The following is a 144,179-nucleotide window of genomic DNA, read 5'->3' on the forward strand; positions in this document are numbered from 1 at the left end:
TATGTAACTATGTAATTAAATACTGTTTAAATTTTATTTTGAGGTTAACAGAAGCAATAATCCTTGGCTTCTGCAGGTTAATAAGGCTTGTTCTGTGTACAAAGACCATCGCCTAGAGCAGGAACCACCAATGTTCTCCGTAAAGGACCGGTGTGGCCTCATACGTTGTGTTTCTGCTTAATTGCAACTAAGCAGGAACACAATTTCCATTTGTTTAGTTTAGTTGGTCAGGTTATGATTGGTTGGGATGAGTCTTTGTGGACAGGATTGGTAAGTATCAAACTATAGGTGAGTCAACTGCTACAGAAAGTGCTTGCCATTTTTTGGGGGTTAACTGCTTTTGGAATTATTTAGAAATAATTTATTATGTCCTAATATTTATAAAAAATTACTGCTAAACATTCAGTCAGTGTATGTTTTTTTTTATATTTAACATTATTTACATTATTTGCAGTATGAAGACATGCTAGGGAGAATAACATGTATGGAATGGACATACTGGACAATAAACATGGGAATTTAATAACTGTCAACAACATGGTGCTGAAAAAACAGCTATGAAAGTATAGTATACAGTAGTCATTTCTGAATAATAGATATTACAGTTTATGAACAGTGTTAATTACTATAATTTATTATAGTGCAGGGATAGGTTATCTAGCATGTTGATCAGGTGCCTCTTTGTCTCTATTCTGCAGAGAAAGGCAAAGATTGTGAGAAAGATGGAGATTACATAAACTGTAGGCTAATGTGCAGAGTCAGGGCTCTGAAGCAGAGCTGGCATCTGGCTGCTGTCCCTGTGGCTTTTGCCACCTACAGAGATAGCACTATGTGTGTCTTAGTGAACCAAACCAACAGTAGTCTTCTATGACTGCAGTGGAGTGCTTCCCAAGCCCTGAGTGGATTCAACAGCCATGCTTGTTCAAACTTCACTGATTCAGTGTGTCAGTCATCATCAAGCCTGAAATGTTTTTTAGGTGGGACTGAACAACTACATGAGCTGCCTCAGGGCTCCTGAGGGCTGCTCTGTTAGTGCTCAGGGAGAACTCCTGGGCTCTGGGAAATTGCTGATTGCATGATGGACAAGGACAGGAAACAGATGTGGTTGTGCTTTACTTATCAAAACTGTTATTTTTTTTGTATGGACAGGAACCGAAACCGAATCAGTGAATAAAAGTGGCTACATTCTACAGTACGATATACTGTATCTGCTTGATTTGGCTACTTTGTGTCTTATTAGTGTATACCTACAGACAATTTATTGTGTTAGATTGTAGCCCTTTGTTCATTTTTAACCACATGGCCAGTCTTGACCAGATGTTTTAGGGTAGTGCTCTACCTAGCAGAAAACGTCATCAACACACACCACCATGCCAGTACCATGTCAGTGTCACTTCTGTGTTCAGAATATTCCAGCAACCAAATGATATGCAGTCGTCAGCAGACCTGTGGTCAGAAAATGCATAACAGCACCGGTGAGTAGAAGTACAAGGTAGGGGGATTCTAATAAAGTGGCCAGTAAGTGAAAGCACAAATGTAGTGGTTTCTAATGAAGTGGCCGATAAGTAAAAGTACAAGGAAGGGGTTTCTAATAAAGTGGACAGTGAGTGGAAGCACAAGTGTAGGTGTTTCTAATAAAGTGGCCAGTGAGTGGAAGCACAACTGTAAGGTTTCTAATAAAGTGGCCAGTGAGTGGAAGCACAAGTGTAGGTGTTTCTAATAAAGTGGCCAGTGAGTGGAAGCACAATTGTAGGGTTTCTAATAAAGTAGCCAGTGAGTGGAAGCACAAGTGTAGGTGTTTCTAATAAAGTGGCCAGTGAGTGTAAGCACAATTGTAGGGTTTCTAATAAAGTGACCAATTAGTGGAAGCACAAGTATAAAGGTTTCTAAGAAAGTGGCCAGTGATTAGAATCACAAGTGTAGGTGTTTCTAATAAAGTGGCCAATGAGTACAAGTACAAGGTAGGGGGTTCTAATAAAGTGGCCAGAATGGAAGAACAATCATAGGGATTTCTAATAAAGTGGCCAGTGAGTGGAAGCACAATGTAGGTGTTTCTAATAAGGTGACCAGTGAGTGTAAGCACAAATGTAGGTGTTTCTAATAAAGTGTCCAGTGAGTGTAAACACAAGTGTAGGTGTTTCTAATAAAGTGTCCAGTGATTAGAAGTCAAACTCATTCTCACTCATTTCTTGAAAGGAAGGAGGCAATCTGAAAGTGACCTTTAAAATCTCTCCTCTAGCAGAAGTGAATATTGATGTGGAAGAAAGTGCTCTATCTGATCTGAGTGATGCCTTATGTGCAGGTTCAATCACTGCAAATTGAGTCAAACCTTCAACAAACATTTTGATGTGAGTCAGTTCTTGTGCTGAGTGTTGCACCTTTAAACGAAGGGGCACTGTGACCTTGCTGTGCTCTTACCCTATTGTAATTTAGCCTCATGCACCTGATAATTCTGCAGAGTCGAGCTACTCGTCTCTAGTACTGTCACCAGCATACTAAACAATAAGAGTCCAGTAGTAAAATGTGCTGAAATCCTCAAAGCCCACATACATACACAAGGCACGCAAAAGACTGTTCACTGGCTTTCTTTTATGTTTAAAGTTTTCTTCTCATGATGGATCAACAATAATTTTCCGGTTGCGTAACGGTGCACCTACCAATTCCATTTCAGCCGCATCTCTTCACTTACTTATGCATGCACACATTTGACATTTCAAATCAGGAAAAAAAACACCCTGTGTGCACAACATGGCCTCTGCAGCTCCTTGCCTTGGTTGATTAATTAGGTTGATTTATCCTTTGGATGTTATTTAGTCCAGACGCAGGAGCTCCTTTCTGGTGTCCGTCAGAGCTTATGACTTTGAGCTTCCCTCTGAGATCAGAGGGGTTGACTGTGATTGACACACATGAACATCATGCTTTATGCACACTGCAGCAGTGCACCATCACACCGCCACAAGTGAAGCGCAGCCAGTCGTGCAGCAAGAAACCTCAAGTGCACCCAAAGTTTGAAAGACGGCGGCCTGCAAGAGGATTAAACCCTGGATCAGAATCAGGCTGAATTGGTCCCTTTTGTGGGCATATCTGAGGAATTTGTGTTCAGCTCGCAACACATGGCAGTGGAAATGATGTAGACGTCAATTTCTGAATCCTTCCATACAGAAACGCATTCATAAATAATAAAGACTGCAAAAATAATATCTTGGCATGTGAAATGATTTTAAATGTGCTCAATGTATCGAATAATTCTGATTTTGATTTTGTTGTAAGAATATTGAATATTGAACCTATTTGTAATTATTGTGATCACTTTCACGTCATTTTCTTTACAGTGAAATTGTCTTATTCCATTGGCAGATCATTTATCTTATCTTTAAATTATTTTAACCACACACAAGAAATAGAAATAGCTTAAATATCAACAAACATTTATTCGACACAGTGGTGGCATCTGCCATCTTTTATGGAGTGGTCTGCTGGGGCAGTAGCATCTCGACGGCAGACAAGAAAAGACTGAATAGAGCTTATTCTATGTGCAATACCCCCCCATGTGCAATTAAGAGTCATTTGCAATAACCTGTAAATAATATTGTTATTGCTATTTAAATTCTTATTTATATTGTGTATATAGTGCAAATTATTTATCTACATTTTTGTAACTGAGTGTCTTGCTATCCCTTTCTGCTGTGACACAGAGAATTCCCCCACTGCAGGACTAATAAAGGATTATCTTATCTTATCTTATCTTATCTTATCTTAATAACAGCCCAAAATGTGTAGCATTAGATACATTTAACAGCTACATTTAATATGTTTTATTTAAATGTTTATATATATATATATATATATATATATATATATATATATCTGTTCTTTTCATACCATGTCCATGCATTTGCTATATAATTCGGTATCACTCAGTATTATATTAACTCATATTTATAACATATATTATAACTCATATTTACTGAGGTGCCAGTGTGTTATCTGTGTCTACACTCATGGGCAAAAATAACAAGCATATGCAGTAAGAGCACTGTCAGTAGCCCATCTGGTTGCTGTCCAAGTTTACCATCCCCCCCTCCTCCACATTAATCAGTGGAAAAAGATCACCACTGACCAAATACAATTTGGGTGATATAGAGCATTTAGTGGTGAAAGGGGCATGGTAGTGTGTGTTGTGCTATATCAGCACTGTGGTTCTGACTTTACTAGGATGTGCTTAAGAGAACTGATCTAGGAGCAGATATAAGGTATATCCGTACAATACAATAGTGAAGATCCTAGATCATCATCTTCCTGAACACTTCTTGGTAATTTCATTTATGGCAAATTAGTTGTTCCAATATAATTTTGAAAATGTTGTAAGAATATTGTTATATTTCCTGTATTTTATTATTTCTTCCAAAATGGTATTAAAAAAACTTCATCCTGCTTTTGTTGTTTCTACCGTCTAGGGAAGATTTAGAGCATTGCTTTGAGGATTTGATTGCATTCAGCATTTAGTAAGGTCAGGATGACCAGAATAATCACCACCCCACCTCATCCCTAACTCCCCAACTCCCCAACTCATCCCAAAAGTATAGGATGGAGCACCGCCATCATTCCAGAGAACACAGTTCCTCCACAGCTCAATGCTGAGGGGGCTTTATACCCCTCTAGCCCATGCCTGTCATTAGTCATGGTGCCAATAGGCTCATGTTTACCTGCTCCAGAGATTCCTATTCTCTACAATACTAACATAAAGTAGCTGAATGCATTCATTAGAAGGGGTGTCCACGAATGTTTGGGCATATAGTGTATTTAAGCCAGCTATAGGAGTTTAAAATACTGTTATCTACTGGAATGATCTTCTTTCATAGACAGAACATTTACTTTGTTAAAGAAAACAGTTTCTGCCACAAAAATCAGATCATTTCACTAGAAAACTTAATGACAAAGTGGCTACAGTAAAATCTATCTGTTCTCTTATTGGTATATTTTCCTGTTCATTCTCATGATAGGAACGTACATATACTGACTAGACTAAATGTGATGTCGCTTTTGCGATTGTATGCATACAGGCTCAAAACTCTGACCGACACAGAACACGCATTTGTCCTTAAATGACAGCACACAGAGGCTTGGAGCGAACCAGCAGAGTCACACACTCAGGAGGCCGGAGCTCACGCTGCAGGCCAAGCCGTCCTAAAACAGCTTTATAGTGTCATCCGGCGCAGGACTGAAAGGACGAAAGCCCTGCAGTGCTCCTGCTGCTTTTGGCCAGCACTTTTTATTTGTCCACTCAAGACTTTGCGCTAAACAAATGGTGATGAAACCCTCCCCTCTCTGACCACAGGCTGCTGTATAATGGATGTTCTTTGTCAGCCTCTGGAAAGCCATTTATCCACACGACTGCCTGAGCTAGACTGGATGAGAGACGAGGGAGAGAGAGAGAGAGAGGGAGAGAATAGATTGTTGTGGTTTGGCCCATCCCACAAATTATATTGACAGGGGATAGTTTCAGGCCTGTGATGCATTGTGAGGGAAAAGGAGATTTTTAGACAGTGACTGGAAACAAAGTGCAGTTCAAAGCCTTTACAAAACAGTCCTATGGGCTTGTCGCCCAATATTGTAATAAATGGCTTCGGTTACGGAGGAGAACTGTAGCCTCTTTAGTAAATTGCTTTGGTTTCTATTTCAGTGAAACCCTTTCTTATGCCTCAGACCATTCTGTTCCACAGTAAAAGCCATTTTTCTCACGTGTGGATCAGCACTGCCACATGGTGGCTGTTGACAGCATACTCATGTAATTAGAAATATGCAAGAAGTACATGAGTTAAATATTACTAAGGTCACTGGTAACATCTCTATCTGGATTTCCAGCTCAATATTTCTGATTCTCATGCAATATCAAGTATCCTAACAAGCTTTGGCATGACTTTAACAGGCAACTGGTATGTGCATCATAAAGGTGCCAAATAATGCATTTACTTTATCTCATGTTGTTCTGTGATGTATACAAACTATGCATGTGCTTTTGATTTAGACATTAAAATGACTTCCAAGAGCTTGCTGAGAATTTTGTAAAATGACCACCACTGTTTACTGAGTAGTTATTTTTAATGTATAAACCAGAATACTCAACCTTCTCAGCTCGTAGCAGTGTTTTAGAGTATCACAGGGAGCATCACAGAGACAGGCACACAAGTGACCCACACACTGATAAAATGTTTGATCAGCCAACTCTTAAGATAAGTAGTACAATAAATGGATGTGGCAGTCTAAGCACTGGAGATATTTTACAATTATGTTTTGTCATTATTATTATTTTTTTTTATTGCTTTCAAGATGAATTAATTTCTGCAGATATATACAAGCTCCTCTCTGCCCTCTGCTGGTACATCAGGGAGGCTTGATTCCAGCAGGTGGTGAACTTTATATATTTATAGCAATTCCCAAGGACTATATCCTTCTAAGCCTACATCCGGCAGTGCTACTGCAGCATTCAGCCGGGAGATTGTCTGACCTTCTGCAAGATCTGACTCGGGCCGAGCAGCAGCTGCTGGAGAACTTCAAAAGATCTGGAGATAGGAGGGCAGAGGGAGCGCTGTAGTAGTTCTACTAGGATTCTTTTTATTATTATTAAAAAACAAACAAACAAAAAACAAACAAAACACACAAACTAATTAAACAAAACAAATCTGCATAGCGACATATATAAACCAAAAACAATTCATATGTTTTTACGCATAAATATGTTTTTATGCATTTTATATTATATAACATTGCTGTCATAACAAACTCTCAATCATCTTTTGTTTTCCTTTTTTACACAATTTGAGAACCCGTTTTTTTTTTTTTGTTGCACTGATGTTTTATGATGGATGGACCAACAAAAATAATCCATGGTGTGTGTGCTTTAGGATGGTTCTAGGGGCCTGTGACAAGGGCCCTAAAAATGTATTATTTGTGTAGATTGAAATTATTTTGTTAGAATTGATAAAGGGCCCATTGTAATATCTTTTCAATGGGCCCCAAAAATCCCTGGCAGTGCCCCTGTGTCCAAAATGATTTGGAATAAAGCTTTACATAAACTTAATAAAATGAATGTTCTTCTGGAGATATGGCATTTGATTTGACTGCAGCATTGAGATTGCTATGGTTTTGCAGCACCATGTGCATCTGTAATTGTATGTATCCCTCTAGCATGTTAATATTTTGCTGTTATTTTACTATTTTACAACATGTCTTGGTTGTCACTCCTGGTGGTGTAGATACTCAAGTAGTCTTCCAGGGAGAGGGAGTTTGTTGATTCTGCCTTGTCTCTGTGGCCCAACATAATGGTGGATTTTCAGTCTGCAGAGCTGCTTTAGTGAGTGTGGAGCCCCTTCAATCATAAAACAAAGCATAAGAATTCAGTGAGGAAGGTTTTTCTTAAAGTTTGTAATGCTGTCCTTATTACTGCATATTAAACAAACATAAACTAGCATTTAGTGTGCTGGCTCACTTGTTCTCTCCTTGATGCAGAGCCATTCTTTATTGCTTTCCAGCTGTTCAGTGAGTCTGGAACAGAGTTTGACATGTCCCACATAATCCAGCAGCAGGTCTATGATGGGTCCTGCCCTGTGACACATTGTAGGATGGGAGATCATCTCGCAGAACTGTTAAAAATTATTATACTTATTAGAAAACATTTTATATAGCACTCTAGGGTCAGAGGTTCTCAGCCCCAGTCCTAAGGACTCTACACTATAACCCACACCTGAAATGACCTTATTAACCAGCTCTTCGTGTGCTGGATAGGATAAGCACGCACAATAATTTGCAGAATATGGGGTAGCTAGGACTGATTAGAAATCACTGATGTAGAAACATGAATCCTGAAGATGGATTAAAGGAGACACACAGCTTGTCTAGACCCTCTAGACATCTAGAACCTTCTCTGGACAGTAGAGCCACTTACTCCAACAAAAGCAGGATCAACTCTTTTAAAACATGATTTGTTTATATAAATAAATGATTATAAGAGATAAAATTAATGGGCAGGTGTACTTATATTTTTATCCATATAGTATTAGTTATTATTAACATTATTTATTATTTTTATAAAACTACAAAATTAACATTACAACCTTTCTATGTTTGTTGCTTTTAGAGGTGTTGAATGCTTCAAATATCTGGTTTTCATCACCTCAAATGTAGACAGTTCTAACGAATGGATAATTTCCCAACAAAGCATATTGAATGACGGCAGTGGCCAAAATGGATCTCAACTCCCTCGTTAGTTTTGTGCTATATAGGGAAGGATATAGACATAAGCGCTATAAACAAAAATGAATTTGGACACTTCCTCAATAGCAACATGCTTCAGCACTGGTCACATAAACAACACGTGAGTGGCTGAGTGTTTAAAGCTTCATACATACAAACTGATTTCTGAATGAAACTTTGTGCTATTCATGGAATATGAATATGGAACCCATGGAATTTATGATCTTTGACTGTTATGCTGCTTAGATAGGGCTGGTCCAAGCCTTTATGGGGCCCTAAGAAGATTTTCATTTGGTACCCTCCATACCACCACCTCAGCACCAGATGCTTCATCAATTCGCAGGCTACACTGTGTGTGTAACATAGCCACTCTCATTAGTGCTATCATTCTGGTTATTGTTTTTAACCTTACAGGGGTAGCAAACTCACAGGGGTAGCAAACGGTATATGTGTTCAGTAACATCAGCAGACAAGACAATGCATTTACAGTTAAGTTAACCAGTTTAATTTCTTTTGTTTTTGAATTTTGAGCAGATGTGCAAAAGAGTGAGAAAAAAGGAAACAAAAAAAGAAAGCGGAAGGCCTAAGGCGGGAGCTGACTTTTTTTTTTAATGTTCCTTTTTTTTGCGATTTGCCAAGAGAGAGATAATACGTTGCAGCTCCCGGGCCTTTATCGACCACCCAAGCAGCACATATCTGCATTTGCCCAACAGTGGCAGCAGCTAACAGCAGGATTTGATTAACTTAGTATCGGTGTGCCAACTATGAAAATAAATATATATTAAATAATCACTTTTACCTGTGTAATACCATTTAGTTTTATTATTCAATGTTATTTTTAAAAATATAAATATATTTTTTCAAGATATCTTGGTGCTCTTGAGGGCCCCCTGGTGGCGTTGGGGCCCTAAGCGGGCCCATAATTCGAGTATGCCTTGGGCCGGCTCTGTGCTTACTAATATAAACCTCCCACTACCAAACTACATGGGAAAATATCTGAAATTCACGCTGATCAGTGGCTTGTAGATATCACTTGCAGTTAGCATGTAGTGAGCTTTCAATGTTTATTATAATTGCGTGAGATGTAGTGCCCTCCAAATCAAAACTTTCAGATTTGAACACACCAAAAATGGCTGACATACTCATTAGTGCCCTAAAACATAGATAGGGAGCTACTTCGGTCACAGGCTTTTTTTTTATATATTGTAACTGTTTAACCTTTTCTCATTCAATAAACTAAAGCTTAAGACACCTGTACAAACCTGAAAGCATTGCTCCTCTTTGTTGACATCAAGACTGTCTTTGGTGGAGTTCTTCGTTGGTGGATGTGATTTGGTGCCATACTTGCACTGTAAACAGGACCAAGCATCGCAACCGTTGTCCATGAGGAGCTTCAGCAAGGGCAGGTAGTTCATGGAGAGTGCGACAGTGGCCGGGAAAAGGGTCTGCTTGTTCTGGAACTGGGCATTTACGTCAGCTCCATTCTCCAAGAGCAGCTGTACCATCTACATGGAACCCCGTCTCAAAGCCACCAGGATGGTTCTGAAATAGTCTAGGTTGGGGTTGGCCCCAGCTTTCAAGAGCATAGCAGCGGCTTCAGTGTTTCCGTTCATGACAGAGAAGTACAGAGCTGTGGTGCGCCGGTCCTGATACATACATGAACGTCCTGGAGCCATCAGAGCATTCACATCAAAGCCAGCCTGGATCAGGAGCTCCAAGACATCATCCTCATTGTACTCAGCAGCCAGATGGAGGGGGCTGATGCCACTGCAGTGAATTTGGGTCCTGCTAGTGACTGGAATCAGCATGGACACAATCCTGAGTCAGAGAGGGAAACAAAAAGATGCATATTCAGCTCCCATATCCATGGAAGGTTTCACAATTGTCCCCCGGTTTTATTTAGTGTTATGTACAGGGAAAAGCTAAGTCCAATTAATCAACTGCAGTATTTAGTTAAATGTCAGTTAAAGAAAATGTTAGCATCTACAAAATGTCTACAGTGGACCATTAAAAAAAGTGTTCCCATTAACTAAGATGGAAATTAGAGACCAGACAACTTCATTTGCATATCCATAGTGTTTATAAATTGATATAAAATAATAAAGGAGTGTGATATAACTCATGATGGCCATGCTGGGCAGCAGTGTGAAGTGGGAGGAATCCAGCTTGGGTCTGTTTGTTAGCGTCAGCATTCTCCAGCAGGAGCAGTCTTACAGCCCTCTCATGGCCATTCTTAGAGGCCTCAAACAGGGCAGTTGCACCATCACTCGCCTGGCTGTCGACATTTGCTCCTGCGGGTGTATAGCATCAGAAAAAAAACAACTGCTTAATCACTACGTTCATAGTTAACCTTACTTGATTAAAAACGAATGCGGCCTTCAAGTTCACATCTTAATGCGGTATATGCGGTATATATTAGGTGAACAATATTTTTTTCCAGTAAGAAATATCAGTGGCATTTATGTATTTTTCTTTTTGGTTTGGTAAGTTTGAACTCATCCAAGTATGTTTTAAGCTCAATAAATACACAGTTGTGGTGGCGTTCATGTGCACTCGTCTCATAAATACGATATTTCTGACATGAACGCAGCATAATGTCTCTAAAAAGAGTAAATAGTGAAGGCACATTTCTGTATATGGTTAAGTTAGCTCTAACACACAGTTCTCAACATCATACAGTAGCCACTGCTAACTTACCATATTGTATGAGAAGGCTTAATGCCTCTACATTTCCAGTTTGGGCTGCCACGAAGATAGGGGTAAGGCCGTATATGCTGGGTGTGCTGATTTTGGCTCCTGCTTTCAATAACATCTCACAGATCTCCACTTTATTCCTACACACAGCCTCATGGAGGGGAGTCCAGCCTTGGCTGCAGTTCTTATTCACATCAGCACCGGCATTCAGGAGGAGCGTCACCATCTCTGCATTTTCCACCTCACAGGCTTGACCATTGTAATGGACAACACATAAAAATTTCAGTAGTTGTCAATGTTCAACTTTCCCCAAAGGTAGAAGGGGGGAACAAAGTGATCTCTGTTTACTATGAATCCAAATCAGTCCCATGTAATAATAACTATGAACCTTCAAGGTGGACCTCCACTATATGGACAAAAGTATTAGGACACTATTACTAAGAAATGAAGGCTATTAAAAAGAGTGGATCCTGCTTTTGTTGGAGTAACTGTCTCCACTGACGGCTTTCTACTGGATTTCAAAGCATTGCTGTGAGGATGTGATTGCTTTCAGCATAAAGAGTGTTAGTGAGGTCAGGATGTTGGATGATCACCACACCTCCTCATCCCAAGAGTATTGGATGGAGCACCATTATTCCAGAGAGCACAGATCCACTGCCGCACAGTTCAATGCTTTCTACTCCTCTAGCCCACATCTGGCATTAGGCATGGTGCCAATAGGCATGGTGCCATGCTTAAGGCCTATTTGTTTGGCAATACTTCTCTAGACAGATACTAGACAAGCTGTATGTGTCCACGAACATTTGGTCATATAGTGTAGCAATGTCTAATAAAGTGACTGACCGAATGACACAACACTCGTTCTTTCAAAAATGACAAGGTTGGTAGAAATTAGCTGAAATAGTACCTTTATACAGGGGGGTCTCTCTGTCCTTATTGTATACGTTTAGATCAACACCCCAGTCAAGAAGACACTTCACACAGGCAACCTGATCACTTTGCACAGCCACAAAAAGAGGAGTACGCTGATTCACATCCTCCCTGTTAGTCAGCTCAGGGTACACTAGATGAAAGAAGATGGGAGATGATCTATCTCATTTTACCCATTTCTACAGTGTTAGAGCGGCAATGTAAAAAAACTGAACTGTAGTGACCTTGAAGTTGTCAATGGTTAGTGGGAAGAAAGGGCTTAAGTAACCTGAGAATTGTATTGGGGTTAAGATGCTTCCAGTCCATCTAGGTGATAATTACTGTGTATATGCAAGGAATGGGAAGGCTAAGGGCAAGTCTGCTTTAGTCCTCCTCACCTGTTAGCAGCAGTCGGAGGCATTCATCCTGGCCATGAGCTGCAGCCTCATGCAGGAAATTCCATCCCTGCTGGGATCTTTCTCTTAAACTTTTCCCAGCTGTGATCATCTCCAGCAAGTCATCCACGCTACCTCTTCGAATTGCTCCAACAACAGGGTCAATATGGCTTAAAAGAATACAGAATATCACAGTTTAATTAAAGCAATTGCACGCCGTTTCACCCATTACGCTTAACCTTCAACTCTAATGTAATCAGTCAAGGCATAACTGGTTTCTGATGTTTGCTTCTTCAGTTTTATGCTGGGACCACAGGGGTGATGTAGTGAAACATAGGGTTCATGTGGTCATGAAATAACTGAACTTTGGAAAGAAGAACATGCCTAAAGCGTTTCTTTCTTTCAATCTAACATCCTACTAATTACTGTGTTTCCGCACCTCACCACCACCCTCTCTCCTCCCCTTAATTCAGTCACTCTTGGTTCTAGCTCCACTTATCAGAGGTGGTCCAGCCTCATTTACAGTTGAGTTTCCATAATCCTACAGTCTCGTCTTACATCATTGTATCATGATGGCATGGTCCTCACAAAACTTCATTTAGACATAGTGACCAGCTTTGTTGGATTCTTAAGCATACGATTATTTGACCACACTTCAATTTCTTTCACCAAACATAGAGCAGTTTTCTTTAAAGGTAAAGGTGCAAGGTATTTGTGCCCTCCACATTTTACCCATTTGTGGTAGTGAACACACACACACACACACACACACACTAGTGAACTTGGGGCAGTGAGCACACACACATAGAGCGATGGGCAGCCAACTCCAGTGCCCGGGGAGCAGAGAGGGTGAAGGGCCTTGCTCGGCAACTTGCCGAGCCCGGGTATCGAACCCACAACCCTGTCATCAATAGCCCGGAACCACTGAGCCACCACTGCCCCGGAAAAATCTGACCAATCAGACAATTAGACAGTTTGTAACATCAGAGAATGGATCCACTCACTCTTCGAACCCTTTAGTAGTGTAAAATGTTCCATCATATCTCCTCCATGCCACACATCGAGTCCCGTCACTGCTGATGAAGGAGTAAGAACTCGTGGCTTCAGAGGTAGGGTTGTTTAGAAGGGATTCAGCTTTCATCCTCACCCTGTATGGTTTATTAAATAGACAGACAGTCAGGTTTTCCCTTCTTATAAAACTACATAATTGTGTATTTTTATGTACCCAAACTGATCCTAATTGGATTGATATTCACTATATGTCCAAATGTTTGTGGACACCCCTTCTAATGAATGTATTCAGTCCCCATAATGAAGTAATGCCAATAAAATAGACTCTTTGGAGCAGATAAACATAACCCAATTAGCTTGGGCTTGAGGGGTATAAATCCCCTCAGCAGTGAGCTGTGGAGCAGTGGAACTGTGATCATCCAACCTCCTGACTTCTTTAATGCTCTCTTTGCAGAATGGAGAGCAAAATTCTCACAGCAATGCTCCAAAATCTAGTGGAAAACCTTCCCTAGACAGTAGAGACAGCAGGAAGCTCTTTTTTAATACCCTTGAATTCAGAAGAGACTGTGAACAAGCAGGTGTCCCAATACTTTTGTCCATATCATGTATGTAGTATGGTAAGTGATATGAGAATGGAGAACTTGTTAAACAAAATGTAAGCAATGAATTTGGTGTAGCATGTAAGTTATCATTAGTATAAAATGTTAAGACAGAAATGAAAAGATTATCCATTCCTGAGTGCTTCTGCAAACCAGCGTTCTAGTCATTCTTATGATTTTGTATGTGTTTGTAGGATAGCACATAGAATCTACTGTAATTATAAATGACACTAATACTCTTTTTGGGCTAAAGGTTTGTTTTGGTCCCAAGCTCTTCATATATGCTCATCCCATGAATAATCCCTTTCAGCTGCTCGAAGAGATTTCAGATATGGATGACATGGACACGGTCTTATAGTCAGCTCTTGACCTCTGAGTAAAATTAGGCCGTAGCATCCTGGAGAGTGCAAGTACAACAACACAGGCAGCAACTGGGTGCTGGAACGGCACGTCCGTCTGGAGTCCTTATGTAGTTCTTATGTAATTAGCTTTGGGTTTCCTAAGGAGAGGTGGGTTAGCTAAGCCTTTTGCAGGCGTTAATCTCTAACTCTAATTATGTTTTAGATTGTGACATTTTTCTCCTTGTAGTTCCTCCAAGCCAGAGAGAGAATAAATGGCTTTTACAAGGCTGACACAAGCTGGGTGTTTACATGCAGTTTATTATATCATTTAATTAATGGATTCCATGAGATGTAACTTAGGAAACTGAGCTGTCTTGGGCAGTTTAAATTGATTAATATATATAAATATATATACACACACACAGATTTATGTGTCTTACCAAATCCATGAAAGTATTTGGGTATCATATTGTGCAATGGTAGTGGGCATCTCACCGAAAGTCAAAGTGTCATGCTGTCATGCTGTGACAGTGCTGTATACAAGCACACAAACTCATAAACTAATAAAAATGCTAATTTTGCAAAAAAAAAAAAAAAAAAAAAAAAGAAAAAACAGTGAGCAGTACAAAGAGATGGAAAGAGATGTAGGAATATATATTCCCCAGTGCTATGATACACTTACACAACGGAAAACCTCACAAACACAAGTGGTAAAAGGAATCTTAGAAAGGCAGAATACCTTTTGTCTTGCGCAGAGCAGTAGCAGCAGCAGCAGCAGCAGTAGCTGAGTGTTCTCTAGGAGGCAGTGTGCTAAACCCGCAACAGCAGCTCACATGGGCTCTAATGCAACAGGAAGCATCTCACATGCACTCCATACACAAGCACTATAGATGTGGACTTGAACTTGGCTCGCATAACCAAACACCACTTGAAGCTTAGGGACAGAGAAATCCTTGGAACACAGCTAAATGATTTGCTTCACATGCTGTATCTGCAGTGTGGTCGTGTAAATGTGTGCTGCATGTTTGTTTGGTCCTTTAAGAGCGCTTTGACATGGTAAGCACATGCATTTGGTCAGTAAGCATCACTGAGGACCCTGCAGTGTATGTGTGCTAACTTCAGTGAGTCAGATTAGTCTTCATTCTTGCCACCAGTACAGTATTAAACTTACAGGAAGGAGAAAAAACACTTTCTTAACTCAGGTTTTTGTTTCAAATCATTTTAGAGCATTTCTGTTGGTTAATTTATCATGCCATTCTGACAAGTAAAAAAACCCCAAACAACTGCCAGATAAGGAACGTTGATATAATTCACCAGTTGAAATTATTTTGCTTACAACATTTACACTGTGTGAATGTTCTTTGAACATAACAAGGTTCTTCACACTCACACATTATTAAAAATGGATGGTTAGTGAACATTTAACATTAAAAGCTTCTTTAGTAAACCAAAAGTGATTATTCTATGGCTTCATGCGGATAAACCTTTTTTTTTTGGCATTTTTAGGCCTGTATAGATTTAAAGCATGAGCTTAAAAATGAAATTTTAACACAAAAACGCCACAATTCATTAATTTTCTTTTTGGTTAGTTTCCGCTTGTGAATAGGTTGCAAACTCACAGAGCACTGCTATCAGTGGAAATATCACACAGTGAGATTTGCAGCATTTCAATAATCACAATACATATTTGATAAATAATAGGATAGACACTCTCCAAACGTAGTTAAAGCAAGCTTAATCAAATCAATTCAGTAAAATGGTATATTCACACTGGACAGATGTTACAGTGTAAATGCATTTGGTCAACCATGACTTGTTTCATTGGTATACAAACAGGATGAAGTGTGGACATGAAGAATTTATGACTTTTACACAGCAGAAGTCTAAACACATTCAGAAGTCCTGGATTTTAGAACAGACACGTTGTGAAGTCGATCAACACTACATGTAGTTGATCTATGGCAGTGGAACTTTGGCAGTGGAATTGTGGTACGGAAAGCTTCCTGAGGTTCTACTGCTTAGCAATAGTGCATTAGTCCAGCACATTTAAGGTGGTATTTGAACATGCATGATTTTTCTTTTACAGATCTTAAAGTGATCATGAAACATTGTTATGATGATCAGGTTATTGTCAAAGAGAAATTTGCAAGGACAATAAAATATATATATATACATATTTTTTAATCAACAATAAGTTTACTTATTGTTTACTTTTTGGAATTTGGATTTTAATGGAAATTCTATCATGGTCTATCAATAAATAATTACTTTACATTTACACTGAAACTGTACAGACTAAAACAACATTCCACCAAACCTAATAAAGATCATTAAGGTAAACTAGATAAAAAAGTCAATGTCTAACAGACAGAATGATCTACTGTTAAGTACAATTTAGTCAAACATCGTCACATCATTCTTTTACAACATCACTATATTCTCTACAATCCCAAGCTGCAAGTATTTGATATAAAATAAAACTGTAATAGAAATAATTACAAAAAGCTTTAAACATATATACACACATGAATACATCTACAGTGTAGTATGGCTGAGATAGTGTAACAGACAGTAAGTTCTGCAGCGGTTTGTAGTGATGGTTGTACTGGATGGTGCTTTGCTTTTTCTCTTTCCCTTCATTAGTGTTCGCTGTCACACCCCTAAAAAACTCAGATATCAATTGAGCGTTCCTCGTGATTTAGGAATCTAATCAGTCGTCCGGGGACGGGCAGCTTTTTAATTTTCTTCACTCTGTTGAAGCCGACCAGCTGGTGGATCTTAAGCCGGCAGAGCTGCATCAGAGGCCGTGGAGGAGCTGAAATGAGGATAAATTTGAGAAAAAGATGAAGTTAGAAACAGCAAATGTAACATGTGATGTCTACACATGCTCTTCTCCACAGTGACTTATCATACAATTAGCCAGCATTCAGAACCTAAACCCAACAACTTTCTAATAGCTTTCTCTTTCATAAGGACTTCTCTTTCACATAACCTGACTCTTTCATTAGGGATAAAGTACAGCCACCATTCAAAGCCTTTATCAGATGCATCTCTGGAAGCTCTCTGCCTTCATCTGATGAAGGCCTTGAATGGTGGCTGTACCATATCCCTAATGAAAGAGTCAGGTTTGAACGTAGGCCAAAAGAGCTGGGCTTTGAGTGTTTTGTACTTACTTGCTTTCTCTTTGATGTTTTCCCAGTCGGGGTAGCTGTCCAAGTGTTCAGTAAGCCTGGCACAGAGTTTGACATCACCCACATAATCCAGCAGCACATCTATGATAGGTCCCGCCCAGCGACTGTAGGCGTCAGTGGAGATCACTTCACAGAACTAGACAGGGAAAATGTAAGATCTTAGTTTTAAATGCTAGTTATACTGTAACGGTGACTTGAAGCTTAGTCTGTTATTTTACAGTTAGATGTGTAAGGTTTACATTTACTATAGCCCATCTGTTGCTGCACCACTTATTAGTCTCTACCCATTGACCAATGGAAAGGACCACCACTGACCAGATATAATTTAAATGGTGGGTACAGTGATTTAATATTTATTTTGTAAACAGTGTTGATGACATTTGTGTCAAGGTGTCGTGCTTGATATAATAATGTCTGCTGCCGTTTTGCTACATTCTGAAACTTGTGCAGCATTTAAGGTGGAACAGAACGGCTGCATTTTTGGGATGCACTGTATGTTGTACATGGATACAGTAAACTGATTTGATCAATCAGTAGAATTAAAATGACTTGCTTCACAAGCAAAGCTGAACGTTGAGATCCCACATGTGGAACTATATTGTGGATCTCTTTACTTCTGGCTGCCTTGTTTGAAGTTTATATGCAAATGTGCCTTTGCTGTTGGTGTTCAAAGGCTGTGGACCACCATCCTCTAAATATTAGGAGTGGCTTGATTGTAACTGTTTTTAATTGAGAATTAAAACACATTTATATATGTATTTGTTTAATTAACTGCATTTTTATGTCAGTATAATTAGTTCTAGTCTATATTTTTTATAATGATAAAGTTCTACAAAGTTCTATTATAATTTTCTTGTATTTGGATATTGCTTATATTTTTATTTATGTATGCACTGTGGTCAACAGCAGGCACACACACAGACACCCACCACCTACCTGCACACAGGTTTTCTGTGATGTATCATCCCTGTCAGTGCGTCGAGTCTTCAAAGGTGGGTGAGGGTTGCTGCCATACACACAGTTAAAACATGACAGCGCATCGCAGCCGTTGTCCATTAGGTACTTGAGCATGGAGAGATACTTCATGCAGAACATTACAGTGGCTGGGAAGGCGGTAGGGTGTGTGGGGATATACACATTTACGTTTGCACCATGCTCTACAAGTAGTGTCACAGTGCTCATGCAGCCCTGTCTCAGGGCTACTAGCAGGGGGCTGAAAGTGTCCAGGTTTGGGTTGGCTCCAGCCTCCAGGAGCATGGTGGTGGCATCGATGTTGTTATTAATGACTGCAAAGTACAAAGCTGTGCTGCGGCGGTCTTCGTACAGCATACTGCGTTCCTCAGAAAGCATGGCATTGACATCAAAACCAGACTCAATCAGGAGCTCCAAAACGTCATCTCTGTTGCGTTCTGCAGCCAGATGCAGCGGGCTAATGCCAGTGCGCCTCACTCGGGCCTTACTGGTGGACGGAATCAGCAAAGACACGATCCTGAAATAAAGCCGTACAGTTTTTTTGTTAAATCTCTAGTCATGTCAGTGCTGGAGTACTGTGTTAGGATTTGACATGATATGACATGATGGGTTAGTAAGGGTAGTGGTAAAGATTACTGAGCAAATACACTAAAACAGTATAGATTATAGCCTAAAACAAAGAAGCCTCATGCTACCAGAGGGAAAGTGTGATTAATTTAATTATTCTTTTTATTTGCATGGTTAAGGAAGTCCTTAAATGTTTTGTATAGAAAAAGCTTCCAAAAGATTTTAACAATGGAGTGACGCTCTAGAAGACACCAGTGAAAAACAAAGAAAACACACATATGGTTAAGGCAGAATTTATGGAACTCAATATCACTCATTGTGATTCTACTGAATGCCACAAGCGTAGCGTTAACCAGGGGCACCCAACCCTGTTCCTAGGGATCTTCCGCCTGCAGAGTTTAACTCCAACCCTAGTGTAAAAGATCTGATCTTGTTAAACAAGGCCTTCAGGAGTTTATGAACATTAGCATCAACAAGTGGGCCAAAAACTAAACTCTCCAGGCTAGAAGATCACCAGGAACGTGTCTGGACACACCTGGCTTAGACACTATGTACTGTAAGCTTGGGTTAAAATTACACGTTACATGTTAATTGAGCATCATATTGCGTTAACATAACTATCAACCAGCCGCTGAGACTTACTTAACCGCCTTGTCACTTTTGCGGGTACACCCGTAAGTGAGGAGGTCATTGCTGAAAACCGATGCAAGATCATGAGATGCACTGAATCACATTTTGGCCAGCATTTGTATCTTGTTGCTGTCACACAGAAACCTTGTATCTCAAATGTTTTGTGATGTCACAGAAAAAGGATAATACCTTCTCAACTTTCGATGGGAGTCGATGCATTTTGGATCATTTTTAGTGGTCCATTTATCATATGATTTTGACAAAATGTAAACAGATTAAAACTGGTGAAACAATAAAGGTTTTCCCATGACAGCAACCATATATTTGTTTGGTTATTAGACTTTTACCCCTAATTTCATAACCAATAACCACAAGATGTTAATACTAATACTTTACAATAAAGGCAACAAACAAAGGCAAAAAAGAAAGTGATAGAGACTGAACATATTTCTGACAGTGTTTAAAAATGTGTTATTATTCAGTCAAGTCAGGAATCACTCCATAAGGATGAAATAAAAAAAGAAAATTAGTATCAGAAGAAACTGCATGACAATCATATTATCAAGTATGCTCCCAAATGGTTCTTTGCTAGTACAAACGTTTAAACAGTATTGTCCCTTTTTTAAAAGTTCACACCTAATTAGAAAAAAAGTTCTTTAAAGTAATAGATTAAGATCAGAGACCCCTATAGGGTTCACATTTGTGTTTAAATACTGTGTGTTGCTAGTTTGGTCCCTGGGGGTCCCTGAGAACCACTGATTTCAAAAACCATCTCTTAATAAGTTCATTAGTGAATCAGAAGTGGTCAAAAAGGTGGTTCCTGTATGAAATCAATTTGAAGAACCCTCTTTGGCAATTTGAATAACCATTCTTAATGTATGTGTGGATGAGAACCCCTAATGCAACTGAAAGCATGATCTGAGAGTCGATCCACTGCAGATCATTATTCCAGAGCAAAACACATACCTGTCATTTCCACGTTGGGAAGCAATATGTATTGGCAGCAGTCCAGTTTTGCCAGGCTTGTTGGCATCTGCATTCTGAGACAGAAGGAACTGCACAACATCTATGTGGCCATTCTTACAGGCTTCATACAGTGCCGTGGCTCCATCTGCTGCCTGGCTGTTGATATCAGCTCCTGATATTAGAAAGAAGCACAGCCTTTTAATACCAAAAAAAGTTTCTGCTGTTCCAGTGTAATCCAGATAAATGAAAGGATCATTGAAAGGATATTTTTCCAAATACCGTTTTTCAAGAGGAACCGAAGGGCATCTACTTTCCCACTTTGGGCTGCCACAAAGATGGGTGTAATGCCATACATGTTGGGTGTGTTGATTTTGGCGCCCACCTTCACCAGCATCTCACAGATCTCCACATTGTTCCTGCACACAGCTTCATGGAGGGCAGTCCAACCTTGGATGCAGCTCTTGTTTACACCGGCTCCATGATTCAGCAGCATGGCAACAATTGTGGAATTCTCCTTTTCACATGCTGGGGAGACATAAAGCCAAGAAAAGGGACAAAATGGTAATTCAACCAACTACAGATGAGGTCTGACTAAAAATCAAAAAGGAAGGACGCAAAAGCAATCTGTTCAATGTAGTTGCTGTAGCAACTCTTAGGTGCAAAAGGATTGCATATTTTAATATTAAATATTAAATTAAAATTCAACATTAAATATTATTATATATATATAAATATTATATTATATATGCGAATAATATTAAAGTACACTGTGTAATTGCATTTTTCCAAATGTTCGACTGAAGGTTGAAAAATTCAGACTAGGTGCAATCATCTTGTTAAACAAAGTCTAGTACCTTTATACAAGGGCGTCTCCTTGTCCTTATTTGCAATATCTGGGTCTGCACCTTTCTCCAGAAGGCATTGCACACAGTCTGTCTTCTCCCTGGACACAGCCAGGAGAAGAGCAGTCGAATCCTTCAAAGTGCGCTTGTTAATCATCCCAGGTTGTACTTTGACAATAGCAGCACAGACAAAACGTTAAAACGTGAAATTAAGTGCAAAGTCATTTTTCAGATGACTCACCAGGATGGCAGATGGGCAGATATTACAGCTCCTACCTCTCAGTAAAGCTTTAATACACTGATCTTGGCCATAGTATGCAGCTTCATGGAGCGGAATCCATCCATATTGGTTCGGTATTAGAACATTGCAGTCTGGCTTTTTTATGATTTGTCGTAAATGTCCCACATCTCCGTCCTGAATAGCCTTCACAATTGGATCCTCTTCTCTACCAGAAAGTTTTACAGCAAGTCAGCAAATCTTCGACAGCCCAGGTAAAATGATACTCAAAACACACTGATTAGTAGAGCAAGTTCTAAGATCAGCAGGGCAATCAGATGTTCAGGTAGTAAGGAGGATTGGGGTAAGTTTAAGAAGGCCAGTTTACTCACAGTTCAGCTTCTGGCTTGACTTCTATCAGTGTACCGTCGTATCTGCGATATGCCACCATGCGTTTTCCATTACCAGTGGTGAAGTGACTAGCTATGAGAGGAGACTGTTGGTTATCCATGTCCCTATGAAGAAAAAATGTGTAAGCTTTATTAGAATATATTGGATTCATTTTTCACCAGAGAGTTTGAGAATAACAAAGTACAGTAAAAGGCTAATGTTGTGAACACAACCAGCACAAGCAGCTCTATGCAAGTGAATGCAATGATATTAGTTTTTCCACAGTTGCTGCACAGCCTTTCATGGTTCAGTTTGGTGCTCAGTTTCTGGGCCATGGTTTGGTTTGGATCACAATTCAGCACAATGTTGTCTTACCAAGTAAAAAAAAAGTACATTTTGAACAATAAAATCTAAAAATGTGAGAGTTTTAAACAAATGTCTCAAAAGGAACAGTGCAGGTGCATTGTGGACTTTTGCAAAATAAAAACAAAACTACCAAAAAAACTAAATAAATACATCTTGATTTTGATGTATGGGTTAACAGACTCATGGCAGTTTTACATGCTCAGAAAATAGGTACTGCTTTATGAGAGCTTGTGAGTTCCAGGATGCTGCATTGGTTGTGAGCTTTTCGGAAACGTTCAGGAACTTTTGAATGAAACAAGGCTGCAAGTGAAGATGTTTCATAGGAAGTCCAAAGAAACACAATTACAGACAAGAATGTAGATTGAGAATTGGCCTCTTTTTTCAGTGTTGTCACAGAAACAAGGAAACCAGAGCTTTAGGAAACCGCTGACGTCAATGCATGCATGCTTCTGGCTCAAATACCTCCTTATCCCCTATATAACTACATAACTGAACTACATGAGTCAGAAAACTACACTGTCTACACACAGCTAGCACTAGAGTACAGATTCCCACATATAAATAAATGTAAATCATGTTCAATTACAGATATTTAAAGCTCTATTTACATTTAGAAGTGTGTGACTTGCATAGTACACTACATAGTACTAATGTGTAATTTAGGACGCTTTCGTCTCTGGACGGAAATATTATAATAAATAAGAAAGAATGGAGAGAGGAAAATCTCACTAGGTTGAAAGTGCTAATCTCTGCAGTGCAGTGCCTTGGAACGAACCCAGGATTTTAATGTATTTTCAGACTGTGGAGATGTGGAAAATAAGCACGTGTGCACACTCTGAGTGATACAAATAAACCACAACTGGGGCCTGCGGAACACCGGATGTAGTTAGAAATGTTGCAACACTACTGAGGAGTCACTTATATTGAAATTGTGGCCTGACAATGACACGTGATGTTAATGCTGATGGCACGGATACAAAAACATTAATTAAATGTGCTAAATAGCTGTTCTCATTTCTTATGTTGTATTTCTTATATGTGTAGGGTCACACATGCAGATATTATAGGACATAAGCCCATCTTAATAATAAAAATAGGTGTAAACATGGCTTGGAAATGCTGAGATTTCTACTGTTCTGAGCAAGTAAGCAAACAAGCTGAGCAAGCTTTTTTAACTTGCTTGACATCTATAGCTGGCTATAGTGAGTCCACAGTCTGCAACCTTGGAGTTATAGTAATTGTAAGAGGTCATTCCCAAGCTCAGGGTGACTATGAGTTGTTAAGCACCTCAGTAATCTCATCACTAGCTCTAGTGTCATACTTGCATACTTTGCATTTTGTATTGGGTATGCACACCCATAAAAAACAAAACCTGTTTTAATGTATAAGCTCCTAAGCCAGAATACAATAACATTTCTACAGTAGACTGACAGTAGACTGACATTCACAGCATGTTAAAGCGCTTGTTGCTGAGATTTACCTAAATTATGCTTTAATCACCAGTGGAATTCCAACCAAGTGGACCAGGGAGAATGGAGAAGGTTGTGCTTCTATTTTTCTCCTTGATGGCATGTGAGCTTTGGGAAAGGTCCACCTTCACTTCATGCTAATGATTATTTTGTGTTGGTTGTTAGGGGTCTGTTACCCAGGATGTATTGGGACAGGTGCAAGGCACATGGCATGCTGTGATCCGGTCAGTGGAGCAGGTGTCGGGTGTCTGTAAGTGATACTTCTCTCTGCCAGCTAGCGTTAAGTGGATAAATAAGTACTTTGCCGGGTTGAAGTTGCAACAGACTCACTTTAACTTATTTTGGGTTGGAAACACATTTCTTCTAATGTTATTGACATGATCAATTTTACCTGTATCTCTACCTGTATTCAAATGAGAGAAAATATGAGGATAAGAATTTGACTGCGGATCCTTCTAGGATGAGACACCATTGCAGCCACTTTAATTTATTAATTCATTAAAGAACATCATGGATTTTTGATCAAATACAAGTAAACAGTACACATGTAATTTAGCAACAGGGTAACAGAATATTACATGAAACTATCTGTGATGCTAAACTAGTAGGCTGGCCCAAATGGTTATAAATATACTGTTTATAAATATATCATAAATTCAGCATGTTAACTGCAGTTCAAAACAAATCCTGTAGGTGGCAACTGTGTATTAATAATGTTTACTGGTAATAGAGGACATTAATAATAAGTCAGTCATTTACATATTAATATTTTATATTCAATTTTTTTTATTTATTACTATAAAATTCATTAACAAAATTAAAAGCCAGTATTTGGCTAATAATCATTATACATTCGTATTTGATATGATCTCATATACTTGTATGTGTCTTATTTTGCACTGAGCACTTTCTTATTTTTGTCATTGTAAGTGCTTCACTTTGGTGAGTTCGTGATTTAAAAATTGATGAAAGGAATACTTTGTTAACATTAATGTTAGCTACTGACATTAATGCTCTTTCAGAAGTGGTACGTTAACAGCTTAAGCACCCCCAAAAAGAAACTAGGGTTTCATTAAGTTTTATCATTTAAAATCTGAAATCAGAATGCCCCCTCAAATGTCTTAAAGGACACAGTTTTTTCTCCACATTCCAGACAAAGTCTAAAGCATGTATATGTGTGTGTGCACATATCCTGCTGAGAAAGCTTAACTTGCTTTAGTGTATTGAACTATCAGTTATGTTTCTCTTTACAGTGGAAGATGCTCATCTACTGGAAATATCATCACATTATTTTGTTTAATGGTAAGCTAACAAAGGCATATACAGTACCTCTGCTTGTCATACTTGTTAAAAATCTGTGCGGGTGTTTTTTACCCTACTGTACCTGGGTGGGTTGGCAGGGCATGGCTCTGGAGGAGGTCGTACTGGCTGTTGCTGAGCTGCCGGGTGTGATGGCTGAGTTGGACGGGTAATTGCTTGAGCTGGCCTACTCGTGGGCATAGGGGTCTTTGTGTTTTCAGTCCCAGAGGTGGAGCTTTGGGAATCGGCGAGGCTGCGCTCGATCGCTAGCTGCATGAGCTCATCATCAGACAGGTTACTGTAGAGACTGTAGTCATCAAATCCCAGGCTGGGGTCCATGGACCCTGGCAAAGACACACTGGCAGCTGCCATAATAGGTGTCTGGGACCTAAAAGATTACCAGTGCAAAAAATGAAATCTTAGTTATCTTTTTTGGATAGGAATAGACAACTGACAGCCAATAGCTACTTTAACTCTTAGTACTTTGCTTTGCTCTTGCAGCCTTTTTGTGGCTTCTTTACACGCCCCCTCATAATCTCATACCTTATATAACCTTATGTAACCCTTATAGTCACTCTGCACTGTAAGTGTAATGTCACAATTAAGCAATTTCATTTGTTTACATTTCATACAGGCCATAGAATATTGAATTGCAGACTATTGCTGCAAACAGCTTCCACCTCACTATTGGCCTCCCTAAATGACTGCCACCAAGAGAATGGAAATTTACTGGGGATCTTTGGTAACCAGTTTCACTGTGGTTCATACAACCAGCTGCAAAACAATCCTGTTAGCTTAGTTGTGATGAAACACTAACTGCTTGGAGTGAAATGCTAACATGCTTATATTGTGACTACATGAAGTAACTGGTGCCTTTGATTGCATTGCATCCCATCAACAGGAACAGAGAGCAGCTCTATGTTTCTGGATTCTTAACAGTAGATGGCCGTTATTGGAAATCAAACTCAGGCTTTAGCAAAATTACTGTTTGTCAATGTTGTAGGAAAACCTCATATATATATATATATATATATATATATATATATATATATATATATATACAAACCTCTTATATATATATGAGAGGTTTTCAGAGATTGTTATATGATTGCTCCCATCATAAGCTTTACTGTTTTTCAGAAGTCTCATACTGTTAAGATTGTTGTATAAATTTGGGTTGAACTCACTTCAACAGTCGCATGGTGGTGCATGCTACTCTTTGAAGGTGAATGGGTCATACTGATTTTAAAATGTGTTTTCACACTTCATGTGTGGAGTGCTGAGTTTGACCGACCTGTCTAGCTGGAAGAGTATCGAGGTCAAGTCAGCACGTGCTTGTCTATCCTTTAATATATAAATAGAATGCTGCACTAAGCAACTCTATGGCCTCTATCTTATGGCCCTCCCATGCTCCCATTTTTCTGTTCTGTCCTTCTTTTATTTTTTTTTAATATCCCAGAAATATATGAGCAAAGCAAGTACAATGACTGCTACCAAAAGATATTTAGTAGATACAAACTTATTTTTTCATTTTGTATATTTAAAGCAAATGCCCTGCTTTCTTTAAAGGATTTCATGCAAACTGTGCCTCTTAATGAACTTTAAGATAAGCATGCAAAATATGTCACTAATGAACCAATGAAAACAATTCATAATAGCATAATCAATTTAACGACTTATGACTTAATGACCACACAGAGTCCTGAATGAAATCAAAACCATCATGAAAGCTGCTAAGGTTACTATGCAGTATGCACAAAATGGACACTTACCTACTGTTAAAGATTTCAGTAAGAAAAAGAAGAAAGACGTTTCTACACTTGCTTTAGCCAAGCCTGCTGTAGCCAAAAGAGGCCCCTATCTCTATGGCCTCCCTGACTGTTTATACCAGAGAGCGCACATGATCTAGGCAGCACATTTGCCAGCCTCTTAGCTCGGGTTGCTCTTGAGAGATAGCTGGCCTAGAATTTGAAGAGGGGCTGCAAAGACCCACAACGCTGCAATACAGCTTCATACAGAAACCCCATGGCAGAGAACCAACAGCGCAAGAATGTCAAAGCTAAAGCAATTGTTTGGCCGCTTCCATTGTGTCAAGTTACAGAAGAGATACAAGACAAGCAAGACGTGAAGTAGTGTAAATACCAGCTCCTTATTTATAGACAGGCATATCATGCTACTGCTGGGGTAGAGGTTATGAGCAAGGTTATGAACTGCAATTTCTTTGTTTACAGATCTAACCCCTGCGTTTATCTGCTTTAATTGAGGGTCATCCTAGGTCAGCAAGAAAGAGAGCTTTTGTAAACAAGATGGTGTTTCTTAATTGCTTTTATTTAACAGTGAACAAATAGGTCACACTACACTGGAAGACAAATAGCGACCTTGATGTACATGATTCAAATGTGTCAAGTGGTCGCAAATTACAAATCACTTTATATGGGCAATAAAAACACATTGCACAAAAATACACAGTTCTCAAGCAGGCATGGGAGAAAACTCTCCAGACCAAGGTAAGGTAAGTCAGCTGGCCCAGACAGAGTCCTTGAGTGGGGCAAATCTTTAGGTCAGCTCGAGAGGCCATGAAATACAGTTATTTCAGCAACTGGTTCGAAGGGTAATAGTAATTTTGGCGACTGGTCTCTACATCACAACCAACCCAGGAAATGTCACAGTCACAATGTAGAGTAACTTCTGCAAGACACTTCTGAAAATGTTCTTTGCAGTTAATAATTCTTCTTCTTCTACTTCAGTCCCATTGACACAGGTGTGTAAAATCAAGCACCTAGCCATGTAGTCTGCCTTTACAAACATTAGTTAAAGAACGGGTGTTTCTAAAGAGCTCACTGAATTCCAGAGTGGTACTGTGTTGTAATGAGATGCCACTGCTGCAACATGTCAGTGGGAGAAATATCTTCCCTTTTATACTTTCCATCATCAGCTGTGAGTGGTATTATGAAAAGGAACCAATAGTTTAGCAACCACAGCAACTCAGACCACGTAAATATACAGAGGTCTGAGTTGTATTGGGGCGCATGGTGCATAAAAATCCCCAAAGATTTGCTGAGTTCCAGGCCTGCTGTTAGAGTTGCAAAAAGCCGACCAACTCCATATTAATGCCTTTGGATTTGGAATGGGTGGTCATTAATGCTTTAGTTGGTATAATATTTGTATAGGTGTCCCAATACTTTTGTATATATAGTGTACTTTTATCATTTTCATGATGAAGAATCTTTTCATTAAAAAACCTTTTCATATGGTTATATTTTATGTAGCATGAGAAGGGTTCCAAGGGTTCAATCTTTGTCAGTATTAGATACTTTTTGTGTATTTGAATATTTATTAACCTTCCTCTTTGTACAAAACAACTACTTTCCAATGCAATGGCAACTAACATCATATACAAAATAGCAAAGTGGGGGAAGGGGTATCTTACCCAACTGTCTGAATTAAATTATGGCCTGGTTAAATATAGCGCATATCCAACACACACTAAAAACATGTGGAGCTTGAGAGATCAACAGATCTGCCTTTGCAATAACCTGTTTGTTATAGGATACAATTGAGGATATATCAATGATGATAGTTTTTTTTTAGACGTACACATACAGTGCATCACAAGAGGGAAAAGCAGACCATTCATCTCCTTGTGTTTTCCATCTAGGAATATAGACTGTTTTTAAGGTACAGAAACAGCAGCCCACCTCCCCCTCCACCCATACACTGTGACATCTCGTGTTCCCGTCGTGTCATTCAGAGGGCGATGTAATAGATCCATAGAAGATATTTCTAGTGGCTGTGTTTCCCAATCAAACAAGTGGTGGAATTAACACTGCTTGTGTTGAGATGGGGCTGTTTAGAGTGTATGATTGCATTGATTCCTAGGAGCACATGCAAACATGTTTAGCTTGTGTTCATTTCATATGGTATGTGTTTTATATAACTGTTCAAAATATATTTGTCATTGTAGACATGCTTCAGGCTTGACTGTATGCATGCTTTCCAGAACAGTTCACAAATCTTCCAGCCTGCACAGCACTTGCATAATCCTGAAGGACACACACACCATGTACAAATTCACACATTGCAAAATGAACAGAATACCATTCTGGCACAAGAACGAATGAACTTTGTTTAAAGGTAGTACTTAAGTCTACAATTTTCTGGCCCATTCTTGTTTGGTGGAAGATCCAACCTAGACTGTTACAGAGGTGATATAGATGGACTCAGTGATAGCTGTGTAGAACTGGATTATCAGCATTTGCAGCAGGTTGAATTCTTTCAGCTTTCCAATTGATATTATTTACAGATATTGAGACAGCTTTTGAGATATTATTAAAATAGTACTGAGATATTTTTGAAACGTGAAAAAAAAAACGTTTATCTTCAGCAAAGACTGAAACATGAAATTAGTGTTAGGCAAAAACATAATGTAGGACCTATGATATGTTTTCATAACAGAGTAACCATTTTAATGCCATTTTAAACTTGAAACTTTATTGGTGGACTGTATTAAATAAATATTGATGGATACAAACAGTGAACGTTTAATTCTACTTTATTAAAGCAATCGTAGGCTTTTTAAAACACACACACACACACACACACACACACACACACACATATATATATATATATATATATATATATATAACATTAGCATGTACAAAAATATACAGCTTATAAAAGTAGCACAAAACATGTGCTCTGTACATTTTCATAATAAAAAAGAGTATCCTCTTCAAGAGAAGCTTTATTCTTTAATACTGTTATGTAATTCTAGTTTTAGCATTCTCTGCAACTGAGAAATATCAATTGTCAAACAGGTAATCAGTCAATAAATGATAAACACTTAATTACTGTCCAAAAAGATGTACCTCAATCTTTTCAGATTGGTTTATAAATTACAAATATTCTGAATTATAAATATTACCTTATTTGAACACATGAACTGACCATTTGTTGTCTGAACATTTAATGATGAGTGGACCAATAGAAATGCTCAAAAGTTACTTGGAATAAAATCTCTTTACATAACCTTATTATTAAATATTTTTTGGCAATAATGGCCTTCATTTTTGTCCAAATTTCCTCCATGGTTTGAACCCTGTAGCTGCTCTGTACACTGTGTAAGTAATTCTGGATGAATGGACCAATAGAAATGTTCCAAATAACCTCTTATTTTACATTGACTTCAGGGCTAAGAACATTTTTGCCTTCTTCCGTAAGGTCACCGTTTTGGAGATACATGTTTTTTATTGGACAGTATTGATATTTACATATATGCGCTATTGTTCAAAGGAAACAGCAAAGAAAATACTCTTCTGTGTATCTTCAGTCTTTTTACTGACTGATTTACAAGATATCTTTAAATGATTCTTGCTCATGCCTTAAGAACTTGATGAGTCTACCAGGTAGAGGAAGGCTGCTGATTCGTCGCAGTCTGTGGATTCCCAGGCACTGGCGAATCTTTAGTCTGCAGAGATGCATCAAGGAGCGAGGAGGCACTGGACAGAAAATACAGTTAAAGTGCTTTGAAGGTCTAACACAAACAGTTACATATCAGAAATATGGTGGCATACTCACTTGATTTCTCTTTGATGAGGGACCACTCGCTGTAACTCTCCAGTTGCTCATTGAGTCTGGAACACAGTTTCACATGACCCACATAGTCCAGCAGAACATCTATGATGGGTCCTGACCAACAGCTGACTGAGGGGCTGGAGATCATCTCACAGAACTGTTGGTTGTAGTAAGAGAGAAAACATTCATAATGTGTTGAGTTCAATAAAAAGAAATATTCATGGCTGGGTTTCCCAAAAGCATCTTAGCACAAAGGTCCTTTTAAATGGTAGATCAAACTTCACATTGAACACTCTCTTGACCAGTTAAGATGAAACTACAAAGCTTTTGGGAGACTGTGCTTATTTCAACAGAACAGAAGTGCTCAGAACAGTTAATTTCAACAAATGAGAAATGTAGTCATTAGTCTTTTACCTGTACAGTGCCTTCTGTAAGTGCATCCATGGCATAATATAACCCCTCCCTTCCACTCCTTCTGGTTTTGACGGGTGGATGAGGATTGCTGCCATAATCACATTTAAAACATGATAGAGCATCACAGCCATTGTCCATTAGGTACTTAAACATGGTCAGATACTTTATGCAGAAAATCAAAGCAGCTGGGAAGCTGGTAGGGTGTGTTGGGAGTATAGCATTAACGTTAGCACCATGATTCACCAGCAGTTGGACCATTTCCATACAACCCTTCCTCACAGCAACAAGCAGGGGGTTGAAGGTGTCTAAGTTTGGGCTCGCACCAGCCTCCAGGAGCATGGTAGCTGCCTCAACATTACCGTTGGCTACAGCACAGTACAGGGCAGTGCTGCGGCGATCCTCATACATCTTAGACCAATCAATGGATAGAGTGGCATTGACATCAAAACCAGCGTCAACCAAGGTCTCGACGACATCATCCCTGTTGCGCTCTGCTGCCAGGTGGAGAGGACTGATGCCACATCGTTTTACTTTGGCCCTGCTAGTTCTAGGTATCAGCATGGCAACAATCCTAAAGAAGGAAGGGAACAAATTCAGACTTGAATAATGAATAAGTTCAACTTTATTTCGTGCAAAATTTTATGGCAACTGAATCTGTCGTAAAATCACTAACCCATCATGTCCATTCTTAGCAGCAATGTGAATTGGGAGCAGGCCTGCTTTATTACATTTGTTAACATCAGCTCGTCTTGACAAGAGGATCTCCACAACTTCACCATGACCATTCTTAGAAGCTTCAAACAAGGCTGAGGCGCCATCATTAGCCTGAGTGTTGACGTCTCCCCCTAGAGAAAAACTCCCAGAATGAATGCTGAGAAACTGATCATGGATTCCCCCAATTTTATGTCATTTCCGAATGACTGTTCAAGTGGTTTCTTGTTCATGGTACCTACCTTTCATAATCAGGAAGCTAAGCACTTCAGAAGCACCACACTGAGCTGCTGTAAACACAGGGTCTATGCCGTAAATGTTTTTAGCCATCAGCTTAGCACTGGCTTGAAGCAGCATTTTGCACATTTCCAGGTGTTTTTGCCTCACTGCTTCATGTAGCGGTGTTCCACCTTGAACGCAGGACTTTGTTGTTGCTGCTCCAAATCTTATGAGGAGACCCACAGCTTCTTCAAAGCCCTTTTCACAAGCTATAAAGACAAGCTTTGTCAGCTAATTCACCCAACAACAGGCGAGTCACTGCGGTGCTCCATATCAGATATAGCATAACACATATTTACCTTTGTATAATGGGGTCTCCCACTGGTTATTTGCAAGGTTGGGATCAGCACCCTTCTCCAGGAGGTACTGAACACAAGCCAGGTGTTTGCGGCTCACAGCCAGAAGAAGAGGGGTCTGGTTCTTGAGAGTGCGAAAGTTAATGGTCTGCGGTTCAGCTAAAGGTGAAGGAATACGATCACAAATCTGTGATAAACATTATGTAATAGTTCACAACAGTGCTGATTTCTAACAGATTTCTTACCTCTCAGCAAAATCTTCAGACAGTCCACATGGCCGTAATATGCAGACTCGTGGAGAGGTATCCAACCGTCTTTATTAGGCTCTGTGAGGTTTTTAGATTTCAACAGTATTATGTCTCTTAAAGCCTTGGCGTCACCCTTCCAAATAGCTGAGAGGAAAGGGTCTAAATTCCTGAAAGACAAATGAAATCCTTAGACAATGTACTTACAAACACTAACCAAACCAAACTGATATACTGTACCTGAAATTCCCATTGCATCCATAAACCCATTGCAAAAAGCCATTGCATTTATTAGGTTTCTGTCATGTGGCTCTTAAAGCAGACATCTGGCTTTCATCACTACTTCTGTGAGTTGTGCTTCTTTAAAACAGCAATTTACATCAGATCGATCTAAAGGTGCAGTTATTTGTCACTGTACAGTGTGCACTGCACAGCGAAATGTGTCCTCCGCATTTAACCCATCTGTGGTAGTGAACACACACTCACACTAGTGAACTAGGGGCAGTGAGGACACACACCCAGAGCGGTGGGCAGCCAACTCCAGCGCCCGGGGAGCAGAGAGGGTAAAGGGCCTTGCTCGAGGGCCCAACAGCGGCAGCTTGCCAAGCCCGGGAATCGAACCCACAACCTTGTTATCGAAGCCCGGCACTCTATCCACTGAGCCACCACTGCAAATGAGTTTGTTTATGTCTTAACAGTTAAATTATGCAGAAACGTGCAGAAAATTGGTTGCTGTCTGCTAGTGAGGGTAACTCACTTGACGGATTCCACAGTAACCCGCAGGATTCCATTGTGTCTTGTCCAAGCGACCACTTGATCCTTGTCTTTACTGAAGTAATGGTTTTGAACATCTCTGTTGATTTTTGTACACTGTTTCTCACTGTTAGGAAAATGATTTCATTACATAACATAAAAGTGCTTAAAAAATACACTTAGAATACTAAGACAATGTGTGATTCAGTGTATGTATATTACACAGGAGGGTTTGCAGACAGGTGAGTCGGTGGGTTTGCAGGTGGGTTTGCAGGTGGGTTTGCAGGTGGGTTTGCAGGTGGATTTGCTGGGGCAGGGAGGTTTTGAGGTCGCCTGACACGTGAACAGCGGTCCAGTGTCAGCGTGCTGGAGCAGAATGCTTGATTCTGCCTGGGTGTCAAGTTTGTTTCGGCTAGACTTCGCTCAATAGCCAACTGCAGGAGTTGCTCATCAGACATGTTTGCGTAAGGACTGTAGTCCTCTGTGTCCACAGCTGCTGTGCTCATGCCAGGCACTGACACCCTGGCTGCTGCCATGATCCACCTTGGCAGTTAGAGAGGGTTTAATCCACCTAGTGACTGATCATAAATAAGAAAATGAAAGGCTAAAAAAGAACAGAAACATAACTGAATGGTTAATGATATGTTTGTACTGTCAGCCTAGCGGCGCAGCCGATACAGAGGGAGCAAACGCAAATGTCTTGTTGCCGAGAATGACTCTTGCGATGCCAAGCTGTAAGGTTGGCTTCACGTTCATGAGACTTCTAGGAGAGTCTACGGGTTTCGGTAGTGTATGCTCTATAGGAGCTGTTTCACGTTCAGAAGGAGTTCGCTGTCTGGTTCACCGGTTGGTTTGCCAGTGAGATTTGGCGTCCGGTTTCCTTGCACTCTAGTCACGTAAGTTTACTAGCGCCTGACGAGCGCGTTTTGGGGTGAGGTTTTGTTTTGCTAGTTTCTCTGGTTTCTAGCCTTCCTCCCTCCGTTTGATTTGCCCATTCTCACTTTGCTCCCGGGCTACTTTCCAGCCTCAGGTCGTCTTCCTAGGTTAAGCCCCATTTCTGTTGTCACCCGTTCGTTTTCTGTTTCTGGTTTATTGGACCCTGTACTTTGCTGCCTCGTTTTGTTTTGTTTGTTTGTTTGGTTCTGTCATTAAAGACTTTATTCTTGCACTGCTCTGTCCCTGCGAGTGTTCCTGTGTCTCGCCTAGCCAGCATGACAGAATTCTCGGCCGACACCCTCCGAACAGCGGGGATGGAAGCCTTGGATCACGCTGTTCGCGCCCAAGGTCAATTCTTGGGGCAGCAGCAACACACTCTGCAGAGCGTGTCAGAGACTGTCGGCCACCTGGCGCAGCAACAGGTGGGCCAGCAGCATCAAGTCACCCAACTAGTGGGTGACGTTCAGGGGCTCACGAATCAAGTAAAGACTTCGTTGGAGCCTGCTAGCTCTCCCAGTCCCGTCTTCACACCCCATAGCGCGTATCTGGTTGGCAAGCCTGATACGTACAGTGGCAATCAGGAGCTTTGCGAGGGGTTCTTGCTTCAGTGTGAGGTCTTCTTTAAGAACTCTCCGACCGGCACTGACCAGGCGAAGATTGCCTTTATAGTATCCTAGCTCACAGGGAAAGCTCTGGATTGGTCCACTGCCACCTGGATGGAGCTTAGCGAAGGATCCCTCTCGGATTACCTTAAACATTTTAAGGCGGTGTTTCTACACCCCTGAGAGGGACTCACCAAGGGCGACCTGCTGCTGCAGATGGAGCAGGTTGGCTGCTCAATACTCCCTCGAGTTCCGTACTCTGGCGGCAGGGAGTGGATGGAATCAGCCGGCCCTATTGGCCCTGTTTCGCAACGGGTTGAACCCCCATCTGCAGCGGGAGCTGGCCTGTCGGGGCGAGACGTTGGAGCTGGACGACTTCATCGCGCTCGCGATCCGGCTGGACCAGCTCTTAGGTCGCCCCACTCACCCCAGACCCCACGGAGCTGGGGGATCGGTCGCCTGTCCCAAGAGGCAGGCCAGCCAAGGGTCACCAGGGAGCGTATTACTCCCCAGTTCAGCGGGAGCGGCGGCTCCTGCCTCACCAAGTACGCCGGAGGGGGAGCCCATGGAGGTGGGTATCGGCTGCTTGGCCCCTGAGGAGCGCAGCCGAAGGACCAGAGAGGGGCTGTGTTTCTACTGCAGGGATACGGGGCATCGTCGCAGGGACTGCCGAAAGAGGATCTTGATGGCTTCCTGCCCAAACACCGATGGGCGGGGGGAGGGGACTCCTCACGCTAATGCGGTGAGTCTGCCTGTTCAGGGGCTTGTGTCATGGTCGATCACGTTGCCGGTATTAGTGACCTACCAGTCCCAGTCTGTGTGTGTTGCAGCGTTGATCAACTGCGGTGCGGAGGGGAGCTTCCTGAGGGCCGACATCATGGAGCGTCTGAAGATCCCGGTGGAGGAACTCCTGAGACCTCTCCGCATCACCACCCTGGACGGGCATCACCCATCACGCCGTCTAAGTCTCCTGTAGCGTCAGAGTTTTTCTTTATCCTGAAGAAGGAGGGGGGGAGTTGAGGCCGTGTATAGACTACAAGGCGCTTAACGCTATAACCAGGCGTTTCCCCTACCCTATGCCGTTGGTCCCGTCCGCCCTCGAACAGTTGCGGGGGGCCTGGGTGTTTAGCAAGTTAGACTTGCACAGTGCATACAATCTCGTACGGATCAGGGAGGGGGACGAGTGGAAGACGCCGTTTATGACCACCAGGGGGCACTACCAATACTGGGTCATGCCGTACGGCCTAGCCAACGCCCCCTCCGTCTTCCAGACGTTTATCAATGACGTCCTGAAGGACTACCGCGGACGATTCATGGTGGTCTTTCTGGACGACATACTGGTGACGACATGTGGGCAGACTGTCAAAAAAAGCATTTCACTGCAAGTTATACTGTGTATTACTATGTATGTGACAAATAAAATTTTATTTGATTTTGATTTTTGGTGTACTCCCCCGACATGATCTCCCATGTACGTCACGTCAGCCTGTTCCTGGTGAGACTCAGGTCCCACCGGCTGTTTGTTAAGTTAGAGAAGTGCATGTTCCACGTGCTGGAGATACCTTTTCTGGGTTACATCACCAGGCGGTCCTGGATTGGTCGTCACCAGGCTTGGTAAAGGAAGTTCAGAGCTTTCTAGGGTTCGCAAACTTCTACAGGAGGTTTACTAGGGACTTCAGTAGTTTGGCAGCACCCATAACGTCGTTACTTAAGGGAGCCTCAAGGCGCATCACATGGACGCTGGCTGCGGAGGACTCGTTTCAAGCACTCAAGCAGGCTTTCATGTTGGCCCCATTGTTGCGCCACCCCGATCCCCGTAGACCATTCATGGTGGAGGTGGATGCCTCCAGTCCGGGGGTGGGGGCAGCGTTTTACTCTAAGAAGCTCACAGGGGCAGAGCGGAACTACGGGCTAGGGGATCGGGAGCTCCTGGCGGTCAAGATGGCGCTTTTGGAGTGGCATCATTGGTTGGAGGGCGCTGCCCACCCATTCCTGGTACTCACCGACCATAAGAACCTCGAGTATCTCCGGCAAGCTAAGTGTTTGAACCCCAGGCAAGCTAGATGGTCCCTGTTTTTCGCCAGGTTCCAGTTTCACATTACTTACAGGCCAGGCTCCCGTAACACTAAGGCGGACGCCCTCTCCCGCATCCACCAAACGGCGGATGGGGGGGAAGGTCGACCCGGTACCCTTATTACCACCTTCCGTTACAGTCGCGGCGATTCAATGGGACCTCAATACGGAGATAGCAGAGCCCACAGCTATGCAGGCGGCCCAAGCCCTGGTAGACCACGTCCTCCGGAATTTCGGGATCCCGGAGGACATAGTATCAGACCGAGGGGCCCAGTTCACATCCCAGGTATGGGGGGCGTTCTGTGAGCACCTGGGGGTGAGCGTGAGTCTTTCCACCGGGTACCACCCTCAGACCAATGGCCAGTGTGAGCGCACTAATCAGGAGCTGGGGAAGTTTTTGCGGATCTACTGTCACGACTACCCCAGCGACTGGTCGCGGTATCTGATTTAGGCCGAGATGGCCCAGAACTCGTTGAGGTGCGCGACCACTGGCCTCACCCCCTACCAGTGTATGTTAGGCTACCAACCCCTGTTGGCCCCTTGGACTGCTGCGGAAACCCGAGTACCAGCAGTCGATGCATGGATGCGCCGCAGCAAAGCCGTCTGGGCCAAGACCCATCAGCATATCCAGACCTTCCTGCGGCGCAATAAGACTCAGGCCGATGAGAAGCGCGGGGAGACCCCGTCATATGCGCCGGGAGACCGTGTATGGGTCTCCAAACGGGACATTCGGACTGGTCTTCCGTCGCAGAAGCTGGCAGCTAAGTACATGGGTCCATTCGAGGATGTAAAACATATCAATGAGGTTTCTGTTAAGGTTCGTTTACCCCCGCACTCACGTATACATCCTGTGTTTCATGTGTCGCAGCTAAAGCCTGTGGTGCCCGGGCCCCTGGACGAGGCCACCCCGGTGGACACGCCGCCGGAGCCTGTAGAAGTTGAGGGGACCCCCGCTTACACGGTCCGGCGAGTACTGGACTCCCGACGGCGCGGGGGGCGACTTCAGTATCTGCTGGACTGGGAAGGTTATGGTCCGGAGGAACGCTCCTGGGAACTGGCCAGTAACGTCCTGGACCCTGCATTGGTCCAGGAGTTCCATGAACGCTGTCCGGACAAGCCGGCTCCCAGGCCTCGCGGTCGCCCCAGGAAATCGCAGGCCCCCGCCCGTGAAGGGCTCTCCAGTCGGCAGGTGCCGCGGCCCGTCTCGTCAGACGGAGAGGGTCCGCTCTTGGATCCGGGTTCTCAGGCGTCTGGTCCTGCAGCGCCGCACCCCCCCGGGGGCGGTTTCTGTCCGAGGTCCACAGGTTGATGTTTGGTTAATTTCAATGTTCATGGACTTTCTGTTCCTCCCGTTTGTTTTGTCACCAAGGACTTTTATGTTTACAGCGGTCGATGTAAGACGCCATGTTTTCTGTTCAGTTCTGATTTGTTTCACCTGTAAGCTGGGATACAAAGGGAGCAAACGCAAAGGGAGCAAACGAGAATTACTCTTGCGATGCCAAGCTGTAAGGTTGGCTTCACGTTCATGAGACTTCTAGGAGAGTCTACGGGTTTCGGTAGTGTATGCTCTATAGGAGCTGTTTCACATTCAGAAGGAGTTCGCTGTCTGGTTCACCGGTTGGTCGCCAGTGAGATTTGGTGTCCGGTTCCCTTGCACTCTAGTCACGTAAGTTTACTAGCGCCTGACGAGCGCGTTTTGGGGTGAGGTTTTGTTTTTCTAGTTTCTCTGGTTTCTTTAAGTTCTAGCCTTCCTTCCTCTGTTTGATTTGCCCCTTCTCGCTTTGCTCCTGGGCTACGTTCCAGCCTCAGGTCGTCTTCCTAGGTTAAGCCCCATTTCTGTTGTCACCCGTTCGTTTTCTGTTTCTGGTTTATTGGACCCTGTACTTTGCTGCCTCGTTTTGTTTTGTTTGTTTGGTTCTGTCATTAAAGACTTTATTCTTGCACTGCACTGTCCTTGCGAGTGTTCCCTTGTCTTGCCTAGCCAGCATGACATGTACGTATGTATGAGTAGTTTGTTTCCCCAGTATATTGTCATCCATTTGTCAGATCTTATGCTAGATTCCTGATAAGTTTTTATAATAATTATAGCTCTTATCATCATTACCATCATAACCAGCAGCAACAGGAGCCTTCAAAATAGCATTGGCTAGAAAGTTTGTAACATTTTGAGACATTACACACCTTAAAAGGCCATGCAGGCAATTCAGTAAATCCTTCATATTTAGCAGCACATTTGTAATGAGCTGTGGGCCTAATGCAAAAACCCAATTGTCATTTCTGTAAACTGAACTTGAGAGAAGATTTGTATTTTGTCATTTTTATTGCTGGAACTGAAGCCATCATAGTTAAATGTGTGTGTGTGTGTGTGTGTGTGTGTGTGTGTATATGCACAACGCTAAAGTCATTACATTTCCCACCTACCTTTCTAAATATCAAAACTGTAGCAGGTAGCACAGTTGTGTAGACCTCTTCCCTTGTGTGCTTCGGGGCTCTGTGTACATTCCCTAACTGCTGCAGTCAGAGAGGGTTTGATTTCGTGATATAAACAAACCTGTGACCACAGATATCTTGACTTGGCTTTCACATGCTGCAGCTTGTTTGGCCTGGATATGGGGGGTATAGTTAACAGGAGGGGTGAGAGGCACTGTGGAGGGAACTACAGACACACTAGCAGTATTTACATCTGCTTAGGAGTAAACAGACTGAAAAATAGAGCTGTAACAACAGAGGAGATCTAAAACCCAATACCAAAGAAGTCCTAGAGCTGGCCAGGTTGACCTTTATGTTAATGCCTTTTTTAACATAATGCTCGTTTTATTAGATACATTTATTGTTACCCAATTGCTTTTTGTCCCAATATTTTTTGGTTAATGTTTAATTTGTTGTTGTTTTTTTAAACCCATTTTTGGCATTTCCAATCCCAACAATTAGCTTGGATTCCACTATCACACATTGTCACCAGTGCTGGGAATCTAAAAGCTAGCACATCATAGCTGTGCGTCCTCCTTTTTAAACTGTACATTCCTTTAAACTGTGACTTATGTAATTATGATAGGGTTCCAGGGATGGCTGTGCCACTCGGAAGCCCCATCACTGACAATTCTGTATTGAACTGTCTTTGTCCAAAGAGTTTTAGTGTGAGATTATTGACTTAGGTGTGTCAAGTTCTTAGTGAGCTTGGATAGCATCAACATTGCAAGCAACATTGCTGCCTTGAACTTTCTCATATTAACAGAGACAGTGACTCAAATGTCTGTAACTAAATCTTTATTAGCTGTGGTAAATAAGTGACCCACACAGTTCAAGTGTTGGCTCACTGTGAAGGTTGTGGGTCAGCGTCACTTGCATTGGCCTGGTTTGGATCATCCACTTCACTAGAACGAGCCAGACTCCAGGGTGTACTCTGCGTTTCAGGACATTTATAATAGCAGAGTCATGAAGTGTGCTTGCAAGATTATATCCGAACCCTTTCACCCTGGGCATCACCTCTTCCAATCACTGCCCTCTGGTAAAACAACTGTAAGAAAGGGCTGTAAGTGTACTTTTGCACAACTGCAAAATGACATCATTCTGTAACAGTACAGTGAGGAAAATAAGTATTTGAACACCCTGCGACTTTGCAAGTTCTCCCACTTAGAAATCATGGAGGGGTCTGACATTTTCATCTTAGGTGCATGTCCACTGTGAGAGACATAATCTAAAAAAAAACTATCCGGAAATCACAATGTATGATTTTTAAATAATTTTTTTGTGTGTTACTGCTGCAAATACGTATTTGAACACCTGCCAATCAGCAAAAATTCTGGCCCTCAAAGACCTGTTAGCCTCTAAAAAGTCCACCTCCACTCCACTTATTATTCTAAATTAGAAGCACCTGTTTGAGGTCATTAGCTGCCTACAGACACCTGTCCACCCCATACAATCAGTAAGACTCCAACTACTAACATGGCTAAGACCAAAGAGCTGCCCAAAGACACCAGAGACAAAATTGTAGACCTCCACAAGGCTGGAAAGGGCTACAGGGCAATTGCCAAGCAGCTTGGTGAAAAAAGATCAACTGTTGGAGCAATTATTAGAAAATGGATGAAGCTAAACATGACTGTCTATCTCCCTCGGACTGGGGCTCCATGCATGATCTCACCTCTTGGTGTATCAGTGATCCTAAGAAAGGTGAGGAATCAGCCCAGAACTACATGGGAGGAGCTGGTCAATGACCTGAAGAGAGCTGGCACCACTGTTTTCAAGGTTACTGTGGGTAATACACTAAGACGTCATAGTTTAAAGTCATGCATGGCACGGAAGGTTCCCCTGCTTAAATCAGCACACATCCAGGCCCGTCTTAAGTTTGCCCATGACCATTTGGATGATCCAGGAGGAGTCATGGAAGAAAGTTCTGTGGTCAGATGAGACCAAAATAGAACTTTTTGGTCTTAATTCCACTCGCCGTGTTTGCAGGATGAAGAATGAAGAGCACCATCCCAAAAACACCATCCCTACTGTGAAGCATGGGAGTGGAAGCATCATGCTTTTGGGGGTGTTTTTATGCACATGGGACAGGACAACTGCACTGTATTAAGGAGAGGATGACCGGGGCCATGTATTGCGAGATTTTGGGGAACAACCTCCTTCCCTCAGTTGGAGCACTGAAGATGGGTTGTGGCTGGGCCTTTCAACATGACAATGACCCAAAGCACACAGCCAGGATAACCATATAGTGGCACCGTTAGAAACATATCAAGGTTCTGGAGTGGCCTAGCCAGTCTCCAGACCTAAACCCTAGAAAATCTTTGGAGGGAGCTCCAAAAACTCCCAGAAGCAGCCCAGAAACCTGGCTGATCTGGAGAAGATCTGTGAGGAGGAATGGGTCAAAATTCCTGCTGCAGTGTGTGCAAACCTGGTGAAAAACTCCAGGAAACGTTTGACCTCTGTAATTGCAAACAAAGGCTACTGTACCAAATATTAACATTGATTTTCACAGGTGTTCAAATACTTATTTGCAGCAGTAACACACAAATAAATTATTAAAAAATCATACATTGTGATTTCTGGATTGTTTTTTTTTAGATTATGTCTCTCACAGTGGACATGCACCTATGATGAACTGTAAATATTCACATGTGTATTTTTTCATTCTCAGTGATTGAACTTGGGCCAATGCATAGATGGCTGTGCCTCTCTGGAATAGCTGCACATCTTACAGATATAGTTAGTTTAGTAGGTTCTGCATTGGTGCAACATAAAATCCGGTCAGTTTTTTTTCTCAATTTGAAAAATATAATTTCAGATATTTTACACATTCCAGTTTTCTCACACTTCAGAGCAAGTCATGACATAACAGCTGACTATAAAGTAGGATATTTTACTTTTAAATGTTGTGTAGTCTCCAAACACCTTAATACCAAATAAAATACATGTGTTTCTCAGTTGCATGAGGCAAGCTTGAATGGGCTTCTAGTGCTCATGTTTTAGGTACTTGATCAGTCTCCCTGGAAGACCCAGTGTACCAATATGCTTCAGCCTTTGTGTTCCCACTAGCTGCCGGATCCTTAGTCTGCAAAGTTGCATTAGACACTTGGGTAGCACTGAAGACAAAAGGAATATAAGACGTGTTAGAAGAGCAGGATTTTGTATACGTATTCATCTGTATAATATTTATCTAATAAATATAAGTGTATAAATTCATATTGCATATACTGACTAGATTTCTGTTTTATATGGACCCAGGAGTCATAGCTTTCCAGGCATTCACTGAGTCTGGAACAGAGCTTGACATGACCAACATAGTCCAGCATCACATCTATGATGGGTCCCACCCAACGACACACTGATGGATGGGAGATCATTTCACAGAACTGTCAGTATAAAAGACAAATATCACTTCTGATGCAAATGCAATGATGCTGTATAGAACCAAGATAACTCAAAAAAGCACCTAAATGCTTTAAACAGCATTATGTGAACCCCTAAAGGACATGCCTTAAATGCTGTATGCTGACCTCATATGAGTTGGGTGGTGGGCCTCTCTCATGATGGAACTATGATGGAATCATAAGGTGTTTCTAACAAAGTGGCCAGTCTGAAGAAGCACAAGGGGTTTTAACATAGTGGCCGATGAGTCGATAGGAGTGTATAATAGAGTTGCCTAGGTACTAAAGATAAAGATAGGTGGATTAAGAAAGTAACGGAACTAGAAGCTAGACAAAGTAGGTAGAACCTGTAAAGTGACTAAAAAGGCAAGTGTGAGGAAGAATAAAGTAGGTGTATAGTGAGTTTAAAGAAGTTCTAAATGATCTATAAAAAAATTGGACCACAATTTTCACTTATGGATGTGTAATTGTCTATTCTGGTGCCTCAGTGTTTCTTACCTGCAGACAGGTGTCCATCTTTGGATGCTGCTTGGCGCCATGTCCACATTCAAAGCATGCTGTGGCATCGACTCCATAGTCCATCAAACATTTTAGCATGGTGAGGTTCCTCACCCCAAGCACCACACACGCAGGGAAAGCAGTGGGGTGTGTGGGGATGGAGGCGTTGACATTGGCTCCATGTTCCATAAGCAAAGTGGCCATCTCTACATGACCCTGCCTCACAGCCAGCAGAAGTGGGGTGAATGGGTCTAAGTTAGGATCAGCCCCAGCCTCCAAGAGCATGCTGGCAGCTTCAGTGTTGCCATTGTCAACAGCGAAGTAGAGAGCCGTAATGCGGCGGTCTTCATACATGCAGGAACGTCCTAGAGCTAGCAGAGCATTCACGTCAAAGCCAGCCTGGATGAGGAGCTCCAAGACATCATCTTCATCATGCTCAGCTGCCAAATGGAGGGGACTTATGCCACTTCCCTGCATTTGGGTTCTGCTAGTGATCGGTATCAGCATAGAAACAATCCTGGAGAGTGGATGAGATGAGGCAAGACAAACAAAGTGATCGAGTGTACACAAACTATACTGAGCATAGGTGATTGCTAGATGACTAATAACTAATGAATGTGTTTGAGTGATATCTACCTTTTGTTTCCACCCTTCGCAGCCACATGAATAGGTAAAAGTCCATGCTTTCCAGGCCTGTTAGCATCAGCACTCCAAGATAGAAGTAACTCCACAATCTCTGTGTGACCATTCTTGCAGGCCTCATACAAAGGTGTAGCTCTGTCTTTTGCTTCACTGTTTATATCAGCACCTTTTAAAGGACACACACATATACAGTCATGTATATAAGTCTTAGGGCAGGGACACAATTTAAGGTGGTAACCACCTTAGTGAATATGAACTAAATCAACCAAGATGAGACTGAGGTAAGGACTTTAATTTAAGGGGTTTAATAAATAAGACCAAGCAAGTCTAGCTTATACATCTGTATTTTTAGACATTCTGGAAAGTAATTAATGCTTGTGGGTATTGTAAAATTATTGGGTATTGCATTTTTGAAGTCATCTTTGTTACATGCATAGACTCTGAAGTTGTCGTGTGGTATCTGGCACCAAGGCATTAGCAGCAGATCCTTGAAGTCCTGTAAGTGATGACGTGGGGTCTCCATGCAATGAGCCTTAGGTGCCCATGACCTTGTCGCTGGTTCACAGGTTGTTCCTTTCTTAGACTACTTTTGATAGGTACTGATCACGGAATACCAGAAAAGACCACAAGACCTGCCTACCTAAAAAGTATCAAAGGAAACATGCAGCATAATTACATGATAATAATTCAATTCAGCACATGTGCTGAGTGTAATAACCTGAACAGATGTACAAACCATTTTTCATTAGGAAGCTCAGAGCCTCAACACATCCACACTGGGCAGCCAGGAATAAAGGGGTCACTCCATAGATGTTGGAAGTGCAGATCGTGGCCCCATAGTCAACTAGAATCTTACAGATTTTCAAGTGATTCTGTGACACTGCCTCATGCAGAGCTGTCCACCCATCCAAGCATTTCTGATTGACTTCTGCCCCATATTGCACTAGAAGCAGCACCATTTGAACGTTAGATGTCGAACAAGCTGGGGGAAAAAAACAAAATGCTTATTAATTCTCTACTGAATATTATGTGTGCATTTTACGCATTTGCAGGTCTGAATATAGCATAAATACCATGAATATACCATACCAAACAGGGTTACCTTCATACAGAGGGGTTTCATTGGATTTTGTGGGAATTCTAGGATCAGCCCCATTCTCCAAAAGATATTGCATACAAGCTAAGTGTCCTCTGGATACAGCCAGAATAAGTGGGGTCTGGTCTTTAAATGTTTTAGAGTTAATCATCAGTGGAACAGCTGAAAGATAAGTGGAGTTATATGAAAATATGCAACTGGGTACATCTGATGTTGGTGTTCAATCATGGACACAACGTAACTTATTCATTTTTTTTTTTTTTTTTTGATTGACTAGAAGAACATCACTCACAGTGCTTGTAGTGCCATGGTGGGTCATTCAATGAGATATAACAAGCAAGGGGTATAAGTGAGGAAATATGGACTTTGATTGAACTTATAAAGTTGCTTTAAATAGTTCTTTAAGCAACGCCATGGAAGAACCATGTTTGCTTCCATGCAGAACCTTGTTTGTAATAGAGATAAGTGTGAGTGTAAAAAACCTTGAAAAACCTAAATTGGTAATTTACATTAATTTACATCAAGTGAAGGCTCTTTAGACCTTTAAAAGGTTTTTCACACTCACACATCACTATTACACTGTTAAAAGTAAAGGATTCATGAGCAACTTTTGGAGGTTCTTCAGTTTAAACTGTGGAGGAACCTCTTAAGGTGCTTGAGGAACTCTCAAGGAACCTTTAATAGAGGGAATTAAAAAAACTTCAAATGTTTCTCAAGGAACTTCAACTTTTAACAGTGTACAGACATGATTGTTTACGGAACCAAAAGTAATAAAATAATGAAAAATGATTTTCTTTCTTCTTTGATTCTGTGTGTCAGAATTATTATCTTACTTATTATGGAAAAGCAATTTCTTATGTCCCCATCATGCTGATAATTTGTCAAATTATATTTTATATATATAATTTGTTTGAATTCTGACTTATTTCACATTTTAAAATCAAAATCTTTACTCTGTATTCAGTATCTTATAATTTATTTTTTTTCAATGTACTAATTTTAGAAATTGTATATATTTGAGTAAATATTTTGGGTTGATAAGTCAAGTCATTGAGAGAATAAGTAAATATATTAAGTTAAAAATAATGATGTATTGTTTTCTCTCTATGTGGTGAGATCAATGATTTAAAGCCCACCCTGTCATACCAGGCTAATTGTGTAACTGTTTTTTACAGTTCTGTAAATCTTATTACACGTTTCCTTTGTCATAACATACTTGGTCTGACACACAGTAAAATTGTCAACCCCAAAAAATCTGCAGTGCATGGGATCTCCATGACTGGCATTAAGAACTGCTGAGTTATTAATACTGTACTTTGACAAGTGCATGCTGTTCCTTCAACTGAAGAAAGGTTTTAGTTCAAATCTGTCAGATCTGTCACTCACCTGCAAGCAATATCTTCAAGCAATCAATCTGGCCATAATATGCAGCTTCATGCAGCGGAGTCCAGCCGTCCCTGTTTGGTTTCATGAAGCTGCATGAGTTTTCACAGATATCACCATATTCCTCACTTCCCCCACATCACCATTCTGTATCGCTTGGATCAGTGGGCCCTCATCATACCTGAAAATCTAGCAGGTAACGCTCCAAGCACACATTGCTCATTCCTCAGGTTTAGGTTTCTTTGGATTGGTTTCTTTGACTCAGATAAGCCGAAGCGGAAAAAATCTAAATATTAATGGTGGTGATTCAGTTTTCTTCAGTTAAGTACTCGAAAAAACTCGAAAGTGAAAGAACAAAGCTTACAGAATAACAAAGTACAAAAGATCCAGACAGACACCTACTCATCAAGCCCAAAGGAGACCAGACGGAGGCCATTGAGTGTTCGCCATATGACAGACTGAATTCTATTGCTATTGTTGTCTATGGCCCTAATGAGAAATCATTCTATTCGAGTCTGAGCTTTTCTTTCTACCATTTACTTGTTTCTAGTTTTGTTGGCATACAGCAGAGGTAGAAAGTACAGAGAAAGTGTACCTATATGAAGGTGGTACTGTGTCAAAGTCATACACAATTAACATTATATGTTATGGAGCCAAAATATTATATATATATACATATATGGGGAAAAATTATATATATATACATATATGGGGAAAAAATCTAAACCTATCTTAGATCTACATTTAAACATTGTGAGGTATATACAATCAAAAAGTTGTTTTGATTGTATGTAGTTTGTAACAAGTGTAACAAGTACACAGTCAGATTTTAGATTTCTAGATGTTCTATAATCATTTTAAACCCCATCCCAGACTTATCTGCATCTACAAACTTTTTTCTGAAGACACCAGAAAGCTATTTGAATCTGAATTTGGTAATAACACTCATTACATTAAAGGTCCATATTTTTAAAGAAAACAAAAAAAAAAACCCTGGTATTATTTCATGACAGAGTTAAGAGTTTAGTGTGGTGGTATGGTCTGTCTACCCATTAGAGACATTAGAGAAAAGTTCTGAGTTGTCATAAACGTGGCAGAACAGAACAGGTGCCGGGATGTGTACAGTATTTAGTGTCAAATATGTACATCTAAGTTATTCCAAGCACTCAGGCGTTCCTCAATGCTTTTAGAGAAGCCTGTAAGAACTTTTGGGATTCTTCACTATGAACTTTAGTTCCTCTAAGAAATCATTTGAAGTAAAGTTCCTAGAGGATCTTTAGGCTATTATATTTGGAACCAGCTATGAGTAACGTTTTACTCAAAGATAAAAGTAAGTAACTAACCTCAAAGATAAAATAGTTTACAGCAACACTACTGCTCTCTTTCAGTGTCTTCACTAACTGACCTTATTATAAAGATACAGCATTGAAAAACATTTATGTCAGATATATCCACATACAAATATGTCAGCATGCTAAAAGGAGCCTGTACAATCTCCTCAGAGTAATATGCTATATGCTGTCTAAAGGATTACATAAACAGCTATGCCAGTTATCTCGATGTAGTCTTACACACACCTGTTGCAAATGCTTACCCATGAGAGTTGGCAGTGGTGGAGACGGGGTATGGAGTGCCCCAAGAAGGAGGGGTTATACAAGGACAGCTTTGGGGGGATCCTGGGAAAGCCACTGAGTCACAGGCCACCTGAGCATCCTGCATACCCTGCTCCACTGCCTTCAGCACCTGCTGCTGTTCGGGCAGTCTTTCATACATACAGCACTCAGCCACACTCATGCTCAATCTGATGGGTCGGTGCGGAGATAGTTCTATTGACACAGTTGTACAATATTTAGAAAACAAGAGACTGTTAAAAGCATGTAAAACATTATATTTAGCTAAATGTTCCCATATGATAAAAAAAAAAAGAATCACAAAAATATACTCTTCAACTTTTTGGCCTGATGTTTGTATAACCGGTCATTAAAATTACTAGTAAAATCTGCTGCTGGTATAGCAAAGTGGGTAACAGCACTACTCTGCATGCACAAGCCTTGGGTTTTATTGGCAATTGAGGCAAGCACACCCAACTAAACCAATAAGAATGCTTGGGCAAGACTTATACGGTATACCACAGAAAAGTGTCTCTTTAAGGATTCTTTAGTAATAGCAGTGTAGTTCTTGAACCATGCAACTCAATAAATCATTTCAATGCTTAAATGGTTCTTTGGCTGGTTAGACTGTTCTTCTTATCTTATTTGCATAGTTTCACAGTTTTATGATCAACGGGCCAATAGAAATAATATGTCATGAATATCATAAAAAATATACAATACAAATATAAAACATGCCTGAAAGTGAAATAGTATAAATAGTGAAAACATCATTAAAGGCCTATTTTAGTGGTAAAAGAACACCATAGCTATCCATTCAAATGCACATTCTGTAATCAAGGACAGAAAAGAAAACCTACCACCTTTTTAGACGTCACTTGAGTATCTGGAGTATTCAGTTTTCAGAAGACTTTCGCCATTGCCTGCACTGTACCTACTGTGTACTGCAGTTTACTGTGGTCCAGCTCAAAGGTGTTTACCATTCAATACGATTCACCTCCCTCCCGCCCAAGTGACCTACACACGTTTATGGAATTTTTGGTCTCAGTGACACACAAAATGATGACCACGTTCTTTTCTCACTTCTGAGAGAGGGAGTTGGGGGTAGGGGGAAGCAGGCGCTGGCTCAGTATATGCTTACGACTGCTAACCATTTTACACACATGAAGGAAATCAAATAGGTATGATCCATCAAAGCTGACTTGAGGAGCAAGCATACAGAAACAGTGTGTATTTTAGTTACTTACTTACATACTTACTTACATACTTACTTACGCTACGTTTGTGTGTTCTATGCAAAACGATTGAGAGATTTTGGTTTTCCAAGATGTTTCAAGGTTTTCCAAGATTTTCCATTTTAGTTACAAAAATCAATTTTAATTAATAATCCTTTTACAGAAACTGGGAACAAAGTCCAGCTCTAATTTAAAAGCCTTACTTGGTCATGGACACTCAAAGGTATAAGTTTACATAATATGCCCTATGACCCCTGCTTTTACTGGCTTTAAATAAGCATCCCCCCACACCCACTGTCCTTACAAAAGTACACCATGCGTCCAAAGCCTGTTTCTTCTGAAATGAAGGGTATTAATATTTGGAATTTTCCCCTTAATTTGCTACAGTACCTTCACTCTTCTGGGAATGCTTTACACTAGATGCTGGAACATTGCTGTGTGGATTTGATTAATCAGCCAAAAATCTAAATTAGTGGTTCAGCGGTTCCCAACACCAGTACTGGAATACCCATGTTCTGCATATTTTGGTGTCTTCCCTAGCTAGGTTGTGACTCTAATGTGTCAAAATATGGCTGCATATCAATAAAATGTGGTACACCAGCAGACGTCCTGACTTTTATGTAATGTGTCACGTATTTCATCTTCTGATCTTCTAATAAAGACGTGAGTGTGTTGAGTGAGGGCAAGACAACACTCCAGTGCAGGGAAACACTGCGCTAGGAGAGCCACACATGTTCATACACTCAAGGGGGTGGTGAAGAGAACATAGTGCCCTCTAGCTGAGGTTTGATATTGAGAAGGGTGAGTTTGCAATTGTGTGTATGTGTGTGCGTGTGTGTGTGTGTGTGTGTGTGTGTGTGCAATGGGTGGATCTTAAAGTAGCTAAATTTACTTAACAGAAGGGGTATTTCTGTAGTTTTAGACATAGCCCACAGCGTATCCATATGGTGACAAATGTTGTTGAGTAACTGCTGTTTGATAAAATTGGCATTTGATAGAGGATCTTTCACAGACAATTAATATGTTGTATGGACATTTCTTGGTATTTGGGGGCATTTTAATGTTTTTAAAATAAAATATTAAAATATTAAAACATTTTTTTTCCTTCTCTTTCACTGGAAGAGTCTATTAAAGTGTATTCATTTGTTTGTTAGTAGTATGTGCTTTTTAAAATACAATATATACAAAACATATTCAAATTTTAATAATAGATATTACACAGGACTACCACAGAGCAGGTATTATTTAGGTGGTGGGTCATTCTCAGCGCTGCAGTGACACTGACATGGTGGTGGTGTTAGTGTGTGTGAAGAAGACCAACACAAACTGTACAGAAACAGGTGAGCTTCTGTCTCTGACTTTACATGTACAAGGTGGATCACCTAGTAGGAGTGTTGATAGAATGGACACTAAGTGGACACCGTGTTTAAAAACCCCAGCAGCACTGCTGTGTCTGACCCCCTTGTGCCAGCACAACACACACTCACACACTACCGCTATGTCAGTGTCACTGCAAGTGCTGAGAATGGCCCACCACCCAAATAATACCTGCTCTGTGCTGGTCCTGTGGGTTCCTGACCACTGAAGAACAGGGTGAAAGAAGACTAATAGAGTATGCAGCGAAACAGATGGACTACAGTCTGGAATTATAGAACTACAGAGTGCTCATATATGGTAAGTGAAGCTGATATGATGGACAGTGAGTGTAGAAACAAGGATTTGTTGTTAATGTTATGGCTGATCAGTGTATAGTGTGTTTAGAATTCTCTGTTTATTTGTATATGATATAGAAACTGTAGTTTCTTTCTTTCCATTTGTTTTACAGTGGTTCCCACATAATTAATAGCATAGTAGATAAAACCCCTGAATAAAGTGAATAAAAGATATATATATATATAAGATATAAGATAAGATATATATAAATTACATATGTACATATGTATGTATGTATCAACATAATGATAACCTGGACTGCTCTTTTAAACGAGTACAGGGCAGCCAATTAGAACAGAGACTATTTACATATAGGCTTAAAGGTACAGTAACAACAACAAGGGATGAAGAGAGATTTGAAGATGGTCCATAAACCCACCATAAAATCTTAAATTGAAGTAGGGGTAAAAATGTGGGAGAAACAAGTGGGGACAGCAGGTGGCGCAATTACACAAGACAAGCCGAATGCCAGTACAGCCTTAACCGCTTTAGGTAGAAATGAACACTAGAGGAACAGGATCCTATTCACAAAGAGTTTACACAACTCCTGAAACCCTGAAGCCTGATAAGACATCTAACCTTTTTCAAAATGACTAGGACTAAATCTTTGTGCATAACTTAAATTGAAAGATTTTTTTCAGTGACAGGTGCGATATGTAATGAGGTCAATTATAGTCCTATAATATAAATCCCCAAAGAGTGAGATATCTGGCCTGGGGTGAAGTTTACAGCTCATTTTTGGTTCAGTGTGTATAAATAGAATCGTTTTCTTCCGAAAATACACTGGTGATACGCAAATGTGTAGGATAAAGAAACGAATATTATCGATTATAATGTTCCCTAAAATCGTCGCAGTTGAATTTGCCACCGTTAAACTGATGCACGCATGCATTTTGGAAGGTTAGGTTATGAAGGACTGTGTGTGGGTGGTGAAGCATGTGTCGACAGGTTTGTAATCACGTTATAGCATTCATCAGTGAGTGTACTTTAGTTCGTTCTTTGTTTCGCGCACCGTGCGTAAAAACGCAATACATGCGTAAAAACGCACCAGACGCGTAAAAGAGTGCTATGTGCCCTGGAGAGAGCTCAGACTAAAATCACCACAGCTGTAAAAATCAACCCACATGTTCAACTACAAATCAGGTATCGATTATTAACAAAATATTAATCTCATACTTAAATCTGGACCTAGATCTGGTCACTCTGGTCAGATCTGGGAAGTTCAGGGTAACATGGGACCATTTTGGCACACATAAGAAAACAGTCCACTTAGTTAGGCTTTTTAAAAAAAAATTATTGAATGACCTCTGTACTGTAACTGCTTGTTCATCTTTGACTAGATAAAACAAATAAATAAACAACAACAAAATCAACAGTGAAAGAACAGATCCAGAGAATCCATCTTCAAAGTCATTTCTATGTTAGAAACAGTTCATACAGACACAACAATAATAGAGACAACAAGAGCCTTTAGATGTAACACTTCCCTTTACAAATTGTAAAGCCTTGTTTGTGGGATCCAACAGCTTGTTGATTTATAACCCAGAAATTTAACCATGGGGCCACCACACCCACTGCATTCATAAAAAAGAATGAAAAGTTCCTTAAGCCACAAAATCTTTAGCATAGAGATTTGTGAGCGTGAAGAGCCCTTACCTAATGAAAAGGTTCTATCCCAATATGAGGATTCTGCCTAGAACACTGCCATCATGTGGAAGTTCTTGAAAGCCTTCTCCAAAAGGTTCTCCGCTCTCATACCTTATATTTTACTCCTCACTGCTTGTGTCGGCTGCTTTAGGATTTGCCAGATGGTGTGCCAGGTGCTTTAAGATGTGACAGTTGGTGTGCCGATAGCTTTAGGATGTGCTGGTTGGTGTGCCATGTGGCATGCTGGTGTGCTTTAGAATGCACCAGATGTTGTGCCAGTAGCTTTAGAATGTGCCGGATGGTGTGCCAGTAGCTTTAGAATGTGCCGGATGGCGTGCTGGCTGCTTTAGGAGTGTGCTGGATGGCGTGCCGGTAGCTTTAGAATGTGCCGGATGGCGTGCTGGCTGCTTTAGGAGTGTGCCGGATGGTGTGCCAGTAGCTTAAGAATGTGCCGGATGGCGTGCTGGCTGCTTTAGGAGTGTGCTGGATGGTGTACCGGTAGCTTTAGAATGTGCCGGATGGCGTGCTGGCTGCTTTGAGAGTGTGCTGGATGGTGTGCTGGTAGCTTCCGAATGTGCCGGATGGCGTGCTGGCTGCTTTAGGACTGTGCCGGATGGTGTGCCGGTAGCTTTAGAATGTGCCGGATGGCGTGCTGGCTGCTTTAGGAGTGTGCCGGATGGTGTACCGGTAGCTTTAGAATGTGCCGGATGGTGTGCTGGCTGCTTTAGGACGTGCTGGATGGCATGGCGACTGGTTAGTGTGCTGGATGGTGTGCTGGCTGGTTTGAGATATGATGGATGGTGTGCTGGTAGCCTCAGGATGTGCTGGTTGGTGTGCTATGTGGCATGCTGGTGTGCCTTAGGATGTACCAGATGTTGTGGCAGTAGCTATAAGATGTGCTGTGTGATGTACTGGCTGCTTTAGGATATGGCGGATGGTGTGCGGGTAACTTTAGGATGTGCCGGATGCTGTGCCGGTAACTTTAGGATGTGCCGGATGCTGTGCCGGTAACTTTAGGATGTGCCGGATGCTGTGCCGGTAACTTTAGGATGTGCCGGATGGTGTGCTGGTAACTTTAGTGCTGGCTGCTTTACATTTTAAAAAATAAAGGTGCTACAAAAGGTTCTTTGAGTGACGCCATAGAATAAACATTTTTGGTTTAGAAATGTTAAATAATAATAAAATAATATAAATAATAATAATAAAAAAAACTTTACATCAAGATAAAGTTTTTGGGGTCTTTAAAGATTCTATACCCTCATACGTCTCTATGAGAAACATGGTTCTTCATGGAACCAAATGTGGTTCTTCTATGGCATCACTCAAAGAACCATTTGTAGCACCTTTATTTTTAAGAGTGTTGGATGAGCCTGTTGAATTGCCGTCTGCTTCAAGATGTGCTGTGTGGCTGCCTTCAAGTGCCAGCCAGCACCTAGCAGAAACGGATCCAACCCCCTTTTTTGTGGAATGTAATGGGTTAGATTACTCCTGATACACAGTAGCACAAAAATGACACTGAAAACATGTTACTTTAGTTGTAGTTAAAAAACTAACTTTATTATTTAATTGTATTTATTATTTTAGTATTCTTTCATTTCTGAAAGAAAATGAAACCACCCCTTTAAGTCAAAAGTCAGAACTGTCCAATAGGAGGGCAGCCAACTTTTGGCTTAAGCTATCCAGGAGAAGTCCTGCTCTGTGAAACCCACATGCCGGCTACTTGGACAATGCGTGGGTCCGGGTGTACCCGACGCTTGCGTTGCGGCTGTCGTGGCTTCTTTCTTTCTCGCTACTGGTGCGTGTTTTGGTGTCCAGCTCTGTAGGTCATCATCCGCTGATGACGAACTAGGTCCGAGCGCCGTGACGCTTGAGCTGCTCCACACTACGGTGGCATGCGGTCTCTATGGAAACCGGCTGAGTTGGTGCAGTGCGTTTGCGTGGTGTGGAGCGGTTTGTTCTGGCTGCACAATTTGACTCCCAGCTTAACGTCGGCCAGCGCTCTTTAGAGAGCAGATATGGAGGACATCTAGCGTCATTTCGGACAACCTCATCTCCATTAGGATAACGGGGTCCGTTTGTAATGTGACGTTTCCGTAGCGTTTCGTAGCCTGGCAGTGTCGTGAGTGGGCTAGCTATCTCGTATTATCAACTTAGGCTAGCCTGCTGGAGCTAGCGCCACACTGTTGGCTAACTAACCGAATTTATGTAAGAGCTGGTTGTCTGTGCCAGCTAGTTTAGCTAGCTACGTCTTTTCGACGACGGAAAGGGGGGGTATCCGTTTGGTCGTTCATACACCAGCGATATTTTCTCCAACTTCAAATGTAACCTAGCTAGCTATCCTAGCTCGGTGTTGGACTCCACCGTGTTGCGAACTTGCGTCTCAAGTCCCACAGTTGGTTCATTTAGCTAGCAGTGATGGTTTGGCCTGTATAGCTAGCTAGTTAGTCAGAGAAGGCTATCTCTGTGATAGCCAGCCAGCCAGCCATTCCCAACGCGCGCGCGCGCGTGCGTGCGTGTGCGTGTGTGTGTGGATGTATGAGTGTGACAGCTGCGGCAATGGGAAAACTAGCTTCGTTACAGCCACCGATATTCCTTACAAAGTTTAAAGTCACTCGTTTGTTGGAGTCCCAGCTCTGCGTCGTGTGGGTTTTTTGCCAACGCCAGTGTTTTTTCATTCCCTCCCTGACTGGACATGATTAGAGGCTTCTGAAAGAGCAGAGCAGAGCAGAGCATCTCCAGCACCCGATGAATTAGTTAGCTATAGCCATCGAAGTCCTGTAACCTGAAGGAGGTATTCATTTTTTTTTCTTGTCGTGGGAGGAACAGCTTCTCTCCGTCAAAGAAATCATCGTTAAAGAGTTAAGAAGCTGCAACCATGACAGGGCTATAACGACTTCTCCTCCATCACATCCATTAAGAAGAAACCTGGACCAGATGTTTATCGGCAAAATGACTCTCAGCCAGTCCGGTCTGTTTGGACAGATAGATGACCTGCAGGACCTCACATTCATCGAGAGACCCATACGCAGGAGCCTGAAGGTATTCACCTCACATTTCTTCGTCCTCAGGGGTTTACCATTTTCTTTCTCAACCATGAAATGCCTGCCATGTATCTGTAAGAGAAAATGTGGAAGTGGCAGGCTGTGTATTTGAAGGCATGCCGCCCACACAGATGGTGTTGTGTATTAAAAAAAAAAAGGCTGATTAACTGGAAAGGTAGAAACCCAGCATACATTTTCTCCTTACAACCCTCTAGGCTGTGAGAAAGTGATGCTGTATTCCTTGTGACTTAGTGATAAACAGGTGGATGTGCTCCAGATGAGACTCCTATTATCCTACACCGATTCCAGATTTTTCAGCTTGAAGGCAGTTTGTTGCTGCTCATTGAGAAGCACGGTACGTGAGGAGTTACTGTGGAGGAGGCTAGACACTGCTGGTAGGGAGGCTGGGGGTTGCCCACATCGCTTTAGTGAGTGACGCAGTTTCTGTCAGCTGTGCGCATCCCTACCTTGCCTCCTCCACTCCACTCCACTGCAGTATATCTACCAGATAGAGGATTTCTACCATGCCCAGTGACTGCGTTCCCAGTCATGTAGCCTACATTTGTACAACCAGTATGCACTTATTATCCTAAATGCCACAGGGGCGAGGTAAGCTGCTCTACCACCAGCAACAGAATTGAAAAGATGAACTTACTATCTTCCCCTCTTGCCCGAATATAGGCTTATCACACACCGGATGAAAGGAATTTGTTGCGTACGAGGGGGGCGGGTGTTCTCTGTCCATGCTTTTTTTTGTAGGGAGGTTCCAGCAAGAAGCTTTTCGGCTAATGAGAGAAGCCCTGAAGTAATAGACTCGTCACCCACATGGCTCCCGTCCCCCACACTTTCTTCCCACGCAGTCCATCGTGCTTCACATCCTGCCTCGCTGCAAACCCCCTCACACATTTGGCTGAGTCATCTTTAAGCAGTAATGGAATCGGTTGCTGTCCATCCACCTATTTCAAATCAAGATTCTTATGAAGCATAGGTTTATTTTGGTATGAGATACTAGTGGATACATGGAAGACTACATATTTGGCATATCTTTCCTAGTGTCTGTCGACCTTTGACAAACACACACAATCTGATTCAAATACTGTCTGTTAAAGATTGATACAAAATGTGTTCTTGATTGTTTAACTACCATAAGGCTGGAACATGTGCTTGTTATTATTATTATTATTATTATATATGCTTTGTTTATTTATTGGTTTATTTATTTATATTTCATTTCCATTTTTATGTTTTTTACAGACTGCAGAAGAGATTGACAAGTTAACTGTTGATGAAGATCTGAATGACATAGAGCGGGCCGTCTACCTCCTCAGGTAAGGACACTGGCAAATTCTATACCTTTATGGAATTATTAATTGAAGCTTTTTGGATCATCACTTTAAAAATCTGCAAAAATACTCATTATGGCCAAACACATTATTTTATCATTTTGGTTTGGTGAAGTTTGTGACTTGGATTTTCCCTTAGGTCCGATCAGGTATAACTATACTGTCACTGATATTAAGGAACCAAAAATAGAAATAACTGTTATAGTTTTAGTAGTTTATAGGCAACCAAAGGTTAAAGTAATCTGGTTTGTGATATGGTGGTGCACTCTCTCCTGAATTGTTTAGAACACATGACTCCAGTTACCCTCTTTTCCATATACTTTTAACAGAATTTGACATTTCATACTGTTTGCATTGTTAATATATAATTTAATTAATTTTATAGTAAAGATATGGCACTGTGAGATGTTGTGTGTTTGTAAAATTGAATGTCTGTATTTGTTATGATGTGATGCATAAGATGAAAATCCAACTAGCCTAGGATATAGGAGCCTATCGGGGAAAGAAAAATCCAGATACTTCTAAAAGGATTCACAGGCTTGTTTCTTTTTACAACTCCATTGCCCTAAATGTTTTTTTGTAGCTTAAATTACTCTTAATTAACTTCATTATCCAGACCATTTTGCCTAGTGGTCATTTCTTAGAGTAGATGCTTGTTAGGTTGGCAGTGTGGTTAATAAAAACTTCTTATATTTGGGTTAAGCTGCACACTTCATGACTTCTCATCGCCTGCTGCCTGGCTAAGAGTGTTCAGCTCAGCAGGTCATGGGATGCTATGTCGTCGCTGATGTACGCGTCTCATGAATAATGCAACTAGTGAGTGGCCTTTCATTGATGTCCCTGGCAAAGTTAACTGTGTGCTAGTCTCCGGAGGACCAGACCTCTGAGAGACACCATTCTTAATCTAGTGTGTTACTGACACTCAAACGAACAGGTACAACAGAGATGCCTCGCTATCTGAGGGAGGATTTAAGCTTGTTAAAGTTGGATGGGTAGGTTCTGATTACTCAGGCGATTGAGTTATACTTTTATCAGATTTCCCTAGAACACTCCACTTCTCCAGGAGCATCCTGTCAAATACTATCACAGTATGCCTTGTTTTTTGTTCTCATGGGCCAAAAAATAAATGTCTTTATTTTTACAACATAAGTGATACAAAAGTGATAACAATGCTGCACTATTGCTCACCTTCAAGTGCATTAATATATATCTTTGCACAGAATATTTTTCGCAACTGCAACAAAATGATTGCAAAATTGTGATAAAACAAGCTGTACTATTGTTTCACATACTTGATCACATTTCACATACTGGATCACCTTAACCATAAATGTACAGTACATATTAATAGGCTACAGATGTCAGAAAGTACTATTCTGATTACTGTGTAGTTTTGTGTAAAATTGTAATGACCATGGCTGAGGTACCATATTTGATCAGTTTGATAAATTGCATCTGACTTATATCCTTTAATAAGGTCAGCATCTGTTTCAATACCAATCTGGTGGGATTGGCGCCTCAGTAGTTTTTGTCTGAACATGGGACAAAATCAACCTGTCAATCTAAATGTTGACAGAATTGTTTGTTTTGGCTTTACACCAGCTGTTTAGGGATCATGTTCCTTGTGTCTGTCTTTAACCTACAAAAAAAAACACAACGTAATGCTCCTTCTCTGAGCTAATTAAGTGCCAGAGCCAATACACACCTCGCCTCCCTTGGGCAGCAAACTAGTTCTGAGAACAATTTAATTGCCCCTGTTGGCTGTCACTTGGTGTTTAAAAGCAGGCTGCCAGCAAATCTGTGAAATGACAAAGAGGAAGACTGCTTGTTAAGTTGTGGATGAGCAGTTGGAGGGATGAACAGAGGTGGAGTGAGTCTCTCATGCTCAGACATCCCATGGATTGTGATTACACAAATGTAATGTTTCTCCACAGGGAGTAGAAAATGAATGTATTTTAGACTCTTGAGGGGGTTCATTTTAAAACACTTATATTTTTGAATTCTCATTCATTTCGATTTTCCGTATGGACTGAAGTATGGAAAAGTGTCTAGGGATACAACCAGTATTTAATAGTATTCTGAAATATTACTTTTAGCACTTAAAACCATGCACTTCCACTGGGAAACAAACATTTGTTTATCAAGCTAAATGCTTGCTAATCAGCAGTAGCACTCTGTTGTCAACTCCATAACTAAATATGATTTACATCTCTATTTTAAATGGATTGGTTTGTTTACCATTTACCCATTTTAATAATTCAAGTGAAACATGTCCTTATTCTTATACAGTATTTCCATATATGGATAATATTTGAAAGATGAAACTATTCAGTAGTTGCATTCTTGAAATATGCAGAATCCAATTAAAAAGACAATTTTGAGAGTCCTTAAAGACAGAGTCCTTGAGAGTGCTTGGGAGCATGATGACTACCACATGCTTCCTCTGGGACACTAGGGAAGCACTTTTGCATTTTTTCTGTTGCTAATGCAATGTCATTGGACAGCTCAATATGCTTGTTGGAGAACGCTAACTGTCCAAATATGTAGCGCCAGCACCCGTGTTGGCTAGCACTGTGCTGAGTGATGAGAGAAAGCATTGCCAATTATGCTCTCTGGGATTCAGCAATGGATGGCTGTGGCATCGCCAGAGACCAGACTAATGTCTCAATGATAGGGTCAACACTTGATGAAACTAAATAAAGTTTAGAGTTCTACAGAGAAATGTAATTATCTCTTTCTTTCTTGCTTGCCTTACTCTCCAGATGTATTATTCGGTTATTAACCAGAAGATGTTTTTTATGAAATAAATCAAATTATATTAAAAGGAAAAAGGAAAATTAGGTAGCCATAAGAGTAGGATATGGGGTCAGACAGTGTGAGCTTTGTGCAGATCATACATCTATCTGCGCAAAGCTCACACTGTGACTGCATACGAAATTTTAATGAAGTGTCAAACCTTTTTTTTTTTTTTGTTGTCAGAATTGTTAATACGTTTGCTGTTTTCTTTAGTTATTTCACCCTAATGTCCTTTGCGATAGGGAAAAAAAAGTGTACGATTACTTATTGCTGAGTCTGATTTCAAAGTCTTGCTTGAGTGAATGCAGTGTAGCAAGAGGCTTCATGCTTTAGGCTTTATGATGTGTCAACTTTTTCAAGTCTTGCAAGTCACACATGGCATTCGGCCTAAGCAAATGTCTAGCCTTTTAAAGCCTATCTGAGCAGGCTTTGTTTCCTTATGAAACCTAAGTATACTGCTCATCCTTCACTCGACAGTCAAACCTAATTACAAATGCGAGTGTGGCTCTTTTTACTTTCTGACTACCCTCCAGGAAGGACATGGCCCAAGCATTCAGTCAGATCAGGGTGTGTGCCTAAGGACTTGGATTGTGTTACTGGACCCCCTCATCACCTGGTCTTTAGCTGATTAAGTCACTCCTCTCCTCGTAGATACCAGCTGCTCTGCTCCCCATGTAGTGCCTTTGTCAACTGGTCCATAAACAGACGTATTGCAAAGGTGCTGAACATTATTGCCCATATTCAGAATGTGCACAAACCATGACCGCATTACCTTCTTCTTCGACAGACTTGGCAGCAGGCAAAGCCCTATCGTAGTTATTAAGTAACCCTCTGCCAACAAAGGCCAATGGAGGACAACCTACCTCTGAAATAGTAATGAATACCTGTTTATGGTTCATTATTTAGAGCAACAGTACATAGAGAACTGTCAGACAAGGACCCTTTTGTCAATGTATGCTCTTCCAAAAACATTTATGTGGATATTTCTATTCTTCTGTTCTTAGCATTTTATAGAGAGGGACTAAGTCTTGTAGACACAAAATAATTTGAGGAATTCTTTAGATCACCAATGTAGTTTCTCAGATAAAAATGGACAAGCCTGGTTTTGTCAGTGCTGCACGGAGAGATTCTGCACCAATAACTCAGTGGCACTTATTAATGTGAAGGTAATTCACGGAAATCAAATCGAATGTTCTGTTGCTCCACATGTGTCCAGTAAAAGCACATTTACTGATGGCTGAAACTGATAACCAAACATTCAGTCCGAAAGTGTGCATTGTCTTAAGCCTAAATTGAAGCCATCTATTTTAAAATATGTCACGATAGTGTCTTCAGATCATGTTTTCAAAGACGCGTTGCTGCTATTTCTAGATTGGGTATGATGCTCATATTTGGCTGTCAAACTAATGAAAGTAATTGGAGATGTTACAGGAAACCAGACAGTAATACAGTACTTGAGCTTTTCATGGACTTTGATATTCAGCAAAATGCAAAAACTGAATATTCACTGTTTCGCTGTGTCTTCTTGCCAGCTCTGGTCAGGATGTCCAACGAGCCAGTGTGATCGTGAACTTGCCAAACCTGGTGCGTCAGAACCCAGCAGAGACGTTCCGGAGGGTGGTGCCAAAAGTCAGGGTAGGCCAAGTTCTGCTCCATCTCAGTCTTCTCAGCCTTGAGATCAGGGAATGCTTCATTGATATGTAGCGTTTGCTTAATGATCATCCAGAGCTTTTCCCACCCACACACAGGAGGTGCTGCACGTCGCAGGGGCAGACATGCAGCTCGCCGCAGCAGGCTCTTTCTTGACCATTCTCCAAGACGACATTGTCCTCATCCAGACGCACACCCACTCAATCCTGCAGATAGTTCTGCTCAACCTAGACCACAGGGATGCAGGTTAGCAGTCTCCACAATAATCCTGAATTATTAAAAGTTCAAAATGGAGTCCTAGCTTCACAGTTAGGCATATAATAATGTCTTTTCTAAGGTTCTGCTGTGTTCAGGCCTGAAGCTAGAGGGCATTTAGAGGGCATTATATTATATTGTGTTTCTATATAAAGAGGTGTCAAATGTTAAGGTTCAGGGTAAATTCTGCATTTCTCTCTGAGACTCGGTTCCAGCTTTGTTTTTCTCTTTGTTGTGTTTTCAACAGTGGTTGGCAATGCTTGGCTAGAGACTTTGCTATCAGCTATTGATGCTTTACCAAAAGAAACCATTAGACAGGAGGTAATACAAACTTTTTAAATGTTTCCATTACTGTGTGGAGATAAGCTGATTAATAGCCTATGGAGCAGTAGAAAAGAAACTTTACCACTGCAGTGATCTATTTGTGTTTGCAGATTCTTAGCCCACTGGTATCTAAAGCTCAGCTCTCCCAGTCTGTACCAGCCCGTCTGGCCAGCTGTCGCATCCTGGGGAAGGTTACTGCCAAGTTTGAGTCATCAGTGTGAGTTTGCCAAAGTTTTTTGTTTTCTCTGCCTATAAGAAGGCCATACAAAAAGTGTAATTAGAAATAATCAGAAATTGCTGTGTTGTTCTCTCTGACCTAAGTACTACTCTGAAACTTGTCCAGAAATGCTTTGTTTTGTTAATCTAAAATGGATTTTGCCAGAGGTTGTATGTAATGAGGAGAGATTTTCCATTCAATGTTATCTTTGAATGTTTTAGATGTGTTATTAGAGATAATTAAAGCTATTTCTTGTTGGTCATAATAAGTAATACACCATGACTTACAAGCTTTTACAGTGTATCAGACAAAAACGGACAAAAAGCAGCATGTGCAAATCCTTTTTAAATGATGTGATTTGTTTCTTTAACTTTTTTTAATTTAATTGTAATATCGGCACTGTCCTACTACTAGTAATAATTTCTCAGACTATTTACTGTGGCTGCCCTCTGCAGAGTGAAGAAGGACCTGCTGCCTCTGGTCAGGTCGTTGTGTCAGGACGTGGAGTACGAGGTGCGCTCCTGCATGTGTCGGCAGCTGGAGAACATCGCCAGGGGAATTGGGTAAAAAGAAAAAAGAAAAAAAGACTAATATGAAAGTTGGGTCTTCAATGAGTTTGAATGGCCTTGTTACCAGTACAGGATATCAGAGTGTCTGAGAGGTGGATAAAAAAATCAGTCATGATGTTAGGAATGCACCTAGATACCAGTTTGAATAACCTCCTGTTGGGATGTGAAAATATTGATTGACTGCATGCTCACAAGGAACTGTTCTGTTGTGAGAAACTTACTTTTAAGCTGGTAACACACAGTGCCTTGCATAAAATAACCCCCCTTAAAAATTATCAGATTTGCCTGGATTACAAATGACACTGTTTTTTGTATTGAACAAAGAGCATTCTAGAAAAAATAGTGATAAAGCTATATACATGCAACAGGTTGGAAAGGCTGTGAAACAAGTGTTTAGGTTCCATTGAGCACTGTAGCATCAGCTGTGGGGAAATGAAAGCTGCATCATACCACCAAAGCACTGTCTAGACAAGGCCATCCCTCACAACTTAATCAGAGCAAGAACGGAACTTGTGAGGACATCATCAGAGTTCAATAACTGACTAAAGTTGAGTAATCGTGCAGCATTAATCAATATCAAGAGCTCTGCATGCAACTATATTGGAGGGCAGCTAGACAGATGCCATTAATACATGTCTGGAGTTTGCCAGTAAGTTTGGTGGTCAGATGAGACCAAAATTCAAAACACTATGTGTTGCGCATACCTAACACTCTCCATTCCTCAATAAACACCATCATGGATGTTTGGTGCAAAATAGAGTGTGATACTGCTTGACAATCTGCTTCAAAAACTAAAGCCTGACTAAGTTACGAACGTTGTTTTTTATATATTTGTGTCATTTTTTCGTAATATAGTGCATAATGTATAGTTATAATTTGTAATGTAATTTGCTGTTTTATCATCAAAGTTTACCTTTCCGCATGACAGTGGTCCCAGGGACAAGCCCAAGCACGCAATGTAGGAGTGATTCAACAAACAAAAAATGTAATGTTTAACAATTGAAAGGTCCAGATTTCGGTCCAGTCTTTTGGGGCAGTGGTGGCTCAGCGGTTAGAGCGCCGGGATATTGATAACAGGGTTGTGGGTTCGATTCCCGGGCTCGGCAAGCTGCCACTGTTGGGCCCTTGAGCAAGGCCCTTTACCCTCTCTGCTCCCTGGGCGCTGGAGTTGGCGTTGTGTGTGTGTGTGTACTCACTGCCCCTAACACGTGTGTGTGAGTGTGTGTTCACTACCAGATGGGTTAAATGCGGAAGACACATTTCGCTGTACAGTGTACACTGTAAAGTGACAAATACGTGCACCTTTACAATCTGAGCCGCTATTTGAAAATTGTGTTCGCCCAAGATACCTGAACATCAATCTGCTAGGAAGCAAATCTGATCTCTAAAACATTATTTTTTACTAATAAGATCTGCTTAATAATAATAATGAATTTCTGGAACAATCTGTGTAAGTGTCATTTGTAATCCAGACAAATCTTATGATTTGGATGTTTAAATACTTACAAGGCACCATGTTTTGCCACCTGTTTGTCATGGAACATGCATGTTTTTAACCTGACTGTGTTATTCTTTGCATGGACGACTGAAAAAAAATATTTTTTTTTATTTTATGAAGCTGTGTCAAGTGGTTGCACATAAATAAAATCAACACAGTTGCCAAAAAAAGCGAAGTTAAAGAGAGCAGTTGTTTTGTTGAGCAGGTATTTTATTTGTGTGCGACCACTTGACACAGATTAATCATAAAACCTTTTTTTTCTTTATAGTGTGGATGAATTTGTATGTATAAATGTCAGTGTGTTACACAGGTACAGATTTTTTTATGTTGGATGTATTTTTTTTTCTTTTCTATTTTTTTTCCCCAGACTGGACCATACAAAGGCTGTGGTCCTGCCAGAATTGGTCGAGTTGGCCAGAGACGAGGGCAGCACTGTAAGACTGGCGGCTTTTGACACGATCATTAACCTTCTAGAGATGTTTGACAATGGTGAGCTACAGTATATGTCCACATGGCCAACATAATGCAGAACTTTTCTTCTAAACAGCAGTGAATAAGAAATAAAACAAAACTGTATCCTAGTCTTGTTATGTGACATCAGTAATTTGGCATGCATATAACATTCATATGGCAATGCATAACTGTGCAGCTGGTACACATCTACTCTAATGTGTTATATGTTGCTGGACCACAGTACACATGTACATAGATACGTTCAAATTCTGTTGCTGTGTTTTATTTCTGTAGAAAAACTCCTTTTTATTGTAGAATGAAGGGCCGTTTGTATTTCATTTTAGTTGTTCGATGAACAAAGATCACAGTTTTATCGTCAGGCAGATTTTGAAGTGCACATCATGCACAATTCTTGTTTTTGTCAGGATGCCACCCGTCGTTTCCAACATCCTTGATGAATTATCTCTTCTTTTTTGACATCTGAAGCCATATATCAGGCACACTGGGACATCAGATACAGAAATAGACAAGCAGTGATCGTTGCTATGCTGACTAGAGATGAGTCTGGACATCAGTCTCACACAGTCTCTCTGACTTCCTCTCACCCTTTCTCCACAGATGACAGGACACGTGTTATATTTCCCCTGGTGAAGACATTCTGTGAGAAGTGCTTTAAAGCTGATGAGGCAGTGCTGGCCTCCCTGTCCTTTCAGTATGGCAAGCTCTGTCATGGCCTCTCAGGTGGGTGTCTGAATCGTACTCACACCTGAGCTACTGTTAAGGTTGGCAAGTAGGAGGATATTGAAGCACGAGAATTCATGGTTTCAAATCCTACCCTCCTTGGTTACAGTTGCTCAGTAACTACGACAGTCAATGCCCAGTAATGGCAAATCTGCATTGAATTCAATGGAGAAAGTCTTGGCAATTCAAAAACATTTTATTTCATGCTTTAGAGTGATACATTATTAAGAATAAAATATTATTTTTAATATTGCCTTTTCTACAGTGTTGATTGTTGTTCCATAGCTCTAGTGATGCTTTTGTTAAGCCTTTTCTGTGCTGAAACCCCAGGCCCATGGCTTCTTTGTGTTCATTCTGCCAGATGGAGAGTCTATAGACAGTTATATTTACATGTAACTTTCATTACACAGCATACATTATGTTGTGTGTGCTAATTATGGCAACTAAGCAACATATTGATCTGTGGATGACCGGGAGTTGTGTGATGTTACTGATGATAATGATGATGATGATGATGATGATGATGCCCTGTGTCTTAATGAAGCTGTAATTTGATAACTAATTGTTGATGAGTCACAGTTCGGGATACTGCATGCTCTCACTACTTCAGGCACAATGCTAAATGCACCATCTGAGCATTGACTTGGCTTGGCACAGACTGGCCTCTCTGTCGAAAGCCAGCCGTTGTGTGCTCAGATGCCAGTGGACCTCTTCTGAGCTTTTCTCAAATGCCCCTTCTGTCTTTGATTTCACATGAGATAAAATGTTCCGCTCCCCTAAATACTAATCTAAATCTGTGCTTATAATGACTCCTTCCTTTTACTTCCAAACAGCATCTTTCACAGATGAACAGCACCTCTGGTTTCTAGAGTTCTATAAGAAGCTGTGCTGCCTGGGACTGCAGCATGAGAACGGTCACTGCGAAAGCCAGCCCTACCCCCTGGAGCTGGAGAACAAGTACGCACTGGTGCGCAGGAATTGCGCCTACAACTTCCCTGTGAGTGACAGAGACCACCACTGTCTCAGTGTTCTATCAAGAGCTGGTTGTGACCTTCAAAGCGTTTGGATATCTTGACATCATTGAATCAAGTTAGGGTCATTCTTGCATATGTAATACTAAACCAAGACAGATATGAAAAGATAAGGAACTCTTAATTAAAATAGCCCTTAAAAGGGCCACATTGATTTTTGAAGTCTTGCTAGCATAGTACTTCAAATGTGCATAGAGCTGACCCCCATATTCTCATAACATACTCAGAATCTGAATGATGTACTTTGAAATTTTAGAAAAATCTGCACAGAGATCTCCTGTGACAGGGCTCTTTGATATGGAAGCTCATTTGAAGACATTAAACCTGTAACTGCTCTATTTGCCTCTACTGAAGCAATGCTGTGCTTTCTGTGCTGGTTATAAATAGAGGCAGATACTCAGCTGAAAATTGTGCATAATGATAACTGTCTGTATCGTTAAGATAGGTCCAGACGATTCCCTAACTGGTGATTACAAGAGCTTAGAATATCATATATTATTTAAAGACATGTAAAAGCAATCAAGTATTTATGTCTTTGATTTAAAGAGCATTCACATTAATCGGTTATATATTTTACAGATATTTAGGTATGGAAAGCCTCCTAAATGTTCCTATTCTAATACTTATTTTACATTTGTTATGAATTTGACAAGCTATTCTCAAATAGGCTAGGCTAGATTAGTTGTTATCTTTTCTTATGACTACATATGTATGATACCCTGTAAAATCACTTATGCTTACCATGCAGATGGGCTGACAAACCCTACCACTTTTTTATTTTATTTTATTTATGTCCAATTTAGTGTAATCACTGTTTTTTTTACATTATTACCTCTTCCTGTAGGCTATGGTGTTATTTGCTGACCCAAATCACTTCTTGTCTGAGTTATACCGGACCTTTTCAAGTTTGTGTCATGACCCTGAAATCTCAGTCCGGCGGACAGCTGCTGAAGGGTTCCATGAGGTACAAACTCTAGATTCCCTCCATATATTGGACCATATTGTATAAGACTTGCAGTATATCTTTGTTGGTAATAGTATATCTCCATTTTTGTAATTTTTCACTTTTTGATGTAATCTGAATGTGGCAGTTGTGTATATATAGAGGTTTTTGCATACCAGTGATGAATATGTATCTACTCACGCTTCTAAAATGATGTATTACTGTTTAGAAAATAACACAATCTGAATGTGACATACAGTTTGAAGAGATTGATAGGATAAGTACAAGGGGTAAGATTTGGGACAGCGGAAAAAGTGTGTTTTGGGCTTTATTGACCTAATGTTAAATGTACTCATGTACTCATAGGAACCTTATTATCGAGTCTAAGGGGTTATTACACTAGCTGTTACTCTGGTGTAGACACTGTTTTTGTAACCCTGGATTTAAGGTAACTATATCCTGAGATTGAGGTTGTGCACTACAGTCCTATTATGTCCCTTTTTGTTTCAGGTGGTTAAACTGCTGGGCCCAAATGTGCACTATGTACACAAAGAGCTCATCACTTTGCTGCAGGATGATTCATTAGAGGTGGGACACGTGTGTGTGTGTGTGTGTGTGTGTGTGTGTGTGTGTGTGTGCACGCGCATTTTTGTCTGAGAACATGCATATTTGAGCGTTACATATATAGGTGAGTGGATATTTGTCTGATGGATAGTCTACAGATTCATTGCTGTTGTTCCTTTGGCACATGGGGTGGTATAACATTTGACAACACTCCCCATTGAGAGTATCTGTTCTGGGATGATCTCTCCTTGCAGTGTGTCAGACAGCTGACTCTTCTCTTGGATATAGAACCCTTTCCGTTTCTGCTCGACTAAGCTTCTTCTTTCAGAGCTCAGCTTGCCTTTGCTGACATCGGCCGTTGTGTTTGGGGTGTGGATTAGTTTTAGTTTCAGTCCTATATGATATTTAGCCTTAGCCAAATAGCAGTACCATTAGCTAACTGTTTGCATTTAACTCAGTAACATTAGTTATGTATAAACAATTATTATGTCCATTTTCAAGATACATCATCAAAAGGGAGTTTTCCTAGTATTCAAAATGGGAAAGAATCTGGCTGTAGAGACCACTGCAGTATTGCTGTAAGGTATGATTTTACATGTCTACAACATGATGGTGGAACAGACGATGGCATTGGGGATTGATTATTATTTTTATCTGGCCAAAGCTTCAGTTCAATTTAGCTGAGGTACTATTGTAGTTCACCATTTAAATATCTCAGCAGAGAGATATTACAGGAGGGGATGCTGTACAGCTGCTGGAAACTGAACATCTGAATGTCCTAATGTATGTGTGTCAGTGTGTGGGGGGTCTGCTTGTGGACGTTTCAGACCACTGTGTTTGTGTGGGATGAGTGAATGCACTACTTCTCTGTAGCTGACGTTAGGAGCTTGCTATTGTTTGTTTTATACGGATCCCTTGAGAGATGTTAGTCACACAACATATTAGCATTCAGTGCTGTGCCAAGCATACAGAACACCAGCCGAAGGTTTACAGACACTAGTTATTACTGAGGTGAGCTATTGATTATGGAAATTAAAAACCTTCCTTTTACCCTCCTTTTACTGATCATTGCTTTTTCATATGTCCTATATGGAAAATTAAACAGAGCTTGGTGGGTGGGTTCGTGGGATGTTATTTTAGTGGTAGGTAGGTGGGCTTATTTTTTTTCTGAAAGAAATCATTTATTCACATATTTAATGCATTCTGCCAACTGAAGTACGTGGTTAGAGGCATTCTTCCAAACATTTTATTATTAAAGGCTTCTAAAAGGATAGGTGACTGTGTTTTGCAGGGGAATAAATGTAGGAATTGTTATCAATAAAATATAATTACTGTCAGTATAGTAGACAACTTTCAGACATACTTGTCACAAAACTTTTTAAACGTCTGAGTAATACAACATTCACTGTATTGATTATCATTAAACACAGTGAGCACTAATAGTACTAAGGACAAGCCAGTCACTGCACTATATTGATGAAGCAATGCCATATCTTAATCTATGGACTAATATATGATTGTAGCAGTATTACAATTGAGATCATTAATTGATTATTTCCCTTCCAGTTGGCCTTGTCGCACCACATGTTGGAAAGATATCACTTATCAGACTGTCTTACAGTTATGGTATAATTGAGAGCTAATCATCCAACATTAGTACCAAACCTTACTATTGTTGTTGTGGTTTAATACAATCTAATCCTCACAGCAATATTCCAACAGCCTTCCCTAGGACGTAGAGATTGTACCCAGCAGTAAACAGAGGTCCCTATTAATGTTTAATTGCCAGATGTCTACTTTTAGTCATAGTCTACGTTTCGTTATAATACATTTTTTAAAAAGTGATTTTTATTGATCATTAATGCAAGCCCTTTATGTTTTATTGAATTATTAATATATAAAAAACAATTCAGGTTATTCTGATGCTAAATTTCAATACTTTCAATTTCAATACGATACTTACCTGGCAGGGGAGAGACCATGATCAAGAAGGTGGTTCATCCAGGGTGAGGCTCAGCCATTGCACTCCGGTTGTGCTGACCCCTGCGAATTCCCCAAATGTGGGAATTTCGACTGCATAATTTCTGGTAGTGGGGGACTGCGTTCGCGCTCTCCCCTGATTTTTTTGGGAATTTCCCCTCTGCGGGACTAATAAAGGACGATCTTACCTTATCTTAATAGAACATTTATTAGTCTTATTTATGGGTGCTTTGTGAAGGTTTTGCTTTTAGCGCTTATGTCCCGGTTTGTTGGCAGGTACTGGATGCCCTACTCAATCACCTTCAAGAGACTTTGGAGTTGGCAACATCCAGGGGAGAGGGGGCAGGGCCAGAGAGTAAGGTACATTGTGTGTTTGTTTGTGTGTTTGTTAAGGTAAGAAGGATAGGGCCAGCAGCTCCCTCTGCTGGCCATACAGAAATGTGTGTTTGTCCTCAAGCATGGCATTAGTGTCTCCATGTTTTACATTATTTATTTATTTTATTTCTAATTTATTATATATATTTTTTTATTTGTACTCTCCAAACTACCCCAAATTCTCATTTACTTCCAAATTCCTTGTTTGTTTTCTGTGATGTTTCTGCCATAAATATTCCTTCTTTTTACCCAAAGTTTTCTCCTTTCACCCATCATCCTCTCCTAGCAGGTGAATGTGCCTGATCTGGTGCCTGCCCTGGTTTCAGCTGAGCAGAAGGCTGCATCCTCACTGCGTTGGAGGGTCCATGAGAAACTCCTGCAACGCTATTCCTGCCTGCCCCGCGTCATCTCCGGAGACCAGATCTACTTCCGTTTCTTGCAGAGAATGTTTAACATCATCACCACAAATGTGAGACATACTCATTCATACATACACATTTTTACACACACACTCACTTGGCTGATATTATTACATTTTTAAAACTTTATTTCTATCTCTTTCCAGAATGTTCTGCCAGTCCAAAGAGAAGCTGCTCGGACACTGTGTGTGTTTTTGCGCTATAATCGTAAGCAGGAGCAGCGGCAGGAGATCATCACCAAAATAATGCAGGGTAAAAAAGACTAACTTTTGGTAACTGACTTATATACACTGACATTTTCTAATCCATTTGTTGTTTCTTACATTTTCTCAGAACTTGCTCAAGGTAGAAGCTATTGGAACAGGTTACGGTTTCTGGACTTGTGTGAGATTGCCACAGATCTCTTCTCCAAATCCTACTTCTGCAAGCACTTCCTCATTCAGGCACTGGAACTTGTCAATGACCCTGTGGCCAATGTCAGGTGATAGCCGCATCTTTCCACATTTCCATTCATGTACAGTGCTCATATTATGTAGCCATCTACATAGAAGATTGAAGTAGAAATCTTCTTTCACTGAAGACTTTATCTTCTGTCTGACACTGGTAGGTATAAGCTGTGCCACATGCTGCCCAGATTAAGGTCCACCATCAGGTTGCCTGCAGACAAACACCTGCTTCAGGAACTGGAGTTCTGTGTAAGAAAATTGCTTTGCCGTGAAAAAGACAAAGATGTAGTGGCCACAGTACGCAAGGTGAGATATGCACTGCATAAAAATGAAATATACCATAAATCTAATCACATTATCAAGTTATTCAGCTTACTTATTTGAAACAATCTAAATCATCTACCAATGTAAAATAACAATTCCTTTAGATAAGACTTAAAACAAGTAATACATGTAGAAATAAATTAAATAATCTTAAGAATTTTATCAACAATCTCAGAATGCAAAATAATGGATGTATCAACAAGATTTAAGTTGACTTGCCAAGGTGTCATTTTTTGGAGTATGGTGTTGACTATTAGTCTCTTGAAATAAATAAAAAAAATAAGAATAATAATTGCAAAAAGTTTAATTTTTTTTCCTCAGACAGTCTTGGAGCTGGACAAAATGGACATTGCAGAACCGGTATTCATTCACTGTGACTTACACTTAGTTGTGTTGCTTGTAGCCAGTACTTGAGTGTTTATTTATTTTGAATGTGTGGTTGGATTTGAGATCTCAGAGCACTTTTCACTCCTGCAGTATCATAAAAGGCATGAAAGAGACCTGCTGGACCAAAAGAAGGAAAAGGAGGAAACTTTACTACTTGAAATGGTGAGACCTCAACCTTGTAGAACAATATAGGATAGCTGGTAGGGAGTTGGCTATAATAGAATACAATAATAGTGTTAAGAGATTGCTGTTTTATATATAAAGTGCATGTATTGGTGGTTGCTTTTTATTTTAATAACTGTAAGTAGTGTAGAGAATCACAGGTAAACTGTAATCTGGGTGTATCACACCCCCATGGGTTCTGGGCCGCACTTGATCTGCAGATTGGTGGTCAAAGTTTAACCATAACAGTGTGAAATTGTCACATGAACAGAGCATATGGACAAAACCATTACAAAGTCACCAAAAAAAAAATGGCTGTGTCAAAATAAAAGTAATTGTTTTCTTTTTATCCATTCTGTGAATCTAAAACTGTAATTCAATCTTAACTGCGGGTTTTGTGAGCTGTTACACCACTAATAAATACTTATAAATATAATAATTTGTATAGTGTTGAAAAGTGTACTGCGGAAAATGTCAACGGAGTGCACAAATTGTTTAATTGTTTAATTGTTTAATTTAATTATATATTTGACATATAGGAACTCCTAGAACGGCAGCAGAGTGAGGCCAAGCTGGTTGGAGAGAAGCACACTGAAAAGAAACGTAAGTAGTTGTCCTATTTATATTTATATAACAATCTACTCCTATACAGCTTCTTTCTCAGATCCAAGCCTTATCACTGCATGTTCATGCCGTCCCTGCTCTCTCAAACATGAGTCAGCTTGTTAATTTGCTAATGAGTTGAGTTCTAAGTGGTATAGCAGAGAAACACAAAGCTATGCGGTGCTGTAGCTCTCCAGCAGAGTATTTGTATCTGCTCTGAAATCTGCTCTACATTTACTTTCTGTCATTTTTGTTCAGCCTTATCTGTGATCCATTTTAATGTAATGTCTCCATGACATTCTCTGCAGGAAGAGACAGCAAAGCAGGACTTTCTGGTAGCAAAGGCATGTCAGGGTCTGCATCTGGAGCCACCCTGTCCACATCTGCTGGTTAGTTTGGAATATGGCATAGGTGCAAGGAAAGATCCATGTGTCATTTTTAGCAAGGGGACAGAACAAAGTGGGACAATATTAATGTTTTATTGATAATGGTGTTTTCAGGTAAGGAAATGCGGAGAGCCAAACTGGCTCGCAGCCGTTCCCTCAGTAGCCATCCCAGCACTCCTAAAATGGCAAACGCTGACAAAACTCTGTGAGTATGAAACTGCTTTTACAAATGATTTTTTACAAATTGTCTAGTCAGATTTTCTCTAGCTAATGATAATAATAATAATGACGTCGTAATTATTTGCATAGTAGTTGTAAGTGAGATGTTTTGCAGCAATGGCAAATCAATAATCTGTCAAAATATATTACATCAACTCAGTAGGTTTGTTTACAGTAGTTTAGTTAGTGTGCTGGGAAACCTCATATTGCTTAAACAATGTACCTGTTGAATATTAATCTTCTTAAATTGTTCATTGTTAGCTCTCTGAAGCACTGAGAAGCATAATGGATCAAAGAACAGAGAACTTTATTAGGAGCACTTGTATGCCTCCTAATTGAGGTAGTGATATAATGGTGCAGGGGATGTTGGCTGGGCTCACTTTTGGCTGGTTAATAATGATCAATCATTTCTTAAATACCACAGTCTATTTATGTTTAGTATGTTTGCTGACCATGTGCATCCCTTTATGCCCACAGTTTCCCCTCTAACGGCTACTGCCAGCATGATAATGCACCATAAAACAAAAACTTTATGAACATGACAATTAGTGCAGTCAGACCTAAATCCAGTGGAACCCTTCTGTGATGTGGTAGAGCGAGAGATTATCAGTAATAGTATAGTGTTTCTAATAATATGCTTAGTGGGTGTGTACTATCAAGTCTTGCTTTATTTTTCTTTTCCACGTTCACACTTTGTAACCTTTTTCAGAAAAGTGAAAGAATCAGGAAGTTGTCCGGGATCAGGGAAGAGTTCCATAATACCAATCAATGGTAAGTAATGGTTTATTTACTCACTGTTCTATTCATATACACAAACATTAGTAAACCTTAAAAATTGCAGTATTATTATATTAGTATAGATTACTTTTAAAACTTTGTTTTACAAATGTGTAAACTGCTTACTATTAAGAAAACATAGGAAAAGTCCTTCCTAAATGCTCAATTCTGCCGCATGTCAAGTCCTAAAAGTCTCTTTGTCTACTAGATGATGCCCTGCGATCCCATCATTTCAACGTGGCCTCAGCATCCTCCTCATTGTCTTCAACTCCCTCTACCTCCTCCATGCCTGTACTGATCCGTAGTAACACAAGCAGCTCTGTAGATCATCGGAGCAACGGCAGTAAAGACACACAGTCCAGAAAACTTACCATGTAAGTCTGTTCTTCGAAATGTTTGCAGGAGAGGTTTTGATGGTTTTACTTTGCAAAGAGATCATTGGAATGTTGGACTGGCAAAGCAGTACTAGATTTTAAGGGCTTTTTAAAGTACCCACTGATGTTCAAATCTCTATTGTTGGCACAATGTCACAGGACTGTCCAGAATACAATTGGGCAGATCTTTATTGAATGCACATGTAGTTTTACATTGCCAGTGTTAACTGTTAAGAAACATGCAGATTTCATACACATTGTGTGAAGCATCAGGGACCGGATTCACAAATTCTTCTCATCTGAGAAATTCTCTTTCTTTACTCTTAAAAGCAATTCTAATAACAATTGCTATTCTTTTCACAACATGTGACAAAATATATGCTCTAAATATTTTTAACCTTATGTTAGAAGCCTCTAAACGGATTAAAGTTGTTGTGAGGTTTAGGTTGTTTAATTACTATTATTGATGTCTAATTTAATTAGGTTAAAAGTAGAGGTGGTTCTCTCTTCGTTTTAACTCTAGATTTTATATTTGCCTAATTTCTAATAACTGCTTCAGGAATTCCTGTAGATGCCATGATGTCATACCACAGTTCTCCTAAGACTGACTTTTTCCTCCAGTTCTAGCTCTTGTTTACTGAACGTTTGTGCACACTTTGAAAGGCACACTTTGAAATGCAGATTGCTTCACCTGTTTCAACCTCTTTCTTCTTCCAATCTTTATTGTTTGCCCATTAGACAAAGGAAGTCCAATTCTTTTGGCATGCAGTCTGGGAGGGAGTGACAGGCACTCAGTTGAGAGGACTTAGGCATAGTGGCTGTTGTGAAGTGACCCCCCGTCCCGTTACGTGGAGCTTGGAGAAGGACATAATGGCTCTCCGTGTCCATCCTGGAGATACATCGTCTGCCTGTTGCTGTGTCCATCCCTTGTTCCTCCTCTGTAGCAGGACCAGCTGAACTCCCTTGCTCAGGCTGTGGAGGAGGAAAGGGGCCCCAGGATATTTTTTCTTACATCAATGAAAGTAAACATTGATCCATCTCTGCCTTATTCCACACTACAATTTGCACCATTTCTCAAAAAAATGAGTGGAGGAGTAATATGACGTATTTAATTTATTGGTTCATTTATTTTTTGTTTCTTGTATTATAGCATGCTTTGCAAAATTTCTTTGTTTTATATTTTCCAACTGGCTATGAAAAAAGACACAGTATGTATTTTTATGACTGAGCGTCACCTTTAAGAGTTCTGGGACTCTCCATCCAGTGACATTTGTGCCTGGTGCATCACAGCACCTGAGTTATTCACGCCAATCTTTCAGAACCCAATCAATAAAGCCCATGTTGAACACAACATATTTTGAGGACTATCTGTGTGTATACACTGGGAGGTTATGTGGAGTTTAATACTTACGAACCATACATACAAAAGAATGCATGGCAAACCCTTGCCAGGAATCACATTTGTGCAGTTTACAGTGTTAAAGCATTACACTATCTATATAACAATGAAACATACAGGAGGTGGTCAGGGTATGTTCAATATGCTTGCGATGTGTAAACTACCTCATAAGTATCACATAAACACTGCTTGTAACAAGAACACAAGATGTAACTGAATATTACAATCCAAAAACGTACAGTTACTAGCTGCTTTAAGCAATGCTACTTCTTAGTGGGGTCCACCACCCGGCCCATGTGCAGCAGGCTGTTTGTGGCTTCGTGGTAGACGAGGAAGAGGAAGGGCCGGTTGAAGGTCAGCCGGGGTGGAAGAGTGTCCATGAAGGCACTGTTTGAGGCTGGAGCACCTGGGCCACCTTTTTCATCCACCTCAATGGAGACCTTCTGGACTACCTGGAAGAAGAAGGAAGGGATTGTGTGAATGTGTTCCGATGCCACCATGACCACCACTCGCAACATGCTACTCTGTACAGTCAGCTTAGCTCTCCTTCACAAGGTCTGTTTGTCTCCTGTATGTCTCCTTGTACACGCTTACATGCATTCATATATAGGACTGTATAGGACATATATGGACTACCTAGTTGCTCCACCTTGTAGGTGTAAAGTCAGAGACAGAAGCTCATCTTGCTGTACAGTTTGTGTTGGTCATCCTCTAGTCCTAGAATAACAGGCTAGATATTTGTGGTTGGTTGGCTGTTCTCAGTCTAGCAATGATGCTGATGTGTTTAAAAACAACCCACTCTTATCAGAGCAACACACACTAACACACCACCACCACCCAAATAATATCTGCTCTGTGGGGTCCTGAGCATTGAAGAACAGGGTGAAAGGGGGATAAAAAGTATGTAGAGAGTAAAGAGTGCTCCTTTGTATATGGGAAGTGGAGCTGATAAAATGGACAATGAGTGTAGAAACAATGAGGTGGTTTTAATGAAGTGGCCAGTTGGTGCATGTATGCACACTAAAAGTCTGATGCTGACTGCTGGTTACAGAATAAAAGCATAAAACGGGATGAACAGAGTATACCAACTGTTGTTGGAGCATGATGAGCAAGTCAGTATATTCTGGCACCAGTAGTAAACCACATTTCTTAACATATGCTTTTGTGAAGTCCTCAATAAAACAAAACAACAAAATAAAAATTGGTGCATTAAAGTAATAAGATGTCAACTTTAAATGGCCAAAATAATGGAAAATCACTTTTTTAAACCATTTGATGTAGTATGTAAACCCTAAATTTAATACCATTCACTCCACAGTTCATATAGCCAATATTTTTTTAACATATATCCACCTACTCAGTCTATATAAGTCAAGCCCATCTCTTTCATGTTTATTATTTCAGCCTGGACTGCTTTTTAAATGAGGCACAATACAGGAGGCATTTACAAATATATCAGTGTTCTAGTCACACGCAAAAAAACAGCCGGGTTAACTCTAAGAGATAAAGAGAGGTTGGAAAGTGGTCATATAAAGATTGTATGATTGTTTTGGGAACATCAAATCAAACACAGGTAATTGTCAAGCTTTTTGATTTCTCTTGTGCTCAATATTCCCATCCATCCCCACCAATTATAATAATCAGACTTGGGCACACTGTACCTCGGAAAGTGTAAGGCCAGGGGAGCTGCTGATGCCAGACAGATCTGCACCGCTCTCAAAGACTTTGTCGATGCCCAGACTGGATAGGCTTTGCTTCAGTGAAAAGGTCTGCTCCAGAGAAAACCTGGGCAACTGAACCTCTAACTTCCTGTGGAGAGTTTATTTCAAGAGACGTTACCTTCAGGGAGGGGTACGGTTTAGACACAACAACATCTTATTTTCTAACATTACTGAGAACAAAGTTACAGTACAGTATATCACTACCAGTCTCCATGTGCTTTGGTAAATTATCCTAAAGTAATGTGAAACCGATCATATCTAAACTGACACTGACTTACGTCTTCTTCAGCTTTAAGACCCATCTGAGGAAGACTTCACTGGTCAGGGATTCATCTACAAAGGTGTAATCCACATCTTCATCAGGCAGAAGGACAAGCATGGCAATGCCATCCGTACACGGCAGCTTCAGAATGCCCACCTTCAGCGTTGGGTCGTAGGCTAGGTAGTATTTGTCTGAGCGGGTCATCATGGGCACCTGGATAATGTTGTAATTATCAACATAGAAACGCTCTTCTTGGGTGAAGCTGGCATTGAAGGGGAGCTGCCACTGTCCTGGTAATGAAACAGCAAAAAGAACTCTATAGCAGCAGCTACTGAGCTTCATACTGGAACGCTCCAGCATTTTCCAACTTAATTTAGCACAATCATTTTACAGTCATTTCACTGTGTTTCTCTGTACTTAAAAAGAACTGAAATCCAGACTCACTTAGAATGGAAGTCAATAAGCAAGTGTTGAATTTCATGCAGAAAGGTCTGAAATATGTAATCAGGCAATGCGGTTTTAAAACTACAACCTCTACAATTAACAATTCAGAGCTTACAGACATGAGTGACTAACCAAAGCAACTGTAAAATTACAATAATTAAATCTCAGCATTTTTTCCCTCTACGACAGTGCTGTTTATTTACAGTGCTGATACTGCAATTCACAATTACAGCACGCTGCTGCCATCCAAATATGTGATTAATGTATTAGTGCTTTTCTCATAAATGACAGAAGTTATCTGTATTGTTTATAGGTATTGTTTGTATACAGCACCGTTTCACAGTACTGTAATTTCTATTACATAATGCAGTAATCCACAGAAGACACCTTTCTGTTGAATTCCAGCTATTTGTAGTTATTTAAAAAAAATGGCACATATTGTCAACAAAGCAGTATAGCAGTTAGATATGCAAACTCCAGTCTTTTAAGGTCACAAAGCTGGAAGCAACCCAGCGTGTATTGTAATGTGACACTGGGATGAACTAGTTCACCAAAACACAAAACATAAATTTAAACCACAAAAAATGTAAGATAATGTAAAGAAATACAACCTTCCTAAAATGAAAAAAATTTAAATGTACGATAGAAAGTGCCGCTCCCAGTTCAACAATTTTACGACACAAGCACAAATTAAGTCTTTCCAAAAGGCTTTGCAAACAACAGCTAATTTCAGTACTCTGAAAATATCTCCTAGGATGTATTTCTTACATGCACACTTCTTTTGGTGATTAAATTTAATTTTTAATTATTTTTTCCACACTAATTCTCAGAAAATGTGCAAAATAATCCAAAAATAAGTCACCTCAATAAGTAACAGGGTTGAGCTTTTTCCAGCATACAATAAACCTTTATATAAAATGTGGTATAATATAATAGCATTGCTAATAGTAGAAGGAATTATTGATGATTTACAGGAACAATATAGGAACAATGTCAATCTAGAACACGGCTAACAGTTTAAGTATTTAGGTATTTTTTTAAATGACCTGTTTGTCAATATCAGAATATTTAAAAAATAAAGTAAGATTAATGATAGAACTTAACTAATTTAGAACTATTTTTTTTGTTATGTTCAAATGATGAATTTCCTGTTGAACATGTGACTCTTCAAGATATTTCAATATGGGGTAAATGTGTTTATGTGATAGGATTAAAGCAATGCTGACCACAACTAAAATGCAAAAAATGGACCACAGCAGTCTCTATGTATGATAAGGCAGGAATCACTGTGCTGCTAATATTATAAGATCAATATTTTTCTCTGGAAAACGTATGAAATTGTCCAGAGGTATGACTGACAAATATGTTTGACTGAAGAATGCAAAATGTGAATTGACCAACACGCTTTCTAATTCAATCATTCGCCACAGATGCATCTAATAGAGCTTGCCTGAGAAATGCCGGAATATTTCTTTCAGAAAACAGTGTGGCATTTTTCACTGCACTTTTTAAGTAACCAAACAAGTGCTTACCAGTAAAGTATGCAGCACTTAGAAGTTCCAGTTGACTTTCAGGAGCCACAGTGGTGACCACCTCTCTGATCTTGTTTCCTGTGCGGCTCGTAACAAATTCGTTGATGTCTGATTTGGTCGCTTGAGCATTTGCAAAATTCACATTTCGTATGTCGGTGTCATAAAACTTTTTGACCTGGCTGCTGAAGCTGGACTCAATCTGGACCTGCTGACTGCTGAAGAGGCCTGTTGCCACAATCTGGGCTGCTGTCTCTCTGAGCTGTTGTAGCAGCAAGGGGATTCTATCTGGCTCCTCATCTCTCTCCATAGGGGCCAGGCCTAGGCCTTGCAGCAGCTCCTTGCGTGTATCCCCCCCAGCACCAGCAGCCAAGGAGGCCAGGCCCAGGGTGGTTGCTAGAGGGGAGATGACAACATTGTCATCGCTCAAGCTGGCAATCTTGCGGTACAATGCTGTGGCAAATTCTGCGCTGCGGCCTGCCAGTTCCTGGAAGTCAGTGTTTTGTGTCTGGCCGTGAATACTGGCAGCAAGGAGGGTTAAACCGATGAAGATAGGGAAGATGCACGTCTCCATTGCCCCTGTTAGTGGTACAAACAAACAAACCTTGCTGTCAGCATACAGTGAGTGTGGAGTGTTACAGTTTCCAAACATAGCCTATAAAATTCATTTCATATTTGTAAAAGAAAGCTAAGAGTTCATCCACATTCAGTGACCACTTTACTAGAACCCCCTACCTTGTAAACGGAAGCCCATCTACTGAACAACAAACCATGCTCTAGATCTTTCTGACCTTAAGGTGCTAGAGGTGCTCGAGGCTGGATATTTTTGGGGTGGGAAATGTGTGTACAAACCCCTGTAAGTCCACCGTGGCTTATACAGTCCTTTTAACACCACACGCCACCCAAATAATAAGGTAAATAGCAGCCCATGGTCAGAAAATGGGTCATTAAAAATGACCAGAGATGATGTCTGACAAAATGTACAACAGATGAGCTACAATTGGACAAACTGGATGAAATCATCTGAAAGCAGGCGGATCTCAGAGTGGACAGTGAACAGACGTACAAGGTGGGCGCTCTTAATAAAGTAGAAGGTCACTGTATAGAAACGCAGGAGCTAGGATTCCTTCCAAAAGAGTGCCTTGTTGCAATTAAACTACCACATGATCGGAGCACATGAGCAGAACTTACTTATTAACGAAGTAAGACTGATCACATTACATGTTTCCTGAGTTACTTACCCTCAGATTAAAGTCTGCTACTATCTGTGACTATCATCAACCTACACATTCCAGGAAACAGCTCTATTGGCGGTACTGAGCACAGTGAGTCTTATCTTGGTTTAACCCAGATTAAACCATTGTTCCAACCCCTTCAAATCCAACTCAAAAATCCATTAGATCATCAACTCACAGCTGAACATGCACATCTGTGTCCATTAGCTGATGAAAAACAAACACTTAGAAGAAATGTGAGTGTTCTAGCTTCATCAACACATGACTTGCATGAACAAGAACTAAACACTGAAGCTGGTACAGGATGCCAAGGTAAAAAAAAGGCCTGTAGCTGAATGAATGGATACTTGGCCTAAATGGTTGAACAGAATTTTAATTAGATAGGGTTGTTCTCCACACCACTAAGCTGGAGAAGGACAACAACATACCCATAGTAAACTTTACACATATTATTATTATTATTATTATTATACATAACAACAACAACAATAATGTTCTCATCATTGTTATATCTAGCTATGCTCTCTCATCTAATTCCCTGTAAAAATGGGTTGTGTTTGTATGACTGGTGACAGCATCACCAGCGGTGACCACCCTGTTATTTTAAAGGTCCTGACGTGCTCTGTCGTGCGCTCCAGTGCGTAGGCTATGCTCAACTCTACTACTAAGTCCTAAAAGCGTACAAACACACGACAGCAGTGCATGGGATCATCACAGTGATGGCATCACGTCAGGCCTCTAGCAGGAACATGAAGGCTAACAGCTATCGACGTCATCCGTGCTCTTAGTGACCGTTACGTCGCAAAATAACAACAACAAAAAAACAACTGACAGATTCTACGTAGCTACTTACTTACTTACTTGTTTATGGTTTATCGCTACAGCTGGACCACGTAACCCCCGGTTAAGATATGGCTAGCTAGCTAACGTACCAGAAAAGAGAAAGACTGCAGACGGAGAATAAGAGCGACGGCGCAGAGGAATATGTACGCGTTAGCTATAGCTAGATACATAGTTGTCCCACCCGTATTCCGACAATCCCCGCCTTCTGCGCTACGATTGGCTGGGGGTTGATCCCGACAGGTAAAACGATGTTAGGTTGAGCACAGAAGGCGGGGCTTGCCGGACCTCTAGCCAATCCTAACGCAAGGCGTGCTAATGGCAGCCAATCCTTTTCCTTATGAAAACAAGGCACGCGCCCGCGGTGTTTCAGACTGGTACCGGACCCATGTCGTGTTCCAAATGCTTCACTCGGTCCTCCCCCTCCTACGCCCTATCAAGTGAAATCCATGCAGCTAGCTACTTAGTGAACAAGCCGGTTTGGGACACGACATTCCGGGACTTGTATTGGTTTCCTAGCAACCATCAAATACTGGGCTGAGGATCCAGAGTTGGCAGGAAAGGCCTCGCTAGCTGAAAAGGCAGTGTTACAAAACCGGACCACTTGGCTAGCTATGTCCATAAAGATAAGATAAATAAATTATTCTAACGTCAACGCAGATCTGTAGCTCTGTTAGCACTATTTAGATCTGTAGAGCTGTTGTTCTGTTGATCTTTGATGGCGAATTATACTCCAAGATGCAAGGTGAAGCGTTGGAATGGCCCCATAAAATGGTCTGGACTAGAGCAGTTCTGGAGAGACCAAGCTAGCTACCTAAATCTCCCTAAATGACATTACTTTCACTTTACCCAGTGCCAAGTTTTGGCTAGAGAGGTATGGAGCCCCCAGCATTGGTCTGTGTTCTTGGAAGTGATGGAGCTCTATCCAATTTCTTTGGGATGAGACAAAGTGCTGTCTGTGATCCAGAACTGATCATCCAACATCAGTAACTGGACTCAATCAAAACCTCACTGCAATTTTACAACATCTAGTGTAAAGCTTCCACAGAGGGTTAGAGGCCGTTACTGCAGCAAAAGGAAGAGCTCCCTATTAGTAACTGCTGGATGAGCGGGTGTCTGTGACAGGTTTTCAGTATATAGTCAGTGTAAGTGACACTGCAGGGATCATGCACTGAAACGAACGTAATGCTCAGCTGTTTGATGAACATTTAGGACCGGAGGAGTTGCAGGGTGCAAATTCCTATCAAAACTACAACTTTCTATGTACTTCCATATACATTCAGTATTGTTCGTCGAATACATTAGCCTGTCTGTGCTGCAGGCTTATGGACTTGGTTGTGTGGCTTTTGTGTACCTTCTACAACCCGTCTATACAACCCAAATGAAGTTTAGGCTCAAAATAGGATGCATGCTGGGTGACGGATATGTAGCTAAATGAGGAACAATCTCCTTACTTCAAGGATTAGGTTCTGTCTCTCTCTTCAAAGTCAACCAGTAACCCTACACTCCTGTCCAAAGAGTAAAGAGTAAATAAATAAATAAATACATAACATTTCAAATAGAACCTCCTAATAATGTAAAGGAAGCCTTTTGGTGCTAAATAGAACCATTTCTAAAAGGTTATTTAAAGGTAGGTACATGTATCTGTCACTCTACAGTGAAATGTGTCCTTGGCATTTTACCCATCTGTGGTAGTGAACACAAACACACACACACACACACACACACACACACACACACACACACACACACACACACACACACACACACACACACACTAGTGAACTAAGGGCAGTGAGCACACACACACAGAGCGGTGGGCAGTGAACTCCAGCGCCCAAGGAGCAGTGAGGGTGAAGGGCCTTGCTCAAGGACCCAACAGTGGCAGCTTGTCGAACCCGGGTATCGAACCCACAACCCTGTCATCAATAGCCCGGAGCTCTAACTGCTGAGCCACCACTGCCCCCTAAGGAGCGTATACTTCAGGTTCTCAATAAGTTTGAGTTTTTGTGGCATATTTTCAACTTTTTGCGCGCCTAGAAGAAAGATAGTACGAGGAGACTCAGTGATAAAGCTCATACTACTTATAATTTTACACTTCAAGAAAGAAAGGGTTCTATAACCTATAACAATAGGCAAACCAATGTTTAAACCATTACCTTTACTAAATAACACACATTAGTACAGCAGCGTAAGACATAAACACTCAGAGACTTTTATTCAAAACCATGTAAACCTCAAATGCACAGATATAATTGGTGTGTTTTCTGAGAGAGATTGCATATGCCGTAGCAATCCCAGAAGGCATTTTTCCTCTTTTCCTGTTTGTTTGTTAATTGCTACCCAGATGCTCATGTAGTAATTAAATGGTAGATCTCTTCTTTTAGCTTCTCTGATGTGCTCATTTATGCTACTTTTAATGGCTAAGAGTACTGGGCAAATGTTTATTTATGTACTGTGTAAAATATTTGATATAATCATTATCTCCTGTATCAGCATAAAGGGAGTTGAAGTAGTATATAGGTTTAATAGTGTTCAGATCAGCTGTCAAAGTCTAAATGGGAATTATCTAACTTTCTTAGGACATGACAGCTGTCCATGTCCTGCTTTAACATTTTGACACTATGCTTGAAAAGTAGGAACACTTTCCCTTCTTCTGGAAAGTAACCATTTTAGAGATTCAATGTTTTGTTCTGATAAGCAATAATAGTGGTCTCCAGTGGTAAAAACGGTCCAGGCCTACATTAAAAAAAAAAGAGAGATAAAGGTAAAACCAAGTCTAAGCTAAGAACTGACTAGTATGCATGTTACTGACTATTATTTGTTACTTGGAAAGAGAACTGCAGAAACATCAGCTAGCCCATTACTGTTTATCATGAATGTGATCTTCAAAAAGTCTTATTTTTAGTGGACATCTCAGCATGTGACAGATTAGAAAACCTCTAGAAGACAGTGCTGTGGTCATTGGAAGAGCACATTCTTGTTACTGATTTGTAACAAAAGGCACGACATGTTTTGTCCGTTCATTTGTTTGGTCTGTTTTAGACATCATCATGAATGAGAATGTTGCCCCAGGAAGTGAAGGCACTGAAGAAAGTGATGCACTAAATGTACTTAATGGATGAATGTATAAATTAAATATGTATAATAAAAGCATTTATTGCCAAAAGTGAGCAAATTCAAATATAGACTATTATTTCCATGTGGATTTCATGTGCAGATTTGATTATCGTAAATTGAGTACATCACTTCTGTCAGTGCAGAGGCAGTAAGACGTCCCTCAGGAGCCATAATGACCATCAGATTGATATTGTGCCAACATGTCTCAATATTTCCACCCTTGTTAAAAGATTTGTGCAGATTTCACATGCATTTCATGTTTTCTTCACAGTGAGAAAAAAGGCAGTTGAAATTGTCCACACTGATGTGTATTAGGTACACACCGGTCCTGTCGATTGTCCTTTCATTTTGGCTTGTCTAAACCATCTTGTCAGCAAGTCGGTATGGCACTAGGTGGCTTTTAACCTGAGATCACTTTTTCTTCCATTTACTCAACTTCTTTAAAAGATCAACAAGGTCAAACTCTCACAAATCTTCACGTCTTTGTGCTCAAGCGGACCTGAAGCACTTTAAGTTGAAGATCATGATGTGGAGCTTCATCCACCTTTCCAAGGCTGCCATGGAACCTTCAGTGGAAGGGTCTGATGTTGCCCAGAGTTTAGGTTCAGGTCTGTCTGAGGCTAGCTGGTCATAGGGATTTGTCGAGTGGGTACGTTCTCATGTGCTTGCTGGCTGGTGCTTGGTACATCGATGTTGGGGTCGTCATCTACCTGGTAGCACTTGCCCAGGTTCTTGATGATGTTGAAGTTATAGCGGGCTGTCTCAGCAATGCTGTTCTCCAGAAGCCAGCCATCAGATTCAGAGTCAGGATCTCCTAACCTGAGCACGTTCTCCATGGAAGTCTGCAGGTATCTCACGCCCGTCAGCACAGAGAGCTGCAGGTTAAGGACAGAACACAGAGAACAGGAGAAGAAGGGAGAAAGATTCTGGTCTGAACAATTCCAGAATACATTCATTAATAGAAAGATGCCATCCCAAACAGGTAAAGCACAGTACATCAAAAAATGCTGAGGAGACACAAGATAACCATATGTAAAATAAAAGATACAGTGTTTTTATGGTTTTCTAACAAGACATTGCATCAATCAATTAAACTTTTTCAGGTCCCCTTTGTCTTAAACGATTGTTAAAATAAAAGTAGACACCCTTAAACTTGACGGCCATACTCTAAGGCTCTTATTATTTAGTAACTACATGGAAAAAAAATATGCAAAAATATTGGGAAATACCCATATGAATACCCAAGTGAAGAAATGAGCCATTGGTAGGTTAATGAATGTGAAGGAGGACTTGTGACATGTTTCAATGTAATCAATGATCGAATGTTTCGAATAATGTGAGATGCAGACCTCAAAGAGCCAGATGACGAGCACGATGAGGCCAATAGACCGCATGATCTGGGTGTAGTACTCCAGCAGAGCCTGTCTGCAGCCTTTCTGGTTCAAGTTCAGCTCCTCTGTCTGATAGTCGTAATTGTAATGAGCCGAATTGTTGGTGATTTGATGCTGGATGCAAGGTCTCGGAGAGTACAGGTTGCAACAGCTGAAGGGCACTGTATCCATAAGGTACTTGCCCTCCACATTGCTTCTCAGGCGGCTGGAGAAGAACACAATAGGTAATCATTCAGTTTGACCACTACATTAAATCAACTACAACAAACTTGGAGTATCTTTGCTGTACACATTGTAGTGTTCTATCTGCTCTAACATAACCAGCTTAACTCAATTAATAAATGGTCAATTAGCTGACCAAGGTTGACTTTCTCATCTCTGGCCCTGAAGATCCACCTCCCTGATGGTTATAGTTACAACTACACTCTACAAGGAGTTAGCTCTCCAGGGGCAAGGTTCAGCAACCTATATTCTATCAAGCATCTAAGAACAAAAGTAGTATTGATTCTAGCTCACCACCCTTGCTCTGAAAAAAATGTATAAATAAGGGGTCTTGAATGTACTTACTCCAATATCTCAGTGCTGGACATGTCCAGGTAGCGTTGACTGATCCATTGGATGTAGAACCAGTCTCTGTAGCCACTGTTGCCGCAGCACTGGAACTGGATTTGCAGCAGGTCGACTGTGCTTTTGATGTAGCAGCGGCCCGGCGTGTCCGTGTCCTTATAGTAGCGCATGGCGTCCCGCAGGCCCAGAAAAAGCGACTCTTCCAGATTGTTGCGCATAGTGTAGCACATCAGAGCCCCCAACAGGATGCAGAAGGTGAAGAAAAACGTACATATGATGTAGGGCAGCAGTAGCAGCTTCCAGCGCAGGAACTTAACAGTGTCCACACACTCGTAGCAGATTTTACCACCCAAGAAGTTGATGCCACAGGCAACCAACCCCACGGTAATGAGCATGTTGGGAACCGAGTGGATCTCATCGGACATGAGCTCACGCCTCTTTCGGATCTCCACTTTCAAGAACAGGCCCAGGCTGAAGAGGATGATGCCCGTGATCACAGACACCCAGTTCAGCAAGCATAGCACCTGGGCCAGTTTGTCCCGGTTGGTTTTAGTGAAGGTCACCTTTAAGACTGCCATTTTGAGCCGGTGTGTTGACTATTGGTGCCAGATGTGACGATATTACCTTGTTAGGGCAGTGGGTCTAAGGGGGAAAGGTTGGGTATGTGCTCAACAGGGAGAAGGGAAGGGAGCAGGGAGACAGGAGAGGCTATTTTCTAGAGGGCCCCATAAGCAGCTTAGTTGAGGTATTTTTACACTGGCCTCAGCTGCATGAGACAGCAGGTACTAAAACTAAGATGGAGGAAGACACAAAGGCAAGTGCATTGTGAAAATGGAATCGATATTGTTATCTAGAATTTATAAGTAGTTCATAACTAAGTAAAGGACTAATAATAATCAACAGTCTGTTCTCTATTGGAACTGAAACTGCAGTGTCAACATTCAATCTTTATAACGTATTTAGACCTAGTTGACTAAATTACATACTATTACATACAGACTATTTTTACATGGCAAGTTTTGTATCTGATCTATGTTTTGAAAAGAAAAAACTTTCAGAATTCATCATGTATTAAATATCTCCTATGTTGGTCATCAAGCTTTAAAGAGAAGAACTAGCAACTGTCCTTCTCCTAAAAACACCTTCTACTGATGAATCCAAGAAACTAGGTGATGTAGAGGAAGAAACTAGGTAAGGCAGAGGATAATCTCTAATCTTTAAGAACAGGACACTTACCTTTACTTTCCCAATGCTAACATCGTTCTTTGAAGGCATTTGGTCCACATATCTAACGGTCTGAGTTTTTCATATCCCTTTTTGATGACGATCATTCTGAAAGGTCAGGTGAGAACAGAGACATGCAAGGAGCAGTGACTTCCCTCCGAGCTTCACTCTGACCCCCAGAGTATAAGCCACTTAGCCTGGGGATTTAATGGAACACCCCTGGGCTGTCTACACCAATCCCAGCCCAGCTAAAGGAGTCTTTCATTCTTTCCAGCTATCTTTCCACATCCTCCAGTTAGACTTTGGAGTCAGTCAATAACTGCTTTGATAATAATATCATTACAATAACATTGTGTTTAACTATCTATTATCTATTAACTAAATTCTGCTGTAGCTTTAGTTTGCATTATTATGGTATACAGAATTATTGGGCAAGATCATGTTATGTATTAAATACTTGATAACATCTGGAAGGTCATATGTTCCACATCCCATTCTCCTGCACTCAGTATGGACATACTTAGGATTGGTCACCAGGAGGGTCTAACCATATATTAAATTAACCTGTAAGCTTTGTTTTGTAAAATGTGCTTCATTGTCCAAAACACTGATATCAAAGTGGCCAGTCACATGGCCAGTTAATTTTTATGAGCCAGTTAGAAATAAAGTCAGAAATGATGTAATGTTTATAATGTCAGAAATGTTATGTAGGTCCCAACATACCATGTATACCAATGAATAGCATGTTTGCATAACCTCTTGAGACCCTGCGTCCTCATACCAGCCAGTATTACATTTCTGCTTCTCTGCACTATGATACTTCATGACCGTTGTGTTCGTTTTTATACTTATTAGGTCCTACTAATTCCAAATAGAAGAAATTAAAAATGCACACATCAGTGTAATATCGTTTCATGGGTGCAGGTGCTTACCAAAGCTTACCTGCTGTCTTGTTTTTTTTTTTTTTTTTTTTTTTTTTTTTCAGGAGCCAGAGCTAAAAGGTTGTTGGTGTTAGTGTAGGGGGCCTAACAACAAAAACTTTCCTGTGGCAGACCAGGGTTCAACTCCCCGGCCAGGCAAACACACCGCACATCAACAAGAGTTCTTGGTCAAGACTCTAGCACTACAATCTAGCACTACCAAGACTCTAGCACTACCCTGTACAACATGATTCAGAGGTGTGATGCTCTGGATAAGAGTCAGCCAACTGCCAGACATGTAAATCAACCAATAAACTAATGTGTTTAAGTAAAGTACACTGATTACATTACCGTAACACACAGATTTGTAATGATATCAATCTTGGATGTTTTTCTTGAATGTTCAGTACCTGAATGCTCACCAGTCATTGTTAGATGTGAGCAAACTGTGCCTCACGTTTTTGTAAAGCAGTTATACTGTTTTCCGCTGTAACACATGCCTTGTAATAAATAATAACAAAATGAATCATACATATCTCTGACATTTCTTGTGGGTAAAGTCATCCCTTTCAGTCTTATCACCCTCATCGCTTGTCCTCTTGCTTCTAACACCACCATGTGGCACAGAAGGAACACTGCTCAAACAGCAAAAACTGACATAGCATTGACTGACTGTAACAGCAGAAACAGTATCAGTGTGTTTGGGGTTTAACAGAACTGTGACTGTGGAAGTTTAGAGCTATTTTGGCATTTTAACGGAATATCAGTAAGGAGTTCATTTTTAAAATTCTTTAAATTACATAATGAACATTAGCAACAATACATATAAAATAACAGATTTTGTAATTATATCATTTTCATTATATTTAAAAAACACAGCTCTATGTCATTTTTGGATTTTTCATAATTTTGGCTCAGTTTCTTAGTCATATTCAGTCTTATTGAAGATTTGAAGAGTTATAAAAATAATATAAATATTTTCAATATATGAATAATTGTTTTAATAGAAAATGAAACGTACAATAAATAAAAGTACAATTAAAATAAAAATGCAGTTTGAATAACTGGAGTAAAAAAGCATCAGAAAAGACACAGAACAGAATTTACTGCACACGAGGAACATATTCTGCAAACCTGTAAAATGTATTCATTTGTTTTGTAAAAATATAGTATTTCTCTGATTTTTTTTAAAACCAGCAGTATACTGATATTTTTTTTTTTTACATACAAACTCATTCAGTGTCATTTAACAATTAAAAATCCATTTCATATTTCAAGCTTAGCCCTTACACACATTACCTTTTTTTACAGAGCACATTACACCAAGATGCATTTTACCACATCATAAAGAGATCTCTTAAGGCATTCAGGCTGATGTCTCAAAAATAAAGGTTCTTAAACAGCTCTTGGTCAGAACAAACAGATCTATTGATTAAAGACTAAATGAACAAAGTTATAAGTAAAATAAAAGTTCATAGGTTGCATTTCCATTGAGGTTTTTTTTTGTCCAAGACAAGAACTATGTAGGAACTTTTGTTTTTAAGTGAAGGTTGTATACCCATTACTATTGCTGGATCCTAAGCCAAAATCCATTCATGAAGAGAGAGAGAGAGAGAGAGAGAGAGAGAGAGAGAGAGAGAGAGAGAGAAAGAGTATACATGAGTATACAGTAAGTTTAGGGTTGTAACGCTCATGTTGTAGGAGGTCAAGGAGGTCTAGTGTTACACTAGTGTTACGTGTATTCTACTATGGTAGGACTTTGCTCCAGCCCGCGCGCCAAACGACCGCGCGCAGCGACGGGCTGCCCCACAGGTAGACCGCGGGCGTGGTGAGCGCGTTCAGCCGCGCCATGATGGCGAAGACGTTGGTGGCCTCGTTCCTGAAGGTCAGGTTGTACCTGCTCACCTGCCTCAGTATGATGTTGACGAAGGACGGCGTCCACAGAGTCAGGAACATGATGACCACCACGATGATGATGCGCAGAGACTCCCTCTTGCTCTCCCTGTCCGGCCCCGGAGGCTCGCGCTTAAGCTGAGACTCAGCGACCAAGTACAGTTTGACCGTCATGACCACTTTGGTCACCACTATGATCTGCAGGCTCGCTATGCTGAAGGCGTGGATCTTGGCCGCGATGGTCACAGGCACGATAGCAGACGCGATCGTTTGCGCGTAAACGTGGAGCCAGGAGTAGACGCACACAGCAGTCACCACTGATCTGGAGATGTAACGGTCGTAGAAGAAGGGGTAACACACTGCGCAGTAACGGTCAAACTGAGCGAACAAGAAGGTGAGGATGTTCACTCCTAGCAGAGAGGGCAGGATGTGGAAGGTCCCGTTTCTGGACGGGTAGCCTTCCTGCACATCGAACAGACCCAGATAGTAGACGGACAGGCCCGTCAGCGTGTCGCTGATGCTCGTGTTGATCATGAAAACGAACCTGTTCTGCACGCGCAGGGTTCTAGTTCTCAGGATGCCCGCAAGCACCGAGCCGGCGAGCGCGGTGGCGCACGTGGCGAAGGCGAGGTGAAAGGCGTAGATGACGTAATCTTCAGGGTGGGAGAAGTCGACAGAGAGGGGGATGAGTCTCGAGCTGGAGTTGCCGGCTCCCAGGGTCGCGCTCATGCTTGAGAGAAGCCGCGAGTGTTGCCTTCGCTTTTAAAGGAGGGCCAACAGGGCCAAAGAGGAGCCGGTAAGACTCGAGAGGGTCCCCGTGGAACTCTCTGTGGATCCACTTGTTTTTACCAAGTCAGAGGGGCTCATTAATGTGACGTCCGTTTCAAGTTTAATAAAGGATGGTGGAGGATGGACAGTGTTTCTTGTTTACTTGCATTAAGCGTATTTTTCTGGTTTCAGTCATTCTAATGGGACCTGCTTGTAGTAATGAAGTCTAGAAGATTAACTGATTTTCTGATGCATAAAGGTAAAAATCAACTATACATACTATCGTTTTATACAATTCTAAAGTAACAAAGGACAAAGGAGCACCATGCAAAAGGTTTTTATCATTAGGACAGGGCAAGCGTTGCCAATTCTGGTGACTCCTCAAAGTTTGTCCTAACAGTCAGCAGTCCTAGGCACCTCTCAGCAGCTGGTTAGTACTTGATGCCCAAAAAGCAGGATATTAAAAAGATAGGAAAGCATTTCCTCGGTTTCTAATGTAATTAAGACGTGGCAGATTAATGGTGAAAGTATAGGTTGGTATGTAAGACCAAGAAAACATCAAAGGAAATCAAAGGAAAAACATCCATACATCCTCACCACAACATTCAGCAGCAAGTTCTCTAAAAGAAAAAGTCTGATGCATTCAGGGTTCAGTGGAGTGAGAGCCACAATAAGCAAAGGTATATTTGGAGAACATAAAGTGTATTATTTTTTTAAAAGAACACCTCTACAACTGTTGAGCACAGAGGAGGATCAATCATGCTCAATCATGGCACAAGGAATATTTTTCTGGGAATTTCATTAAATACCAGCACATTTTGGAAGCAAACATTACACTGTCTGTAAAAAATATTTATACTTTAAAATACCAACCCAAAACATTCATTTAAAGTCATATTGGCTTTATGTAAGAAAATAATCAGTGATGAAATTGGCTAACTATTCAAGGCGTTCAAAGGTGAAAGATATTTCTCTAATGAAGAATTAAAGCAGCATCATGCAAGATTCTGCATTTCTTGTTTAAGGTCTCCCCCTACAGATGGGAAATGGAATTCGGACTTTGAGCTACCACTAAATGACATGCTTTGCACATGCTTTCTGGACAAGCTGATGGAGAAAAGGCACTGGAAGTGGAAAGAGGAATCATCAAAAGAAAAGCTTTCTTGCATCCTTACCACTTACCAAAAACAATCAGCAGTATTTTTTCACCAAGTTGTCAAAGGAAGGCGTGAACAAACCTAATGCATTTTGGAAACAAGTCCTGGGTCATTTTTGAGCTTTCTTGGGTGGCAGCCTCTCAGTCCATGATGATGTAAGACTTACTTTATACAGTGTAAGTCTGGAGATAGCGACACTGTTGCTCCAGTTCATAGCAGGCATGTTCCTTGATTGCCCAAACCAATTCCTCTTAGCAGAGGATGACACTTTGGGTCTTTTTCCAGACCTTTGGAAAAGTGACTTCCTCCCAGTAACTTGTAGGTATGTACAATAGTATATACTGATGGTCCTGGTATTTGTAGTTTAGAAATGGGTCCAAGAGACATTCCTGACTTGTATAGATCCATAATGATTCTTCTAAGTTCTGCACTGAGTTTCTTGTACTTTCCCCATTTCACTGAGCGATCTTCAATCCAAGCAGGACAGCTTTTTTATGCGGCATAAAGAAGCTACCAGCTCTAGTCAATCATGATCACTAACAAGAAGTCAAGAGATCTTGGCTTTGGAAAGTTATGAGACAGTTTGGAACCTTCAGCACCACTACATTAACCCCTCAAACCCCTAAAGCCTGTGAACTGCTGATGGGCCAAACGTATTATTACAAACCTCTCTTACCAAAGAATAGCCCCACCAGTTTGTACAGAAGTCCATACATCTTAGTGTGAAATAAGCCTTGGAGTGTTAAGGAGTTAATAATGACCTGAACTCTGCATTGCAATGACTACAATGACTCTGACCTGCATTGTATAGCTAGTCTTACATTGGCATACTGGAAAATGTGGCTTGAAAAAACACCTTATGATGCAGTAAGAGCTTTGAGTGTGTTTAAATACTTTTCTACCAGCTTGGTCCCATTTGGGAGGGATTTTCACCCAGGTTTTTCTCTTGCAAGTCCCCTGATATTGAGATTTAAGAGACAGCTTTGTCAAAGCAGTGCCTGGGAAGTTTAATGCAGACTCTATTTCCTCACAGTTGATACAGTCCTCAATGAAAATCTGAAGACTTTTATTATTCTGTATCCTTGTCCTATCTTATTGTAACAAACCTTACAATAAATTACTTTTTTAATGATTCACAATAGGCCAACTGTAAACCAGTTAAAGTAGCAATATGTTGCATTAATACCTTTATACCGTTTTTTACCTGACCTGTAATAGGGAGAATAGCAGCTCAGTCAGTGCTACTCAACTGTAACCCTGCACCTAGTGGATTATAAGAGAGGAATGGAAAAAATAAAAAAGAAAGAGAATAACTTGCCTGCAATGTCTGCTTTTTTAAGGAATTTCTCTTATAATCCACTAGGTGCAGGGTTACAGTCATCCATAATTCTAGCGTTATTATGCTACACATAGTTCCAATTCAGACTTTATAAATTCATCCCTTTACTGGGAGAAGACAACTCAGCACTGTAGGTCTAAGAAGATGTAAAGCTGGATCAAGAAGTCCTTACTGAGAAAAGCAAGAACAAGCAGAATTACAAACATTTGATTAAATCAAGCTGCTGAAGCAGCTGCTATTCTTAAAACACTGGACTAAACAGATCCCAAAGGCCAGATTTCAGCATCTTTGAATGTGTGTTTGGCATTACTTGGATAGTGAGAAGCAGAAAGTGTTCCAGCTTCTAAACTCTCCTGTATAGATTTCTGCAGAAACACTGAAGGTGAGTCTCCTGATATGAACAGAAGCTCTAAACACACTAAGCACTGAAACATCTGAAATTGTATTTAGCTGTTGAGGCTTCCTTCTGAGTACGTTTTTTTTTTTTTTTTTTTTTTTTTTTGCAACCAATGCTTTTCTGCTTATTTTCTGATACACAAAACAATAGCTAAGGAGCCATCATGCTATCCACAAAGGATAAATAGATGGAGGAAATGTGTGGCACCACAACAACTCAAAGAACCATCTGAATGCTTAAATGGCTCTTTGTCTGATGACATGTGTCTTCATTATGTTGGAAAACCTCTTGTAGATGGTTCTACAGAGAATCTTTAAAAAAGAGCTACATTGTTCTCAGAGGTATATAGAACTCTTTTTGTTTTGAAGGTAGTACGGATTGTACGTGTTGGCATTCGGGCATCTTAGTATATTTGTAGGGGCAAAATACCATACAGACGCTCTTATTACATCATTGCTTTGAGTCTTGCAGACAACATTTCAATATTTCATTATGATTTATCAGGCCTAAATTAAGCCTCATCCTGGATTTGAAACACATTCTTTAATAAGTCATTTCTGGGACAACAAGCCTTTAATCTACAAACCTGTTTAACCTAGCTGTCAGAAGCTACTTCTGTGACTGCAGTTATAAATAAGACATTAAAGAGAAACAAAGCCGACAAAGTGTTAAAGTTGCTTTAGCTGGAGCTCTGTGCCGTGGTGGAGTGCCCTGCTTATATTACCAGTTACATACAGGTCTGTTAACTACTGCTAACAGCTGTTATTTGGGTTACATTTTAGCTAAAAGTGGGTGTTCAGTACAATACCCCTACAAATATAATGTATAACCCTATGTAATAATATATTACAACCCTATATTAATATTTTTATATGCAAACAGCAGGTGAACTGATACTGTATGTGACTTAAACATGGTTTCTCCAGGTTCTACAACAGGTACTGCTGACTAGTGCTGACTTGTCTGGCCTACAGTGGTTTATAAGAAATTTGACAGGTACACAGATGTTCTTTACAGCACTGGGTTTGAAAAGAAACAATGAATTTGGGACTAATGTGGTGAGGGACAGCTTTTTATTTGGGGGCAGTTTGGATAAATCATGAGTTCACAGCTTGTGATATATAAAGGGTTCCTGTATGGCCTATATATTTACTGTTATTTGAGTTTTAGTTAATGTGTATTTAACTGAAGGCAACAGAACCTTTATTGCTTCTCTAGTGTCCAAATGAATAATCGTATTCCGCTGAAATGTCTTGTGTGTCCACATTTTTTGTCCAACATCACTTCATTACACCAAAACATATGATGAAAATGGCTTTTAGCTCTGCATTGCATTTCCAACTAAACCCCTAAACCTTTCCCTTCCTATATAACTGAACAACGTGCTGCTCATTCTTTTGCTCATCATTGAACAGTTTAATGCTAACTGTCCTATAACATACGAGCTATTCTGAAATAACTGAAACTACTGAAACCTTTTTCACAGCTTGGATCTACACAGAATAAGCCTGATCCTTGCCTCTAACGCCACCATGTGGGACAGAAGGAAAACTGCTCAGGCTGACTGAACAAGAGGGGAATAACAGCAAAAACTGCACATAGGATTAACAGAGCAGAATTAATATCCGTTTATATTTAACATAAATATTATAAGATATAATATTACATATATGCAGTACTGTGTAAAACGGTAAGGCACCTGTGAACATTATTCATAAAGCTCATTGTCTGGGCAGTAAGCGCTTATTGGAATAAAAACAAATATCATACGAAAAGCAGAGCTTTCACGTCGTTACGACGCTGTGATTCACAGCTCTCCTTAAAGTAGTGGAGAGTTATTTATGGTTTAGTAAACATCTGGTTTTAGGAAATCAGTGATTAATGATAGGGATGTTAAATCGGGGGATCTGGTGATGCATTGGAACAAATCGCTGCGCTGGCTGGAGACGTCCATGCAGGAGAAATCTGGAGCCAAGCTTTGTTCTTCAAACTTGCTCACAGGCTATCAGCTACACCCTCTTCTAAATGAGGGATTATTGTTAAATGCATCTGTTCTACTGTGATCTGGAGTTTTTACCAGCAAAAATCTCGCATCACACCAAGACTGCACATTTCTTAATCAGAAAGAGTCTCTAAGTGCCCGAACTCATTTTTGATGATGGTGATGTTCAAAGGTAAGTGGTGCAGCTCTTGCTGATGGCTTATTTTCTGAGGCTTGGGGTCACTGCAGCTTTTTTCTGATAATTCCTAGAAATAGAAAGATGGTTAGACAGTTAGATAGACAGACAGACAGACAGACAGATAGATAGATAGATAGATAGATAGATAGATAGATAGATAGATAGATAGAGAGAGAGAGAGAGAGAGAGAGAGAGAGAGAGAGAGTATACAGTATATTACATACAATATATGATGACCATTATTGGTCAAGCTAGTGGAGCTTACTAAATTAAGAGAGAAAGAGAATGGTGGGGCGTTCAATATTTTTTGCAGGGTAACTGATGAAACACAGAGAGAGAAAGAGAGAGAGAGAGAAAGAGAGAGAGAGAGAGAGAGAGAGAGAGAGGTTGCAATGCTTAATGCACTTTCCATTTCAGCTTTGCAGATTCAACCTTCAAGGCTCCACTCGTGTGTGTCCAGTGTTGTGTGTGAGTCTAGTGTTACGTGTATTCTACCTTGTCCACTCTGGTAGGACTTTGCTCCAGCCCGCGCACCACACGGCCGCGCGCAGCGACGGGCTGCCCCACAGGTAGACCGCGGGCGTGGTGAGCGCGTTCAGCCGCGCCATGATGGCGAAGACGTTGGTGGCCTCGTTCCTGAAGACCAGGCCGTACCTGCTCACCTGCCTCAGTATGATGTTGATGAAGGACGGCGTCCACAGAGTCAGGAACATGATGACCACCACGATGATGATGCGCAGAGACTCCCTCTTGCTCTCCCTGTCCGGCCCCGGAGGCTCGCGCTTAAGCTGAGACTCAGCGACCAAGTACAGTTTGACCGTCATGACCACTTTGGTCACCACTATGATCTGCAGGCTCGCTATGCTGAAGGCGTAGATCTGGGCAGCGACGACCAGCGGCACAAGATTGGACGCGATCGTTTGCGCGTAAACGTGGAACCAGGAGTAGACGCACACAGCAGTCACCACTGATCTGGAGATGTAACGGTCGTAGAAGAAGGGGTAACACACTGCGCAGTAACGGTCAAACTGAGCGAACAAGAAGGTGAGGATGTTCACTCCTAGCAGAGAGGGCAGGATGTGGAAGGTCCCGTTTCTGGACGGGTAGCCTTCCTGCACATCGAACAGACCCAGATAGTAGACGGACAGGCCCGTCAGCGTGTCGCTGATGCTCGTGTTGATCATGAAAACGAACCTGTTCTGCACGCGCAGGGTTCTAGTTCTCAGGATGCCCGCAAGCACCGAGCCGGCGAGCGCGGTGGCGCACGTGGCGAAGGCGAGGTGAAAGGCGTAGATGACGTAATCTTCAGGGTGGGAGAAGTCGACAGAGAGGGGGATGAGTCTCGAGCTGGAGTTGCCGGCTCCCAGGGTCGCGCTCATGCTTGAGAGAAGCCGCGAGTGTTGCCTTCGCTTTTAAAGGAGGGCCAACAGGGCCAAAGAGGAGCCGGTAAGACTCGAGAGGGTCCCCGTGGAACTCTCTGTGGATCCACTTGTTTTTACCAAGTCAGAGGGGCCCTTATTGCCAGCACAGCCATGACTTAGACCATAGTCCCTCACGGTAGTAGAAACAGATAGTTACAAAACAGAAATACACAATATATACACAAAAACTCTAATATTGTAATATGTACATTATTGCATTGTACAAAATGTACAGGTTTCATATACAATCTGTGAAATGTACACATTACCATTAGCAAAAATAATATCAATAATAAAGGATTATCTTAATTTATCTTAAGTATCTCATAAAGGGTTATCTTATCTGATCTCACTGGATGGGTGGGAATTCAAATGTAGTGTGAGCGGGGAGAAGTCTTTGTGGGTGCAGTGTCACTCAGCATAGGTCACAATTCCAGTAGTAAGTGCAGGGTGCACAGTGCGTTTGTATGGGGTGGAGGTGTGACAGGTGAGATAACCTGTGGACTGTGGCCTGGCACACTGCGCTACTGACTGTTCAGCAGCCTAATTGCTTGGGTGTAGAAGCTGTCTCGGAACCGACTGGTTCTGTTCTTCATGCTTTTGCACCTCCTGCTGTGAGAACAGGCAGTGACTTGGGTAGGTGGAGTCCTTAAAACACCCCCTTGACTTTATCAGACAGTGGCTGGTGTAGAAATCCAGAAGGTAGGGAGCTGTGTGCACCACCTTCTGCAGAGCTTCCCGCTCATGAGCAGTGCAGTTCCTGTACCAGGTGGTGATACAGCCCATCACAATACTCTCCACAGTGCAGGAATAGAATGTCCTAAGTATGCAAGGATTCATACCAAACCTGCCCATCCATCTGCAGTTATCAATATGTCATTACATACAGTGACATGTTACTGTGAATGTGAGTAAAAGATGAAGTAAGAAGTTCAAGGTCACACATTTCTTCAATATTTTACAGTTACAAAATCACGTGAAAAGAAGACGGCCCAAGAAGAAAATGTGGGCACCCAACACGGCTTGTGAATACTTTTCGCAGCCAGCAAAGAGTCTTTCATTTCTTGCTTGGGTGATTTTCACCCATTCTTGCTTGCAAAAGCCAAAAGGCAAATTCTCAGGCTGTCTTGCATGTACTGCACTTTCGAGGTCTATTCAATGATTTTTGATTATGTTTAGGTTGAGGGATTGTGAGGTTGGGGGATCCATGGCAGAACTTTGCCTCTTGAGGTAGTCTATTAGATTTTGAGGTGTGCTTTGGATCATTATCCTGCTGTAAGGAGTTTCCAGAGTTTGCTGATATTTAATTAAAACCCTTCATCCCGCTACCAGTGACCTCAGATTATAACACAAGTCCAAAGCATCATCAATTCATCACAGTGTTTAACAGTTGGAAATGTGTTCTTTTCATGAAATGATGCACCCTGTTTGTCTTATCGTGGGCAAAAAGGTCTATTTTAACTCCATCAGTCCATCAGCCAATATGCATCTAGCTTGTTTAGATGTTTCTTTAAAAACATCTGATGTCTATAATGAGAACACAGGACACGTGTTCTTCTGATGACTCTGCATGCAGCTCATATTATGGCAGGTGTCGCTGCACAGTAGCACATAGGCTCCTAAATCGTTTTTTTGTTTGTTTGTTTGTTTGTTTTTTGTTTGTTGTTTTATCCCTGGTGTTCTAGATCTCATCTGGACCGCCACAACTCCTATTAACACTTCTCTTAGAAGAAAAATGTGGTTCCTCACAACTGTAAATGAATGTTGAAATAATGCTAATGTCTGCTATGTAGATTGCGTTGCAGAACACCATTCGTTCACTGGAAAGAGGCTTTCAAGAGATCTGGACTGGAATACTTTCTAATAAACTATAGTGTTCATTGTTATGAATTCAGCCTATTTTCAACAAGCGACATGGATTAGATCAGATTGAAGATGCTGCATGTACTAGTCAGCTATTGCAGCAGCAGGTACTCAAGAAAGTAAACCAGGAGGTTTAACATAAAAGTATAATAAGATGTAGACCTAAGAGGAACCAGGGGCAAGGACAATACATAAGGAAGGTAAGTAAAATGACCAAAACAACATCCAAACAGTTGGTGCCTGTAACCAGTGGGGCAGATGTTCAGTTTTGCTCCACAAGGCTGCTTGAACCATTTAGGTAAAGTACCAAATAAATCTGACAATTCACTGTTTAAAACATCACAACAGACTCCGTGCCATTTAATTACAAGCACTTGTTGAGTAAAATCAACAGGAGAAAACCAGTTAAAACCAAATAAAGAGCTATTACACACATTAGAGGGGATGGGAGACGTGTAAAATTTAAAGATGAACCTTTTAACAACCTTTTTGTTCAGAGGATTTTACAGGTGGAAGTTCTACTATTGATGCCTTCGATTTATAGTGCTTCATATTAATGCAACCTATTTCTGTCTCACATATGACATGCCATTGCATGTCAATCTGCTATTCTGTAAATGTTTAAATGAGGCCCAGTTCAGAGGAGGAGATGTGTAAAAGTAAAAGTATTATGAGCTTTATGTTTTGTTATGTTTCACTATCTAGAAGTGTTTAATGGTATTAAACACATTTCTTCTCTGGATGATACAGTCCTGCACTCATTCTCTAGTTCTCTAGCTTTTTATAATCATCATGTTTTATGGTTTCTTGGTTAGTCTTTACACATACCACTTGTACTTTCAAAATAAAAATGTACTTTTTAAATGATTAACTAGATCAAGCTATCATTTTTTATATGTTGTTTGTATCTGAAAATACCTATTTGTATTTTATGTGCTGTGATGCACCACAAAAAAAAGCAAAAAGGAATAGACAGAAAGTAAAGTATTAGATAAAGTGTTTAGATAAAGTGTCTTTCAGGTTTAGAGGACTTCAAAAAGAAGAAAACAAGTCAACGGTTTTTATTATCACACATAACCTCTAAAGGCTTATTTACACCAAAAGATTAAAGTATGATAAAAGGTTACACATTTGCAAAACCAATAAGTATGAAAGAGGTATACATTTGAATTGTGTAAATCAGTCTTGTATAAAAGTGAATGAGGTGAGCTGCTGGTACTGTACAAAACCACAATGACAGGAGTTCACAGAGAGCAACCAAGCCTGTGCTCCTATGATTGTGTTCTGACCAACATGCTACTACTACTACTATTACTTACAATAAAAGCCATAAGCATATCCAATGTTGATATAATGCTGATGATTGCCTTAGACTCTGGCATAATAATTAGATACCTAATGTATGTATGTATGTATGTATGTATGTGTAAATATGTGTATTATTAGTGGTATGTGTATTATTAGTGGTATGTGTACGTGTATGTGTATTATTAGTGGTATGTGTATTATTAGTGGTATGTGTACGTGTATGTGTATTATTAGTGGTATGTGTACGTGTATGTGTATTGTACACATACCACTAATAATACACATATTTACACATACATACACCAAGCATGCCTAATGAAGCAGACCCATTGAACACATGCATTATCTTTTTTTTTAATTTGCTATAGATCCATTTCAACAATAATGGGACAATATCTGACATCATAATGGTACACTTCTGGTCATCCAGCTGTGCCTTGTCAAATAATGTTCCCTCTGCAAAAAAGAGAATTTCTTAAATCTGTTTTTGTATATCAGTGCCTTCTGTCCCAAGCATTTAAAATAATTTCTTACCAAATAAGGTGTCAGTAAACGTGGGATTTTGCATCTGTCTGTTTAAGTGAAGTATCTGAAGCCTTTGAAAGCTTTTAAAAGCTTTATTTAGCTTTTAATGGAGCAAACACCAATTTCAAAATGTTTTGACAGCTGAAAAAGTTTGTGATTTGGTTGGGGATCTCAGAGCAGATAATAGCAGCCGGCCTGAGGCCTCTCAGGGAGCTCATTACGCCAACATTTCCCCTCTGTTAACATTTCTGTAGCTGTTAACTATGACAAGACCAAGAGTTAAGCGAACACACAGGGGTAAAAGAACACAGAAATTAAGCCGCCTAATCACACCCAAGGTAGAGCTGCTCTTATATCATCCCCCTGTGGCAGCCTCACCATTTCAAATCAGATCAGTGTCAGAGCCCCACTGAGCTTACACTACTCCACTGAGAGCAACAAAGCAGCTCTCTTAAGTCAGGTAGAAGAAAGTAGGCATGCTTTAACTTTTAAGCCCACTGGTAATGGGCTCTGTTCTTTCTCAATAAAAACATATTTCAAAATAGAACCTTCTGAACACACACACATCATCTTACATTGTCCTCTGTTAACAAACAGGGAAGTTAAGATCATGTTTAGAAATGATGTAACACCCAATTTGACTTATTCTGACTTTGTCTTTATTATCATCCATCTTCATGGTGGGTCTGGAGCATACCAGGAATCATTGGGCTGGTAAGGCAGGAATACGCCCAGGACAGGGCGCCAGTCCAGGGTACACATTGCTTAAAGGGCAATTTAGCACAGCTAGTTCACATCCCACTTGTTTTTGGGAGAGGTGGGAGGGAACCCACACAGGCACAGGGAGAGTATACCTAACTCCTCACAGACAGTTTTCAGAGCTAGAACTGAACCACACACACACACACACACACACTACCTCCTACTGGTTAAACCATGAACATTGGTCAAACCTGTAGCAGGACTCTAGCACTAAAACACCACGGTTAACAAAAGGTTCGTAAGTTAGTTAATTTAGCTAGTTCAAAACACCTGCTCCCGGCTTTCTCCTCCTCTTTGATTCAGCAATCATTGCACGCATGCTGAGCTTAATGCTGCCACATTTGCTGAACCTGGTACTAGTCTGTTGGTAAATGCAGGTCGGCCTTAAAAGTTAAAAGCCTATCTGAAATGAATACAGTATATATACTGTACATGTATAAGCATTATTATTAATATTTGCAATCTTATTGAAACTACAAATTCAATAATCACTGCAAATCCAATGAGAACTGATGCATGACTGACATGAAAATAAAATAAATAGACCTGTGATATTCTATCACACTCAGTTGCATCCATCCCGAGCAGTGCCTATAAGTAGCAGTGGAGTGCTCAGATCACATCCTGCCTGGCTCTACATTTTAAATTGCAGTTTAGGCATATTTGCAATCATTCACACTCCTAGAAAATCACATTAGCCTCCATAGAGCTCAATAAACAACATGGTAATAATGTTACATTTTTGTTTAATGGTTCTGTACATAATAATAATAAGTAAATGTTATTAACTGGTTGAACTCAAAGGAACTGTGGGCCGGTCCACTTCTACACTTCTTTTCCCACACTTCATTCACCCTGATTTCCTGAATCGTGAGTATTAAGACAGGTCTGGAGTGTAAGAGGTAACTTAAGGCAAAACATTTCAGGCAGGAACCAGTTTGCTTTGGGCCACTGACGTCACTGAGGCTGATGTGTAGAGGACACAGAAATCATTTCACTAAATGTGACCATATGGCCCTATATTTAATTCAAGTGGATCTGGTTAAACCCACAATTACATAATTAATGCATCAATCAGACAGTTCATCAAAAGGCCACCAAATATGTCTTATCTGCCAGATAATGGAATTATCTGCATACTAATCACCACATGTATGCAGAATGCTCATGCATGCAAAACATACATGAAATCTACATCTAATGATAAGAACAATCGAGATACATGCAAGAAATCTGCAGTCCCCTGTTTTAGGCTTTGTGATTGGCCTGGTTCCTGGAAATGCTAATGGCATTTATTAGCAAAATGAACAAAAACGTTCATCTGATTACTTAGCAGAAGATTTTCAATTAGATGTCAAATGTACCACAGTGGATAATCAGTTTAAACCACTGCTTCTGCTTCCTCTGCATTTGCCCAGGGCTTGGCCCTGTGCTCAGAAGCTGTCAGTTGAGAAAAGCATGAGGTTTTAAACCTTTATGTTTCGTGTAATCCATTGCAATCCATGCTGACAGGATCCAGAATCCAAAAATCTGAAACACACGTTCAAAAAACTGATGGAATTACAAGAAATTAAAGAATTAAAGCAACTTTTTTCAGTACAGCCATAATGTCATCATTAAACATGGTCTTAATGGAAGTCATTATGCAGTTTTTGTATCAATATCACAAACACAGACCAGATTCATACTGGGTTTTAAAATGATGGTTTATACAATTGTTTGTTTGGTTACCGCAGTCTGACAGGTTGAGAATTGTTCTTTTTCATCACTGAACATTGTTGCTAAGCAAGGGCTTGGCTTCACACTGAAGCAAACTGAGACCAGATGCAGCTTTCCTATAAAAAATGTCTGAAGGATCTTAGGAGGAACACTAAAGAGCTCAATTGCCCTCCCAAAAATTTAAGAAGTTCTCAAATATTGTCTTTAGTATATTTTCATTATTTTCGTAAGCTCTTTTTAAGACACTCATTGTTGTTTTCTTATTAAGGCCAGTTGTTACATAATCTTTTATTCTGTAATTCACAGCTTGTCATAAACAATGCAAAATAACATTAGCAGTAGAGGCAAAATGTAGGAAAAACAATCAAACTAAGCTTTCAAACATTTTCAGTAAGCAAGAGCTAGAAGAGATTTTCCATTATGTAGACACTATCGGCACTATCCCCATTTTAAATCACATTAGTTCTGTAATCTTTTTGGAGGTGTACCCACTGAACTCTCTCACTCTAGGACAAGTGTGCCGCTATTGTAAGGTTAAGAAAATATTTAAGAGCATATTTTTTGAGAATACCAACTATTCTTTACATTTTTCTCATGTAAAATTTAGAATATATGTTTATCCAAGCTTTTCTCTTATGAATCTAATATACATCTAAGAAGAACGTTTTTGTTGGGCATTTTTGTGAATCCGGCCCCAGAAACCCTTTCAACTCTCATTAGAATTCTGGAACATGTCACAACATATAAATATCTAGGTATTTAGCTAGTGGATTTTTCATCCTTCTTTACCCATATTGAAAGTACAATCAAAGGTTAAGGTCAAGCTTGCTTTTTCTATATAGAAAGCATTCTTATTTCACCCATGCTGCCATAACCACTCTGTTTAAATGAATAAGTTGATGTAAAAACAAATATTTGGTAAGAGAAACATGCATAAGGTCTGTCCTCCCATTTGAATGTCCTATATAAATACCATCTCTACGTCACTCAGGTGTCTTCACATCCCTCCACCACCTTGTCACCTCTCTTTTAACTCTTCCATTTCTCATTCCTGGCTCCACTTAAAAGAGAGGAGAGGACTGGCTACCCACCACAGAGTCCAAAGTTTTTGTCCTAAACCATCATGCTGATTGCATAGTTCGAACTAGCAACTAGTCTCTTTTTCCTTTGTTTGATGATGGTGATGTATGGTGATGCAGTTTACACATTACACATTACTGCTTCCTGTACTCTCTGATTATCCCCCTTCCTCCTTTACACACTCATCACAATATGCATTGGTTACATTTATTTTTAAGACTCTTCTATAAACAATGCCATCATACTTACAAACTCTATTACAGACAGTATCTCCTAAATGTAATACCAGGTCTTACTTTACCATTAGACATCAAGCCCATAAAAACTAACACTGAAAAAACTAATACCTGAAATATCTGGATCATTTATCAATCCTTCATCTCTAATTTGAATAATTACATAAAAAAACAAATTTTTGTACCTGTTTATCCATTAAGTGAAGAGTGTTGATTAAGAGTGTTGATTTTTGGCGTTTGTCTTTTTTTTTTTTGCTGCTGCTTGCAGGCTACTTATACTTTTAAGATTTAATATGACCTGCAGTTTGTTCAGATTCTTAAGAGAATGATAAAATACTACACTGAATTCCGAGCCTGTCATTGACCTAATTCGACTTTTCATTACATTACAGTTTCATATGTGATTTGTTTTACATTACACTGTATACAGTGCAGCCAGTTCTTTATACATTCTTGGTTGTTGTCTCGCTAGCCAATCAGAGGACAGAATGTGCAATCTAGCCCATCCAGTCATAGCAGGGATTACCTTTGAAGGTCTTTCCACACCACAAGTGACACAAGTTCAAGTTTAAAACACCTGTAAACTTTTATGTATTTTCTAACCCCACTGTTTATGCTGTATATAAAACCATGTACCTACATTTTGAAGATGTTCCCTTTTTGACATAATTTGGAGTGTTAATGTAGGTGTACTTTGTAATGTGATGTTGCAACAGGCTACTTGCTGAGGATCTATTATTGTTAGCAATAATGATCCTTGTGTTGACTCAAAAATGACCCACAACCACGTTTAACAGCATAAACAAATAAATTATATTTTTACAGCTTGAAATTGAATAACCTTTTCCAGAGTGACTCCGACATTAGATATATCGCATTTCTTTATACTTGCACCTGTACATTACCAGTCGAGTAGAGTAGAATAGAGTCTTCATGTTCATTCATTCATTTTGCAGAATGATAAGACCACAGAAGGGCTCCATTTCTTTCTTACTTACTTCATGTATTTGTTGTTTTCTGAACTTGTGTATATCGCCTCCTGTCTATTATTTGCATATTACTATTTACATACATTTAGAAGAAAATTTTATAATTCAAGAAAAAAAAGTGCTTGATCTACTTTAAATCACCCTGCCCCTAAGTAATTTTCATGGGCAGAGGTTTATAGGCATAATCTGGGTTCTGGGACAATAATGAACTCCAGTGCAGGCTAGTGATCAGTGATTACATCGTCATGGTGAGTTATGGCCATATCTCTGCAGACAGAAGGGCGAGGACCAGTATGAAGGACATTGATAGCACCCCAACAGCTAGGGTCATTTCCATATACTGGAAAAGATATGCATTGAACTTGTATATGAACTTGTGTATTTTCTGAATGTGCAGCAGCATGTGTTACATCAGTGCAATGTTGTTACACTTGTTTGTCTGGTGCTACATTCCACGTGGTAACAAAAAAATATTTGGCTAGTAGGGCATGAAGTTTAACCAGATTGTTACCAATAATCATAGTGTTAAACATGTATCCACTCAGAGTAATATTAAGGTATATTTAAAAAAGAAAAGGAAACATGTCTTGTGCTGTAGTTGTGTGTCTACATGCAAAGATAAATCCTGTTGATTGCTGTAACCCTTTAAAAACATGCACCAATTTGTTTTCGGCTGTCAGTACAGGCCCTGAACGTGGCCTGGGCTGCTGAACCGCCATGCAGCTTTGGTCTATAGGGAGATCCTCAACTGACAGCATATGGGGCAATGGATTGTGGTAGACTTTAACTGAAAGCCTCACTGGCTTGATGGTCCTCTATGGGGCAAGAATGCTGAGGATGGGAGTGGAAGGCAGAGAATTGTGAGGGGAATACTAAGAGCTCAAGAGCTCAGAAAGTGCTCATGTTCTCCATACCAGAGTTATGATCGTCTAGGTGTGATGTGGTGCAAATGCAACTGGCTAAACTGCATCAGCAGGTTAGGGCAGGAAGTGGGCAAACCTGCAAAATCGTTTGCTCATTGCTCATTTTGTGACACACGTGCGCTTTACACTTTTTTGTTGTTGCTTTTTGTGAATCATATTCAGTTCACACACACACACACACACACACACATACACACACACGTATAGCAATGACAGAGGTACATGTTTAATTTGTGTGTTTAAATGCTTGGAAGCCTGGGTATGGGCAGCTAATGCACATGCAGTTCAATACTAGCTGCACTGTTTAGAGCTATCTCTATCTATTATTTCCACTACACTGTGCTTACCTAGATGATTGTCAAGCCATGTACAATATATGTCCAAAAGTTGGTCTTTCAATGTTTCATTTAAAATTAAGGATATTAATTGAGAGTTTGTCCCCTACATCTCTACTTGCTTGAGAAGGCTTTACACTTGTTGTTGGATCATTGCTGTAAGATTTGATTTCATGCAAGAGCACTAACACTACTCCAACTCATCCCAGGGGTGTTAGATGGAGCTTCATCCCTGCAGAAAGTACAGTTCTACTGCTCCACAGTCCAATGCTCGGGAGGAATTATATCTCTTTAGCCAACACTTGACAATTGACTTGGCTATGGTGAGCTTAGGCAAATCTTCTGAAGCTCTGAAGCTTTTGAAGTGTCACCGTTTATCATTTGTCCTGAGGGCCAGAGTCTGGCATAATTTGAGGAGTTCCCTGCTCTAAAATGCTTCAATCAATGGGTAAGTTGAATCAGGTGTGTTTATGAAGTAAAAGCACAAAACTGTGCAGAAATGTTGCCATCATGAATGGATTACAGCAGTTCCCCACCCCTGTTAAACTGGCTGTGTGTGTGAACAACAGTGTCAACAATAAGAATCTTAAAGTAACTCAATTTACTAAGGAGGATCTAGATCGTTTGGGGAAAATACACCAAATGAATTTATGCAAAAACAATTGTTTAGGAATTCCCATTTTTCATGTGATATTATATTTCATTCATTAATAAATTGAATTCATTTAATCAATGTAGTCTAATGACACTTTCTTTTTTCATTTGAACCTTAAATCTGTTTTCTGTCACAACACGTGTTAGTCACTGTACAATCACTCTCTGTTTTCAGTTCTCTCTCTGTGTCTCTGTCTCTCTGCCTCTCCTTCTTCCTTGCATCATGGTTCCTGTTTGAGCAGTGGAATGCCAGCAGTCACGCAAGTTCTCCTTGTGAATGTAAAGGATCAGGTTTGGCCTGTGTGTGTGGAAGGCAGGAGATAGGATCTGCCCAGATTGTGCATGCTGATGGACCATGCATGCCATTCATACCTTCTACAAATAGCTTCAGCAAGGCAGGTCGGTAGGAACTGTCCAGATATCTCAGAAATCTCAGAAGGGCTAGTTTGTCTTCTCACTGTACTGTTAGCAAATATAATAAAATATCATTAACCCAGCTCCATCACCATGATTGGAATTATTTACTCACTTAGTAAACACTGATCTATACATTACTTTTGTACTTAAATGTGCACATGTGTATAAGTGTTTGTGAGTGTGTGTCTATGTGTAAGGGAGTTCCCATGTGTATATATGTGGTTAATAAAATAGGCACATGATGACATGAACTGCTTTATTTACATTAGCAAACCCATTCAAATGAAACCACCTAACTAAACAACAGTACATACTTTGAGGGATTGTGTGTGTGTGCCCCTGCCGGTCTTGCTTGTCTTTGTCCCAGAATACACTTTGACAGCTTTGTGTGAAATATTTACGATATGAACAACACAGAGATTCTGACACATCCTGCATGTCTCGTCTAACAACTAACTCGGAAACTGCCAGTAGATGTAAGCCTGAACCAAAGGGAGAATATTTAGTTGATTGTAATAGAAGGGAGATTTCAGAAAGCAGCTATCAGCAGGGGGTCTATACTCTGACCTTTTTGAACATGTGATTTGAATGATATGTGATTCAAACCCATGTATGTGTAACATTTCATAGACACATGCTCAACATCTCAACATTTCTTCTGAGAAATTAGAACATTACTGTGAGGACTGCATTAGGCCACAAGAGCATTACTGAGGTCAGGTACTGAATCACAAACACCCTCCAACTCTGCTGGATGGAGCTCCATCACTCCAGAGAACACAGCTCCACTGCTCCACAGCCCAGTATTGAGAGGCCTTATACCCCTCTAGACTTGGCATCCGGCACACAGCTGTGTCCGCACAGTTCCCCACCTGTATAAGAAATAGCTTATTCTCTTAAATCCAATAAACAAGATGTTTAACCAAGCAAAAAGACATACATGTACTCAGATGGTTCTTTGGGTTGTCTTTGTTCTATATATTTACATGGATTTATTTTAAAAATCCTTGAAGAATCTTTTTTTAAGGATGTAAGAAAAATATGGATTGTTATGGATGGAGCTCCATCACAGAGGACACAATTCCACTGTTCCACAGGCCAGTGCTGGTGGCATTATACCTCTCTAGCCATCACCTGCATTCAGCACAGTGACCATGGCCCATGTGGACCTGCTTCAGACTGTCCTATTCTGCTGGCAGTGCTTTTCTATGGTGCTTATTCAAACTGTGAGTGCATAGTTCATCACCTGTATCAGAAATGGGTTCTTCATGTAGGAGGCATATCCCACTGTTTTCCCTTTATTTTATAAATTACCATTTAACCAGGCAAAGAAAAAAAAGAAATAGCAAGGTGTCAAGGTTCTATATGCCAATTAGTTTATTAAAGAACCCTTTTAAAGCCAAATTCATCTTTTGGACAACAAAAATGTCATGGCAACACAAATGTGTGATTTTTAATGTACTTCTGCCAATAATTGTGTTGGTGGAATATAATTAATTCTTGTGGAAATGACGTACACATACTAATAAAAAAATATCTTTGGATTTACATTATTAAAACATGGCCAGTGATAGCAAATGAATAAAAAACGTTCATGCAACGCACTCAATGAATTTGCTTATATTATATTATATATATTAGTACAGCAAACTCAGTGCTTTCGTGTCTGTCTTTATAGCTACACACTATCATGTTTCACAAGTAAAGGTTAACTATGGCCACAGCCTGAATACCGGTCCAGCCGGAATGCAGGAGACTTGCTCCTTCGTCTTCAGGCCCACGCGTTGTAAAACCTCTCTGACCGGCTGAGCCTGTTACGAACCCACAGCAAACAGAGCCCAAACAGCGCAGCTCTGGATATATAAGTCCAGTCCGTGCAGACAGCAGCAGAGCAGCTGGACATTTTCCACTGCCGTTCAGATGCGCTCCTAACTCTCACCTTGTTCCTGCTGCATCCAGCGCTAAACCTAGAAGATGACGCACCCCTCGCTCATGGAGGCTACAGTTGGGCACACCGCCTTCGTTCGCTGCGCTTTGGCTCCCTCTTTGGTCAAGTGGTTCTAAACAGTTCAACAGTTCTTTGCTAAAATTGTGAAATGTTTAGGACCACTTGGGCAGACTGTGGAAAAATCCACCTCTTCTCTGGACGGGTCTGCTGATCTTCACCGGACTGCAGAGCACTGGGTGACTTGACTGAGCTGATTCTCTCCTGGGCTTTTGTTTGTTTAGGGTATTTATGATATGATCTTGTTTAGGCTATCGATTTGTTTTATTGGACAATGATCTCTCTCCCGGTGCTTCTCTTCACACGAGCAGTGCTTATAATGCAGCTTAACCTGCTAAAAAAAAAAGCCTGTATTTTTTATTAATGACATGTCGTCGCTTTCCAGCAAAAAGAAAATCCTCTTTTTACTGTTTTGTGATTCTGACAGTTGTTCTTTACAGTGTGTGTACATTTTCTTTTTACACTGACTTCTACTGAAAGAAAATATTTGTTTTCTTTGTCCTGTAAGGTTGCCATTTGGGAGATACCAGGTTTTTGCGTAAGAGTTACAATATATTACTTCGACACAGCTTTTCCAAACGTAAGCAAAGTAAAACAGTAAAGTACAATAACATGTAAAAATTTACACATTTCAATCAACCAAATCCAGTGCGTTACAGTGCATTACAGTGTATTTACAGTGTACAGTGTACTTTTGTAGCTTAGTATTAATGACTGTGATTTGTTGAAGAAAGAAATAAACTGAACTCCCTATCTGACATTTTTTGAAATTGTTTATTTTTCATGATGTGAGTATAATTATGCATATAATTTAATTTAATTTATCATTTTTATTTATAATTATCTTTTTTTTTTTAAAGTTTTTCTTGTTTTTGTTTTAGGTTACTTAAGTTTACTTTTAGATAAAAGGAGATTAGCCATTTTAGCAACATTTGCTACAACGGAAACGTTCTGTAAATCTGCTCAGATGCACCAAAGTTTATGTATATTGCTACATGCACTGATATTCTAATATCATTAAAAATAGTGTAAACAAGCGGCTTTAAAATTCTTTTGACCCCTAATAATATTTAGAACAGCACAGTAGTTTATTTTGTTTTCTTTAATCCAGTTATTAATATATATATATATATATATATATATATATATATATATATATATATATATATATATATATAAGCTTATGTAAGGCAGTCATGTTAAAGTAGTGTTTTTTTTTTTTTTTTAATACAGATACCTGTAATTCTAAAGCTTCTTCCACTCTGGAGTAGCCTAACCTTCTTCTTACATGCAGATCTGCTCTAAAAGAGGTTAAAATAACAAGAACCTCCAAAACGTTCCTCAAGGATCTAGTACTTTTTACAGTGTAGCTAAATGATTGCTCATGATTCCTGTTTACAGCTCGTATACAAAACCCAAAAAGCTAAACCGTCAACCACTACAGTCGTCATGCTCATCCAGGACAGGAAAAAAAATCAATGTAGCTTAGGGGCCACCTAGCCAGCAACAACCTAACCATGACCCCCACTGTTTGTGCGATAAATCCAGGGCAACTGAGGGGCCTGTGAAGCCCCATGACTTGCAAATGAGGGCAGAGTGGATTTAAAAGCCAGCGGACTTCAGCACTGACACGCACCATGGCGCAAATGATTGCCACAAATTGTTTTTCATTTGTATCTGCCAGTCAGCTGTGCAGACAGGCAGCTCCAGCTCAGGAGGCATCACTGTTCTCTTCTGGTCGGTGCCATATTCTCTACACACACAGCAAGAAGGCTGCAATGAAGCAAAGGTGTTGTTTTACTCACAGACTAAAACTATGTGGTCAATTAGGTATTTAACTGTGTAGCATCATGTGTATCATAAAACTGTAGAAAAATGTATTACGAGTACATTTCAATAAATCAAATGTATGGATTTTGGTCAAAGGACATTTCCAAGCCAGATAAACTACATCATGTCTCTATTATATAAATATGCATCATAATTAGGGTTATATTCAATTAGACTCCAGACTTTGTTTAAAAAAAAAACACTTAAATATGTTTTATTTTTTTATGAATACTACTAATAACTGTGATCTGGTGCGACACAGGATTTGTATCATTTTGCCTCTGTACACTATGTGAATAGATCTGAAATGAAGCAGTCAATCTGCAACTGAGGGTGGCAGCAGTAAAGGCCTAGTAGAACACCCCAAGGGAGGAAACACAGCATTTGAGGATATTCATGGGTTACAGACTTCAGGCAATCATAGACTGCAAAAGATTTGAATCCATGTATTAAAAACAGTCCTTAAAGTTATAATTATTATTCTTTCACACCATTGCTGTCTTGCTAAAACTATTATTTTGACCCCAAACAGCAAAACCTTTACATTTACATAAATATACTGTACATGTGTCTGACTTGGCGTCCTGTTCCTCTCTTAAGTGGGTACCTACAGGTTTGTCCTCATGCACTCATTAATGACAAGCTGTCCACAACGAGATTAAACAGGGCCAAAACAGCTGAGGGAGTCCCGCAGGGATTCAGGACAGGCTTCGTTCGTGTCTAAGAGACAAGTTACAAATCACTTCACAATGGATTCTAATGATTGGCCTCTGGACCCTGATCATCTGTCACAAAGTAAATCTCACCTCAACAGACAGACAGTGGTTTTTATTCTAGTGCTTACAGCGAGGAACTGCAGAGTGTGCTTTCTGAAGATATGATACAAAATAGTACTCATAAAATACACTGAATTAAAGCAGGGCTGGTACTGATAGAGATCACCTAATGATGAGCAGACAACCCATTGTCAGCTTATTAAACCAGTGGATTGAGTTTTGTTGACCACATTTCCCATGGGGGCATCAGTGACACTGCTGTCAGAGGTGAAATGAGATTTCTCTGCTGGTTCATTACGGCTAGGTAAGTAGTTCAGTGAGAGAGGGAGAGAGACAGGGAGAGAGACAGGGAGAGAGAGAGGGAGAGAGAGAGCAGAAGAGTAAGAGAGAGAAAGACAGAGCAGAATAAAAGATGAAAGAATAGGCAGTCAGATAAAACAGCAGAAAAGAAAAAAAAACAGAAAAAAACAGAAAAAAAAGAAATTTTATGGAAAAATAAATGTTTAAATTACAATCAAAGGTATGTACAATTACAATAATTCTCTGTAATTAAACATGCAGATAATAATATATTTATTATTATTAACACAATTTACCTTAAAATGACAAAGAATTCATTTTAGTATGCTTAATAAAATAAGTAAAATAAATACATTATTATCTGCAAGTTTAATTTTACATTTGATTGTAATTTAAGAACATTTCCATAATATTTCTTTTTTTCTTTCTTTTTCTCTGTTGTTTTCTCCCATTTTCTCATTTTTGATCTGTCTGTCAGCCAAATTAAAGTCAAATGTCCTAATTGAAATGTAAATAAATTTGCATTAGTTCCTGCAGAGAAACACCTTTATTCTACAGTTTTATTCTGAATTATTGTGATGGAACACCTTCAGAATAGTGACAACACACAGTTTTGCAGCAAACATATACATTTTTCCCACTGGCTCCTGGCATCATCTATTTACATACAGGGCGTATCCTCACTGACACTCCCCCTCAATGTGTTGTCATTCCCCTGGGGCTACCTTCTCTTAGGTGTCCTTTTGTGCTTTATGTAATGGTTGACTGCCTGAAGTGCTGTAGGCTGTAAGAGCAAGTTACCATTGTCTGTGTTGTTCAGTGTGTTTCCGTTGCAGAACTTTATTGACAGTGATTGATCATAATAATTCAGGAAAACTTTTAAGATTTTAAGGTTTTTTTTTTTGTTTGTTTGGCAGCCAGTAATATGACTGCTTTTTTCATTATTAGTGTAGAAAGAAAAATCTGGCAAGGACAAAATAATGACAGTTAAATAATCAAAGAAATAAATAAAGAAATAAAGAAATAAAAGAAAGAAGAGGGAGAAAAGAAAGAAAAGAGGAGAGGAAGGATGGAAGAAAGGAAGGAAGGAAGAAAGAAAGGAAAGAAGGAGGCAAGAAAGGAAAAATAAGTGAAGGAAGAAAGTTAGGAAAGATGAAAGGAAGGAAGGAAAGAAGGATAGAAGGCAGGAAAAATAAGGATGGAAGGAAACAAGAAAAGATGGAAAAATGGAGAGATGGAAGAGCAGAAGGAAGAAAGGAAGGAAGGAGGGACAAAAGGAAGAAAGGAACGTTGGAATGAAATAAGGATGGAAGGAAGGAAGGAAGGAAGGAAGGAACAGTGGAAGTTAGGAAAAGAAAGACAGTAGACATGTAAACATGCAGGTATAATAAATAATGGCCAAACAGTAATAAAAAAAGAAAAAAGAAAGATAGAAATGCAATATGTAGAGAAAAGCCTGAATGTTTCTGTTTGAAGAATCACATATTAAATAAACAAGTAAACAAATAAACTGTGGGTTCTGTTGATATGGTTTAATGAACACTAACGAGAGAAAGGAAACCCTCACAATGAACAGATCCAGGTCTATATAACTTGTCAGAGAGAGTGCAGCACTTAATCTTGACATAAACGACTCTGCTGAGGTTAGTGTTGTGGTCTCTTATCAGAAACGAGCGCCTCTGTGTGGCTCTGATAAGATTATTACTGTGTGGCTGATGTTCATGTCTACATTTCACCTCAAAGAACTGTGGGAAGAATAATAGGCTAACAACTCAATTAGGCTTTCCTCTACTTCTGTTGACAAAAAGACCCACGCAACAAGCATCCTTTTTTCCTCATTATCTCATGACTGGGAGGTCCTGATAGATATCGGTCAGCCAGTTCACCACGATTATATAGCCATCAGCCATGAGAGCTTGTGGAAGGTAAGCTAGGGACATTGCATTGACATACAGTGAGTCCACAGACAAACCTGCCTTGTCAAATCTGGCCTTCTAGTGGCCATCTGTATCCAGCTGAACATGGAGTTCTGCACTGTAGCTGTTTATTAACACTGTAGATATGTCTATGTATTCAAATATTGTTAACAATGAACATACATTTGTTAATGATGCAGTCGGAGGACAAAGTTATGGAGAGCTTAATGGGGAGCTTTACTGGGGAAAAATATGAGGGGAGAGGGGAAGGAGAAGAAGGAGAAGGAAGAAGAGAAGGAGAAAAAGGAGTGGGATAAAAAGAATAAGGATGAGGAGAAGGTGGAGGGGAAGAAGAAGGAGAATAAAAGGAAGAGAAGGAGTAGAAGAGGAGAAATGGTGGAACAAGTAGAAGGAAGATAAGTAAGAAGGAGGAGAAGAAGAAAAACAGCAGAAAGGAAATGTAGTGACTGTAGGAGGAGGACAAGGAGGAGAAGGATAGGAAGGAGGACACAGAATGGGAGAAACGGGACATAGATGACAAGAAAGGGAAAGTTTTTTGCGCAGTATTTATATCAAAGTGTCCCTCAGGTTGTGGAAGAGGAATGGTTCAGGCTTTTGGTATGGATATGGTGGAAGGATGGTGCAGATGTGGAGGCACTGGTGGCGCTCTGTAGGTAAAAGAGGAGGATCTAGAGGAAGAGGAGAAGGAAGAAGGAGGCAGAACTAGATATGTTAAAAGTAAAAAAAGGGGGGAATGAGAAGGAGGTGGAAAATGAAGCTGAGAAGAAGGAGGTGGAGGAAAGAGATGAAACAGCACATCTGTAGGGTGGAGGTGGGAGAGGAATAAATAGATGGAGAAGGAGGACAAGAAGGAGGAGGTGAAGGAAGAGGAGAGGAGAGGAGAGGAGAGGAGAGGAAGAAAAAGATGCGAAGAAGAAGATGCAGGAGATGGAGGTGGAGGTGGCCTGAAGCCTGAAGTGTTGCGCGTGTGGAATGTATACCTTTTTTGGTAGGATGAGGAGGAGGAGGAGGAGGGGCTTTGACTTTTTGATGTGAAGGTGGAGGAGGGGCTGAGTAAGAGACTCCTTTAGGTGGAGGAGGAGCTGAAGAACAACATGCATGAGGGGGACCAGGGGTCCGCGTACCTCAGTTGCGTTCGGGACGTTCGGGAAAGCAGGTGAGCCCGGGGGGCTTTGGGCTACAGAGGATGTAGAGGCGCGAGCGCTTTAAGGGGAATCTGCGCGCTAGTGAGAGAGTAAACTGCTGTCCCAGGTAGAGGAGTAATAGAAGAAACAGCTTCTTATGGCTTTACAGGACCCATCACAGGCTCGTCAGGATGTGCAGGATAACCCAACACTTGTGGAGCTGGACATGTGCCTTATGGATACTGACGGCATATTTGGATTTACGAGTCACCTTTTGAAAAGGAAACAAAAGGTAGGGAATCTTTACCTCAATCCAAACGGGAACCCTGACTGTTCTAAGCGTTGAGTGGAGCTACCTTAATTAAGGCGCACCTATTGCTGACATAGATTTCAGTTGCATACAGGTTGTATGAGCTTCATAAAAAAAGCATTGCTAATAGAACGAGGCACTCTGGAGCAGCTGTGCATGAGCCTAGGATCCCCATGCCCGATGCCAAGCATTTGCTAAAGGGTTGTAAAAAAAAAGCCGCCTGCATTGAATTGCGGAGCAACCGAGAGTGGTGGAGCTCCGTCCAATACTTAATAGTTAATGGGAGCTAATGCTGTTGCGGCTGAATGCAATCAAATCCTAACTGCAATCTTCCCAGAAGAGTAGAGGGAAATGACTGCAGCAAAGAGTATTGTTATATAACTCCCTACTGATTTCAGAAGAAACTTTGGAATGAGCAGGTGTCCACAAACTTTATTCTATGTAGTAGTGCTAAGGAGGGGATATCATGTCAAGTATAAAATATTACAATATGCACAAAATAACTAGTTAGTCTTGTGCACAGTGCATAGAATATACAAGCAGACTACCTGTAGACCAGAGTTTAGCCTGACTGAAGGGAGACACTGCTGGGAATGATGACGGAGGAGGAGCGGAATACAGAAGAGAGATGCTTTTACAGGACCAGCATCCGTTTCTAATTTCGTCGCTGAAATTACATGTATAAATATTTATTTATTTATTTATTTATTTAATTCTGTTTTCTACCTCGTGTGACCACAAAAAGGAAAAAAAAGGAAATGTGTAGCAAAATAAGTAAATGTTAGGCCCCCGTAAATATTTTAAGCACTATTAAGACTATTGAAATATGCTCAATGTGAACCATAGCCTGAACTATTTTCAGGAGAAAATAGTAAAAAAAAAAAAAAAAAAAAAAGAAAAAAAAAAAAAGAATGGTTTTGTTACAATTTCAGGGTCTGGCCGAAAGGGGGCGTCAAAGTAACGGCGACCAGCAGTGGTCTTGCAGTGTCGGGCTCGGTGTGCCTGCTAATGTAGTAGCGCGCGCGCGCGTGTGTGTGTGTTTACAGTAAGTGGCGCAACAGAGCTCCACGTCCTTAAGTATCTCTAACCCTTCTAAGTGTAAATGTCTGTCGGTAAAACCCACCCGGTCTGCAAAATGAGTCACGGTAAAATGTCAACAGGGTTAAATCTGCTGTCAGTCATACTGGAGAGTAGAAGCACTGGCCTCCATTCTGCTTCATTATGTTACAGGTGATGTGCTGAAAGTTAGTTCATGTAAATGAACAGATTTCATTAGAGCACCGACTAACGTAAATATGGCCAATGGCACGGTTTTCACACTCGTATTCCGACAAGCCCCGCCCCCTACTGTCTTAATTGATTATTATTTAATAGCGTGCCGCATTGTGGACTGTTATTGGCTAGTCTTTTGAACTAGCCAATCACAGTGCCAGAAGTTAGGACGCTCATTTACACTAGCCAATGCCAGAATAGGGGCCGTGGTTCTTTTGGCCGAATACGGGTGGGTAAAAACACTGCAGGCAATTCTCCACGCCTCAGAGACCCGAATTTAACACACGAGCAACTTTCCAGCCACAACTCCAGTTCATGTCAGTGGCAGTGTCAGCTGCCGAGCTGGAGGACAACTGAGCTCTTCTCTCACGAGTTGACTTCGCTAACTGAGCGGAACTGAGGGAGAACTTTTAGAAGCAGGTCACAAGTTTTGGAAAGCAATGCAGAAAACTGAGCACAGCTCTTCTATGGCAAAGCAAACTCGCTTGGGCAAATAGTGGACTTTAGTGGACATTTAGCTAACTCAGAAACATGCACGCGAACCGCCTTCTTTCTTCTGGAGGACGAAAGATGGACTACAGAAGGTTTACGGTAAGACACGCAGGCAGTGACTGAATGAGTGAGCTGCAGGAGGCTCCTTAAGTCTTCAAGTTTGATGCATAACAGCAAAGGCTGCAGGAAGGTCATCTGACTACTTTAAGGTTCTTCTTTAGATTAGTTTCATAGTAAAGACTAGCCTGATAGCTCAGGTAGGCACAGGCAGGCAACTGTAAACCAAAATCAGTGAAAATCATTTTTATCCAAATAATTAGTTTTGCTGCAGGTGTTCAGGAAAGTTAAAATATACAGTATAGATCCACCAAGATGCATTAGGTGTGGAACAGTACATTTGTTGTTTTCCAATCTTGAACTTCATCATCTGCAGTATTTTCTTCTCTAAAAACTACTCGAGCTGTAAGGGAGAATTCCACCAATTTCCCAGATTTTCTGCCTTTATTTATGATATAAGCATACAGAAGTTAATTCATATTTGAAAATGTCTATGTTTTAAATCTGTTTTAATATGTTTCAAACTTTTTCTGAGGAACATTAGAGCGGTATCAGAATGTTCATTTCGTTTCCCCTCTGTTATCCAATCTCAAAAACTGCTTCTGCCATTTTTTTTTCAGGTTGTTGAAGGCTCGGCAGGTAATGAGTCCCTGCAGTGTGGTGGGCTTAGTCCCAGGAAGAGACTTCACTCAGCCGAGGAGTTGCAGAGGGGCCAGAGGCCGAATCCAGAAGGCAGTGGGGCCAGCTTGTGCCAGAGATGCCAGCTGATCACGGCCGAGCTGCACAAGCAGGCTCTGGAGCTGGCTGAGCCGGGATCAACAAAGGTTTGCACACTTTGCAGTAATTAACTCACAGAGACCCTGAGCATCTAATAGGCCTGTGCTTTCTCCGTCCTGGAGTACCCCTGCACTGCATGCTTTAGTGCTGTCCCTTCTCCCAGCACACCTGACTCAACTCATGAGCTCATTAACAAGCCCTTCATTAAGAGAAAATGTGTGTTTTGGGGAAGAGGAAACAATGATGCAGGCAGGGCTTTGGTGCAGGAGACTGAGAAAACTGGCATTATGGGAATGTCTCTGGTGCTGATTAAACAGTTTTAAATGCAGTGAGCCAGACTCTGCTGTCTAAGGTGCAAGACCCATCAATCTCAATGAAACCTCTCAACTTTTTTAAATATATGATGCTTATGATATATGATGCTATGATTTTTTTACTTATCATTATTTAGGCAATGAACCTCTTCTGATTCCCTAAAGAACCTTTAAATGAATGGCTCTTTAAAAAACAAGTTTTGTAAAGAACATTTAATAATCTAAGAGATACAAAATGTTAAAGATCCCCACACAATGTGTTGTTTCTAAACTAATTACATGTTCTCTTACAATAAAACCTCTAATCCAAGAACATTTTTTTATTAACCATTTACTTTAAGAGCGTAGGAAGGTAAGTAGGACCTTATTTCTGACCACAGCTCTGGGTTAGAGGCCTGTTAAATCCAGAAACACTGAAAGTGTGGAGCATTTGATGATGAAAGCTTTGGACATGTTAATACCACTGTCTCTAATGCTTAAGGAACACTCTGAACCTTTATATGAGAACTTTTAGCTCGCAGTGACAGCACTCTACCCCCATATCTTCAGCACAAAATGATCTCTTTTTGACTTGATATTGCTTTTGGTAGGGGTATGCATACATTGTTGTTTTAGCATGTGCATGAGTGCACAGCAACAAAATGAACATTAGGAGAAATTATACATTGCACAGAATTTAGAAGATGCTTACAGGAGACCGAACCAACACAATGGGTTTATGGTTATGTGTTTGAGTCAGTTATACCACAATATGTCAGAATTGCAGATGTCATCTGTAATTAAAAGTAGTGACCAGCTTAATCTAGCATTGCACATCGTGCATCATTGGTCCTGTTTAACCAAATTTGGTGCAGTTCATAGTGTTGTTTGGTCAATTTCAGCTTATCAGATGTCAGAAAATAAATTAACATTGTGACATCTTGTTTACACACACATTACAGGGCATTGGCAGAAAGTGAAACAAAACAGCCTGGAAGCAAAACAGATTTGTCACATTGATAATGTTAGCTTGATCACACATGTACAAAATAAAAGACTCTAAATTAATCAGCTGATGCACTTTAATTGTAGATATTTAGACAGAAACTGCAACAATTTCACATTAGGGTGAATGAGACCATTGACAACATTTAGTCACGTGTGACCACTTGTCAGGCGTGATAACCAATAGTAGATTAACAATATAACATTTTGAACTGTACGTTCATGAAGAAAAAGGAGTGTTTTTTTGCATAAAAAATTGCATTACAAATTGCATAATAAACTAATGAGACTGGGGAGGCGGGAGGATTGCAGTGCATGACATGAATGGAGTGTGCTGTTGATTGGTGCTGTTTGTTCAAACACAACTACATTTTGCTTACATGGATTGCCTACAGTAACAGAATGTCTTTTTATATTTTCTATGCCATGCATTTTACAATACATCTTCACAATGTGCATTGTCACATTGTTGCTTTGTGATGTCATGATGTTTCATTGCATTCTTAATAACTGATATCAACATCTCCACAATGTACATTGTCATGTTTTTGCATTGTGATGTCACAATGTTTTAATGCAGTATTATACCTTTATTAACCCATAGCAACATCTCCATGATGTGCATTGTCATGATTTGGCATTGTGATGTCACAATGTTTCAGTGATTATTATACCCTTATTAACCCATAGCAACATCTGCACAATGTACATTGTCACATTTTGGCATTGTGATGTCGCAATGTTTCATTGCATTCTTAATGACAGATATCAACATCTCCCCATTGTACATTGGCAAATTTTTGCATTGTGATGTCACAATGTTTTAATGCATTATTATACCCTTATTAACCCATAGCAACATCTCCATGATGTACATTGTCATGTTTTTGCATTGTGATGTTACAATGTTTCATTCTATTGTTATACCCTTATTAACCCATGACAATATTTCAATGATGTACATTGTCACATTTTGGCATTGTGATGTCACAATGTTTAATTGCATTGTTATACCTTTATTAATCCATGGCAACATTTCCTTGATGTACATTGTCACATTTTGGCATTGTGATGTCACAAAGTTTCAATGCATTATTATACCCTTATTAACACATAGCAACATCTCCATGATGTACATTGTCAAATTTTGGCATTGTGATGTCACAATGTTTCATTGCATTCTTAATGACTGATATCAACATCCCCCCAATGTACATTGGCATATTTTTGCATTGTGATGTCACAATGTTTCATTGCATTGTTATACCTTTATTAACCCATGGCAACATCTCCTTGATGTACATCGTCACATTTTGGCATTGGAATGTCACAATGTTTCATTCTATTGTTATACCCTTATTAACCCATGACAACATTTCAATGATGTACATTGTCACATTTTGGCATTGTGATGTCATAATGTTTCATTCTATTGTTATACCCTTATTAACCCATGACAACATTTCAATGATGTACATTGTCACATTTTGGCATTGTGATGTCATAATGTTTCATTGCATTGTTATATCCTTATTAATTCAGCAGTTGAATTACCATGTAAATGACTAAGTGAGAGAGTAACTTCACATGAAAAGGATATTTATCTGCAGGGAAGTTTAATTACTCTCAGAATCTGACATTTACAAAACCTCTTCACTGTCCCCCTCCAGTCTTTATAGGAAACATTTTGTAAGGGTAGCAGCATGTGTTACGTCAAACATGCCTGTTAAAACGATTCCAAGTGAACAGAGGTGACCTACTCAGCAGGATTTTATGATCCTATGAATAGTGAGCGATGACTCACTTTGAATGGACATATTCAAGAAAAAAAGTGCTGAGATACAGAAATGTAAGCAGTCAGGCGTGTCTTCAACGATAGCCATCCTGATTATGGGATGGCATGTCCATAATGCTGAGAGACAGCCTGCCTACTTATTACAGACAGAAGCACATTGCACCCAAATATAAAGTAAAAATTCAAGTACACTGTTATACAATACAGATACAGAAACGTACAACACATGTACTACTACAATAATGTCGCTTTGTAAGAAGCATAAATCTCATTTGGTCATATAGTGCTCTAACACTGATTTTTAAAGTTTTGGGAGGTTCTTTGGAGAACCTCATAACCACGTTTAAATTAGCATTAGTGAAGTCAGGTTACCAAAGGGATGCTCACATAGTACATAAAAATTAGCTAGCAAAATATATTAAACTCTTATACTATTATACATTTATTTATTTGAAGTTTCAAAATGACATACCTGCAGTGCCTATAAAAAGTATTAACCCCCTTGGATGTTTTTTTAAGTAAAAACAGATTTCTTCAAAGTAATGTCACTGCAATAAAAATACATCATGTAAAATAAGTGACTGCATAAATATTTACCCCCTTTAAAGTGACTGAAAATTGTATTTCAGCAAGACACAAATGGTTTAAAGACAACAAGGTAAATGTTCTGTTCACTGTCGATCCCTATGCAACCTGAGCTTGAGCAGTTTTGCAAAGAGGATTGGAGTAAAATTGCAGTGTCCAGATGTGCAAGCCTGATTGAAACCTATCCACACAGACTCTGCTGAGATTCATTTACAAAATATTGACACACAATGGGTAAATATTATATTGGATTTGTGTACTTACTTATTTTACACTATATATTTGTATTTAATTAATTTGATACTTTGTAGAGATCTGTTTTCACATTGACATAAAAGAGTTAAAAGAGAATCAAGGCTTTTTCTAGGCACTGTACATTGTAGTTAACTATCAGGTAATTTTATATATATATTTTTGCCATTTTGGTGGAGATGTTACCATCTGTCCATTTAATTGAGGCCTGACCCATGTAGTGTTTCCTCTATTGCTGTTTAGTTTTCCTGTGCACCCAGCGCCTGGATTGTATAGGGACTGTTAGTGTAAGTCCATTTCTTTCCATATTCATCTTGCCATGCTTGTATACAGCACCAGCTGGGTTCATTGTGTTTGAGGAAACAATGAATGCAATGGCATCCAAGTAGGAAATTAAAGCTCCCCAACCTTCTACAGCTCAATGAAAGTGTGTTCCTGTTAGGTTTATAGTACATTTCCTCAAATCACCGCAGACTGTGCAGTCCCTCACGTTGGCCATGTAATACGACGTCCTGGTCTCGTCTTAACTCTGACGTCCTGTTTTTATATATTGTCTCAGAATGATCTCAGAAGCTTATCATTTGTGGCTTTTTGTGCCAACACATTGTTCATTGGTTTGCTGTAATGACTGAGGGAAGTATATTAAAAGAATACCGTATGTATTTATATATATATATATATAAAAAAACCTGCTGACTGAAAACACATTTAGCATCTGTCAATTGGTTTCTGTTGTACAGTAAGTGTGTCTGGAGTCAGGAGATTTCTCTTTCTTTCCTCAATACAGGGAAATGTGTTAATATTGTTGTATGTCATGCAAGTGATGATGCAAGTGGGGCAGATTAGGTGGAGTATTACTTTAACATTATTTCAGCCTCAATCCAGTAGGTTTTCTCGAATCTGTGGTGAATATCCTCCAAGTTAAATTGCCTAGACTTATCTGTCATTCAAATTGACAGACAGTGTCTTTGTGTGTGTGTGTTTAGACTGTCCTGGTGTTACATTCGGTCCTAGTTTTAGGCTAAACCAGATACAACTCATCGGTTCAGCGCTATAACCACAGAGACATGTGTTGTGCAGTTTAAAGAAAAAATTATCAGTGTTGTTGATATCTACCAACCAGTATACTGGGTTTTGCTTATGTTTCATCTGGATGTTCATCAGCTCCACTAGTGCAATACGCACACACACACACACACACACACAAATACAGAACCGGAACTACTTAACTTGAAGAATTTGAAATTGAGCATTGTGGTGAATGTGAACACAACCTGTCATGTTTAAATAGTTCTCATAGCCCATAGTTCAACAAAATCACAGGCTGAAAAACTAGAATGTGGCCTCAGACTCAAGCTTCCTCTACAGTGGGTACAAGAACAGTCCATTCTTCCCTGTAAGACATGTTGGACAGGGCTAAATTGTCTGTCAGTTCAGACAATCAGATTTAGGTGCCAGACAGCCAGCCAGACAACTTTAAGATGTCAGTGTGATAGCAGAGTCTTTAACAAAAGCAAGATGAAGGATGTCCAGCCACTTTACCACACAAAGATGCTGTCATTACAACACACTACAATTTGTCTCTATGCCGGCTTATAGAACTTTAAAATAAAAAGTACCCTGTCAATCAAAAGCCAATCAGCTTCTGGGTAGGAAAAGCAATCTAAGACTGATATTGTAGTAGCTGATTCTCACTCAAACTATTAAAAATATCACATGCATTGAAGATGTTACCTTTAAATTGTTAGAAGCAGGGTATAAAAGTCAGATTTGTTTTGGCAGTTGAGGAATCCTGTCTCTGGCCTGAGGAGATTTGGGATGTAGGCTGGAACAAAGTCAACAACTCTTTCATTCAACATTGCATCAGTAGGTGGGACTTTTTGAGATGTGAAGTGATTATATGTTAGCTCATCTAAAACAAAAAAGGCTCAAGATGATGATGATGATGATGTCAAAGTGCACTAATTTTGAGTCAAACAGCTTTTTAAACATTAGACTGGGGGAACTATGCCGTAAACTGCATAGGGCTGAATACCCATCATGTCCTGATACTCAAAACAGTGGCATAATTATCTTATATTTGGTAATAAATATGTAAATATTGACAGATAAAAGATGGGTAGATGGATTAGATGATTAACGTGATATATTTCTCTGTGTATATTATTTTTATTCAATATAAAATTGAGTCAGATAGAATCTCCTTACTGTGCTTTTTCCATTTATCTTTACTGAGACTTTATACACTGTTCTTAAATGTCTAGATGTCTGAGCCTGAAAAGTCATTTTGCTTTTGTTTTTTATTTTTGTATTTTTAAGATACTTCTTATGAGGCTTTAACTGTCTGTGAGGCATTCTAACACATTCATAGGGACTTTATACTCTGAGAGAATGAAAACTGTCTGCTAAACAATGACACCTAGAGGAATTTTGAAATATTGGACTATCCAGGGGCATTCATTACTTGTTCATAATCATGTCTCTGTTATCTCGGAAACTGATAAGAAAATCACATGTGCTGGACTGTATGTTGTATCTTAAAATTGGCTTCATTACCACAAAAAAGCAATTTATATAAAAATGACCTATAGAAAATCTTCTGAGCAAGATGATCTCAAAGGGGTTTCAGTTTTTTTCTGGATGAAAATCATTTGTGAGAAATAGACTGAGAAGGGACTGATCTATTGCTCCAAATACACTGGTCCAACCTGTGCTGGTCCCTCCAGAGTTCCTATTAAATGACCAATATCAAAGCTTTATGGCAAGACGATCTCAAAGGGGTTCCATAGTTTTCTGTTTTTTTTTTCTGGATGAAAATAATTTGTGAGAAATAAAATGCGCAGAAGCTGAAGTACTGGTCCGTGTGATGAGAATTTAAACCTGTCCACGTCTCTGCTGCCTCAGCTCGATGCTCACGGAGCGTGACTGGGGTTTATGGGGGGTGCAAGTGGAGAACTCTCTCAGGGAAACTATGGCCTCCTCCTTACATTGCCAATACCTTCACCAAGGACTTGTACCTTTCTCAAGTTCTTTCTCAGCCTGCTTTGTCTTTGCCTTGCTAGCATGTGACCTTGTGACTCTGCAAGCAGGGACCCTGCTCTTTTTATGTCCTATAATGTGCTACAACTTACCTTTTATAGGGTAAGAAGCAAAGACTAAAGTGAACTCTCCCCGCAAAATGTGCAAGTGGACCACATCATCTCCCATTTCCGTGTGTTAAATTTCATGGACTTGTCAAGCGTTATGGCTGACTTGCTGCTGCTGGTGTTAGAAGAAGCTCAGAAAAGATGATGATATCTACCGTTACCTCTAAAGGAATTGGAAGTAAAATGTCTAGCTTTGTTGCTCTGGTCGATGTTTCAGAAAAATAAAGCTGAGGCTTTAAGACTTCCCAGATTAGACCAGGTAATCTCACAGGACTAGTAATGGTATTGTGATTACTGACGCACTGCAGCCCTGTCTAAATCCACTCCTCCTTGTACTGATTACATCTTGCTCTGAGGGGTCACAACTTGTCCATCACAGATCAGTCTATCAAAGTGATGGGATGCTGGTTGCCAAGGCAACTTGAATGAAGGGCAGGACAAGGAAGAAGCTTTACTGTGCTGGGTGTATACTGTTTTAGTCTTGCAATATTTATCTATTTTAGCATCCTTAGAAATCCATTCATCCATCCTTCCATCTATCCATCCACCTACACATAATTCAATCTATGTTACTTCCATTATTGATATTTGTTGCCAGTTTTTCTTTTGAAGAGATTTAGAGTATTTAATATTTTCATAAATGAAATTGAACATTTAGCTGATGTCCAATAAAAACATGTATATTCTTTTTTGTTCTCAGGTTTTAGTTTTTTTATCCACCATTTGAATCATGTAGCTGCTCTGTGTAAGTAATTCTGGATGAATGGACCAATATAAATGCTCTAAAATACTTAGAATAAACTCTTATTTTACATTACCTTCCAGTCAGAGTTCAGAACATTTCTGCCTTCTCCTGTAAAGTCACCATTTTGGAAAAAATATGTTTGTTTAATGGACAGTGCTGATTTACAGTCTGCTTAGAATACATCAAGTTTTCTCTATTCATTTATGCTTGTGTATGAAAGAGGATTTCCGTTGGACTGCTTTTAAGAAATCTAAGGAAATGTTAAAATATGAAAAGTGCAGGGCCCTTTAATATTACATAGCCTCAGTATTTCTTCTGCTAATCAATAATGTGCCATTTACAAAATAGACATTATGTCAAGACACCATTGACATTGATATTGACATTATTGCATTTTTATTGCAGGTTTACTCTATCCTGCATGTATTCCATGAGCACTAATATATCAAGATATTAGACTGTTTCTGGTATTTACACTGAATGAGTAAATGTAAGATCAAGCAATCAAGCTGGCCTGAATGCCAAATAATCACCCCTTGAAAGTCGTGATTATGGAAAACATGAAATGCTGGTTGTTGATTGTTAGCATTTGTTTGAACTTTAAATGGCTCAGGTGACTTGACATGACATTACTAATGCAATCAGCTAGTTGGAGTCCTGTTTATGCTTTGGGTAACATCAGCATTTGGAATGAAGATGCTATAAAGTGGTTATAGTTTGATTGGATTACTGCTGGTAAATTGCTTGCATAAAGAGACAATATTGATAATATAATATAATAATGATACATGAGTGAATGGTTATTCTGAGAAGAATGTTGTCCTGTTGAAATGCACAGACCTTCTATGAACATTTTGTATTAAACAAATCAATGCATTCTGACCTACTGGCGAGAAATACAGACTAATGTTGGGTCCCCTCACTATAGCCAACATCAGTTATTGTTGAGTTAGAGCGGTCTGTTCTACCATATATTGCAAAGAAAGGACATACTAGATGTCTCAGCACAGCACACTAACCCATCTTTCAGGTACCTCATAAATAAATGACCTGGCTTTTTTAAAGGCCACTGTGCAGCAAAACGTCTAACAAAACCAAGCTAATTAGGGTAACCTTTGATTTGGGGTGGAATCTGTGAGGAAGAGTGAAAAGTGTGGACGCTTTCCTGCAGCTGCACAGCAACTGGAGCTGAGATCTGTGCACAATTTGCATTAATCACTCCTGAGCATGAGCTCCCTAACACATGATGACTGATGAGTGTGTGGAGTGGAGGCACGTGAAGGAAGTGGGCTGTGTAATAGAGCCAGCAGCTGATCAGTCGAGTGCAGCATGATCAGAGAGACTACGAATTAGGGCAGAGGAAGAGACATATAATATACATTGTCAGGTATCTCAAAATCTCATGTTTTTTCATTGTTGCTTTGTTTAGTTTATTATTATTTTTAATCCCTTTGAAAAAGCTAATATTGTATTTGGTAAACCCTGGATGGCAAATAGGCCAATAGATGTACATTCACATATTGAAATGATTTATTTATATTATATAGAAGATATTTTGGTTTTCATTTACATTTACGGCACTTAGCTGAAGCTCTTATCCAGAGCAACTTACAAGTTTACTTGTTTTACAGAGGAGGGCTAATGCAGTGTTAGGAGTCTTGCCCAAGGACTCTTATTGGTGTAGCGCAGCATAGTCACCCAGACTAGGAATCAAACCCCAGTCTCCCACATGGTGTTGTAACCCAGTGGCAGGTAGTGGTGTGATCTGTTGCGCCACACCAACCACAATCACCAACCACTGTGTGAAAAGAAGTGTACAGTCCCTCTACAAGAAACAAACTAAAAATATATATCATTTTAATTTAAAGCAACATGGTTTAATATGTTAAGCTGTTTCAAGTTCACTTTGTTTAATTTTAAAATAAACATAACATTCAATTTAGTGGACCTTAAAGCAACATTTGTAGCATTTTACCTTAAAATGACAGTTTCAGAATAATTTTGAAATTATTGCTCCACTGACCTATAATAAGGAAATAGTATTTCTATTATTGACTATTATTAACTGTATACCGGCAACTGTAGCATGTAACTATGGAGGAGCAAGAACTACATAACAATGTGTAACTTAAGTCATGTTTGTATAAACATTTTTGTAATATTATTCGATGCATTATTTCTCAGCTTGTCTTGAAAAGCATATGAAATTAAACAGCGGTGTCAACATGCTTGAATTCCACTTTCCAGCTGTAGTGGGAGCCTAGAAGCAGGATAACAATATATTGCATACTGCTGCTTTAATATGTTTGGAAATTTGAAAGATAGCATTTTAAAATGTACGCTTATCTTTGTATACGCCACATTTTATTCTGTATTTTCCCCAATATGTTAAATTAATCAAAACAATTTTTGTTTGTTAAATTGTGCACAAATGTGTTCTTCATAGTAGGTGTCCTTTATTTCACTTTAACTTTAACATTGCATTTAATTAATTTAATTAGGGTTGGAAAACCTTTGAATGCAACTGTATATAGCTTCTGCAACAAAACCATGTACCTTAATCGTTTAGCTGCCATTTTCAAATAATGCAGAAGTATGAAACACAAATCAAAGTAAGAAATTAGGAGGTGTTAACAGGAGAGCAACAATATTGAATATACTCTAAAGCAGTGGTGGGGATCTGAAGGCAAGGTTTGGTGATTTCAGTTTGGTGATTTCCCTGCTCTAATACACCAGCAATTAATGAGTGAGGTAAATGAAGTGTGTTCAAGTGGGAAAAGCACAAAACTGTGAGTTCCCCATTGCTGCTGAAGACCATGATAGAAAATGAGAGTACACTCTCTACAAACGGTTCTTTGAGCAGTGCCATAGAAGAGGCACTTTTGGTTCCATAAATAAAGAGATGTGTGAGTGTGAACAACCTATCCATTTGTTATAGAACCTTTACACCTATAAAATGGTTCTTTATACTTACACATCTCTTATACAAACAGTTTTTATGGAACCTTCTATGGCTTTACTCAAATGTCCCTTTTGAAAGCATAGAGATGGAATTTTATATTGATTTTTAACTGAGAATAGTAGTGTAATTGTTTCAGGTTCGTTTACTCTTTACAATATTGTCCTCTTGATGCTGCTTTGCTCTGGCCTTCTTCAATTCACCTTTCAACATATCTCTTTTCACTTAAGCTCTAAAGGACATGAGTAGATGGAAGGAGGAGGAGATCACCAAAAAAAAAAGAAAACACCAAGAGACATGAGAATGAAAGAGCCTGAAATCACTGCCTTTGGGCAGAGGGATGCTGTAGGGCCTGAAAAAAGCAAGAGATAGAGTACGGAGGAGAGTGAAGAGACAGGGGCAAAGCCAGCAAATAAAAAGGAGAGAGAGGGGGGGAGAGAGAGAGAGAGAGAGAGAGAGAGAGAGAGAGAGAGAGAGAGAGACCATTCCAAAGGAGATAGAGAGTTGTGTAATTGCTACCATCAGAGCCTGTCATTAACCTGAGGGAATGGGACTCTGAGTGAGGCTGTCAGGGCCTGTGGGGGTAGATGAGGAGACTTGGTGGGGGGAATGAATCAGTGAGGCTATGGACCCAGATAAGCTGAGGGAACAGCAGTGGAAAAGATTGAATGACAGGCTAAGTGAGCCGAGAAGCAGATCAATGCTGTGGTTTTGCTAACTTTAATTCAGCTCTGTCACTGAGTCGACACCTCCATCACCCGGCTGTCCTCAGCTGGGCATTTCACACCATTGTAGAAAAGCAGCTGTTTCTCTTCTAGATGGCCATAACATTGGAGTTTAAACACTGCATAGCAGCACTGTACATGTGCAGGGCTAGCACTTATTTAAGCGAAATCAACCACTGGTCATCGTGAGTTTCGGTGTAGAGTTAATAACACATTACCATCGTTAGAATTAATAATGGCTACTTTTTTTAAAGGTGTGAAAATTTGTCTTTGCTGTTCATTATTCTTCAACCTTCAGCATAATCATTCTTCAGCCGATAGAGACGGTGTGTGGCTTCAGGCAGAAGAACAAAATGTAATAAAAAGCTAATTGCTGCAGTTAACTATTATTCAGAGCAGTGCAGTCCATTTTTACAAATGAAACAAGACAGTGACTGGCTTGGTTATAACTTTAGCATGTCTTTTTTTTTTTTACTTTCTATGAACTTCATCAGTGTAATTACATCAAATCTTTTGTGAATGTTTCCTTGGCTTTAGCTTCTTCATGTGCCAAATCTGAGCTCTGTGTAGCAACTTGTATTAGCATAACTAGCAGAGTCTATTGGTGATGTGCTGTTCTTTAATATCAGTAGCGCCCCTGAATATTCCCCTGAAGTCACCGTCCCATTTTGCAGTTTTGCCAGCTTTGACTAAGGCTGGCAGGGCTTTTGCTTGTGGTCTGGGTGTATGTAATGGGGCATAAATAAAATAGGTCAAAACTATTGTGTAACAGTCTTGGGTTTTGGGACTGACCTGTTTTCCAGCTCTGTTTTGGTTATGATGGATTTTTTTTTCAATGAGAACACAACAGTTTTTGAGGTTCACGGTATGTCACTTCCTCGTACTGAACTTTCATTATTCAACCATGCCAATGAAAATACATTTTGACATTTTAGCCCCCCTTGAACTCTCTGTATATCAGATAGTAATGTTAAAATGAGTCACAATGCACATTCCAGGCCATCCAGCCATTTTCTAGTATGTATGTAAGGTCCATAGAAAAATAAATATTACCCTACATGCTGTTGTACTCTCTAAAACACAGTGAGTCTGAAAGTGGCTATAGCCTGTCGCAGTGTTACTTACCATTTTGTGAGGGATGCTCAAGGGTGTGTTTTATTACAGTGGAACCGGTGGTTTAACATGGTAGCTTACCCTAAGAGGCCCCACGTGCCCTGTCAAAGCAGAAGCACTTAAACTCAGTCGAGCTTTACTGTTCCCACCAGTCTTGCTATGTCAAACTCCCAGAGCAGTAAAGATGCAGGTTTGGTGTTTACACCTCTTGTACGGGCCTGTGTATGACATGCTGTGGGTAAAATTCACTCAGGACAAACAAGACACATTCATAGATTCCTGATCAGCTGGCTCGCTCTTCACATTTTTCACACAGAACTGCTTTGGCTACTTTGAACCTACATTTACTGTTGTATGTGTGTAAGCTCATGTTTGCTACAGTAACTTCTATATGTTATCATCCTAGTTGTCCTTTAATGCTACCTGGTTATCATCATTTGACTTTCAACTCCCTTATCTCTCCAACACACTACAGCCTGTTTGACTTTGGTGCTTTTAGATTGGTTGTCACTTGTGAAAGCTCAGAGATTGGGGTGCAAGATGTGGATGCCGGGTGGAAGAAATGTCAGACAGGTGTGTGGCGCAGATAGACATTTTTTGCTGTGATGTTTTGGTGTAAACTTATAGTGTATGTGAAGGTGACATATCACCTTCAAAGAAAGTTGCTCCCAAAAGGGTTATAAAACTTAGAAAGAGTATGGATTTAGTTGGTTGGCATAACACATTTAATGTTTTACACTGTTAGACTTTTTAAATATAGTATGACTCATTCATTGATTCTTCTGAAATCAAGGGTTTTAAAGTGTTTATCCTGCTTTTGTTGGAGTAACTGTCTATACTGTTCAGGAAAGGCTTTCTACTAGATTTCAAAGCATTGCTGATTAATTTCATTGGATTCAGCAACAAGAGTGATAGTGAGGTCAGGATGTTGCATCACCACCCCACCTCATCCCCAAAAGTATTGGATGGAGCACCATCATTCCAGAGAGCACAGATCCACTGACCCCACAGCTGGTGGGGGTGGGGGGTCTTTATACCCCTTTAGCCATGCCTGGAATTAGGCATAGTGCCAATTGGTTCATGTTTATCTGCTCCAGAAAGTCCTATTCTATTGGCGGTACTTCTCTACAGGGACTAGCTGTGTGACAAGTTGTGTTGTGTCAGCAAAGGGTGCAACTTAAAGAAGCTGAATGCATTCATTAAAAGGAGTGTCCACAAACATATATATTTCTGCTTATATGCAGATTGGCTATTTGAGATACTGTAGCCTCTCTGTCAGCTCAAACCGAAGGGTTTTTTTTTCTTCAGTGAATAAATGACTCTGTAAAAGACCTTTGTGCTGAGAATCCCAGTAGAACAGCAGTTCTGGAAATACTCACATCAACCCACTCCGGCACCAACAATGATGACATACTTAAAGCCACTAAGATCACATTTTTCTCCATTCTGATGGTTAATGTGACAATTACATGAAGCTGCTGGCCTGCTGCTGTATGATGTTATGCTTTGCACTGCTGCCACATGACTGGCTGATAATTGGCATGAAGTAATTGCATGAATAAGTAGCTGTATCTTGGGTCTGTGTAATAAAGTGCTTGCAGAGTATATAAGTATATGTGTATGTATGTATATAAAGGATATATTAATAAAAATAATAATATATATACTGGGTTGATGTGAGTATTTCTAGAACTGCTGTTCTACTGGGATTCTCAGCACAAAGGTCTTTTACAGAGTCGTTTACTTACTGGAGAAAAAACCCTTCAGTTTGAGCTGACAGAGAGACTACAGTATCTCAAATAGCCAATCTATTTAATATATATTTATTATGACAAACATAGAAACCTTTTTCATAACCTTTTTCTGAATTACATTAGTGTTTCTGTACCAGAGCTGGGGAGTTACAGTCCTATAGAGCAGGATTTCTCCCTGGTTGATGATTTTCTCACTTAATTCAGCTGCTAATTACCAGGTTTAGTTGGTGTTCTGGAGCAGGATACATACCATACTGTTCTGAACTCTGGCCTATAGTTTCTCACCCCTACAAATTGGGATCCAGAGATTTAAAATGATTAGTGAAAATGCATTTGATTTGCATGTATCGTTTTATGCAGACTATATTCACCATAATAGTCTCTTTAATAGAAGAGACAGAATTAAAAACAATATATATATTCTAATACAAAGCCATTAACATGCTCAGTGCAACACCTTTTCGTAATATTTTTGTTTATATTAATATTTATATTAATATTTCTCTCAAAAAGGTCTGAATTTGATTTCTGTTGTTTCTTTCCATTTTCATTTTTTTAAAATGTGATTTTCAGTGTGATCTTTTTGGTCTCACTATAACTAATCATTACTTTTACTAAAGAACCTTTGAAGGACCCCTGTTTTGTCAGAGTGGCCATCTATATTTAGAAAATACTTTTATGCATTTACCCTCAGACTCAGCTTTCAACGCACAGCTGAGACTTACTCCCTAAATAACCCCAAACATTTGTTCTTGGCCGGCTTACAAAGTTGCCGCACAATCCTGAACAGGAAACGCATATCAGCGCGCTACACTCTCACCTCCCTGTCGTGCAGAGGAAGTGAGCTAAGTCTGACTGTAAACTTAGACTCTGTCAGTGAGGTAATGATCTCACAATGGCCTGTCACTGCTGACAATTTACTCTGTGAAGCCCGAAAAGCCCGGCTCTCAGCTATATACGCATTCCTCCATGGTTTACAACGAGTGGTTGGCATGATAAACTCATAAAAGCACCTGGGGGTGTGTTATGGGCTGTGACTAAACATTCTTGTTCATTCCAGTCCCATCAACAAAGTACTCTAACGTGTTTCTCAGAGTCTCAGACAGTCCTGAAAGCATTTACAAGTCTGTGTTTTGTTAAGTTATTATACATGGTATCCCTTTGACCTTTCTGGTTTTGGATTCATGGTTGCAGCTCCAATGCTTTAAAATGTTCAGTTTTTGTGAAAGTTAAGGTCCATGGGCTTAAGCTTCTTCATCCGAGTCATTATGCTGGAAAACAATGAAAAACAATTGTACTGATGACTATGAATGCATTATCTATTGTAGAATGCATATTCATAAAGAAATCTTCGGGGGGTCTTTTGTGAAGGCAAGAAACACTAATTTATGTTTTTCATGATATACAGCATGTTGGGCTCTGGTGTCTGGGCAGGTTTTTTTTATATATATTTTTTTAAGTTGTTCAGAGAGTTGTTCAGAGAGATGTGTTTGTGTGACAGGAAATATGTCTAGTGTCTAGGTGTTTTGGGAAAAAGTATATGTAACTTAAATGAGAAGGCACGGATGTAAAAGGTAGTTAAGTCAAATTATGATTGCTTGATGATTTGTTATCTTAAAAAGGAGGTGCCGTTTCCTGTCAAAACAGGAAATGACAGGAGGACAAAGGGAGGAGTGGAAAAGTGTGTTTGATGTTTGCCGGCTGGAGGTCGGGAATGTTTGGCTTTGACCTTGATTTAAAAAACAGAGCCATAAAGCCCCAAAACCTGGGGCGAGGTGTGTAAAATGGGAAGTTTTCATTACCTTGTTGACATGGAACATGAAATCGTACTCTCCGCTGCTGCCCTGCTGAAATGTTAGCTTACCCATGCTGCCTGTTTTTGGCACTGACCAGAGCAAATATGGATTTTGGGAGGAACATGACCTGCCCTAATGTACATGTCTCATCCTGACGTCTGTGTGTGTTATGAAACTCATGTTTGGGAGCTTTTCTGATTGTTCTCATTTTCCATTAAGTTGGACTGTGTCTACATACTTCGTTCTTCATTTGTAACCACATTTGTAAACTCTGTACAATTATAGCTTATCTGAAATCAAATGAAGCACTTAGTTGCTGTGGCAAGTGTCAGAATGTTGTGGGCTAAGTAAGCAGATTCATACACGACTTGTATTAACTGCCTGTCTGCTTTTATGATAGGGAAGCTCAGACAGATGCTGTGCTAGAATTAACACGAGTGAATGAAGCAATATAAATGACAGGAGGGACATAATACAAAGCACGTTAATTACACATTCCATAATTATCAGCAAAAACATAAATAGGTACAGAAAATGACAACTGTGCTCTTCACTGATGGGAGCTTACTGTGTCTCAGACGAGCTCCCTTTGAATATTAATGAAGTGCCAGCAACAGTTTTTGCTTCTGAAGACTACTTGCTATTTGATGTAGTGTGCAATTGATGTATGTGTGTGTGTGTGTGTGTGTGTGTGTGTGTGTGTGTGTTAATGGAATCTAAAAAAGCCTTCTCTCTAGCAGTTAACACTTGACAGGTTTTAGGACATAACTTTAAAAGCCAACAAAGACAACAACAGGAAACCTGATCATTTTAAAATCTGAAAAACAGATTACCCTGGGTATGCACTGATATAAGAATTGTGTTTCCTATCCGTTAAATGTTGAAATTGACAGTAGATTTCCCTGGATTGCCTTCATGGAGAAGTGTACCAGATACGGTCAGTTTCATAGGTACACCTATCACCTAGCAATCAAGATGTGAACAAAGTGATTTTCAGCTTTAGGTCATATATAAAATTAGATGTGAATGAATCGAATTAATTAATACAATATTGGATTAACTGTTCTGGAATTAAATACATTTTTACATACTTTTTTACATAGGCTAGCTGACATAATTAGATATTTAGGAGTAGTTTAATACTTGGAAGCCAATCCCACCATTGCAGTCAGTGACCCATCAACATCACCAAATGCTAAGATTCTTTCTTTGAGGTGCTTCGGCAGGCCTTCTTGTTCCAGAACTTTCTAGCAGTCTAATTAGGCCTTCCTGTTGAGTGTTACCAGTGGTTTGCATCTTGAAGTAAATCCTCAGTATTTAATTTTACAAAGTCATCTTTTGATTCTAGATTTTGACAATGATATGACTACCTTCTTGAGAGTGTTTTTGACTTGACTTCTATGACCTTCCAAGTGTTTTTGATGTCACTTAGCTCACAAGTGCATCCCTTCTTTTTGAGTCTGGTGTTGGCCTCCATTCTAAATATTTCCTATCTATGTTTATCTCGATTCCTTAATTAAAGCATAATTTGTTCTCTTTTTGTATTTATTGATATTTTTCATATTTCTTTCTTAATTTGTTCATTTAGCCATATTAGTATTCGTTAATTAAATTTACATTTACATTTACGGCATTTAGCAGACGCTCTTATCCAGAGCGACTTACAAAGTGCTTTGCTATTTACCCAGGAAAAGCCTTAGCTAGTTAGAATAGACTAATAATACAAAAGATACCTCCAAGCTTAGACATTACTAAACACAATACAATAAGGCGACCATAGAACTATTCGTCCAAGTACTCTCTGAAGAGGTGGGTCTTCAGTCTGCGTTTGAAGACAGCGAGCAACTCTGCCGTTCGGACATCCAGGGGCAGCTCATTCCACCACTTTGGTGCCAGGACAGAAAAAAGCCTGGACGCTTGTCTTCCGCGGATTATGAGGGATGGTGGGTCGAGCCGAGCCGTACTTGAAGCTCGAAGGGCTCTTGGTGCGGATCGGCTTTTGACCATTGCCATCAGATACGGAGGGGCTGGTCCGTTCCTGGCTTTGTAGGCCAGCGTCAGGGTTTTAAATCTGATGCGGGCAGCTACAGGAAGCCAGTGGAGAGAACGCAGCAGTGGAGTGACATGGCTAAATTTTGGGACATTGAAGACGACCCGTGCCGCTGCATTCTGGATGAGTTGCAGGGGCCTGATGGTGCACAGAGGGAGACCAGCCAGAAGAGAGTTGCAGTAGTCAAGTCTGGAAGTGACGAGAGACTGAACAAGCATCTGGGTGGCCTCTCTAGAGAGGAAGGGTCGAATTCTCCGGATGTTGTACAGAAGAAATCTGCAGGACCGAGTTACGTTTGCAACGTGACTTGAGAACGATAACTGATCATCCATCACTACACCAAGGCTTCGGGCTTCAGTAGAGGGAGTGACCAGTGAGTTCTCGAAGGTGATGGCAAGATCGTTTCTTGGTCCAGCAGTTCCCGGGATGTACAGCAGCTCCGTCTTGCTGGGGTTGAGTTTGAGGTGGTGAGCCGCCATCTAAGACGAGACGTCGGCGAGGCATGCTGAGATACGGGCAGAAACCTGTGTGTCAGACGGTGGGAAAGAGAGCATGAGTTGAGTGTTGTCGGCGTAACAGTGGTAAGAGAATCCATGGGAGGATATCACTTTACCAAGAGAGTGAGTGTACAGTGAGAAAAGAAGAGGACCAAGAACTGAGCCTTGTGGAACGCCAGTGGAGAGACTACAAGGAGCGGACGTTAATTAAAATTAATTAAATTAAAAATTAATTAATTTTTAATCCTCTTTCAGTCTCAGCATCTTGTAAAATACTATTTTGTACTCACATCGTGGGTGTAGTACCTCTCACAAGTAGGGCTGTCGCGGTGAAAGAATTACCCCCGCAGTGATTTAGGGTGGCTCAATATTGCAATATGAGGTTTTACTGCCAGTCGTTGTATATATACTTAATTTCCCAGACTCCTCTGCTTGCTCACGTGACCACGCCGGACACGCTCTTTACACCGTATTGCTGGCCTTTGCCGTTTATCTCCTGTGTGTTTGTTTGCTCCGCTTTGTGTACTGACCATTTTATGTTCAGACTATTTTGACCTGTTTTGTCTTTTATACATGACTTCTGCCTGTTTCTAGTTTTCTGATTTTGCCTCAGGCCACAGCTCCGGTTTGACCCTCACCTGTTTACTGGTTTGATTTTGGATCGCCACCTTTTCAATAAACATTTAGAATCTAGTAAAATTGACTGCGTGTATCTGTATCATCACAGACAACTTAAGTAAGTTTCCTTCTTGTTGCACGCTAAGAAAAACATGTTCGCCTTGTGTGGTTTAGAGAGGACCTGAGTGGGCTAACAATATGCCTAACTGCACCAAACTCTCTCTCTGATGGTGCTCTGAGTAATCTGCTCTGAGTGACCTGCTCGGGTTCTCCAGGGTATAAAGGCAGAAGTCATTGTCTGTCCAAGACCGTTTTGTTTTGGTGGTGCTGACGCATTGGCTCGCTCTGTCTTTCACTACCAGCATCTCAAACTACATGCGTAGTTTCGTCTACTCATTGACATGACTCCTCTATAGCTGATGTCTACCGTGCAGGCTTCGTCTCACAGATTTTGCATAGTGCCTCGTCTAAACTGGTGAAGCTGCTTTTAATTTTGTGACCAGAGCACCTGCCATTGACTCCATCTTACAAAACAGTGAAAACATGAACACTGCGGTGTGGCGGTTGCTTGCCATTCCCTATGGTTCGCTTGTTAACAGCGCAATATTGTGATAGTGCTATTATCGCAACAGCCCTACTTACAAGGTCAGAGACTGGATTATTCAGGAGTAGGCTGCCCATTCTCAAAACGTGTGAACAGTGAATATTGCCTGTTAGAATGTGTCTGTGTTTTTTGACATACCCTTTCCTTCATGTTTATTTCGCCTCATTATTTCTTTTCACCACAAATGACACAAGTACTGTAAGATAACCAAGAGAGACAGCCAGCATCTCCCTGGGAGACTTGCTGGTAATTCACACATACCCAACATGCAGTGTGTCCTTTTTTCACAGGTTTAATTGGTAATGAGGTTTCCTGCCTAATCCACATCCTACTCTTCTCCCCTCCAATAAGAGAGCTTGGTAAAATGATGTACTATGCGATCAAGTTTGTCATAGGTGACAGGATAATTTGGTCCGTTTTGCCGCCCTCACTCAAGTTCCGCTCTAGGCGATTTTCTAGTTTGCCTAAGTGGACGTGCCGGTCCTGCATGCTTGTCTAATTATAAATGATGTATGATTTAAGATGTAGACACCGCTCTGCAAATCCAGAAACATTTCACCCTCTATCAGAGCTTTTAAACATTCACATTAATGTTCACTAAAAAGCTTTCTCAGTGTAGTTAGGTCTTTAGTGATGCTCAAGACTTGAGGCACTCTGTTGAAGCTGTCGATCTCCACTCCAGTACAGGAACATAATTACAGATTTTATCATTACTGTAATGATAAGAGGACTGTAAGGAAATTCTGCTGTTTAAAGCTTCTTGGTAGAATGATGAGCTGTCTTATGAATAGGAACCTGGAGATGACCTTGAAGTCAGCAGAATGTTTCTGTGGAGAATATTTCATGTAATTAAGTAAGGCTCTTGGCCTTGTGAGCAGATGATAATGAACGTGGAAGCTCTGTGCTATGAGTGTCCTCATTCAGTTTGTTTGTAGAGGTTTGTTAGACTGGTCTTACTGGTGGGACGTGTGATGAGTTTGTATTATAGCCAAAATCTGTCTCACATTTTGCTAAGCTGCTAAACTGATCTTCATAAATCTTCATGTTAATTCCACGTGTCTCCCTTTGAAATCCAAATAATGCTGCTGGAAAGACTAAAAATCAATACTGAGCCTACAGTGGAAAGCTATTCTTTTTTCTGGAGTGAAATTAGTTAGTCTGTCTCTGTGGACTGTGTTCTCCACCTTTCTTATGTACTTTCTTTTTTTTCACCCAGATAATGTGTTGTACCTCTCTGCAGAAATCCTGGTAACAGTGCCCTTGGGGTTCTGTGGATATAAATTCTAGCAAGCAGGCATAAGGGAGTGAAGTAGTCATCAAGTGTGTAGGAGGAAAATTATTTTACCACAATCTGAGAAATTGAATTTTTCACATGACTCATTCTGCTGAGTGATTATATTAATCATCTGCCTAATTAGCCTGGCTAATGTGCAGCAGTGGAACACTAATGATTCTTGAGAGGGTGCTTAGTTTTACACAGGAAGGAATATATGTGCCTTACATTCATTATTGGTGCGGACAGGCCCTGGCATCAATCATCAGTACAACCTCACACAATGTGGTTTTGTTCATGAGATTTGTAGCTTTAGTTGTATTTACACCAAACAGTCTGTCCACGCTTTACCTCTGATGACATTTTGGGAGGAGGAACATGGCTAAAGCTGCCCTCCTCTCAACCCAATGTCCAATAAATTCCATCCCTACCTTGTTCACTTGTCTTCGACAAAGTCTTTGCAACCTTCCACCTCCCTGTCTCCTCCTTTTAACCGTCATGTCTCTCATTCCTGGCTTTACTTATTCTGAAAGGGGAGATTAGATTCCTACCACACAGCAGAAGACATCTGAACTCCAGTCCAAAGTCCTCTGAGTCCTCTACCCTGTCTTATAGTCTCCTCATATGCCGATGGCACAGACTGAATGTGCAAAATATGCTTGACGTTTACTTTCCTCAAGCCATGAATTGACTAAAGCATCCTGAAGCACATCTACAATTATTTTAACCACGTTATGCAACCAGGTATGTAAGGGTAGTCCTGGGTTTCTCTCAGTGATATGAGGCCCTGTGTCAGTTACGTAACCACCTCGTTACAGTGACAGGGGCTTAGCTTTGATATGTATGTCTTGGAATGCAAGAGCAGCGCAGTATAAACAAGACTTTTCTGCATCGCTGGGGCTCAGGACTGGTGCTGGGTTTCCAATGTCAGATATGCATATCATAGTTTATCTGCTCCATCGATTTGCGTTTAATGTGATGATTCTTCTCTCTCTCTGTCATGCAGTAGTTTTCAGAGATACACATCTTAATATTTTTAGTTATGTTTCATGCTTTCAGTAAAAATAAAAAGTTGCAATAAAGAAGCTACACAATGTAATAGAATAATTTGTTATGTAATAATGTATTAATAATGAATTGTGAAAGTGAATCATAGATTATATTAGACAAATGATAACTTCAGTCACTCCAGGACACTTCAGGACACTCCAGCGACATTGATGCAAAGCACCAAATGCCATTTGAGTACTAACAGCTCTCCTTGTTGCCAATTTTGCTAAAAGTGAGGGGGCGATGTGGTATTGTGAGTGAGTGAGTGAGTTACAAACCAAGTCCATGATGTGAGGTGCTTCACATCTAAAAAAGGGTATATAGCTGTATGGTAGAATAGGCAGTGAAACAAAGTCAGAGCTGTAATGAGGAGATATGGAGAAAGCACATAAATGTCAAAAATGCAATTAGGAATGTTGATTCTAAGGTGAAAATGCAATTACATTTTGTGGGAGCAAAATAAACTCCAATTATTGCAACCTCTGTCACTCCAAATAACCATTTGTGTGGACCTCTTTGCCTACTTTACTGTAATTGAGTGCGCTCAGATGCCTTTTGATGATTGACATTACTGACATTAAGGCTGTGTATTGGCAAGAGAACCTGATGATATGTTATGTTTTAAAATAAAAGTGCTAGGATTATAGATATTGCTCCATTATACGACACTATAAACACAACACAAAATGAACGACTGTCTGCCACCAATCTGTACATGTAAACTGTTCTTTAACCCCTTGACTAGTGAGTTCTGACTTTCCGTAACTATCTGCACAGAGGGAGTTCTGGTGGCAAGAGTGCTCACGCTACATGACTTTGATACATGTATTGACTGAATCTGACAGATATGAAAAGTAAATATATAAACAACGCAATTTGCCTTGTTTGCCTTATCTTGCAGCATGAAATAGATTTTCCACCAGTTACATTCTAGCACCTGTAGCTTCTGCACCATTTAAGGTGGAACACGTCTGCCTTCACATAGCTAGAGATATTCGGAATATCTCTCGCTTTGTTGAGGCAGACATGTTTGTTTACAATGTCAGAAACCGGCACTGAATTTTACGTCAGAAATGTGACGGGGTGGCAAAGCAGAGGCAAAGCAAAACCTTTCTGTGCTGTTTTAGTGAGGGATATAATGAGAGAAACACATCATTTGAGAGTATCTTGAGTTTGAAACCAGCACAGAGAGTTTAACTAGCATCTTAGATACTCTTCTGTGTCATTTAAACGAACACACAGTTTAAAACAAGCCAGTGTGTGACCGGTATGACTGGAAAATGTTGATTACCTCAGGTGATCTTGCTGTGTTCAAACAGTGCTCTGTGCTGGGGGAAGCAGCTTAGATGAACTAGTTGAACTAAAGCTGATTTTTGAGTCACGAAGCTGAACGTTCTACACCCAACATTGTGATCCCACCGGTAGAACCGTACTAACAAGGGACCAGCCACGGCAAATCCCACTGGTGGAAAAATCGATACTGTGTTAAAAAGGGTCAAAAATCTATACTGTATTTTCGAGAATCAATACAGTATTACAAAACATGATATCACAAAAGTGTATTAATATTTTGTTACACCCTTAATGTACAGTGCTTTCAATTAAAGATGGCAAATGAGAAACAAGGCAGAAGTATATATTGGCAAAACAATTTTTGATAAACTGTTTTGACTGTTTTTACCAAATATTCAGAAATTGAACAGACTAGTAGGGCATCGTATTCCATTTTCTAGGGTCCCTCCTGTTCTGCACATTTTAGTGTTTACCCTGCTCCCAACACACTTGATCCAGCTAATCAGCTAATTAACAAACCCCTTCCTGAACTGAAGGTAGCATGTTAGAGCAAGAAACCACTA

The 144,179-nt window shown here is 40.2% G+C and overlaps 7 protein-coding genes, 1 non-coding gene and 2 pseudogenes across 13 annotated transcripts; 2 read left to right on the plus strand and 8 right to left on the minus strand.

The window, feature by feature from the left end:
* Positions 1–7,238: 7,238 nt before the first annotated feature.
* On the minus strand, positions 7,239–13,392 carry LOC140577398 (ankyrin repeat and SOCS box protein 2-like; annotated as a pseudogene).
* A 3,479-nt stretch (positions 13,393–16,871) lies between these two features.
* Positions 16,872–25,483, minus strand: asb2a.1 (ankyrin repeat and SOCS box containing 2a, tandem duplicate 1). The gene is made up of 10 exons (XM_072697378.1): positions 25,197–25,483; positions 21,980–22,102; positions 21,647–21,816; positions 21,383–21,538; positions 20,808–21,053; positions 20,529–20,700; positions 19,575–19,625; positions 18,330–18,882; positions 17,376–17,529; positions 16,872–17,017 (listed from the first exon to the last, which is right to left on the minus strand). Exons 1-10 carry the CDS (start codon positions 25,481–25,483, stop codon positions 16,872–16,874), a joined length of 2,058 nt encoding a protein of 685 aa, XP_072553479.1.
* A 4,977-nt stretch (positions 25,484–30,460) lies between these two features.
* Positions 30,461–39,481, minus strand: asb2a.2 (ankyrin repeat and SOCS box containing 2a, tandem duplicate 2). The gene is made up of 10 exons (XM_072697391.1): positions 39,419–39,481; positions 33,609–33,964; positions 33,391–33,513; positions 32,634–32,803; positions 32,392–32,547; positions 32,056–32,301; positions 31,776–31,947; positions 31,103–31,673; positions 30,692–30,845; positions 30,461–30,612 (listed from the first exon to the last, which is right to left on the minus strand). Exons 2-10 carry the CDS (start codon positions 33,920–33,922, stop codon positions 30,461–30,463), a joined length of 2,058 nt encoding a protein of 685 aa, XP_072553492.1. The 5' UTR covers positions 33,923–33,964; positions 39,419–39,481.
* Positions 39,482–42,448: 2,967 nt separating this feature from the next.
* LOC140551412 (ankyrin repeat and SOCS box protein 2-like) lies at positions 42,449–48,277 on the minus strand (annotated as a pseudogene).
* A 6,146-nt stretch (positions 48,278–54,423) lies between these two features.
* ppp4r4 (protein phosphatase 4, regulatory subunit 4) lies at positions 54,424–75,916 on the plus strand. 2 transcript variants are annotated; one of them, XM_072684965.1, is made up of 25 exons: positions 54,424–55,727; positions 56,984–57,057; positions 61,401–61,503; positions 61,617–61,764; positions 62,021–62,094; positions 62,208–62,314; positions 62,770–62,877; positions 64,749–64,870; positions 65,453–65,575; positions 66,409–66,572; positions 67,451–67,570; positions 68,060–68,137; positions 70,370–70,453; positions 70,758–70,937; positions 71,034–71,139; positions 71,221–71,368; positions 71,495–71,639; positions 71,979–72,017; positions 72,135–72,206; positions 72,746–72,809; positions 73,118–73,198; positions 73,310–73,400; positions 74,124–74,185; positions 74,400–74,565; positions 75,304–75,916. In XM_072684965.1, the coding sequence occupies exons 1-25, from the start codon at positions 55,623–55,625 to the stop codon at positions 75,347–75,349; spliced, it is 2,610 nt and encodes an 869-aa protein (XP_072541066.1). In that variant the 5' UTR covers positions 54,424–55,622; the 3' UTR covers positions 75,350–75,916. The 2 variants fall into 2 exon arrangements, with proteins under 2 accessions (XP_072541066.1, XP_072541063.1); XM_072684962.1 differs by having other exon boundaries at positions 54,425–55,727; positions 70,755–70,937.
* Positions 70,069–70,232, plus strand: LOC140538316 (U1 spliceosomal RNA). The gene has a single exon (XR_011977737.1). It is a non-coding gene; the product is annotated as a U1 spliceosomal RNA (small nuclear RNA).
* An 18-nt stretch (positions 75,917–75,934) lies between the features above and the next one.
* serpina10a (serpin peptidase inhibitor, clade A (alpha-1 antiproteinase, antitrypsin), member 10a) lies at positions 75,935–82,190 on the minus strand. Of its 4 annotated transcripts, none has more exons than XM_072684976.1 (5): positions 82,017–82,190; positions 79,924–80,499; positions 77,964–78,237; positions 77,626–77,773; positions 75,935–76,416 (listed from the first exon to the last, which is right to left on the minus strand). In XM_072684976.1, exons 2-5 carry the CDS (start codon positions 80,492–80,494, stop codon positions 76,228–76,230), a joined length of 1,182 nt encoding a protein of 393 aa, XP_072541077.1. In that variant the 5' UTR covers positions 80,495–80,499; positions 82,017–82,190; the 3' UTR covers positions 75,935–76,227. The 4 variants fall into 4 exon arrangements, with proteins under 4 accessions (XP_072541077.1, XP_072541084.1, XP_072541093.1 ...); XM_072684983.1 differs by having other exon boundaries at positions 82,013–82,190; XM_072684992.1 differs by having other exon boundaries at positions 82,009–82,190.
* Positions 82,191–84,136: 1,946 nt separating this feature from the next.
* prph2lb (peripherin 2-like b) lies at positions 84,137–88,530 on the minus strand. Of its 2 annotated transcripts, none has more exons than XM_072697404.1 (4): positions 88,310–88,530; positions 87,074–87,715; positions 86,465–86,711; positions 84,137–85,990 (listed from the first exon to the last, which is right to left on the minus strand). In XM_072697404.1, exons 2-4 carry the CDS (start codon positions 87,649–87,651, stop codon positions 85,736–85,738), a joined length of 1,080 nt encoding a protein of 359 aa, XP_072553505.1. In that variant the 5' UTR covers positions 87,652–87,715; positions 88,310–88,530; the 3' UTR covers positions 84,137–85,735. The 2 variants fall into 2 exon arrangements, with proteins under 2 accessions (XP_072553505.1, XP_072553511.1); XM_072697410.1 differs by having other exon boundaries at positions 85,900–86,046.
* A 2,433-nt stretch (positions 88,531–90,963) lies between these two features.
* On the minus strand, positions 90,964–91,839 carry LOC140577435 (uncharacterized). Its single transcript, XM_072697422.1, has one exon. It carries the CDS (start codon positions 91,837–91,839, stop codon positions 90,964–90,966), a length of 876 nt encoding a protein of 291 aa, XP_072553523.1.
* A 5,603-nt stretch (positions 91,840–97,442) lies between these two features.
* LOC140577444 (uncharacterized) lies at positions 97,443–98,330 on the minus strand. The gene has a single exon (XM_072697432.1). The coding sequence runs from the start codon at positions 98,328–98,330 to the stop codon at positions 97,443–97,445; it is 888 nt and encodes a 295-aa protein (XP_072553533.1).
* Between the last annotated feature and the right edge of the window lie 45,849 nt (positions 98,331–144,179).

The sequence above is a fragment of the Salminus brasiliensis genome, chromosome 1, assembly GCF_030463535.1.
Source record: "Salminus brasiliensis chromosome 1, fSalBra1.hap2, whole genome shotgun sequence".
Taxonomy (NCBI): Eukaryota; Metazoa; Chordata; class Actinopteri; order Characiformes; family Bryconidae; genus Salminus; species Salminus brasiliensis.

Bases quoted from the DNA above. Each gene is read 5' to 3' on its own strand.
- prph2lb (XM_072697404.1), bottom strand. From the start codon at position 87,651: ATGGCAGTCTTAAAGGTGACCTTCACTAAAACCAACCGGGACAAACTG. The intron at 86,712-87,073 runs GTAAGTACATTC...GTTCTTCTCCAG, and splicing joins TCCAGCACTGAGATATTGGA to CCGCCTGAGAAGCAATGTGG. The intron at 85,991-86,464 runs GTCTGCATCTCA...CTTAACCTGCAG, and splicing joins TCGTCATCTGGCTCTTTGAG to CTCTCTGTGCTGACGGGCGT.
- LOC140577444 (XM_072697432.1), bottom strand. From the start codon at position 98,330: ATGAGCGCGACCCTGGGAGCCGGCAACTCCAGCTCGAGACTCATCCCC.
- LOC140577435 (XM_072697422.1), bottom strand. From the start codon at position 91,839: ATGAGCGCGACCCTGGGAGCCGGCAACTCCAGCTCGAGACTCATCCCC.
- asb2a.2 (XM_072697391.1), bottom strand. From the start codon at position 33,922: ATGGCAGCAGCCAGGGTGTCAGTGCCTGGCATGAGCACAGCAGCTGTG. The intron at 31,674-31,775 runs GTTAGTGATTTT...TTCCTTCTTTAG, and splicing joins GCTAAGAATGGACATGATGG to GATTGTTGCCATGCTGATAC. The intron at 30,613-30,691 runs GTGAGTATGCCA...TTTTCTGTCCAG, and splicing joins CCTCATCAAAGAGAAATCAA to TGCCTCCTCGCTCCTTGATG.
- ppp4r4 (XM_072684962.1), top strand. From the start codon at position 55,623: ATGTTTATCGGCAAAATGACTCTCAGCCAGTCCGGTCTGTTTGGACAG. The intron at 62,878-64,748 runs GTAAAAAGAAAA...TTTTTTCCCCAG, and splicing joins AACATCGCCAGGGGAATTGG to ACTGGACCATACAAAGGCTG. The intron at 72,810-73,117 runs GTAAGTAGTTGT...CATTCTCTGCAG, and splicing joins GAAGCACACTGAAAAGAAAC to GAAGAGACAGCAAAGCAGGA.
- asb2a.1 (XM_072697378.1), bottom strand. From the start codon at position 25,483: ATGGCAGCTGCCAGTGTGTCTTTGCCAGGGTCCATGGACCCCAGCCTG. The intron at 20,701-20,807 runs GTATTTGGAAAA...TTCTAATATCAG, and splicing joins TCGGTTCCTCTTGAAAAACG to GAGCTGATATCAACAGCCAG. The intron at 17,018-17,375 runs GTAAGTACAAAA...TCCTCATTTCAG, and splicing joins AAACATCAAAGAGAAAGCAA to CTCCTCCACGGCCTCTGATG.
- serpina10a (XM_072684976.1), bottom strand. From the start codon at position 80,494: ATGGAGACGTGCATCTTCCCTATCTTCATCGGTTTAACCCTCCTTGCT. The intron at 78,238-79,923 runs GTAAGCACTTGT...TTTCATTACCAG, and splicing joins AAGTGCTGCATACTTTACTG to GACAGTGGCAGCTCCCCTTC. The intron at 76,417-77,625 runs GTACAGTGTGCC...TTCTTCTTCCAG, and splicing joins CTGGCCTTACACTTTCCGAG to GTAGTCCAGAAGGTCTCCAT.